Genomic DNA, 124,230 nt, shown 5'->3' with positions numbered 1-124,230 from the left:
GTTTCTTTCAATCAGTTTTTAATGGCAAAGTTCTTCTTTGCGAGAAATTGCTTTGTAATCTGTAGTGTGCGTTGTTCTGTAAGGAATCATCAGTGGATCACAATCCAGTTGTATATATTACAATAATAGTATTGAGGATTTGATGTATAAATTGTTTAGACCATGAACATTAAGATGAAAAAATTAATTTGTGTCCCATGATGAATCCAAAATTTTGTATTTAGTTATTTTGATCACTTATATTTACATTAACCAACATATAGTCCCATAAGCTTTAGATGGTATTTTTATTACCACGATTAATATGGGTTGTGCATAATAAAAATATTTCATCTTGCAATATGGCAAGTTTGGTTTATATTAGTTAAAGAAAATATGTCCGATTTAATTGATATTGGCTTCTACGTGCATTGCACGTGCATGATCACTAGTAAATTGAATAAGATATAAGTTTAGTTTACAATTTAATTATATCATGCAAGGGTAATTACAAGAAAATCATAACCAGCATTCAAAGCACATTAAATAAGTTCAATTTAGCTTAGGATATAGCACAAGAATAAATCAAAAATCATCAGTACATGGACATTCATAATAAAATTTCACGCACATTAAGAGGATGTTTGGTTGAGTGCCAACCTTTGCTAATGTTGTGGCAATCAAGTTTGACCAATTAAGCTTAGTGTTTGGTTCATGCCACAAGTGAGTTATGCCACAATTTTTCAGTAAGCTGGCCCACTTGTCATTGAGTGGTTTTTTTTGCCATAACTTACCACAATTGTGGCTAATAAATTCTTTTTTTTAAACAACCCGCACAAGATAGTGTGACGTTTCTATTAATAAAAAAGGAATAAAGTACAAGCCTATAGTCCTGGGAGACTATAGTTAGGAAAAAGAAAATATACAACCACACCACGCGTCTACGACTGATCCTACTGCTTAAACAAAACATGCACACAACACCCCAAAGCAATAGGACTTCTAAACGACGCCTCCAAGAAGGAAAACGACGCCAAAAGCGCCGCCGCCGTCCGTGCTAGATAACCAAGACAAGGTTTTGACATGAAGAACCCACTGGGAAACAATAGAAAACACGGCAACGCCCCAAGGGGAAAACGACGCCTACAGGCGTCGCCGTTGCCAGCCCAAAGGCTAGGCCTTTGCCTGTTGTTCTACTCTCCACGTTAAACAGTGCTTGCCATTTTAGCAGAACCACCATCTAATCCCCTTCGACGTGCAGCCACTGCGCCGACGCCTCGCCGAGGGCCAGGCATCAAACAAGAGTCTCCACCTTCACCGTGCTTCACGTCCATCCACGTGGTTGGGTTGGAGAGGGAGAGGGTGAGAGAGAAGAATGGATCCCCTCTCCCCCGCACTCGCCCGTCTAGCGTGGCCATCTTACGGCGGCAAGCCGCCACCGCAAGAGGGCAGACGCCTGGAAGGAAGCTCGCCGCAGGCTTCAACACCCCTGTCGACGTTTGATGTCGCGATTCCGGTATTTGCATAGTATGGGGATCGTTGGTACCAGGGTATATGCGAGATTGTAATAAAAGAGATGGGGACGAGGATTTTTATACAGGTTCAGGCCCCTGAATTGTCAGGTAATGACCCTACTCCTGTTGGCCGAAGCCGGTCGTTGCTCTTATTCATCATAATCACACCAGTACAATATTTAGGGTAGCCTATCTATTTGTTGTCGACTTGGCGTTCTGAAGTGTTGACTCGTAGTCGACAACAGGGTAGCCTTCCTCTTCGAATCCGCATCCGGCGAGATCAAAGGCAGTGCTTTTGTCTCTCCTGACAGTATCTGTAGACACCATAGGGGACTAGCCATGCTTATCTCTGAAGTCGATATCCGGCGTCTTGTCTTGGCGTATGTTGGCTTGTATGTTGATCTTGTGTCTTGATCTATTGTTCCGTGTCCCCTCTCCTCCTAGGGGGCCTTGTATTTATACCCATAGATGTCCCCTTGTCCAAGTAGAACTTGGAAAACCAATATGGATACAATCCTTGTCGTTTCCATGTAGAACACTATTCATCCTTCCTTATGCGGAACTCCTCCTATATCTAAAGGTTGTTTCTATATAAGACATGCTATGTGGTGGGTCCTGCCAAGATTTAGTCAACTACTATTAGGTATATGGTATCCATAACCCTGACAACCCCCCGCACAGCATGACCGTCGTCGCTGCCTCGACTAGACCACCCGTGTTCCAACGGGTGCTTGGTCGCATCATCGTCGCCTCCGTCCTCCTCACCGCAGCCATCGCCTCACCGTTACCACCGCCGACGGGCTTCACCACCGCCCCCGGCCGCTCCGTCGCGCCGTGCAGCCGTCTCCTGTCGCCAGCTGTGCCACGTCACCCTGCGCCATCATCGGCCAAGCCTCCGCTATGGCCGCCACTGCGGCCTCCCGCGCGCGCCGGCCTCCGCAGCTCCCGGCCGCATCACCAACCACGGCCTCCACGAGCGCCGGCCTCCAACCGTGCCTCCCCGCGCGCCATCCTCCTCAGCCTCCGCCACCGTGGCCTCGCCATCACCACTGCGTCCTCCACATGTGCCGGCCTCCTTCACCGGCGGCCGCCAGCCGCCAGCCGCCACCGCCACCTTCGGCTCCCATCGTCGTCGCCCGAGGGCTTGCTCCGGCCAGATCCGTCATGGAGGCACCGGATCCAACCGCGGGGAGGCCAGATCCAGCCGCGGCGGCGCCGGATCTGCCGTCTCCACCGTCTCCACGCCGCGTCGTCAACCTTTCCTCCACGCGTCGGCCCGCCATCCACGCGCGGAGACGGGGCGCCGTCGGGGGTTGGCCTCGCCGCCGCCATCCCGGCTGGCCGCACGGTTCTCCGGCGGCGCGCTCCGACGGCGGCGAGGGGAGGGAGAGAAGGAGAGAGTGGTGGCGGCGACGCTAGGGTTTCCCCTGTGTCGCCCGCGTGTGGGCGACGCGGGGGCGAGAGAATCCTGGTTGCCGCTAACAAATTCTTAGCCATACAATGTGTGCCATGCCACACTTTGACAAATATTTTGGCCTACCTTCCTACTTTCTCCGTCCCAAAATGTAGACATTTTTTAGGTTGAGACGGATTTAAAAAAAGTAGGTGAGAATGATTGGATGAAGTATATTATTGGTTGAAAAGAGAAGGTAGGTGAAGAAGAATGGTTGTGATTGATTAAAAGAAGAAGGTAGGTGAAGAAATAGCTTTATTTTAAGACTAGGTACTATGCTTGAAATAGTATATTTTAGGATGGAGACAGTAGTTAATTGTGACAGCTAAAAAAACACAGTAGCGAGGTTTAGATTCTCGCCCTTTTCTTTATTCGACGGTACGCACGTTAATTTTGGTTTGCTTGACGTGGTGTTCAACAGCACGTTGCCGTGACTTGGATAGCAAAACAGAACGCTACGGTGCCCCGGCTAGGGGAGTAAAGAAAGGGTGGAAGAAAGATACTCGAGCAATCAGCGATACCATTCCAAATGCTAGATGACAAATCTCCCTTTGCAGGCTCGCGCAGCGTCATTCTCGGAGTCATCGCTTCCGTCCTTCTGACCCATCGCCTGCTTTGGGAAACCAACCTTTTACTACTCTCACTTCACCTGCTATCTGAAGTATCGAACCCCTTTTCTTTCATTCCTGTCCTACGCAGCTCTCCCTTGGACCTTTGCCGCCACAACCAACTACTGAGAGCAAGTTTAATGGCTATAAACTGAAATATAACCTTATACGAAGGAAAGAAAATTTAAGAAAATAAAAAGGTTGGCTCTCATGTCTAATAGCTAACTATTCACATACTTTAAAATCAAAACATTAAATGTATAGGTGAGAGATAAAGATAATAAGAAAAATAGAGATAATCTTATAACTTATCTACTATACATGTTAACTCTAATATACATGTTAACTCTAATATTAGTTATAAGCTTATAATTGACTCTATTACTAAACTGGCTCTAATATAAGTTATAAGTTCATAGTTGACTCTATTATTATTACTCTCAGAGTGAAGTAATGTGGTCGTTTTTACAGTGTGGTACTTGTTGAGATCTAGACGCAGCGGCGGAGACAGCGTGGGGGCTTGGGGGAGGGGTCTTTAGACCCCCTACCGTACCATTAGAGCCCCCCATAATACCCCCTAAAATTATAATCCATATATTTATACTTTGTATTAAAAATATAGCTAATTTATATGAGACATGTATTAGTTTTTATTGACCACTTTGTTTAACCCTGCTATAATTTTATTCTAGACGTACCTACACGGAGGCAAACAACGTTCCATTTACCAAAAAAAAATAAGTGAATATAAAATCTTGGAACACAAATTGCTTTTCACAAGTTAATGCACGTACGCTAATTGGGGCAGCTGTCTATCGATGCAACAATCGCATTTTACAGTGCCAACATCATTTCTCTTCATCTTCAGCGAGCAGCTGGGATTGCAATCTGCAATTGCTAGCGTCTGGTTTGAAGTTTGAACTTCTTAAAACTCAGCGAACAGCTAGGAATACAACTTGCAAAGTTTCAAGTTTGAACATTTCGCTCCGACGATGAAAGAATGCAGTGCAGCCTCTTTGAGGTGGTTGGGCAAACGCGAGCACCCAAACAATTCGAGGAGCCAGCGTCATTAAAGTCAGTGAGGACATGAGCGAGGCAGCCAAACCCTCCCCATCTTCCGCGGTTGGCCTTTGGCCGGGGCTGACGCCAAGCCACGCTGCCGGGCCAAAACGGCTGCCACCGATCGATGGCGACGAACGGAAGCGGCCAAGAACCGCTCGCGCGAACCGCGCCTCAGCCGCGTACTACTAGGAGTATTATAACGGGTGGCCTTTTTGCCATCCCCACGCGCGGCGGCCGGATCCGGATGGATCTCCCCTTGCTTTTTGATCCAACAACAAGCAGGAGTATTGTTCTGGGTGGGGTGGCGACCGCGGGAACGCCAAGGCTGGCGTATTGGGCGTTGTCAACCGTGGTGCGTGATCGTGGTATCGGTGGTGTGAGGAGAGAAAGTCAGGAGACCGCCTTGTCGTGGCGCTCTCCCGTCTCGACGTACTTCGGGAGAGCACGAGCTTGGGGTTGGACGCGGACGACGACTTTTCAGCGGGGAATTAACAAGAAGGAATTCGAACTGAAATATTCGCTATATGAATATGGGTTAGGTGAGATGAAAGTTGGGTTTCTCTTACCGAAAGTTGGGTTTCCCTTACCGTCGGTGGTGGGGTTACCGCGCCTTGACAATAAGCACAGGTACAACAGTAACTGTGACAAACCGTAAGATTCCGTATAAAATTTATCAAAATTTTTAAAATTTATTTAATTTTATAGTTACCATGATTTTACCTTTTATCTTACCTAGTGGTAAACTCAATTACCACGAAACATGCGTAGTTACCGGATTTTATAAAGCCTGAATGGAAGGTGCAAAACGGACCGATGATATTTTAGAAGGTTTGTTGGACCAATGAAGTCTTCTTAGGCCCTGTTTAAATTCTAACTTTTTTCTTCAACTTTCAACTTTTCCGTCACATCGAACTTTCCTACACACAAATTTTCAATTTTTTCAATTTTTTCACTACATCGTTCTAGTTTTTTCAAACTTCTAATTTTAACGTGGAACTATATGATACGTTGAATTTTACAAGGCAGTTGTTTTTCATCCGGAATATAATTAAGAGAAATCCATGCGTAGGCCATGTAGTATCATATACTCCTACGTCCCGTGTGGTGGTCCAGATGAGTGTGTGCTCAGATAGTCGCACTGACCAGAGTCTGCCGTCCAGGGCGATGGTTCCATTGGACCACCGGCGAGTCCCGCTTGACCGCCACGGCGCCACCCATGAAGTTCGCCTCACAGTCACACGCGCTCAGACAAGCATCCTACCACTACTAGTCGCTATACTCCAGACTAGTGCCACCGCCACGGCGCCCGCGGCTTGCTCCGTCCTCGTGGATGTTAAAAAAATACCCCTTGCAGCCGTCCGGGGCTCCCGTCGCATGCACCCCCAGCCACAGCTACAGGCCACAGCCAGGCAGGCAGCGAAGCCAGCGACACGCCTCCGCCTTCGCCGCGGCCCGTACCCCCCGCCCCACGCTGCTTCTCCCACCACCTGCCTCCTCTCCTCCTTCCTGCTCCTGCCTCCTCAACCCCACTTCACCTCACCCTCCTCCCGCGCGCGGTCACGGACTAGCCGCACGCCACGCCGCCACCACTAGCTCGCTTCATTTCCACCGCACGCACGCACGCACGTACGCGCGCCGCGCCGGCTCCCTCCCGCCACAGGTACGCGCGGGGTACCGGCGGTGTGTGTGCGTGTACGTGCGCGTCCGGCGGCTCGCACGCGTCGTCCGTCCGTTGATGAGGCCCGCGCGCCGGGGCTGGGGAGTGGGTGCCTTGGCGCGGGCGTTCCTGGTTCTGCTGCTGCTGCTGCTGGCCGCGGCAACGACGACGACGATCGGCTTCGGCTGCCGAGGCGCGGAGGCCATCCGCGTCATCCCGCCGCACGGGCCGGCGCCAGGCAGTGCGAGGAGTAGCCGGGGCCACGGCCATCGCCGAAGCCATGGCAACGCTGCCCGGGTGGTGGATGCTGCAATGCCGGTGGTGGGGACGAGGCCGGTGCCCGCGCTGTCGCCGGCGGCGGACGAGGAGAGCAAGCGCCGGATCCCGAGCTGCCCGGATCCGCTCCACAACCGGTGACCCCCTGACGCATTGACCACCATGCTCTGGCACATGTGCTCGCCACGCTGCTCCTGCATGGATCGATCAACCCTTTTGTCTTTCTTGCCTGCTTAATCCTCTCAACTTCTCTTCTTTTGTTTTCTCAACTTCTCTGTAATTAGTAGGCAGCCAGCTAGATAGGGCTTTGTATTGGAAGAATCTCCCAATCCATTCCTCCTCCTAGCGGTAAGAGGGGATCGAGATTCTTGGCATACAAAGCCCTATCATGCCTCACCACTTTATTTATGATCGATGATGATGAGAAATCAATGAAAAAAGAATGCAAAGATCTATCAGATTCAGAAAAAGGCTACTTCCAACGGAAGAAGAATCAGTTGTCGTATTGACCGTCTCAGTTCATCCACGAACCACTCCAGTGCAAAGCACAACCTTTTCACAGATGCGACAGCCTTCCATGATCCCTTTTTCTTCAGATACAACTCCCATTTTTTCTGTTTGTTCTTCTGCCTTGTACCACCTGCCGGCTTTGCTTCTTGATCGATGTTGCTGTAGTAGGTGTGTTCGATCGCTGCTGTGCACTGCAGGGCTGACTGCTGCTTTGCTGGTGGGAGTTGCGGCTCCCTCGACACGGCATTAAATGCGCACGTCTTCCGTGTGGCCGGAAAGAGTCGAGAGCGCCGTGCTGCGACGCGACGGCGAGTGATGGATGGGACGGGTGGCGATGGACAGGCGGATGGACCGATGGGGGCGCGTCACGCCGTCCCGCCGGGGCCGGCCTCTCCGTTTACCTGCCCAATTTTCGCTGGACAGCCGGGGGTTTTCATGTGCACGGCCCACGGTGTGACCCGGTCTGACTCTCCGTCGTCAGCGACCACCGACCATATGCGCGGCGCAGTGCCAGTGAGTGTGTTCACGTTTGAGTTGTGTGCTGTGTTTGATCGGTTTGCTTCCGTCACGCTGTTGAGGTTGAGGAGGGGTCGCGTTGCAGCTTGCACGCTAGCTAGTCAGGTGCTTTGGCGGGGGCAATGATGTCTCATGGCCATGTGGGTATCCAGGCAGGGTTGGTGGTAGCAGCGGCAGATTAGCAGCTGTAGTAGCACAGAAGAGGGAGGAGGGGGAAGGAAGATATGGGGCATGTTTGGAAAACCAGTTTACAAGAATTTGAAAATGTTGGATTTCTCGGGGCTTATTCGTTTCAAAGGAATTGCAAAAGAAAAAACATAGGAATAGGGATAGGTTTTAAACTACCATTCGTTTCATAGAAATGCACCATAGAAAAACTATAGGAAAGTTTTCCATTCATTTATTTTTGAAGGAAAAGCATAGGAAAAAATAATCCTAAAGATGAAGATGAAGATAAAAGATTAAGTGTTTCACGCAAAACGAGGTGGTAATAACGTGTGATTAATTGAGTTTTAATTTTTACAAACTTGAAAAATGGATTAATCTTATATTTTAGAACAACTTTCATATAGAAAGTTTTCACACGAAATGTACCGTTTAGTAGTTTGAAAAGTGTGTCACGAGTGTCCAAAAGTTTATCCAACTTTAGTTAGAGAAAAGAACAGGGCTGTCACTAATGTTTGCATTCCGTTGGTTGGCTTGCTCAATAACATAGGAAAAATTCCTGTGTTTTTCAATCCATAGGTTTGCACATGTATTCCTGTACTATTCCTACGTTTTTTTTATTCCTACGTTTCGAAAATCCTGTGAACTGAACGAGCCCTCAGCTTTTGGCTTTTAGTTTATTTTTTGGATTCTAAATTATAAGAAGCAACTGGTTGGTAACTAGTTTAGGCCCCGTTTAGTTCCCCTAAAATTTTCTTAAAAACATCACATCGAATCTTTGAGCACATGCATGAAGCATTAAATATAGATAAATAAAAAAACTAATTGCACAGTTATAAGGGAAATCGCGAGACGAATCTTTTGAGTCTAATTAGTCCATGATTAGCCATAAGTGCTACCGTAACCCACATGTGCTAATGACGGATTAATTAGGCTCAAAAGATTCGTCTCGCAGTTTCCAGGCAAGTTATGAAATTAGTTTTTTCATTCGTGTCAAAAAAAACCCTCCCGACATCCGGTCAAACATCCGATGTGACATCTAAAATTTTTCTTTTCGCGAACTAAACATGCCCTTATAAGAATCTGAAAAAGTTGGATTTCTCAGCTTTTGGTTTTTACTCCGTGGTTTATTAAGCTAGAGTGTTTGGGGAACCTCTGATTCCTAAGGAAACTGTAGCAGTCAGAAGCCCTCCTAAACAAGCCCTTGATCAGTCTCTACGTCCTATTTTAACGATGAGATTTTACTGCAAAGGAGGACGTGAGAATTTCACACAAACTTTCTCCATGCATACTGTACAATGATTATTAATAAAGAACTCTTAAACTGTTTAATTATAAATATTTGCTGACATAAAAGAGAGAGAAAAAATAAAATATCACAGCTATGGTTAAAAAATCAATATCGACTCTTAGGGTGTGTTCGACAGTGCAGCATGGGAACTCATCCCTCCTGCATGTAAAACGGAGCGGCCTTTTATCACGTGATTAATTAAGTATTTGTTTTTTTAAAAAAATGGATCAGTATGATTTTTAATAGCAACTTTCGTATAGAAGTTTTTTTTTGAAAAACGCACCGTTTAGTAGTTGAAAAAACGTGCGCGTGGAAAACAAGAGACGTAGGTTGGGAAGATGGAGTGCTGAACTTAGCCTTAGCGTCTATACAACATAAATATAGTTGTATGAGGGTGAAAATTAAGAAATAAGAATAGTAGTGAAAAATATTACTCTTTGAGTTAATAAGTTAGATTCTTTGTTATCTTAACTATTATAAGGAAACGGTCTTTAAATAATTTGCTATTTTCTAAAAGACCATACTAAGAATGTACTGATCATGCCATAACTAGTGCAAACAATAAATATTGTCTTATCTTCTCATTTTCTATTCGCACAAATGGTCATTATTTTGGACAGTGATGAAGATATTTCCATTTCATCCAACGCAATGCTAGCCTTTTGGTTTTAGTGTGGAAACTAGTATCTCCCTTATACACCCATCCACCAATCAAACGTACTAGATTTACATTTTTGGAGAAAAAGTTTGAATTGCCCTCTGTTTTATTGGGGTGAGTATGAATTATCTTTCTAGACGCGAAAATAAGATATATTTCACTCTCAACTTATAATACCAGATGAAAAAAAACTAATTCAATTCGAAATGGTTTTGATACTATGTTAGTAGTCCAGTCAACATTTTTGTAATAAAAAAAATGATAGGACCCACCTATCAGATTCTCTCCTTCTCACCTCTCTCTTCTCCCTCCCCTAGCGCGCCGATTCGGTGGCTGCAGTGGGCAGCGAGGTAGCGACAAGATGGCGTTAAGCAATGGAGGCTATTGGGGCCAGTGAACGGCGGAGGCGGCACTACACAGCGGTGGGGTAGAGGAGCTCGAGTGGTAGAGGCGGATGGGGGCGGTGAGAGATAGAGGTGGGAGAGGGGGCGGTTCCTCCTTGGCCTCCGCTGGCGTGCGCCTCCTTCTTTTGCCTCCGCCGGTGCACGGCTGCCCTCCGTACAAGCTCGTGCAGGCACAGGGGCAATCAAGGATATATTGAGACAGGGGGGAGGGGGGAGGTGAGAGAGAGAGGAGAAAGTGAGTAGAGAGAATTTGATAGGTGTGTCCCATTGATTCTTTTCTATAAAAATGTGCTGGCTATACTATCACGTAGGATCAAAACCGTATGCAAAGTTGCTCGTGGTTTTTCATCCAGTATTAATAACTGATAGTGAAAGATGTTTGGTTTTCGTATTTATGGGGTAATTATATTGTCCCAATAATTTAGGGGCGTAATTTAGACTTATTTTCTTGCATTCTTTATATTTGAACAAAAAAATGTTGCACAATGAGCTATATGTGTTACAACCGCTTTGACCTAAGTTTGCACGGACTATACAAGTTGTGATGTTAGAGCAAACAAATTCGCAACTAGCACACAATTAAGTTCAGGCGCCACGAACATAATTTACTCAAATTTAAATCTTTAGGCTGTAAATCCAGGAAGCGTGCAATCACTATGGTACTGACGATGTTACTTTCGCCAGATTTTCCAGTATGGTTAATCACTGTACCGGTGGACAAGTAGCGCTGATGAATGATTCTCACTATAGATTCCTAGTAACAGTAGTTTCCACTCGCTATACTATTGGGCTCATGCGCAAGCAACTACTAGGGGTTATTCAATGAGTTGAAAATCCAGTTATTCTGACTGCAAAGTAACAACTCCATTCTTTTTTCGTGAACGCTTCAAATTAGATACGCTACAGTATTTTTGCTACAGTGCTGAGAGGAATCATATCCTTCTACTTGATATCATACAGTACTACAGTGCTAGTAGGATCGCTTCGGCTCCTTTAGGCCCCCCTTTGATTCAAAGGAAATTCATAGGAATTTTAAAGGATTTCATTCCTAAAGGATTATTTTCCTATAAAGACCTTTGAATCAAAGGATTGAATCATGTACAATCCTATAAAATTTCTATGGAATGCCTTTTCTCATACAAGTTTTGGAGGAAATTTAACATGAGGTTCTACCTCATGTTAAGAATTCTTTGAGTCTTTATCTCTCCTCAAATTCCTATTTTTTTCATGTGGCTCAATCAAACAGTCATTTAATGACTATATTTTTCCTGTGTTTTGTAATCCTATGTTTCACACTTGTACTCCTGTTAGAATCCTATATTTTTCCTATTCCTCTATTTTTTCATTGCTGTGATTTAAAGGGGCCCTTAGAGGATACCAATTCATAGGAATCATTCCAACACATGTTCTTTGGAACAAAGGATTGTAGCATACAAATTCCAAAGGAATCCATTCCTATATATACATTCCAGGGAAAAATATATGTTTTTCTTTTTCTAAGGGCTCCTTTGAATCGTAGGATTGAGAAAATGTAGGAATAGAAAAAACGCAGGATTTTGAGATGAATGTAAGTGTAAAACAGAGGATTGCAAAACACAGGAAAAACACATGAATGACCGTTTGATTAGACCGCAGGAAAAACACAGGAATTAGAGGAGAGATAAATACTCAAATGAAAATTTCCATGAGGTAGAATAGAACCTCATGTTAGGTTTCCTACAAAACTAGTATGGCATTAGGCATTCTTTCGATTCAAATGGCTATATAGGAAAAATTCTTATAGGAATGAAATACACTAAAATTTCTATGAATTTCCTTTGAATCAAATGGGCCTAAATTTGCATGAAGGTATTAGATTCAATTTTTTGTGCACAAATATATCGCCGTCACAGCACAGAGACAGAAGGGCCAGTTCGTAAATGACATCGCATCTGGACGAGCGGCAAACTCGTGAGGTACTTCACCGTGGCGGCTTGTGAAAGTGAGACGCGGACGAGTTCTCGTTTTTTTTAAACAAGTTTCGTATTGATATAGCAGGAAAAATACAAAATTACAACCCTGGGGATTCTAACCAGGAAAAGAAAAAACACCACCACAACCACAAGTTTGTAGCTCCTTGCTTAACCCAGGAGAAGGTGCTAGCACCGAACTGACCACAGCTAAGTGTGACCAAATGTCACTATACCTACAAAGGGGTTGTAAACACCCTGCCAAAGACCAACTCCACACAGAAGATAATCGACGAGCTTCCGGTTGTCCTCACGTAGAATGGTTGAGTTGAAGGACAGGGTGAGAGAAAAGGAGATCCACTCGTCCCTCGCTCCAACCTGATGATGACCACCAAGCAACTCCGACGATCAAACTGAGAGAATATGGTAATGGTGAGGACCAAAAGACCTCCTAGACAATGGCTCTAAGAAGTTCTCGTATTGGAAAAGCGAACTCGCAATTGCATGACAGTGTGATGCCGCGTAATTAACCTGTGTAATTAATATAATTTAAAGGCAACATATTTAATTAACTGGTGTAATTAATGTAATTAAATTTATCTTTCTTTGTTTACAATTTCGATATTCACGACATCGTGTAGCATCATCCGGACTAGTTCTAGCAGAAGGAACACCAAGTTGACACGGTTCGGACGAGTTCGCTTCAGGCATGGTGCAAGTTTGTGGCCACATGGTCTAATTTGGATAGGAAGAATGCGATCCCGTGGCCTCATAAAATTACTTTGCTTCTTGTCCATGAACTCATTGCAAATTCGCGGTGTCCGCACATGATCTGTTGATAATGTCTAGTTTGCACCGTTCTTTTGCAAACTGGTTCTTTTGAAAAACTTATTTCGAAACTAAACCGCGCCAAAAATTTCATCCAAAAATAAGTCGCGGGCTCAACGCCAGGGCCGCTGGCACTGAGGTTAGTCAACCGCCATGGCACTAAGACGGTTAACCTCAGCCTGCGTCCGGCTTGGACGCTAGTTGACATAGCGGATGACCAGGAGCAAGTGGAGAGGCAGAATGAGTAACCACGGTCTAGACGGGACCTGTTCAAGACAGAGTGGTGAGTATCCTTTGTATTTACTTATTTCCACTTTCCGTACTTCGTGGTTATAACTTCTTCTACATGCACGGGAGTTGGTCGGATAGTGAACGATGCGAGCGTGGCGCTGGGCACGGTCCCTGGCTCGCAAGAAGAGAGCAGCGTTCTTCGCAATGCTCTACATGTAGATTTCTAAAATTCACGCACCCTGCACATATTTGGAACTAACGCCTACATCCTTCTCTTGGTCGTAGACTCTACGTCAGCGATGCAGGAAGTTGGTGGCACGGCTGGGATGTAGGGCCGACAATGCCATCGAACCAGCTCGACGGGCCGAGGAACAAGAGGGTCAAGAGAAGGAACAAGAGGGAGAGGAGGAGGGAGATGATGAGGAAGAGGAGGAAGAGGAGGGGGAGGGAAGACGAGGAGCAAGTGGAGCTCGGGCCCTCCTAGCTATAGGACACACCACAGTTGTCGCAGGGGGAGGGGCATCTCGACCACAGCGCAAGAGAGCATCTACTTATGTGTGGAGGTACACTCCTACCAGCCTCATGCTCCTAGGTGACTTGTATGGTTGTGACTTGTGTACCCAAAACTTGAACTTGTATGGTTGTGACTTGTGAACCTATATTTTGCTTATGTCTATGAATGGGTTGTGATGGATCTGATTGTGGATGGATGTGGATGTGTATGCATGTGGATGTGATGGATGTGTATGGATTTTGGATGGATGTTTACTCCCTCCGTCCTAAAAAAAGGCAAACCCTAGGTTTACGTGTCCAACTTTGACTGTCCGTCTTATATGAAATTTTTTTATAATTCGTATTTTCATTGTTGTTAGATGATAAAACATGATTAATATTTTATGTGTGATTTGTCTTTTTATTTTTTTTCATAATTTTTTCAAATAAGACGGACGGTCAAACGTTGGACACGGAAACCAGGGTTTGTCTTTTTTTGGGACGGAGGGAGTATGTTTATGTGTGTGGTTGAATTGATGGATGGATGGATGTATATATGTACTTGAATGAAGGATGTATATATATGGATTGATGATTACTCTGAATTGATGAATTGCGGATGAAAACTGGGCAGAGAGCTGGTTGTGAGCTCTCTACCTGGGGCCATACCTCAGTGCCAGGGAAAATGGAGCTGAGATGTATGACCTCAGTGCCAATGCTACTGGCATTGAGACCTGGCCAGGTCCAACACAGGAGCAGTGTTGGACGATGTTGAGCAACTGACGGCTAAGTCTCAAACATCAGCGCCAAACATAATGGCATTGAGATCATGGGGTTCAACGACATTTCAATTGGTGCCGAGATTAGCCAGGTTAGCGCCGGCGGGCCACCCAACATAGGAGTGGTGTTGGACAGCCCGGGCGCCAGCGGCTAAGTCCTAAAGCTCAGTGCCATTACGGCTGGCGCTGAGCTTTGGGGTTCAACGCCAAACAAAATGGCGTTGAGTACCTGCCATGTCAGTGAGGGGAGCGTCCTCGACTCCACGTGGATAGGGGCTCAGTCCCAATGTAGCTGGCGCAGGTATGTTCAACCTCCACACCAGCTACCATGGCGCTGAGCCGACGACCTATTTTTGGTTGAAGTTTTTTTGTACGGTCTAGTTTTGAAATTTATAAATTTTTGAAAAGGGCCAATTTATCAAATAAACGGTAGTTTGCATGCCGTTCTTGTGACGTCTGCATATTATTGTGAAAAAAAAAATCAATATTGATATTTTTTGAGAAAAAGAAATGAACAATATAATTTTAATTTTTTTTCATACTGTCGGTGTTATGGGCCCGGGGTACCTGGGCTAAGGGAAAGGAAGCCTTTCCCTGTGCTACGTGCCCGGGTGGCCCAGACCCCCCCTCGGGGGATTGGACACTTGGCCGATAAGTGGCCAAAAAGCGGCCGTGTGTCCCCGGGGGGTTCGGGGTGCCTCGTCATACCCCTCGGGCCCGAGGGGCTGAGTCATCCCCGAGGCCCTAGCTCGGCCGCCACGTGGCAGCCACGTGGGGGCTAGAACGGGCGGGGGCGCTGTCCGCCAGAGGCATTTATGGGCAGCGCCCCAACCGCCCCCATCGCATTTAATGCGACGTGGCAGGTCGCGCGCCGTCCGCCGATAGACGTGCGCCAGGTGACCTGCTCTTGACCGGTCTGCGACCCGGTGATGGATGGATGGGACAGGCGGCAGCGCACCCACGCCTCATTTTGTGTCAGACGGCGTGGGGGCTGGTATGCCCCGTCCCATCATCTGCAGAGAATAGACATGCGGGTCAATACTCCCCACGCACGTGAGCCCACGAAGTCACCAAGAAGTTATTAGGGAATGACAAGGGATGTTCGCCGTGTCAGGTGGAGGACTTCGGTGGGGACCACCCAAGGGCGGCCACACGAATCGCTTCCGGCCCAAGCCGTGGACCACTTTTCAATCTAGGCATGTGTGGGCCCCTCTCCCAGAGGAGGGCGTAGGGGCGGTGCATGTGGTATCCCCTTCAACTATGAAAGGAGGACCTTGCCCTACGAGCAAGGGGACGACTCTTGATATATCAGATTTGAGGCATAGGCTAGCAAAACCCTAGTTTGTTCACCTGGGATCCTAGTTCTCTGTAACTGTTCAAAGATCAACGCACACACAGGAGTAGGGTGTTACGCTCTATAGTGGCCCGAACCTGGATAACCCCTTTACCTTGATTTCTTCACCATCCACCTCGCAAACCAAATCACTGCGGATCCGACTCGCTTGGGTGAGATTTCGTTCCTAAGCATCGCTTCCAGTCCCTTGGCCGAACTCATGAAGGGGGGCCTCACAGCCTCCTGCTAGAGAGGATCACTCCTCAACACATACATTCCACAAGGAAAGGATCACATCAGCTCAAACCTATTGTTATTTGTTCTTTGAGAAGTCCAATGCAACTTCTCTCTTTGTTTGTCTTCTCACTAGAACGGATACCCTCATCTCAATCGAGCGGTAAGCCCCATCTCAATCGGGCACGGCGCTCGTCACAGGCTAGAAGTCACTGATGTGAAAAGTAATCTCAATCGGGCAAATGGTCGTCACTGATGAACCTATCTCAATCGGGCTCTAATTGAAGCCCGTCATCGATAGCTTTGACCTAGTCTACCAGTTAAACTATAGCCCGTCATAGATGACCTATCTCAATCGGGCCACAAATAAAGCCCGTCACAGATGACTACTAACCTCAGTCGGGCCTAAACTATAGCATGTCACAGATCACACTCATCTTAATCGGGCCTAAACTACAGCCTGTCACAGATGACTGCTGGCCTCAATCGGGCCTAAACTAGAGCCCGTCACAGATGACCATCATCTCAATCGGGTATTTAGTTATGGCCCATCACAGATAACTATAATCCACAAAAAAAAATAATTTTTGTTTTTTGGCTAGCCTCAAGCCTTTGCTAGCCATGCCCGCTGCAAAAATGACAGAAACAAACACAGATATCAAATATCCCCAGATCCCCAGCATCACCCATTCATATACATATGCATTCACATACATAGACATCAATATATTTCACACAACCACACATTCACAGTCATCTCATATTTCACATCCATTCACATATTTCATAATCATTCAAATATTTATCATATTTCACCTGCAAAACTGAGTTAATTGGATCAAATATTTATTTAGCAAGTCTTAACATAAACATATGAAATATATACATAGATATAAGCATCACAGTTACATCATCACAGTTACATAATAAGTGTTCATCATTGCCTAAACATAAAAGTTCAACATTGTTCATCATTTTATTTTAAGCCTAAACATTCCTTTGGGTTAATTATTTCGCGGAAGATGAAGCTGGCTATCTCCTCGCGAATCTCCTCAAAGCTAGTAGGCAGAGACATGGTAATTGTGCCCTACATTGTCATAATTCGAGATTAGTTCATCGATCATATATAAGTACTAAAATGTAGTTACTCTATCACAATTGAGACCACCGACCTCAAAATCAGCCAAAGTCTTCACCTTTTCTGTGTACAGAAGGCGCATGTTGTGGCACACATGGAATCGGCACTGGTCACCTATTTGTTGCTTCACCAGGAAGTCTTTTTTGTGGATGAGGGTGTCATGTCCTGTCTTCCTGAGGCCTCCTCTTTGCACATATTGGGCCCGCGCTTCATCTATCGCTAGTTGAATTGGGGTCCAATCATATGCGTTCTTATCAATTCTGGAGTTCAGGTAGTGACATGTACTCCACTTAGGTGTTATGACCAGAAGGATCCAATGGGCACTGTGGCATTAATATAGTGAAAGTTAATTAAGTACTGAAGGAATGTGTCATGCTATTGTGTATATTTAGATAACACACTTACTATTGATTATAGGCGCACATAATGTACTCCTTGTCTCGGCGGGGCCACAAGGTGTCGTAGATGTAGTTGACAATTCCTTGACGGTTATTCTGGAGATTTGTGACAGTGACCACTTGTGGATCAAGGAAGGCAACTTCCGGTGAATTCTTCTGACACCATTGCCAACTTAACCTACACACAAGATAAACGATCTTGTAAGCGAGTTAAACCGATTGTTATTACCAGATTGAGTTGGGCGACAATACTTACAAGGAGTAGCACTTAAGGAGGCTTGTGTCCACCGCTTGGAGCCTGTAGAGGTCGAATAGATCCTTGAAGTCGACCACGATATAATTTGTTGGACCAAGGAATGGCTTTCCATCGTGCTCTCCAAGGATGTCGATAGCTTTATTCGGCCTCCTGGCGTTAGATTTCTCCATGTAGTATACGTGAAGGTCCTTGCAAGTGGTGCCCATTGCGGCAAGCACGTCATCTCCAACCAATGGTATGCCTAGTTGGAACTCCTGTGGAGCGACGTATTTCTTCTTGACCTCTTTGCCCTTAGTCTCTTCCTGGCCCTTGCCCAGATCTAGCTTCCTTGGAGCTAGAAGCGAGGCCTGCACCTTTCCTCCCCTTCCTCTCCCCTTTGCTTCGGGTTTATCGATAGTAATTCTCTGAGGGGAAGAGTGTGCCTTCCTGCTCTTCTTCATCGGTGGGGGTTCATGAATCGCCTTGCTGCCGGCCTCCGTTCGGTCCTCCCCAAAATCCATGTCATACTGCAACTGCACATCGTAAGATTATGCATGACGATCTTGAGCAGGAGGGGTTGAAGGAGCAGATGCGGGTCTCTTTGGTGGACGACCGCCTGGTGCAGTGGTTGGCCTCGCTGTAACCCTTATCTCAATGAGGTCCTTGGGCCATTGGATGAAGGTACCACGGGCATTTCCAAGTGAGAGGACCTCGTCGTTCGGTGGATACTTCAGTGGGAACAGCTCGTATTCAGGCTTCACCGAGTCGACTTGAACTTTTGCATAGTCGCCCCTAAGTTGCGCTCCATGCACTCTTGTCTCTGGGGTTGGCTTGTACGCAAGTCCCTCGGCTGCTGGAACCGTGAAGGTCGGCATCACCCTAACTGTGAGGGTGCAGCTCGTTGGTTCCTGCGATAGATTCATCAATTTTTTTAGAATATTATATATCATATGGATTCGTTAAGTTTTTCATGCATTGTGGACAAAACTTTTACCGTTATGTGGTCGACGGCGCTGTCGACCGATGTTGGATTTTCCGCCAACTCAGTTGATGCACAACTGCTACGTTTTTGGGTGGGACTTCCTAACTCTTCGTGTACAGCAGCAGCGGCGCCCTAGGGGTTCTGTTGCTCTTCTCGGATCTCTTGCCTATCTTGGTCCTCATCGACTCGAGCTTTTCGTCGAATTCAGATGTCAGCTCCGCTCTTATCGATGCCTGGATCTTGGTTTCAAGGCGTGCATCTTTCTCCGCCTTGTTGGAAGTCCGCTTCTTGTACTGCCACGTATAGTCTGGAAATCCATACTTCCAGGGAACGGAAGACCCAACGCCCCGTGTTCGTCCACGGTGTTCCTTGTTGCCCAACGTTTTCGTGAGGAGGTCGTCCTCGCGTCTTTGAGAGCAGGCCTCTTGCGAGGCTTGTTGCTCGGCAACCAACTCCTTCTGCATTACAATTTAGTGTGGTTAAATAAATTGCACGATGGGAAACAATGCGAACATCTATTTTGACTAGACACTTACTATAGCATCGTACACTCGTTGATCTTCTGGATTTGGCATGAAGATTGTGCCATGAGCATTCTTCTGGTACCTGGCCCTGGCCAAGTTCCTTGCTCGAGGGTGTGGGATATCGCCAAACATGAGCGGCGTGTTCGATTCCTCCGCTTGTTCATCCTCCTGCTGCCATTCCTCTTCCTTACCGACATATCCGGCGGTGCCAAGCCGGTGCGGATGCTGGTTCTTGGTCTGGAGCAAGCGATATGCCTCCCTTCTAGCTCTGGACTCGGGGGTCGACTTCTTCGCATGGAATTCCTCCCAGACCTATTCCGTGATCCAAGGAAATTTCTCTTTTGGATCTGGATTCGCCGGGTTGTAGACGAACTCACCGACTAGCTTAGTCTTGAAGTTCTTCCAAGCATTGCCCATAACTTTAAAAACAGTCTACCTGATACGGTCCTCATGCTCCGTAGGATAATCGAAGCTCTCCTTGAACGTTAGCCAAGCAATGTCCTTCTCTGCGGCCGGCACATGCTTGATGTCATCTTGCAGAATACTAAATTTCTGCCTCCCTATGACCCTGCAGATAGACCTAAATCGGCTCAATATTTTCCTTGGAGATGTCGGCAACCCTACTTGGTCCACCGCTGTTATGCGGAACCGTTCCTTAGGGATTTTGTTCCTTGTCCTAGGAGTACGTGCCCTTGAGGACTCACTAGTTGTCATCGACATTGGTTCGCCTTGCTGAGACATCGTCTACTTTTTTTCAAAATAACGAAAATACACAATTCAGTGCTTCAATGGCTTAGAATCCAAAGTTCTAAAATCACTTATTCACGTAAATAAACTAAATTGCACATCTCACAAATCTAATAAACTGAATTGAATATCACATATAAATAAATTAAACATTTCATCTATTCATCCACATTCATCTATGCATAAACATTCATCTATTCAAACACATTCATCTAATCATCTATTCATCACATTCATCAATCGAACCACATTCATCTATTCATCATTCATGCGCGATGGAGGACTCACCTGGGGGTCGGCGTCGGGCTCGGTGGAGGCGGCAGGCTCGGTGGTGGTGGCGTCGGGCTCAGTAGAGGGCGTCGCCGGGGTCGGTGGTGGCTGCGCCGAGCTCGGTGGAGGCGGCAGGCTCGGTGGCGGCGTCGCCGGGGTAGATGGTGGCTGCGCTGGGCTCGGTGGAGGCGGCGTCGGGCGTCGGAGGCTCGGTGGAGGCGGCAGGCTCGGTGGCGGCGGCCTCGAGCTCGGCGAGGGAGGAGTCGGCGAAGGAGGAGTTGGCGGCGGCGGATAGTCTCGATGGCGGCGGCGCCGGGCTCGGTGGAGGGCGTCGCTGGGGTTGGTGGAGGCGGCGGCGTGCTCGGTGGAGGCGGCGTCGGGCGTCGGAGAGGAGGAGGCGACGACGATGACGAAGGATGTCGCCAGGCTTGGTGGGGGTCGTCGGTGAGGAGGCGGCGGCGGTCCGAATGGAGGGCGGAGGAGGCTCGGTGGCGGCGGGCTCGGTGGCGACGGCGGCGGGCTCGACGATGGAGGACGACAGCAGCGCTAGGGTTCTAAGGAGGCAGGAAACTGTAGCGGGACTTAGAAAAAAATTCGATCCGATATGAGAAACCCTAGTTATAGTAGAGTGATGAGTCATCTCAATTGGGCATTGCCAGAGGGCCCATCAGAGATGACTCATCGGTGACGGGCTCCATACTAATGCCCGATTGAGATGACACTCAGGCCCATCACGGATGACTCATCTGTGACGGGCCCTAAGATAATGCCCGATAGAGATAGATTAATCTCTATCGGACTTAAAGTAAGGCCCGTCACCGATGACTATTTTTCTATTTTTCCCATCAAGTCTATATTTGTGAGTGCAAAATATATAGCTGCTATATAATAATTCAATTTGTTAGTCATAATACATTTTCGGATAGTAAATGATTTCAAATCGAAATATGGTCAACAACAAAATTGTAGAGCTTATCAAGGACAACTTTTATTTTGGTCATTTGACTATATAATTTTGTTCCCAACAGCTTGAAATTGATTTTGAAAATATGACAAATTAAAACAGCATTTGTAAATATTAAATGATTTCAAATGAAAAAGTCAACAACAACAAAGTTGATCCTCTCATCATGATCTACAACTTTTATTTGGGTCATTTGTCTCTATAACTTTGTTCCCAACAGCCTGAAATTGAATTTGAATATATGACAAATTTATACAACATTTGTAAATATTAAATGATTTCAAATGGAAAAGCCATAAACAGCAAAGTTGTAAAACATATCTAAGATCTACAACTTTTATGTTGGTCACTTCTTCATCCGACAAAGTGATAGTACCAATGTTTACAAAATTGACATATCTGTATTGATGTTTATAAACCAGATGAGAGAAATGTGATTTTTGTGAATAATATAACTGTCATTTTGTCGGATGAAGAAGTGACCAAAATAAAAGTTGTAGATCTTAATAAGTTGTACAACTTTGCTGTTTATGGATTTTCCAATTGAAATCATTTAATATTTACAAATGTTGTTTAGATTTGTCATATATTAAAATTCAATTTCAAACTATTTGGAAAAAAGTTATATAGAAGAATGACTAAAATAAAAGTTGTAGATCTTGATGAGAGGATCAACTTTGTTGTTGACCATATTTCCATTTGAAATCATTTAGTATTTACAAATGTTGTTTAAATTTGTCATATATTCAAATTCAATTTCAAACTGTCAGGAAAAAAGTTATATAGAAAAATGTCCAAAATAAAAGTTGTAGATCTTGAAAGGCTCTACAAGTTTGTTGTTGACCATATTTACATTTGAAATCATTTACTATTGGAAATGTATTATGACTAATAAAATGAATTATTACACAACAGCTATATTTTTTGCACTCACAAATACAAATACTTGAAATGGAAAAATAGTCATCAGTGATGGGCGTCAGTTATAGCCCGATAGAGATTAATCTATCTCAATCGGGCATTACCCTATGGCCGGTCACAGATGAGTCATCCGTGACAGGTCTGATTGTCATCTCAATCGGGCATTAGTATGGAGCCCGTCACCGATGAGTCATCTGTGACGGGCCCTACGGCAATACCCGATAGAGATAGATTAATCTCTATCGGGCTTAAACTAAGGCCCGTCACCGATGACTATTTTTCCATTTTTCCATTTCAAGTATTTGTATTTGTGAGTGCAAAATATATAGCTGCTGTGTAATAATTCATTTTATTAGTCGTAATATATTTTCGGATAGTAAATGATTTCAAATGTAAATATGGTCAACAAAAAACTTGTAGAGCCTTTCAAGATCTACAACTTTTATTTTGGTTATTTTTCTATATAACTTTTTCCCAACAGTTTGAAATTGAATTTGAATATATGAAAAATTTAAACAACATTTGTAAATACTAAATGATTTCAAATGGAAAAGCCATAAATAGCAAAGTTGTAGAGCCTTTCAAGATCTACAACTTTTATTTTGGTCACTTTTATGTATAACTATATTCCCAATAGTTTGAAATTCAATTTGAATGTTTGACATATTTAAACAACATTTGTAATAAAACAAAATTAGCCATATAAATGACTACACATATTAAGTCTTTGTAATAAAACAAAATACTTCATTCATTACAATAGATACGTACAAATGCATCGGTCACAAGGTTATGCCTTCCGTATGATCTGAATGAGCATATGCCACACGCTCTTCGGGATCATCGTCAAGGTCAATATGAGGTCTTACATGAAGATTCTGGTTGTATTCTTTTTCATCGACGAGGTTGTCAACTCATACAATTCGGCGCTTGCCATACCTCACGATGTGTATCTTCTTGTTTGAAGGGTCTTTTATGTAGAATATCTGCTCGAACTGTTTCGCATGTACAAATGGTTCATCGGCGTATCCCACCCTTGATAGATCTACTAAAGTGAAACCTTCCTTGTCGGCTTTGACACCAGTGCGTAGATTCACCCAATGACAGCGGAACAAAGGAACCTTGAACTTGATGTAGTTTAGCTCCCAGATCTCCTCAATGCGGCTGTAGTATGTGTTTGACCCAACTTGATCCTGGAATGCATCTATACGGACGCCGTTGTTTTGCACTGTGCTTTTGTCATCTTGTTTGACGGTGTAAAATGTGTATCCATTTATATCGTATCCTTGCCATGTGTCTACAGTCCAAGACGGTCCCATCCCCAACAACTGTACTGTTTCATTTGGGACATCCGTGGACATTGTCACACGATTCTTGAACCATTCGTTGAACCGAGAATTATGTTCTCTGTTAATCCATGTATCAGATCGCCCCAAGTTCTCATCTTAGATTTTCACTAAGTGCTCCTCAAAGTATGGGCCAACTTCTACCATATGTTGGAGCACAGTGTAATGAGCCTGCGCGTAGGACGCTTGATCGGGCCTAATTCTTTTCCTTCCGATTGTGCCAACACCTGACAACCTTCCTTCGTGACGAGATGCTGGAACTCCGATAGGATCGGCATCGGACATGAAATTGACGCAGAACTCAATAGCCTTCTCGGTCGTGTAACCTTCAATGATGCTCCCCTCGGGTTTAGCTCTGCTACGAACGTAGGACTTCAGAACTCCCATGTACCTTTCAAGTGGCCACATTTCCCTTAGAAAAGCTGGGCCACATAGTTTTGTTTGCTTCACCAGATGAACAGGGAGATGAACCATGATATCAAAGAAAGACAGTGGGAAAAACATCTCCAGGTGACAGAGGGTATTCACAATATCGGTCTGCAACCCATCAAGATCTTCTGGATCTATAACCTTCTGTCCGATTGCATTGAAGATGGCGCACATGCGTTGGATCGTGTGACGCACTTTCGGTGGTAGAATGCCTCTGATAGCAACTGGCAAGATTTGTGTGATTAGCACGTGGCAATCGTGAGACTTCATTCCAACCAGTTTTAGCTCGTCCAATTTAACATACTTGGTTATCCTCGCTGAATAGCCCGATGGAACTTTAATATCTTTCAAGCATGATAACATTGCGATTTTCTCATCCTTCGACAATGTGTGGCAGGCTAGAGGGAGGTACACTCTTTTTGTCTCTACATCTCGTATGGGCTGGAGTTCACTGCGAATATTCATGTCCTGTAGATCAAGGCGCGCGTTTAACCCGTCCATTGTCTTCCCGTGAATATTCAACATCAGGCCAACCAAACTCTCACACACATTCTTTTCTACATGCATGAGATCAATGCAATGACGGACATCAAAATCTTTCCAGTAAGGTAGCCGCCAAAATATGGATTTTTTCTTCCACATACCCTTCTCCTTTGTCTTGCTACGTTTTCTTTTCTTCCCAAACTCATTACTTATGTCCTTGACCATATTGTGGACCTCATCTCCGGACAAATCCTTTGGAGCAGGTTGAAGTTATCTCTTACCGTTAAGAAAATTCTTCTTTCTTCTAAATGCGCGACGTAGCGGGAGCCACCTCCGATGACCCATGTATACCATCTTTCGTGATTTCTTCAGCCACCGGCTTCGTGTATGTTCCTTGCAATCGGAGCATGCCTTCTTTCCTTTTATAGTTTGTCCGGAAAGATTACCGAGTGCAGGGTAGTCATTAATGGTGCAGAACAATAGAACTCTTAGCTTGAAGTTCTCCTGACCATATGCATCCCAAGTTTCCACACCTTTTTTCCAAAGAATCTCAAGATCATCGATAACAGGTTCCAGGAATACATCGATATCATTGCCGGGTTGCCTCGGACCTTGGATTAACAAGCACAACATAATATATTTCCGTTTAAAGCATAACCATGGCGGGAGGTTATAGTTCGCAGTAAGAACCGGCCAAGTGTTGTGAGTACTACTCATGTCACTGAAAGGATTCATGCCATCCGTACACAGACATATCCTTATGTTTCTAGGGTCGGCAGCAAATTCTTTGTATTTTTGATCGATATTCCTCCATTCAATCGAATCCGCTGGGTGTTTAAGCATACCGTCATTCCTTCTCTCCGTGGCGTGCCAACGTACTAACTTCGCTTCGTTTGGGTTGGCGAAGATTCTCTTGAAACGATCAATTATAGGTAGATACCACACAATCTTTGCCGGACCACCCCTCTTTGACTTCTTTCCTTCGTCAACACTTTTCTTTCGCTTGTATCGAGAAGCCTTGCAGACAGGACAAGCATCCAAGTCCGCATATTGCTTGTGGTACAATATGCAGTTGTTTGGACAAGCGTGAATTCTACAGACCTCTATATAACCCCAGTGGACACAGAACCTGCTTTGCTTCGTATGTCGTCTCGGGCAATGTGTTCTCAGTAGGAAGCATAGCCTTCCAAATTCCTAAAAGATCTATGAAACTCTTGTCTGTCCATCTACTACTTGCCTTCAACTTCATTAGGTCCAAGGTAACTGACAACTTAGTGTGCTTTGCTTTGCATCCAGCGTACAGAGGCGTCTCAGAATCACTGACCAACCTGCTGAACTTCATGGAATCTCTCTCATTCTGGGCTGGGTCCTCAACGTCACGTAACATGTCTTGCAGCAGATCGTGATCCACATCAACCATTTCACCGCCCAATGGAGAAGGTATAAACATGTCATGCTCATCTTCATCTTCCTGATTATGTGCACCACTTCTGTCTGCTGCTGCTCCACTTCCTGATTCTTACTCTCCATGCTTCACCCAACATGTATAGCCCTTCATGAATCCTCGTTTTATCAGATGATCGTGAACATCCTCTGCGCTATCAAACATATTCTCATTCTTGCAATCTGCACATGGAGAACACATGTAATTGCTGTTTCTTCTTTTCCTATCCTCCTCCGCGGCGTTCATAAAATTTATTACGCCATTTCTGTATTCCAGAAAATGACGTTTCATATTTTTCGCATACATCCAACTTCGATTAATTGCTACAAAATAAAAAAAACAAATTAGAGGTACATCTTATAAGATCAGTATTGCTAAAGTAAGACGTGATGAAATTGCTCAATTAATGATTAATATTACTCACTTGATTGCTCCATTTTAATCACTTTTGGGAATTTTCTGTTTTCCTTGCAAAAAAGACAAAGAACCACCCCCTATACCCTCCCACCAAAATAGTGAACAATGGGATATAGTTACACTAGGTTGTGGGGGGTATTTATACTATGCAACAAATATCTGTAACGGCCCTAAAACAATCAACCATGACGGGCATACAAGTAATCTCTACCGGGCCTTAATTAAAGCCCATAAAAAAAGAGTGTCATCTGTGACGGGCATTAAACTTATCTCAATCAGGCCTCTAGTTGGAGCCCGTCACAGATGACCCTCATCTGTGACGGGCTTCTTTTAGGGCCCGATTGAGATATGGCACCCTTATCTCAATCGGGCCTCAACTATGGCCCGTCACAGATAAGTGTCATCTGTGACGGGCTCTAGTTTTATGCCGATCTACCATGGCTATGCGACCATATCTCAATTGGGCGAAACTTTGACCCGATTGAGATTACTTCCTTGTGACGGCCCACAAATTCTAGTCTTGCTAGGGGCCGTCACAGATGGAAGGATCGGTACTAGTGTCTCTCTCTAAAATCCATCCAAATTCATTTGTTGTTTTCCTTAGAGCCATCCAAACACATTATTTTTTGAATTCGCGTGTTTAGATTTGCATGGGATTCGTACCTACCTTTCGTCCAATAAAAAATGAATGTAGGACTAGATGTGACATATCCTAGTACAATGAATCCGGACAGAGGTATGTCCAAATTTGTTGCACTAGGATGTGTCCCATTAAGTACTAGGTTGGTTTTTTATGGGACGAAGGGAGTATATGATATCCTAATCCAACGTTTTTCCTGTTTCCATATTTCTAAAATCCTGTGTTCCAAAGGTGTCCTTAACTTAGCAACTGCACAAAAGTCGAATTCCAAATTTAGTCTTGTTTGGGAAAACAGATGAAGAAAAACATTGGAAAAAAATCTATTTAATAGGAAAGTATGGCAACTCATGGGCTGAGCCTCTTCTTATTTTTCATTTGAGAATTCCAATGCAACTACTCTATTTGTCTTTCTTCTCTCGTTCAAAAATCTATCCGAATTTGTTTGTTATTTTTCCATGAGCAATCCAAACACATCATCTTTCGAATTCCCATGTTGGATTCGTACTTACGTGACAGTCTAATGATGTTTTTTTTTCACTATTCCTATATTTCTAAAATCTGTGTTCTAAAGAAGCCATACAACTCAATATTAGCCATCAGTTTCATTGGAGAACTTCTATTAGGCCTCCTTTGAAACAAAGGAAAAATGTAGGAATTCCAAAGAATTTATACTCTACAGGATATAATCCTATGAAATCTTTTGAAACAAAGGATTGATTCTTACCAATTCCTTTGAAATTCATATGGAATGGACTATTGTAAAGTAATTTTTGAGGAAAATAAGCATGAGGTCTTACCTCATGTTTTGTTCTTCTTGTGTGTTGAAATCTTACGTTTTTTTTTCCTGTCACTATCAAATAGTAGTTTTAAAACTTTCATCTGTTTTCGAATCCCTTAGGTATCCAATAAATATGATATTCTATTTCTACTTTTTTCCTATTCCTGTGTCAGTGAATATGATATTCTATTTTTATGATTTTTTTTTCTATTATCATGTTTTGACAATTCTGCATTTCAAAGGGCACTTAGCCTTCACCTCGTTTCTATTTTGCTTTGAACCACAAGAAAGTGGAAATTTTGGTTGAGCAACTTGCTTTCCTCCATTCCGAAGTCCAAACACCTCCATATGAGGAGTGAAAAATAAAATCTTTTATAGATCGTTGCAGTAACTATGTCCCAATTAATGTCTCGTGTAGCCAGCCGTGAAAACTTTTGTCACCAAAGTAAAGTGGCAATATTTATCTTTGCAAATGATTATACATCTGTAGGTAACATATATGTTTACCAAGTAAAAAAAACATAAATATTAGGGAAGTGCCTAATATCAAATAAATAAAAGGGGTGAGGCTTTGAATCTAGGCCGACTAGGCCATCATATTGTGGAGCTCCTAAGCGTTTCTCATATGGTCGCTAAGGAAAATTTTGATAATTTGACACTTTTTTCGTTGCCCAATTGTTTTAATTGATATTTGTGAGGATGACATGTGAAACCATCTAAGTAAATGAAAGTGGGTCATGATGTCGAATAATCGAAACACATTTAAAAGAGTGTTAAACTATCAAATCTCTTGCCAACCATGCTTAACCAATTATAGACACACCCAAATCCCTAATTACCTATGCAATTGATTACCACTCGTATAAACATATATCTACCGTGCTTGTCTCGGTTGAGTAGAAAAAGAAATATATATCTACAGTGCAGTGCTATGTACAGTTCCTCAATTCAATGTACTATCGAATCCAAGTCTTCAAGCGCTCGCGGCGATCCGGCGCCTCCGCCGACCATGGTCGAGACAGCAGAAAGTTTCAACCCAAACAAGAGACGGCGCGGCGCAGGGCTCGCCAGGGTGGTGGCCGTTCGCCCGTGGTCTTGCCCATGCGTCGGCGAGCGTGAAGCAGTCGGTCGGAGTCGGGAGAGCCTTGCCGAAGAGGGGATCGCGGATCACGGGGTTCTCCGGGCGCTCAGGAGGAGGGCCAGTGAACAGAGGAGCATTCTTCTTGGACATTGGTTCGACCATCTGCAGAAAGTCCAAATGCTTCATGGGTCAGCTCCGTTTATCAGCATTGAGATTCGTTAATCAGACAAAATCATATCAATATTGTAGAGATCCTGCCACAATATTCATCTATAGATAAAAAGGGAAATTTAAAAAGTCATTTGAATTTTGAAAATTACACCCCATAAATCATTTTGTTGTAAATATAAATGCGCACCCTCTAGCCAGTTCGATTGCAAAAATCATCTCAATACGCGCGTGCTTAACTGAATCAATATATTTATCAATGTAATATTTAACAAAACTAAATACCTTAGGAGTATAGTCTTAACACTTTTCTTTGAGATTTCACAAATAAAAATGCTGATGAGAATTTAAACATTATCGCACTGAGATTCGCGTTAATTAGAATTCAATGAAACATGAAGAATAAATCTAATGTAAGCACTTGGATAAGATTGACTTAGCTATCTTAGTGGTCATGCACATGTATATTGGGATGATTTTTTGCATAAAATGAGGGGATGTGTATTTGCAACAATATACTCCCTGCATCTATTTTTGATAGTTATATTTCTAAATCTGAAAAATTTATTTTTGTTAGGCATATTTCAATTCAACAACATATACTCTTAATGACTTTCTCGGATTTAATGCATGGCTCTCTATTCTTTCACACAAGATTGACTACATGGGCATCGAGAAAGGTAAATATTAATGAATCGGTTGTTTACGAGGAATGACTAGCAGTATGTTTAAATGAATGATAAGTAGAATTACTTATCTTTGATCTGTGTACCAAGATGAAATATGAGTATCAAAAGGACTCATAGGGTGAAGCAATTTCAGTACTTCCGAGACAAAAGATCATGAATGTGCAGGCAACAACAAATAGGTCCCCAACTAAACATTATACCCATGACTCAAATATATTGGTTGTAGCTCTGTTGAGTCAAGGCCGGGATATAGATTCCATTATCTAAAAAAAATAACTCAAATATATACTAACGTGTTTTGGAAAAGCCTATACAGCACCAAAGAGGAGCTAGCGTTAATTAGTTTTAGATTTGACAAAACCTATCGTACGTTCCAAAATTTTATTCTGAAGATAAATCGTACGTTTCATCATAGTGCTGCAGTTCCTCCTGTCCCAAGAGTTAATGGCCAAATGTACCGATTTCTGAAGCCATATTATGTACTGTGCACGCGACGAATGCATGAAAACAGAGAACAGAAGAATGAATAGTAGCAAATGCGTAGCAGAACTGCAGTATGGCGAGGCGAATCCAGAAGGATCAGAAACTGGAACAGCGGCAGCACGTACCTCGTGTACCAGGTCGCCCTGTTCAGCGTCAGATACCACGCCCCCATCCCCGCGAGAGACGGCCAAGGACGGCGGCTGGTGGGGTGTGGGCCGGAGTAGCAGCACCGGCGGCGGCTGGGACGACGATCCTTCTGCTTCCATCGAAAAGCTTCTCGCAATGCAACGCGAACTGCAGCGTGCGTCGTCGCCGGCCGGGTCGGTTTGCGGTGGCCGGCGGTGATGGCGTGTAGGGAGGAGGAGTACTCGCATATGGCGCGGGGTGGGGGAATTCTGGAAACCCGCGGTGAATTTATGGTTATGACGAGAGAGATAGAGGCAAGTAACGGTTGGTTTGGAAAGTCGAAACCGAGGGGTAGGGAATCCGCCATTGAAGGAGTCTCCACGTCGGTGTGTACATGGCCAGTTGTCCGTCCACGCCCGAGATTCCCTCTGCCTCTTCGACTGCGAGGATGTGTACGGCGTCGTCCGTGTGTTGCGCTGCGGAGGGAATCAGATCGGGGGCTTCATTAGATTGCGCTCTAATTATAGCAGTGGAGCATGCGGGAAGATGCCCCCTGCCGCAGAAAATCTGCATGCGGGTAGGTCAACACGTTGGATGCTTGGAGTCCAAATAATTACTCGGTATGTCTCAAAATATAAGTATTTTTTGGCTGTGAATCTGAACAACTGTGTATTCAAATTTATAACTAAAAGTTATTATATTTTAGAATAGAAGTAGTAATTAGCAACTATTTGCACGCTCCTCCCCACGCAGCGCGCGGCGGATCGAGCCATGTGACTCGCGCGGAGAGGGCCGTCTTCGGAACGGTGCGTGTGCCTCCGTTTTTTTCCTGTTTATTTTTCTGGTTTCTTTTCTTTTTTTATGTACGTTTGTACACGTACTTATACATAAAAATATATACACATCTCTTCTCTATCTCTACTATTACTAGCCATCTAATTTGGTAAAAAAAATATTTGTTTTTAGAGAAATAATCTGCTATATATTTGTGGAATATACATGATGTTTAGTTTGGATGATTTGTAGCATGGGAGGAAATGAATGGACGAACAATGCATGTGCATAAAAAATAGATTATTTATTTATATCTAATATATGGATTGACAAGATCATCTTGTGATATATTTGCCAAAACCTTTTAGTACCTGATGTGACAACAATTTTTTGGGTGAGCCTGTATATAAATAATAGAAATTTAATACAAATTATTCCTATTTTTTAATTTTTTGTTGAATACAAAAAAATTAAACAATAAAAATAAAAAATGAAAGATTATATTTAGAGTTCATATAGAAATGAAATTTAGAAATAATATAAATTATAAATTATATTGGATGAAGTCTAGAATATTCTCCAAAAGAGGCTAGAGTGCATATAGGAATACAATTTAGAAAAAGAATTGAAATTTGAAATAAAAAATAATATTTTTTTGAAAGAAAAATAAAAATGGATATTGAAAGGAGAGTTTACAGTCCATATAAAAATACAATTAAATAATAAAAATAAATCCATATCAAGAGATACATTTAACAAAATTTCTCACTACTTCAATTTAGATAGAAATAAATTAATAAACAGTCATAAACAATTTAAATGATATTAATGCTATTTGTGAAAATTAAAAAAAACTTAAAATCAATAAGAGAGAAAAAACTGATTTAAGCCCGACCCAATAGAGCGGCCTTATGTGCTTCACACATGCGGTCGGCCCATGGGATGGCCCAATAGCGCAGCAGCCTAAAACGTCGCTCGGCCCGACGTGGGAGAAGCATGGACTGTCCGATCTGATGGACAGTCTCGATTGGTCCTGACCTAGATAAATACCCGCAACCCTAACCCTAACCTTAAAATATCTCTCTCGATACCCTAACGCGCTCTCTCTCCCTTTCTCTCTTGTAAAGTGACGGTGGCGGCAGCGACTATTCCAACGGGTGGTGACGGCAGCGGCCTTCCCCACCGAGCAGCGGCGACGACGCTCTTTTGCCCCGCAAGCAGGAAGTGGTGCCCTACCCTCTTGCAAGTGGCGGCGGTGGTGACACCGCTCCCTCTCCCCACCACTGGCTCCTTCTCTCCTCATCGGGCAATGGCCGCCGCCCCGCTCCTCGCCAGATCCGGCGGGTCGACGGCTCTCCAACAGCACGGCGGCTCGGGATCTAGCTCCTTCCTCTCCTTCTCAGCATCCAGCGGAACGACGGGTTGGTAGCTCCTCGGCGGCGCGATTGCACAGCGGATCCCCCGAGTTCGCGACCTCCACTACAGCGAGGTGGCGAGGAGCAGCACACGACGGCCTCATCTCATGTTAATATTTTGAATGTTCTTTGATTTGTATTGTGATGATTTGAGCATCATTATAGGTGCCCCTTTTTTTATAAAAAATAGCACCTATAAAACCGACACCTATAAAATCGAGCCGAGCTAGCCAGGGAGATATTTTTTTCTCCCGTGGGGCCCACACCCACACCGGCAGGAGGGGATAAGGCCGTGCTCCATTCCTCTCTCGGCTCCTCCCCTCATTTCTCCCCCACTCTCTCTCTCCCCCACTTCTCCCTCTCTCTCTCTCCTCTGTGCGGCGGTGGCGGGAGGAGCGGCGGTGGCGACGGACGACATGGAGGTGGTTGCGGCCCGGCTGGGGCGGGAGGGGCGGCGGCCCGGATGGCGTGGGGGCAACCGGCCGGACCTCGCCTTCGCTAGATCTGGTGGTGTGGAGGTGGCTGTGGCCCGGCGGGGGTAGGAGGGGCGGCGGCCCGGACGGCGTGGGGGCGGCCTGGTGGACCTCTGCTCCGCCAGATCTGGCGGTGTGGAGGCGGTTGCGGCCCGGCGGGGGCGGGAGGGGCGGCAGCTAGGACGGCGTGGAGGCGGCCGGCCGGACCTCGCCTCCACCAGATCCAGCTGTCGACGGGGGATACCCGTAGACCGGATATAGAGGGTATTGTGGTACGTTGGAACGAGGATCTACGTAATACGACATCAAGCAAACAAAAGATAAGGATTATACTGGTTCAGACCCCTTGGTAAGTAATAGCCTTAATCTAGTTGGTATGGGATTATATGATGGAAACCACAGATTACAAAGGGAATAATGGAACTTGGCGATAACGACGAGATCGTAGTCGAGTTGGTTCGACTAGATCACCCGGCGACTTGGCTCCTGTAGGCTCCGGCTTCGTAGGCTGTGGTGGATGTGTTGGCGGTGAGATTCGATGCCCTAGGTCCTGCCCGGGGGATCCCTTTTATACCACGGGTCAGTTGATCTCCAAGTAGGACTCGGAGATATTAGACCCCTCACGATATGGTAACGACCCAGTCTTGTCCAAGTAGGACTCCTTCCATCTGTGGACTCCGCTTCTGTCAGATGATAGATTTCCTTAACGTATACAGGAAGTATCTGTATATGCGTGGGTATACCGTATCAGCATACAACGTATATATATCCAAGGATAGAGGGTATACCTGTTGATGAAAAACATGAGGCATGGGAGATCTGCTTAACTCCAGTGCAGGTCCAAAACTCGCCTTCGGGTATGCTAGCGTGCCAGTTGATTTGATCCTACAATCAACAAGAAACAAAGACAAGGAACCACTTCATCTGATTTGATCCTACAATCAACAAGAAACAAAGACAAGGAACCACTTCATCTGATTTGCCTTCGGGTATGCTAGCGTGCCGACTTAATAGATCAAACTCAACTGATACAGCATTAAGTATGAAAAGAAGAACAATATCTAGACAATCAAGCCGCTGGAAGTTTCAGAGTGGTAAATATCTTGCATAATCTAAATCAACGTCAGAATCTAACCTAATCGGCTGCCCTCTACTAACAGATGTTAACCGATTGTAGATTAGATAGCGATATTGCCAAAGATTATGTGAGATATATGATAACTCGACGAATTACATAAACAAGATTAGAGTGTCATAAAGATGGAAGCACTAATCCCGAGAACGCAAGCCGTCATAACAAGCTTTACCTCTTGTTGAAGATCGAAACCGATGCAGCTCAACCCGAACGCAAGAACTCGTCCAAATAAAACTAAAGCAAAAGAGTGGCGATGCACTGAAATTGTATTGTACGTGTGTTAAAAATTACATAGGGCTCGGGGTCTTATTTATAGCCGAGAATTACAAGATATGTCTATACCGGACACGACTATTATCTCTAACAAACTCTAATATACCATAAGTCTTTGCGGCAGACTTTTGCCCAAGCATATCTCTAAGGAAATTACATAAAATATCCTAATTAATAGATACAATTGCCTTCTCAGGACTTTATCCATGCGCGGCAATCATCTTGAAGCACCACAATTCAACCCGATATCGCACACCAAGTTGTATTGTCGGAATCGGCTGCATCAGGCTACCTAGTCCGACTCAGACTCATCCGATCCTAATCGTAGCCGATCTAGACTCTAGCCGATTCCTGCTCTGTTCCTGAATCGATCTCCGCCTCCGACTCCACTTCGATCTAATTTTCTTTTCCGATGCCGATGTTACCAAATTTGGTTGTTAACAATACCTTATTTGTAACCCTGACAGTAGCCTCTGACTTCTGCTTAAATGAACTCATGCAACCGATGGCGACTTCTGATGTCGGAATCGTTGTCATTCTCATCTGGTCGATCTCGATATGAGAACCGTAGAGACAAAGAGTTATTGACAACATCGTATGAAGTTCAACGGTCATGAGTGAATTTAAATTGAAGTCTGAAAACTGCCGCGCGTAACGTACCCAGAATTTTTTGGCGGCAATCTCTCTCCTTTCCTTGGAATACGCACCGTCGGTAGTGCGCTTATTTAAAGGGATTTTGGGGATCCATTCCGAAGTCCGTTTGCCAGAAAGCTCTCCTGCCTTCTAGCGCTTTTCGTCTTCTCCGTCCCCGCAAAAAACCCTAGCTCACTTCCTCCATCCTGTTCTCCGTCAATCCTCCAGCGGCGATGGATCTTGAGAAGTCTTCCTCGAACACCGCGTTCATGAAGAAGCTGCAGTATGATGGTGCCCTCCCTGGTCGCGGGACCATGCAGAGGGAGGCTGGAGGTATAGAACCTGAACCCATCTTGGGCTGCATGGTTGTAGTTGACGATTACGTTTCTTGCGGTTTTTAGCCTCCGCCTTCCGAATTTCTTCTCCTCGTCTTGAACTTCTATGGTCTTTCTTTGCTTCACCTGAATCCCAACTCCATCGCCTTCCTTAGCATTTTCTCCTATCTTTGCGAGGCCTATATTGGGGTAGAGCATTTCCTTGATCTTTTCCCTTTTTTACTATGAGTTGCGTTGGATGGAACCCAAAAAGGTATCCGACTGTGTCAGATTCCGACTTCGGGATGGCCTGAAATCAAGATACATCCCCTTCCAATGCCCTCTTCTCGCAGCAAATGGCGGGCGGGATGGTTCTATCTTCAGATAGAGAACTCGGATCCTGTTCTTGTAGTCCCTGAAGAACAACCAGACAAAATCCCAGAGTGGACCGCTAAGCCCGCCCTGACTCCCTCCCTTCAATCATTCATCGGCATCATCGATGACCTTCGAACTCGAGGGTTGTCGGGGTATGAAGTCGCTGCCGACTTCATATGTAGATGGATCCAACCGCTCCAGGCCCGCGCCCATTTGGCCTTTGATTACTCGGGGCCAGAGGACACGACCCGGGTCTCTCGTCGGGGTATTTTTTTCTTATATTTCAGATTTTATTCCGGATGTGCATGTTTCTCCTGACTTATCGAGTTCCTGTTCTCGATCTACAGGTTTGGACAGCAACACCGTGGAGCGCCGCGTCGGCCAAGTGATGATCAGCTCCCCCCTCAGCGACGGATAATGTCCCGGTCCCCCTTTGCGAGAAGGGGCCAGCCGAATGCACCGCCGCAATTAATGTAAGTGTACTCGATGACTCCTTTACATCCTTCTCCTCGAGACCGTATTGTGACTTCATGTTACACAGGCTCTCCCTCTGACGGATATCATCGGGCCACTCGCGGACCATCAGGCGGCGGCGTCGTTGAAGGAGGGCGTCACCAAGGAGGCGTCCGACGTCGCGGTTACTGCCACTACAAGCGGCCGCAACGTTCTGAAGAAGGGGAGAAAGTTCTCCTCCATACTCGGGACCCGTCGGAAAGCATCAACCCCGGCGGTAAGCCTCTCCTATCTTTTAATGCGTTGTCGGAATGTTTTGACCTCACACCATCTTATCTTGCTTAGGCCTCGGACGCATCTCCTCCACCTCAGCGAAGGCAGAGGTTGGTGACGATCGGCATGAAGTAAGTATATGTTTTTGAAGTCTTTTCATTCACGAGACCTTGGTGGCCTAATTTTACGAAAGGGCTGAAATTCTTCGCAGGGCGGCGCGCGCGAAGGCGACGCAGGACGGGGCCGGCGCGACTTCCAGCGCGTCCCCTGCAGCGACCTCAACAGATGTTGTGGTCATCACAAGGGACCGGGAGGCGACACCAAGCAGCCCCGCCGTCGGCCTGGTGCCTATTCGGAGCCCGGCTGCTGATGCCCTTACCTGGGGGGAGCTCCAAACCGAGATGGAGCGTATCATCCAGGTAGATGCCCGCGGCGTAGGCCGCGAGATCAAGGAGGCCAGGGCAGCGGCATCTTCGGCGACTCAGCGTGCCGACAAGCTGGCGTGCGACCTGGCGGAGGCCCGCGAGGACCTCCTCAAGATGAGGGAGCTGGTGGCTGGCAACGAGAGACAGCGACAAGGGCTCGAGCACCGGATGTCGTAGCTCGAGAACAACTTGTCAGAGTTCCGCGGCTCGCTGCGGGTGTCTTACACCGGCCTACACTAGCTCGCTGGGGAATACGGTGTCATGACCACCATCCCCGTTAACCCGGACAAGTTCTCGCTGACGTCGTCACTCGCGGAGCTGGCGACGGCGATGGGGGCGATCCCCTCCAAACATGCAGCCAGGATCGGCGAGGAGACGTCCAACGGGATCTACACCGGGGCGTGCCACGTCCTCGCGTGCATGAGGTTGGCGCACCCTGATCTTGACCTTAAGAAGGTTTTCGATCAGGGGGCCGCCGATGACGCGCGTCGGGGCGTGATGGAGGAGGTCGGTGACCTGGGGGAATCCGTGCTCCCCCTTTTTTGAAGAGTAGGGCTTTATTTCCCTTGTACCCCTTAACCAATCATGCTGTAAAAACTTTCGTGGGTTCAAACTGCCCTTATGTATGTAGTTGTTCCTTTGTTTTCTTAGCATGTGATTCCGAGTACTTTGTTGTCGTTGTAGAGATGTCGTTATCGAGGATGTCCAGCAGCGCGGGCAGCCTAAGACGCCAGTGATCGTCCCGGCACTTGCGCTTGAGTCGTACGTGCCGCAGGAGGATGTCAGTCAATGCCTGTCCGCGGAGACGAACATGGCGACGACGTCCCTAGGTTTGCACCTTGGTTTCTACTTCCTTCACTCTTCTGTCCGGATTGACTTAATTTGCTATGTTCTCGGGGGAGAAGAACAACTTGACTTAGTCCTTTTCGTGTTGGGCAGACCTCGAGAGTGCATTGGCCGACTGAGATCGTCGAATCCAAAACTGGAAGACGAAGCTCGAGGTGGCCGAACTCGAGAAGACCATGGTGGAGGTGAAGAAAGACCAGGCCGTGGAAGCCCTCAGAGGTCGCGAGGTGTGGTTCAACTCGTACCTCAAGAGCTGCTGCACGGCAATGGCTGGAGTCTGCAGGGAGCTTCGAGTTCCTCGCGGGAATCCTGAGGAGTTGACGGCCGGATACATCTCGTGGTTGAATGGGGCCTGCACACAGCTCGAAGGGGTCGGCAAGCGCAAAGACGAGGCCCTGAAGCAGGAGTTCCGTCGATCGAGCCGCTATGCCGGAGGGCATGTGCTGGCATTTATCCGAGATCATCGCCGCAACTGCACCTCGAGTTCCTCCACGAAGGGTTCTTATGTTCTCGTAGGACTCCCGCAGAGATTGATGATCTGGCGAAATCGATGGCGCCGCTCGCCGAGAAGGTTTTTCAGTCCATGGATTGGCGTTGGCCGTCCTAGTAGTTGTTGTATCCTATAGAAAATATCTCAAGGAAACATGTAATATATTTTGGAATGTTTATGAATTTCAAGAGGTACTTGTGAAATAGAATAGAAATCTATCTAAGTAAGTTTTCTTACTCTGGATGTGCTGTGTATGAGTGTTTTCTCATTTCGCGACTTCGATCAGTCGCTTGAGTACACTCTCCCTAGCCCCCAGCCTTGTCGTCGGAGAGTTGTTCTCGGAGGATAAGGCTCTTGGACCCTTGACTTGCCTTAGTTGAAAAGGCACTGACCCTAGCCCCCAGCCGTGAAGTTGGAAAACTCAATTTCCGATTACACGACTTGGTTAATACGTACGGCGAGAACTCTTACATGACCAGATCTTACATGGTCGTTTGTCTCTTCATGATCTGACAAGGTCTTATTTGCTCTGGGCGTCCCCAGCCGAAGTTCCCTTAGGTTTCACAGAGGCCTTGTCGAGACGGCGTAAAGGGACATGAGGATAGGTTTCAGCGCTAGGTGTCGTCGTGGTAAGGGATCGTTGGGAAGGAACACTTTGACCGTAATCTTTACCTGAAATCAACTTTATTGAAATTGTAAGACGTCTTACAAAAAATGGATACTATTGATTTATACATAAAATTTACGTAATTGATCAATGTTCCAGGAATTTGCTAACTCTCGACCCTCGCCGTCTGCAATCTTGAATGCACCTGGCCGTAAGACTTGCGTGATCGTGTATGGTCCTTCCCACTTGGGTGAGAGCTTGTTGCACCCTGCTTGGCTTTGAACCCGTCGGAGGACGTAATCGCCGATCGAAAGTGTGCGTGCTCTGATGGGCTTCTCCTGGTATCGGTGAAGGGCCTAGTGGTAGCTGACTGGTCTAACGGCAACTCTTTCTCGATGTTCCTCGAGTAGGTTCACATCGTCGCTTCATTGTTCCTCCTATGCCTCGTCGGAGTACTTCTGTACTCGTGTGCTCTAATGTTGTAGCTCCGTGGGGAGCATAGCCTCTGAACCATACACGAGGAAGAAGGGTGTCTCCTTGTTGGACGTTGTCGGTGTGGTACGCACGACCCATAGGACAGAGGGGAGTTCTTCGACCCACTTCTTGTCGTGTGACATGAGTCTGTCATAGACACGGGTCTTGATCCCTTGTAGTACTATGTCGTTTGCCCTCTCGACCTATCCATTGCTCTGAGGGTGAGAAACCGAGGCAAAGCAGATCTTGACTCCCAATCCGATGCAGTAATCCTGGAAATCGGCACTGATGAACTAGGAGCCGTTGTCTGTTATGATGCGGTGAGGCAATCCATATCTGCAAAATATCCCTTTGATAAATTTGATGGCGTTGTCGGCCTTGATTTCCCCCATGGGCGTCGCTTCAATCCACTTGGTGAACTTGTCGATCGCCACGAATAGGAACCTGTAGCCGCCCTGTCCTCGTGGGAATGGTCCGAGTATGTCGAGCCCCCAGCATGAGAACGGCCAAGTAAGAGGGATAGTCTGGAGCGCTTGCGCTGGTAGCCTTGTGTGTTTGCTGTGTAATTGACAGACTTCACACCGCTGAACCATGTCGCAAGCGTCTTTGAGCGCGGTCCGCCAGAAAAACCCTTGTCGGAAAGCTTTTCTGACTAATGTCTGGCCGGCGGCGTGTGACCCGTAGATCCCTTCGTGTATGCCGTCGTTGGACGAAATGCGTTTGAGAAGTACCCCGATTGGCGCCTTTTTGTATAGATCATTGCCGATCATACAATAGATCTTGGCTTGTCGGGTTATTTTCTTGGCTTCTGCATCATCCTCGGGCAACTCGTCGCTACTCAGGAACTTGACGAGTGGTGTCCACTAGTCGTTTGTGGTCTCGATGTCGGCAACGGTGCGTTCTGCCTCTGTAGCCCCCGAGCTGATGTCGGGGATGACTGTGCTATCTTCGTCGTTCACCTCTTTCACCGAAGGCTTTGTTAGGACATCCAGAAAGGTGTTAGGTTCGAGTGGCTCTCGTCTGGACGCACGCCGTGCTAGGTCGTCTGGTTCGATGTTGTCCTTGCGGTATACGTGTCGGACCTCGATCCCATCAAATCTTTTCTCCAGCTTCCTGACTTTTGCGAGATACTTGGATAACTCAGGGCTAGAGCACTTGTAGTCTTTGTGCACCTGGTTCGCGACTTATTCGGAGTCCCCTTTCATGATTAGTAGCTTGACTCCTAGTGCGGCTGCTGCTCTTATCTCAACGAGTAGTCCTTCGTACTCGGCTGTGTTGTTGGTTGCCCTGAAGTTGAGGTGAATTGCATGCTTGAACTGATCTCCCGAAGGTGATGTCAAGATGAACCCTGTCCCTGCTCCTTGGCTATTGAGTGTGCTGTCAAACACCATTGTCCATGTGTCGTTGTCGGCCTGACTGTCTGCCCTATTGTCAGGCATAGTCCAGTCAGCTACGAAATCAGCGAGGACTTGGGACTTAATGGCTGTTCGTGACACAAAGTGAACATCAAACTGGCTTAGCTCGACTACCCATTTCGCGATGCGGCCGACAACGTCTTTATTTCTCACGACTTCTCCGAGGGGGAAGGAGGAAACAACTGTGACTCTGTGGGCTTGGAAGTAGTGGCATAGCTTTCTTGATGTCATGATTACTGCATAGAGCAGCTTTTGGATCTGTGGATATCTTGTCTTTGCGTCATGGAGAGCTTCGCTGACGTAGTAAACTGCTCTTTGCACCTTGTCTCTCTCGACAACAATGACGGTACTCACTGAGTATGGTGTGGCGGCAATATAGAGGAATAATTCTTCGTTTGGTTGGGGGCCAACAAGTACAGGGGGATTTGACAGGTAGTTTGAGTGCGATAAACACATCTTTGGCTTCCTGTATCCACACAAATTTGTCTTTTTTTTCAGGAGAGCGAAGAAGGGTTGTCCTTGTTCACCCATCCTAGCGAAGAATTTGCTCAATGCCGCCATGCATCCAGTTAGCTTCTGGACTTCCTTGAGTCTTGTGGGCGACTTCATGTTCTCGATTGCCTTGATCTTCTTGGGATTCGCTTCGATCCCTCTTCCTGAGACGAGAAAACCGAGTAGCTTGCCCGATGGTACTCTGAACGTGCACTTATCTGGATTGAGCATGATGCAATATCGTCGGAGGTTGTCGAACGTTTCCCGGAGATCATCGATTAATGAGTTGTTTGTCTTGGTCTTGATAACAATGTCATCGATGTAGGCCTCGACATTGTTCCCAAGCTGATCGTTAAGTGCCCCTTGGACCGTGCGTTGGAAAGTATTTCCTGCGGTTATAAGTCCATGTTGACGAAAAAATCGAACACACCGGCCTGGGAGATCTGCTTAGCTCCAGTGTAGGTCCAAATATTGATGAGATGCGGGCATGCCAGTCAGTTTGATCCTGCAACAGACAAGATATGTAAACAGCAGACAAAACAGCTGATCGGCTAGGCAGCCGATGGAGCAGTTCCAGCCGGTAGCCAATAATAGCCGATACCGATACCAGCCGATAGCGATAGGGTTTAGGCAATCAGCTATATGTCCAATGTAGATAATGATATAAAGGCAATCGGCTGATGATAATATAATATAGCAATATAATCCAGTATAAACCAATCGGCTAGCAATGATATGATAAATAAGCATCGATCCGAAGGTTAAAGCACACATCGGCTGGAGGTCTGATGTTTTGAAATCCACAAGATTAGATTAAACAGTGAAAACTTTGTTGTCATCGGCTAGATGCAACTCATATGTATATGCAATCCTTATGAGCCGATGCAACGTCCAAATAACTTATCGGCTGAAACCCCGATGAAACCCTTATTGGCAGTCAAAAAGCAGGCTAGAGATTATGGTTCTAAGCACGACTTAATAGATCAAGCTCAACTGATTCAGCACTAAGTGTGAAAAGAAGCACAATATCTAGACAATCAAGCCGTTGACTGATTTTCAGGGTGGTAGATGTCTAGGCTAATCTAATCTAGCAACACGATTTAGCCGATACCGGCAGAAACCCTAAAACGAGAAGCAGCTGATAGAGCTAAATTGATATGCTAAGACTAGATTAACAGAGACATATGATAAGTAGGTAGGCAAATATATCATCCAAACCAGAGCAATCCAAGAGGTCGAATGTACTGATGCAGCCTTGAATGACACCGACGTAGACGATACAATTGCCTGGACTGACGGAACATTGGACTTATCCCTTCGCCGGAGATCGAACACCGATGCAGCCCCACGTCAGGTGCCAAGTCCCGCCGGACGATAAAATAAAGCAGAAAAGGTAAAAGGTGGCGATGCGCCAAATTGTATTGATCATGAAGATAGATTACATAGACCCCGGGTGTACATATTTATACCCATGTGTTGATACAAGTTCTTGTCGAATAAGAAAGAAACTTTCCTAAAGATAAAAGGAAAAGATAAAGCCTTTATAGGACACTAAACACACTTTCCTAAAGATAAAAGGAAACTAACAAACTATTCCTAATTAATAGATAACTTGCCATGCCGCATTCTCTTTGAACTCGGTCTCTTCTGGATAAGCTTCCTTTAGTAGATCAATTTCCTTAACCGAATATAGCAAGAATCCGACACTGACGACTTGACAACTCTCATTGGCTAATCTCAGGCCTTCGAAGCCGATGCTGACTCTAAGCCGATGACTACTCCGGGCTTGCCAAATTTCACTGTTAATAGACCAAACAGCATCTTAACGTAGCAGAATACACCGAACGGCGTGATGAATGATGTCTTCTCCTCGTCATCTTTTGCCATGCTGATCTGGTGGTAGCCGGGGTAAGCGTCAAGAAAACTTAACAACTCACAACCAGCTGTTGAGTCCACCAATTGGTCTATTCGAGGAAGAGGGAAGTGATCCTTGGGACACGCCATGTTGAGGTCGGTGATGTCAACACACATCGTCCTCCACTTCCCATTGGCCTTGCGCACCATGACTGAATTGGCTAGCCACTCTGGATGGAGTATCTCTCTGATGAAGCCAGCTTTGAGAAGCTTGTCGAGCTCTTCTCGTATGGCTTGCTTCTGATCTAGTGCTAATCTCCGCAGTTTTTGCTTTACTGGCTTGGCATCGGGTCGCACCATGAGTTTGTGCTCAATCACCTCCCTAGGGACCCCTGGCATGTCAGACGGCTGCCAAGCGAACACGTCTGCATTGTCGCGGAGGAAGGTGATGAGCGTGAGTTCCTATTTCTCATCCAGTGACGCCCTGATCTTGATGGTCTTGTCGGGGTTGGCGCTGGAGAGTGGAACGATGTTGATTGCGCCGTCTGGCTTCGGAGTCTTGTTGGTTTTGCTCACTATCTTGGGCGGTTCAACTGTGGTGGGCGGGTTGGGAGTATGCTCGACCATGTCGAGGCTCCGCTTGCCGCACTGCACCGCTAGCTTCGGCCCAGGCATCTTGAGCACTTGATATGCGTAGTGGGATGCGGCCATGAACTTCGCGAGTGCAGTTCTCCCGATGATGACATTATATGCTGTATCAAACTCGGCCACATCAAAGGTGATCTGCTTTGTTCGGAAGTTGTTTGCCTGGCCGAAGGTCACGGGTAGCGTAATCTTGCCCAATGGTTTGGACGATGACTGAGGACTAATTCCATGGAAGGGTTGATCAGTGGGCGTCAAATCGCTTCGTGAGATCCCCATTGCGTCCAATGCGCTGGCGAAGAGTAGGTTAATGGAGCTGCCGCTGTCGACGAGAACCCGTGCGACCTTAATGTTCCAAATTGTGGGCTCGACCACGATCGGATATCGCCCTGGAGTAACGGCAGCCTTGGGGTGGTCTGCTTCTGAAAACTCGATCTTCTGCTCTAACCACTTCATCTTGGGTGCAGCCCCCTGCCATGTCGAACAAACTTTGTGCTACACTTTCTTGTACTCTCGCTTTGAGGAGTACGCCGTGGAACCTCCAAAGATGTGTGAGACATGGAGGTCGGAGTCTGGGTAGGCTGAGTCTGAGTCCTGAGTGGCTGCTTCTGTGGCCTTCTCGACTACACATACTCGCTTGCCCTTTTCTAACGCTAGTTTGTTTCGCAAGTGCCTTTTTGAAAACGAAACAAGTCTCTAGGGAGTGCTTGTCTGACTTGTGTAAAGGGCACCATATTTTCTTCGTATCGTTGCCTTGTGGGTCTGGGTGTTTGGGCGGGTCCGCATACTCTGCTGTGAGGACTTCTGTTTGAGCTTTCCTTTTCCTACTCCTGTGACTCTTCTTCTTGCTTGACTCAGGTGCATCCTTGGCTGGCTTCTTCTCTCCCCCTATCTTCGGCTTGTCGTTCTTGCGTCTCAGGGCGTCGTCCGCATAGGCGCATCGATCAACAATCTCGAATAACTTACGAGCAGTTGTGATCCTTCTAGTTGCCAATTCTCGGGTAGTGTAGCGATCTCTTACACCAGTCTTGAAAGCACGGATTACGGAAGCATCGGTGATCTCGGGGATCGTATTTTTGCACTTATTAAAGCGCTGAACGTAGTCCCTCAATGATTCACCCGGATTCTGTGTCAACGTGTGTAGGTCGTCCTCGATCGCGTGGCGCTTGTATGTTCCTTGGAAGTTGGCGATGAACTGCTGCCACAGATCTGCCCATGAAGAAATCGAGTAGGGCGGGAGGTGAACCAGCCATGAACGTGCAAATCCCTTCAACGCCACTGGCAAATAATTTGCTAGTGTGTTGTTGTCTGCTCCGGCAGCGTAGAGTACTGTGGAATAGACCTGAAGAAATTCCTCTGGGTCGGTGCTTCCGTCGTATTTCTCTATTGCTCCCGATCGAAACCTCTCAGGCCATCGGACATCACGCAGGGCACGACTGAAAGCCCTACACTCGCCGCCGGGGGCAGTGGGTTGTCGGCGATCATATGTTCTCCGCGGATGTCTATCCGTTGACGAAGACGATGATGATGATGACGACGATGACGATGAATCACTCAGTTCCGGTGTGCGTTCGGGTTCTTGAGAACCTTGTCGCCACCCACCGTTGTTGTTCCGGCGCTGATCTCTGTCGTTGTCTTCATTGCGTCGGTGTCCTCGACCAGTATCGCCCGGCACCCGTTGTTCGCGATTATCGTATTTGCGGCGGTTGTGGCGATTATCACGGTCTTGGTTCCCGCTCGGATGTCCTCCTTGCTCTTCATTCTCACGATGTCGTGAAGAGACGCGACGTCGGGAACGATTCTCGTTGTCTTGGCCACGTCGCGTTTCTCGGCAGCCATTTAGATGGTCACGGAGATCACTGGCGCCGCGAAGCGGAGGGCTTGACGAGGTGGCGTTCACTGCGCAGGCTGTTCCCCATTGGCGCCGCCGGTCGGCGATTGCTCTGGTTGTAACCTGGCAGCGGCCTCCTCGAACGCGTTACAGAGATTAGCCACTGATTCCCGTTGTCGTTCTGTCCAGTGATCGAGATCAGCGTTCAGGACAGGATCATAAGGTGTTTCCCTCAGTATTGCGTTGATGGTCCTGATGTGTTGGGCCGGCGTTTCCACTTGATTCTCCGCTTCTGTGTTACCGCCCCTAGACGTGCTGGTCCCATCGATAGCGTACACATCGCGTGGTGTACTTGTCGACGATGAGGCCTGGTCTTCGAGCAAATGTAGAACAGACGGCTCGTGGGGATTGATATCGATTACCCCAACGAATCGATCTGAGATAGCTGTCGCTCCTCGTTCCTTGTCCGTATCTCTAGAAGAGATTTGTGACTGCTGGACCTTAGGAGGTGGCGTCCTCATGGCGCTGAGAAGAACCTTGCAGCTTGAGAAGTCGTGATTCTTTGTCTTATGAATAGGACAATAGACATCATGGGTTGGAGAAGTATGTTGAATTCCACGCTCTTTGCAGGCACGGATCTCGGCTTGTACGTCAAGAAAAACCCAGCAGGCTTGCAAGGTGTGTTTTCTGGTTTAGTGAATAGGACACCAGGACCTTGTTGCCTCGGAAGCTGTCATTGTCGGCTCGTGATTCTCGTCGGAAGGACCAAATTTGGCCGCATTAGGATCCTTCTCGGGCTCAGATGTCGTCGATGTTCCGTTCTCCACTTTTGCGGGAGGATCCTTCGACATGGAGCCGTCCGGGGTCGTAACCACATCGTTCTTGCTTCCGGTCGTTGATGGACCAGTCGAGATCGACACCGTCGTGTAGACCGGGAAGACGATTTCACCGACTTGAGTCCACACCAGCATTGTTGAAGCTAAAACTCCTTGGTTGATGCCGGGGTTGACGCTGTCGTCGACGAGGCTTGATGGCATAGTAGTAGAACCTTGAGCACCAAGTCCCCCTACCAGGCGCGCCACTGTCGACGGGGGATACCGGTAGACCGGATATAGAGGGTATTGGGGTACGTTGGAACGAGGATCTATGTAATACGACATCAAGCAAACAAAAGACAAGGATTATACTGGTTCAGGCGCATTGGTAGGTAATAGCCCTAATACAGTTGGTATGGGATTATATGATGGAAACCACAGATTACAAAGGGAATAATGGAACTCGGCGATACCGACGAGATCGTAGTCGAGTTGGTTCGACTAGATCACTCGGCGACTTGGCTCCTGTAGGCTCCGGCTTCGTAGGCTATGGTGGATGTGTTGGCGGTGAGATTCGATGCCCTTGGTCCTGCCCGAGGGTCCCTTTTATACCGCGGGACAGTTGATCTCCAAGTAGGACTCGGAGATATCGGACCCCTCACGATATAGTAACGACCCAGCCTTGTCCGAGTAGGACTCCTTCCATCTATGGACTCCGCTTCTGTCACATGATAGATTTCCTTAACGTATACATGAAGTATCTGTATACGCGCGGGTATACCGTATCAGCATACAACGTATATATCCAAGGATAGAGGGTATATCTTAACCGTAACCCTGACACCAGCGGCATGGAGACGGCGGAAGGATTCATGTTGGAGGCGACTGCGGTCCGGCGGGGGCAGGAGAGGTGGCGACGTTGTCTATTTCTCTCTCTCTCTCTCTCTATGTGCGGCGGATGGCATGGTGGCGGCGGAGCTTTTGAAAGTTTTGTGTGTTCTTGTTGGAATATTCCATGTGTTCTTGATGAAAACAGTGTGTTCCATGTGTGTCCTTTTTTTTGGATTTTTTTTTGTTGGAGGGGATTCTGACTGGGATTTTTCTGGGGTGGGGGACGGACCAAAAATCCCCTGACGAACGAGGTGACGAAAGGAAAAATATGAATCTTTTAATTAGTTAAGTAAGATAAAAATTAAAGATGTTTTTACCAGTACTTTGGTATGTCATCTGTGTTTGAATCAGTTTTGATTTTATGTTTCGGTTTTAATCTCTATCTCTAATAATATAAAAAAGAACGAGAAATCACCGCCGTCTGTAGGAAAAAAATGTCCGACTCAAAAAGCGATAAAAAAGGCTGGGAACAAGAAAACATCTCTGTCACAGCCTGAATTTCCGTTTTAGGATTTATAAATTATTTAATAAATTATTAATAGAATTTATATTAAATGCTCATTAATTTACAAGTGAAGTTAAATGTGGGAAATAAAATTTTATAAATATAAAGCATGGATGGATTTAAGTTGTATTAAATTCTCCATGATTAATTATACTCTCTGAAATTTTCTCGGAATTTTTCGGAGCTCAATTCCTAATGTTAATAATACAAAGAACAGTTTAGCAATTATTTAATTAATAAATTAATCATTAAATGGTATGGTTTTAATATTTTTAAATACTTTGAGTGTCCAAGTATGTTCAATATTTTTCTTGGAATTATTTGAGCATTGAAAGTATTTTTAACAATTGAAAGATCATCTCATTGGTTAATTTATTTGGAAAAGTAATAAAAATCCTCCTCCTCAGCCTGGGCCGAATTCAGCCCATTCTCTCCCTTCCTCACAGCCCAGCCAAAGTCTGATCTACCTCCCTGGCGCTACAGTACTCCATCTTCCTCCTCCAGACAGAGGCGAGCCAGCCGTGCTCGTGCACAGTGCCGCCGCCTCCTCCCACCAATCCAACCTCCCGTTGCTCCTCTTTCCAAATTAGTTGCGGGAATGGAATCCCCTCAATCTCCTCTTCCTTTTCCCCAAAAAATCACCAAAATTTTCTATGGAAATTCTTTCCAATTTCGCGGATCAAATCCTTCCTTTTTCCGGCGAGAACCCTAGACTTTCCCGAGTTTTTCCCGTCGTTGTCGGCTTGATCCGGAGCTCCCGTGCCTATATAAAGGACCCTCTAGTCGTCCTCTCCCTATCCCCTCAAGTCCCGTCCGCCGCCGTCGCCGGAAACGCTCTCCCCGCGCTCTCCCTCTCTCTCCACCTCCGGCCGCCGCTCCGCCGCCATTCGCCGTCGCCCCGGCCGTCGCCCTCCTGTGCCGCCACCTCCCTCGGCTTCGCAGTGAAGAGCTCTACCCCGGCCACCCGTTCTTTTGCGCCGAACCCTGCCGGAAGTCGCCGTCACCGTGAAGGCCGAACCGTTGCCATGTTTTGATCTCCGGCAAGGCCTTGCTGCTCCTTCCGTCATCGCCAAGCTTCGCCGTCGCCTCCATTGGATTCGCAGCTGCGAAGTGAACCCCGTCCACCCCTCTGTTGCCTCCGTTCGTCACCGGAAAATCGTCGCCGCCGTGGAGAGTACCTCGCCGCCCTTCGAAGCTCGTCGCCGGCCATCTTCCGTCGCCGTCTGTCGTCGCGTAAGTGTTGGTAAGGACCGTCGCCTTGCGCTCTTCCTCCTGGTACACTCCATTTGCATTATTGTACCGTGGTTCGCTGGTAACTGCCGTTCTCGTGCTTGCGGTCGTCGATCCTGCGTGGCAGCCATGTCATCGCTGACATCAGCGCCATCTTGGCCATCCAAAATTAATTTAAATTTGTCATCTCTTTTCAATGACATATTATTCCTTTTTAATATATGTCATCTACCAAATATGATCTAATCTTTTTCCGGTGGATGTTTTAATCTTCTGTCTCAGCTATAAATCATTTGTAAATTGTTTAATCAATTTAGAATAGTCTTTTCTTTAATAGGTTTAATTGGAATTAAATCTTGTAAAATTCGTAACTAATTCATACGAAATCGGAATGAGACCGTTCAAGTCTCTAAATTTATCTAAAATCATGATCTACATGTTTGTTTACTTTTATGTACTGTTTATTTGGTTTTTATTAGTCTTTTTCCTCGTTTTGCGTGTTAGCTTGTCGTTTCCGTCGTTTCGAAGGTTCGTGAGTGCGCCGGAAGTATTCAAGAAGACTGATTGAAGACCGAATATTGCAAGGCAAGTCACACAGATCACAAACAACCCTTTGAGCATGTTGATGAATTAACATATTGTTTGTTATAGCCCTTTTGTTCTTGATTACTTTATTACTTGATACCTTGGGTTATTATAACTTGACTAGTTGAGCTTTATATATTGGTTCAACTAGATATTAGATATGATTGCTTAGCCATGCTTAGAAACATTAGCACACTATTGGGATAACTAATGTTTCACTATTACTTAATGATGGATATTTAATTGTAGCTCACGATGGTCAATCGTGATTGGTTAATTAATTAATGTGCCTACTAAAACTTGATAATGGTGGGTTGTGAGCACATGGTTTTGATGGTCGTGCTCATGACAATTAAGGACTGGTTCACGATTTTTGGTTGTAAAACATTAACCGTGCCAACCACAAGCCAGCGTGGGCAACGGCTTTACCTTTTGTATATCATGGTTCATTGCAGGGCACCAGACGGAGATAAGCCCACGGGGGTCGCTGGGGAGTCCATGCCTTGTTTATAAGGGGGTGATTATGATCCAGGAACGGTGCGCTGTGGTGGATTGTGTTGTGCGAGGGGTACTGTCACAGCTCCTTTCCGAGGTACCGTGGTGGTATCGAGGCGCATGGTGACATGTCGTGGGGCTGTGTCTTGTGGGTACAGTGGTACACCTCTGGCCAGAGTAAAACTATTCGAATAGCCGTGTCCGCGGTTATGGGCGGGTGTAACAATGTCTTTCGTGATTAGTCTCACACTTCTCACCATAATAAATGATGCTATAAATGGTAATAATTTGATTAGCTCCTGGTTTGGAATGGTACATTCCTGGTTTGGAGATAGATCTGTGCAGCCGGGTATGGTTGTTCAGGATGGTTGGGCCTGTGCAGCATGGGTGTGCTGTTCAGTGTTGATTAATATTGATGATTAATTACTCTACTGTTTTAAAATTCTCAAATATTTGCTAAATGCTGCTTTTGCAAATGAGCCATCCTTTGGTATATTGATAAATCTGTATATTAAATTCCGCTGCAGTTTTCTTTTCTTTTGCAAATTCCGCTGCAGTTTTCTTTTCTTTTGTAAGTATGTAACGTTATTATATTGATAAATCTGTATATTAAATTGTCAGTTTGTGTACCTCGGCTGATTCCTGGACGAGGATTTAATGCACAAATTAGTTCGGAAATTACTAGTGAATTTCCGGGCGTTACAAGTTGGTATCAGAGCCATCTCGACTGTAGGATAAGCCAAATGGTCAAACCTTAAGGACGAATTTTCCGAAAACATGATTTGTGAAAATTTCTCCTTTCTTCCTTATCTAGAATTCTTTGCAAATTGTTTCATTGTAAATTAATGAACTATCGCGGTCGTCCGAATAACCCTCCTGAATCACAAAACCGGACATTCTTCACCCCCAACTATGCAAACCAGACGAATTACCCCCCTCGACCTAATCAGCGGTGGTTTTGGTCTACGTGGCAGTCCAGTCAGTAATTTATTTATTAAAAAATAGGTGGGCCCCACCTGTCAGTTTCTATCTCTCTCCTATCTCTTCTATCTCTCACTGTCTCACTCTCTGCCCTTCTTCTCCTTCGGACGGCGACGGCCGAGGCAGCAAGCGCGGCGGAGGAGGCAGCGGCAAGGCGGTGGCGTTGGAGAGTGGCGGGGGCGAAGGAGAGACAAGCGCGGCGGGGCCGGAGGAGAGGCGAGCGTGGTGGGGGCGGCGGAGAAGCGAGCGCGGCGGCGAGGCGAGCGGCAGGGGCGGACGAGGCGAGGCGGCGGAGAGGCGAGCGTGGTGGTGAGGCAAGGCGGCGCGGGGGTGGTTGAGGAGGCAAGCGGTGGTGGGGTGCGGCGGAGGAGGCGAGCGCGACGTCCTTCCATTTGCAGACGCGGGCAAACAGGCCGGTCGCCGGCGGTGGCAGCGGTAGGAGGAGGTAGGCGTTCATGGCGAATCCCCACGACGTCGTTCCCACGCCACCCGCCTCGCCACCGCGTTAGCCTCCTCCGCCACCCCTGCGCCGCCCTGCCTCGCCGCCGCCGCCTCGCCTCCTCCGCCCCCGCAGCTTGCCTCGCCGCCGCGCTCGCCTCACTGCCGCCCCCACCGCGCTCGCCTCTCCTCCGCCCCCGCCGCCTCGCCGCTGCCTCCTCCGCCGCGCTTGCTGCCTCGGCCGTTGCCGTCCGAAGGAGAAGAGGGAGAGAGAGAATGAGACAGTGAGAGATAGAAGAGATAGGAGAGAGATAGAAACTGACAGGTGGGGCCCACCTATTTTTTTATTAAATAAATTGCTGACTGAACTGCCACATAGACCAAAACCACCGCGGATTAGATCCAAGGGGGATAATTCGTCCGGTTTGTATAGGGGGTGAAGAATATCTGGTTTTCGCACGACCGCGATAGTTCGGGGGGGGGGGGGGTAATTCGTACTTTTTCCTTTTTTTAATCCGATCGCGCCTCCCGGGCGCTTTGTCGCCGGTTTTTTTCCGTGCGCTTTTGTTTTTCTCATCTGGTTTTTTATTCCTATCTGTTCGCCACACGCCTCCTGTGTTGACCGCCATATCGATTGTGTGTTTTCTGGTCCAATTTGGTTGCAAAAATCGATTTCTCATTCCTCCCTCATCATTTTCTCCATTATTTTCACTTTAGATTCGGCTTATAATTTGTCAGATTTAATGTCCGTTCGGCGATCATCTTGGCCATTTTTATCCCGAGTTTTACATTCTGATTTTGGAAAAAAGGAAAGAGGAGATTGAGTGGATAAAAAAAACCCCAACCAATTTTGGGTGATCGAGAAAGATTCGGCCGGATTTGATGGGGGAACAAATAGTTTTACACTCTAATTTGAGATGTTTTTATGGGTACTTTGTACGTGATCCGTGTTTTATGCTATCTGTGCTACTTAAATCTCCATTGTCTGTTAAAAAGAAAATAAAAGTCTGACTCAAAGAGGTAAAAGAAAAAGTCCGACTCAAAAGCGATAAAAAAGCTTGTGTCGTCAGTAAAAATAAAAAACAAACATCTCGTCGTAAAAAAATCATCCGACTTCCTTAAAGGGAAAAATGGTCTCGCCAATAAAAAACAAAAAAAAAGTCCGTTTGGTTTTTTTGGCACGGTTTTTTTTTCTATTCTTTTGCACGTGAAAGAGTTTTTTTTACGCACGCGCTTAGGCTCTTGGTTTTTTCATCCGTTTTTTAATCCAATCACGTCTCTCGGACGCTTTGTTGCCGGTTTTTTCTCCCATACGCTTTTGGTTTTTCTAATCTCGTATTTTAATCTGATCTGTTCGCGCACGCCTCCTGAGTTGAACCCTGCCACCGCGCCGCCGCCATATCGATTGTGTGTTATCTCCTTCAACTTAATTAAAAAAATCGATTCCCCACTCCTTTCTCATCATTTTCTCCATTATTTCCACTTTCGATTCGGCTTTAATTTGTCAGATTTAATGTCTGTACGGCGATCTTCCTGGCACCATTTGTGGCTGGGTCGAAGGGAAGCGGGCCAAACGGTGGGAGATAGCGGACTCGCCTAGGGCTAAAACGGAAGGAAGGCTATCGCCCCTAAACACGGGAAATATTTTCATTAACTTTTTTAATTATAATCTATAGAGATCCCAATATTAGGATTCTCGTTAACTTTTTCAATTATAATGTATATAGCGAACACAATATTTTAATTTATTGCTCAGCTCTTAATATATCAGTGAAAAAACGTCTGTACCTGTTTCAAGGCACAGGTATTATTTCTAGTATATATAAAATATATATAAAGTTTATTTGTATTAATTTAAAGTATATAGATATGTATTGATGGGACTAGGGGTGAGTTGATCGCGCCGGTGTAGCCTCGTGTGGCTGGCCGCCGATCAGCAGCCCCCCCTTGGAGTCGGTTTGAGACGGCACCGACGGATCGGGATTCGAGTGGTGCCGACCAGGCCACTGCTAGGACCCGTGTTAGCCCACCGAGTATTTAGAGCCAGCTTGACATGGAATTCTTATATATAAGTACGAATTACCCTTCCCTAAACTATCACGGTCGATCGAATTATCCCCCTCGACCCAATCGAGAGCGGTTTTATCCTACGGCATACACATGTCAATCCAATGAGCATTTCTTTTTTTAATGGTGTGGCCCACCTATCAGATATACTCTTTCACATCCTCTTCCCCTCTCTCGCTCTCTCTCTCAGGCGTCGTTGGGCGCGGGTCACGCGGCGGCAGGCGTTCGGCGTGCACGGCGGGTAGTGGGCGGCGCCGCGGGATGCGGAGGCAGCGGCGGCTGTTGATATTTATTAACGACATTACTATAAATATAATTCCTAGCAATGACACCGAAATTTTCTTGGTATATTTATGGTTACAGATATGATTTGCAAGCGCACGGATATACCATTGTAGCATTTCACCTAGAAGTAATCTAAGATATCGTATTTATTTAATCACAGGAAAAGATATGATAAGAAAGTACTATACTAATAATTCACATTACTTGTATAAACCAAAGTCTAAGCAGGGGTTAATCAATTCATGGGTAGGATAAGGTTGACACACAGAAGAAAAACCAAGGTACTCTTCACTAAAATATAATCTAGGCTAAGTGGAGAAAGAATAAGAAAAGAATCATTCCTCTACTTCTTTTATATAGTTAATTTAGTTTACACTTGCTAGTATACAATCATGCAACCAATACCCCCTAACTATGCCCTCCTAGTGTTTCGAGAGACCATATCTGATTGCTAAGTTCCTTATGGCAACCCGTCATGGCCATTTGACCGGTAAGGAATACGGAGGAGTACCCATACCAGGAAAGTGTCTTAGGATTATGTACTATTGTGGAGGAATATCCGTACCAAGCTGTCACCATCAGCGGCCCACCTCTACTGACCCGTAGCATATAACCCTAATTAATGGTATCAAATAATCTAAGCACCACGCTCACACTACTAAATACTACTCCATATCGTTACAGCAAACATTGAGCAATCATAGAAATGAACATTAAACCCACACCAAAGCATATCTCTGGTAAGCTACCTACACAATTATATTGAAACAAGTACGAACTAAAGTCAATACTCGAGTAATATGAATTAAGTAAAAGACTGAAACTATATAAAGAAGGAAGAGCTAGTAGAGCCATACCAACCAAACCCGAAATCTCCTGAAGACTCGAGGACTAAGAGAACTACTCTATTCCTATTCCACTAGCAATAGGACACTAAACTAAACTTGAGAGAGCTTCTTGATCTTCTTCTTGAGTGTGTGTTGAAGTGGGGTGAGGTCCTTATATAGGCTCCCAATGACGGTTACAGCGGTTGGAAATGTCGCAAAAAACACCGCAGCCATCATTGGGAAGCAATCCTGGATGTCCACGTGGAAGGAGACACGGTGGAGCTGGGGGTTCGGCCGAACCCCCAATCGGCCCAAATCTTTGCAGGTTTGTCTCCTAATGACTCCCCAGTCCAGCGGTGGGGTGGTTGGGCCCATTTGATATTATTTCATTGGATTTGTAAGCCTATCCACCCATAAGTCTACCTCTCGATGGATTTCGATTGATGGTTCGGTTAATTTCCGTTGATTCTCCTCCAATTATGTAAAGATCTTTGCAAACAAATAAACTTCCAAGTACAAGTGTTGATAGATTAGTCTTAAACAAAAATATGCATGCAAGCATAGCTAGTTCTCCTTTATTTTGGATATATTGACGGTCGAAATGGGTCTATAACGATCGACAACAGCAGCGTGGGACGCGGAAGCGGCGGCGGCACGGGACACAAAGGCGATAGCGGCGAACTTAGGGAGGGAGCCAAAGTTGTGGGTGGCACCCCCATGTGCACGACTTGCGCTGGTGGCCACCGATGCCCAAGAGAGAGAGAGAGAGAGAGCGGGAGGAGAAAGAGGAGGCGGGACCCAACGATGCAAGTCTCCACCGCCTGTCGTCCCTCTTCCGGCTTTGTCGACACGGCTCCGATGAGGCGGGCCGCTCGCTGCTGACCAAACCCTCCTCCACGTTGCTCCTATCACCGCCTTGAGTTCCCTCTCCTAGCCGCGCCCTATCCCTGTCGTTCCCGCAGTCGACCGGTTCCCCCTCCCATCCGTGCGCGCAGCCGAGTGGAGCCACCCAGCCATGGTTGCTTCGGCTCGGTGACGACTGGTTCCTATCTTGTCACACCTGCCGCTGCTCGCCTAGCCGTGCCCACAGCCGCTCGGGGGAGGAGGATGGGAGGAGATGGAGGCGGGGGGCCACCACTCCGGCTCCCTCCCGGAGTTCTCCGCTCCTGCCTCCGCGTCCTGCGTAGCCGCCCATTCCTACGCACTGACTGCCTATTGACGGTCATTACAGACAAATTTCGACCATCAATATAACTAAAATAATAGAAAATTAGCTATGCTTACAATGCATATTTGTTTTCAAATAATATAGTTCCACTTGTACTTGGAGAATAACATGTTGCAGGAATTTATCAAATAAAATAAAGAGAAAGTAAAGAAAACCTCACTCCTAAGCAAGTTAGACGATAAGGTGGGCCCACATGTCAGGTGTAACCGTCAAAAACCGACCTTAGCTGCCACAACCGCCTAAAGGACCCACCTGTCAGTGACCCTGCTGAGGCTGGAGGCCTGCTAGGCTGGCCCAGGTTCGGCTGAACCCTGGTTGCTACGGCTCAGCTCGGCCCTCCACGTGGATGTCCAGGATACACTCTCAATGACGGTTGTGAGGGTAAAATGGAAAATTCGCATGGCTACAACTGTCATAACGGCCCTATAAAAGGAGGAGCTCATTCACTCTCTCAACACACTCAAGCAAGCTTAATTCCTCTTCATACATTAGTATTAGTTGTATAGTGCTAAGTGGAGTAGTAAAGAATAGTGTTCAGAGTCCTCGGAGTCTTCGGAAGAGTTTTTGGTATGGCTCTAGCAACTCTTGTAATCCCTTCTGTAATACCTTCTGAATTAATGCAATACTCTTCTTTATATATCTTCGGTGCTTTGCTTAGTCTGAGTACTGGTCTTACTTTATATCTATATTATATTAGTTGTGTGGGTAGCCTACCAGAGACTGGAGGTGTAATGGTGCGGGTTTAATGTCTGATTTATCAGTTGCTCTATGTCGGGTGCACGGGTATAGAGTAGAATTTAGTAATGTAAGCATGGTGCTTAGACTATGAAATATCATTAATTGTGTATATATGCTGCTGGACAGTAGAGGTGGGTCGCTGATGGTGATAGCTCAGTACGGTTATTCCTCTATGTTAGTATATGTTCCTAAGACAAATTCCTGGGGAGAGTACTCTTCCGTATTTTGCCCCGGTTGGACGGCCATAACAGGTTGTCATAAGAAACTTGGCAACCCGGGGTGATCTCTCGAAGTACCAGGAGGACACTCTTAGGGGGTATTAGCCACATGATTGCATATTAGCATATGTAAACTAGGATTTGAGTGTATACTAGAAGTATAGGAATTGAATGCCTTTTCTTTATTCTTCCACTTAGTTAGAATTATTTTCATTATGAGGATTTATCAGCTTTGCTTCGTGTCACTTTACCCTTATATTATACTTAACCCCTACTTAGGCTTTGACAATTACAAGTAATATATGTATAAAGTGCATTAGCAAAATTCACTCTTATTATCTTCCCTTGAGATTAAAAATATGAAACCTTGGAATACTTCCGGGTGAAATGCTACAACGGTAGATCCGTGCGCTTGCGGATTACTTCTGTAACCATAAATATATCAAGACTATTTCTAGCGCCATTGCTGGGAATGAATATTTGTAGTAATGTCGTTAAGAAATACCAACAAGCTTTTCTAGCACCGTTGCCGAGGAAGATTAATAATGAGATGACTAAGCTAATAACTTTATATATATATATATATATATATATATATATATATATATATATATATATATATATATAGTACCTCTGTATGAGTCGTTGTCCTTTGCAGGCAAACCTTGATTGTTTTCACTTGTGTCGTGAAAACAAGGTAGTGTATGACTGGTTTCAACTTACCGGAGTGTCAAGCCTCGTGTCGTCCCTCCACAGAAGAGACTCTCCGAAAAGAAACCAGCCATCCAAGCATCACCAAGTTTTAGGGACATGGCCGAGAAGACCCTTCGCGAATTCGTTGCCCCGTCTGCTGACAACGTGCCTGTTGGCCCGGCTATCAACATCGGAGACACTGATTTCGATCTTAAGAGCAGCCTGATAACTACAGTGCAGCAAAGCCCGTTCTGTGGCAAGCCGAACGAAGATGCAAGCACTCATCTGCAGCAATTCTTGGAGATCTGCACCACTTACACGGTAAAAGGTGTCAGTCCGGACGCCGTAAGGCTACGTCTATTTTCTTTCTCACTTTTGGGAAAGGCAAAGCAGTGGTTCTACGTGAACCGGGCGACTGTTAACACTTGGGACAGATGCTCCACCGCGTTCCTCTTAAAATTCTTCCCGATGGGCAAGACCAATGACCTTCGCGGGAGAATATCAAGCTTCTAGCAGACTAGGGATGAGACGATTCCCGAAGCATGGGAACATCTGCAGGAGTATGTGGCTGCTTGTCCTCATCATGGGATGGACGACTGGCTCATTCTGCAGTGTTTCTACAATGGACTCACTCCCTCGTCCAGAGATCATCTGGATGTTATTGCTGGGGGTGCCTTCTCAAAGACGGTTCATGTGGCCATTGATCTTATTTAGAAGATGGTATCCAACATGGGATGGAGTGAAGAACGACTCCAGACCTGACAGCGCGGCATGCACACCGTCAAGGAGACGGAGAAACTTGCCGCTAAACTAGATCTACTGATGAAGAGACAGGACGACCAGGAGAAGGCCAAACCGCAGGCCACTATCAGGGCAATAGACTCGCACTTCACATACGAGGTCTGCGGGAACACTGGTCACTAACTTGCACGTGCGAACTAGTGGTGGTGCGCATCATGATTAATCATTGACATGGTGGTGGTGCGCATCATGATTTCACCGCACAAACTCGCACGTGCAAACTCGTGACATCACTTGTGCGAGTTTGTGAGTTCACTATGGGAACTCTATGACATGATGCCGCAAAATTGTGCGAGTTCGCGCGTGGATGGTGCGAACTCACCCGCTGAGGCCAGCTGAGGCCTACATCTCCGGGGCACTGATTACGGGCGCTCCTCCCCGATCTCGCATATTAAAGCATATCAGAGTTACAACGACTCATGGCCGGACGCCCTCGGCAGCCGCTTCCTCTCGCAATGCTATGTCGCCATACGGTTACAACAGGCACACGCCCTCTATTTATGAGAGATCCTTGGACAGAGTCCAACATTTACTCTAGTCCTATACCTAGTACAACTCCAAGTCCTAAACTGTAACCGACTATGTACACATATTCGACACAAACTCTAACAAAGTCCATCTTGGCGAATATGCCATGCCAACCTGAATTTGCTCCTTGCGTGAACCTCCGTGTACCAGGACTTTAGTTGATCCTTTTTCGCTGCTCACACTGAGCCGCCCCTACAAGCCTTCACCAGGCTCACCGTAAACAAGAGACACCGCTATTCTTACAACTTCTTCCTCTTGACTCCACCTGCAATAGTGCTCCACCTTTTCTCTTATCACCATAGTTGTCTTGCCAAGCGAAATTGGATTCCTTCCTAGTTATCACGTCATAGACTTCCCGAAGACCATATTCACCTCCATCTACTATCTTAAGTTTGACTTGATCTAATCCATGGCCAGATAACCGATGTCATCACCAAACAGATAAATCAAACTCACCAGACACGAAGAGAACCCTTTCTTCCTTGTCGTCTTATGAACCGAGCTAATAAATCCAACATGCACGCTTCTCCAGCATTCGTAGACTGAATACCTGATAATTGAGAAAACCATCGTTGCTTGAATCACTGAAAGAAATTACCACCATAGCGCTCGCCCTTTCTCTTCAGTGACGCAGGTCTCATATATCTCCATCTTGCAAACCTCGCAGATTCTGGATATACCCTGTACTGCTAAACATACCGTTGACGTCCTCAATGATTTTCACCCACTGTTGCCCGGGACCTCTCACTTGTCCTCCCACGACTGCCTTTACCGAATCATACCAAAACATAACACATCATTGCCTTGCTAGTTGCTACATGCATCAATCTCACATATGTCAAGGTTCTACAAGAATCAAGCATGTTCATAGACAAACAAGCTAGCGCGTCCTTCCCTGTATACATGAGGCCACCTCAGAACAGAAGCTTGTACGTGCATGCATAGACATGCATACCCGTCCACCCTCACATGATCACATATTTGGTACTGACCAAACTCCAATGCACCACGAATTAATGTTCCATGCAGCCCATAGCTTTTTGACGTGCAAACACTTTGACTCAACAAGCCAGCCAGAAGAAAAAAAACCAGTCTGACTAGTACTCCGTCTTGCATCTGATCAATCAAAAAACAATCCTTCTCGATCCACCGGCCTGACTTTTCCTAGTCGGACTGCAGCGGCTCCACTAGACCGTTCCACGCACAACCATACATCCCCATGTGTGTGCGACATCATCTCGGACAGCCACGATCTGCTCCAACTACTTCGGCCTCGGGCCCACACCGAACCATCTCTACATTGCTTGTGCTCCGCTTGGTTCACGAATTGCTGCACTACACAAAACAAACACTGCCTCATCCTCCGAAATCAATGCCGCTTCCACCTGGAACTGCCGTCTTCTTCACCAAAGTCGGCCTGCCTCAGACCCCGCCGACACCTGCACGCGACCGCACAAAGGCCGTGCTCCTGCCGCCCGGAGTTTGATGCCACCGTTGCTGCTCCACCTTGAGCCCGCAAACCCACTCCGACTTTCGATCAACCACCAATCAATCTAGCCGTGAGCCGAAGCCGACAAATCACCATGCCATCTTCCCAGCCGCCGAACGACCCGAGCGCTACGTCTAGCTGTCTCCTTGTCGAACGCAGCTCATCGAAAGGCCCGGTCCACCCCACCTAGAGTGTTCGATTTCACCGATCGAGAACGGCGACCGCCTCCAGCTTCAACCAACCCGAGCATGCGGCCGCACGTCTCCCTGTTGAGACTAGCTCACCGGAAAGTCCGGGCCACCCGCCCAAAGTGTCCGACCCACCGATTGGATCACCAATCGCTTCCACCACCATCAACCCGAGCACCACGTCTGGTCGTCTCCCTATTGATTGCAGCGATCAAACGGTTTAGACCGACGCCTGAAGTGTTCAATCCACCGATCAAATTCCGTTGATCGCCGCCATGCTACACCATCCATGTCCATCCCTGGACATCCTGTGCGGTCGTCGCAGTGTGGAGCACCTCCCTCGCACCTCTACCTTGGATCTCCCGCAGGCTCTGATACCACTTGTAATAAAACCAGTCCCGATAGCACACCGAGAACCAAACGCGGAAAAAACGCTATAGGATATCCAAACACGATGACGACACGAGGTGTTAGAATAGGTGTCGAATATACTAGTCCTATTTGGTTACAGTTGGACTTGGTGTTGTAATAGGTGTTAAGGGTGGAGTTAGAGTCGAACTCTGTAACTCGCAACTCTCTTAAATAGAGAGGGGGGCACCACTATATAACCATGGCGACTACAATGTAGCGTACACACGCAGGGAGATGATGGCGGCGTGGCCATGGACTCGTAGCGGCTAGGTGCTATATTGGTTGGGGAGGAGCACCCATAATCAGAGCCCTGGGGATGTAGGCTTCGGCTGAACCTCGTTAGCAAATATCGTGTGTTCCTGTGTCGTCATCTGGTATGTCTTGGGTGATCAATGACTGAAGCGATCGGGAAGATTAGTCGTCGTTCTGCTATATCAACTAACTTTTCTAACAAGTGGTATCAGAGCCCAAGGTTTAGAACCCAGTATGATTTCCATGGGTCACAGGGTGGGAAGGCCAAGTAACAAGTCTTTGGGGTCACATGAGTTGATGTGATGGGGGAGATTGTTGGGCCCGAGGCCAGGTAACAAGTCTTCGGGGTCACATGGGTTATGACAGGGAAGATTGTTGGGCCCGATGTGTGACGGGGGTGATTGTTGGGTTTAGTCTCACATCGGAAATTGATGATGGGGGAGCACGACTTAAAAGGTGTGGGTGGTCCTCACCCATTAGACTAGTCTTTTGGGTTGTGTAGGCCCAGGACCTAAAGTTGTGGCTCTGGTTGGGCCTGTGGTGGAGCAGGCCCAATGTGACCTGGGTTGGCCTACAGTTGGTGGGCCGGGCTATACACTCTAACAAGTATCCCTTACATGCATCGTGCACACCTGCGCCCACCCTGGAACATGTTACACGCACAAGCTATGCTTGCACACGTATATGGAACATGCATACAAGGCAACATGCATGTATGTACACGTGTATGCTAAATTGGAAAGTGGCCAACATGGATGTACATCAAGGTTCGGTTATTCTATCAATGTTGAGGCAGCCATGATTGGACAGCTTGCAGTACACGATTAAACCTATGCAAAGGACAGCTACTAGGCAAAGCAGATGAGGGCGCTGAAAGATCGAGGAGTCCAGGATATTCCCGTGAGCGTGTTCGACACAGTCTTGGTGTCGTGCTAGGAGAGGCCGAAGGCAACTCAATCTCTGGTTGTTGTGGGAGTCATCGCACTCGGCTGTCCTATCCGCGATTAATGAGACCGACTCTAATTCAGTTGCATGTGCTCTTTAAAAGCATCGCCAGGGTGGAGTTCAGGATTAATAGACGACGGACGAAGGATCAACTCAGCAAGTCAATGGCTCATCGGTGCGGAGGCTTGAGGTGGTGTCTGAGTAGGCTCGGCAAGAAAAGGAGGCTCGAGGTGGTGTCTGAGTAGGCTCGGCAAGAAAGGCCTGTGAACATATCCGAAGGTTCCTAGTGGATAGTTCATTGGTCTATGTCTTAGATCGGATCACAAGACGAGACTGTGAGGACGAATACAGACGGTACAGAATAGAAGGGTGAGTATTCTGGTGGCAACAGGCCAGTCAGGCCGCGGGTGAGTATTCTGGTGGCAACAGGCCAGTCAGGTCGCGGGTTGGCAAGATGACGCCGACAGGTATGAAATTTGATTTGGTGAAATTTGATGGCTCTGGAAATTTTCGCTTGTGGCAGACTAGGGTCAAAGATTCGTTAGCTCAATAAGGAGTTTCAAAGGCTTTGAAGGGTGTCAAACCGGCCAAGATGGAGGATGACGATTGGGAGGAGATGTAGTTGCAGGCGGTCTCTCATATTAGGTCATGTACCATGTGATGGAGGAGACCTGATGTAGGAAGGGGCGGATCTGACAGCACATGTGAACGTTTTCAATCAACTAGTCACAGATCTTGTGAAGATGGATGTGGAAGTTGACGATGAAGACAAGGCCATAGTTCTTTTGTGTTCGTTACCTGAATCGAATGAGCATGTGGTGACTACTTTAACGTATGGCAAGGATACCATCAAAACTAAATATATCACTTCTGTGTTGCTGGCTCGTGATCAGTTGAGAAAGAACAAAGAGGGTGAAACATCTCAAGCGGAGGGTTTGCTAGTCAAAGAAGATCATGTTGGGCGTAAGGTAAAGAAGAACAAAAAGAAGAAGATGGTGCAGTGCTTCAGATGTGATGAGTGGGGGCATATAAGCAGGGAGTGTCCAACACTAAAGGAAAAAGCAAAGGCTAATGCAGTGACTTCTTCAAATGACTCAGATAGTGATGGTTGTGATCTTCTCACAATGTCAAGTGCACAGTCTAAGGATGTAGAAGCGTTGATATTGGATTCAGCTAGCTAGTTTCATGTGACACCAAGGAAGGAGTGGTTCTCTTAATACAAGTCTGGTGATTTTGGTTTTGTCTACTTAGGGGATGACATAAGTTATCCGGCCGTGAGAGTAGGTGAAGTCAAAATCAAGCTAGAAGATGGAGGCGAACATATTCTTCAGGGAGTCAGGCATGTAGCAGGGCTAAAAAGGAATCTGATTTCGCTTGGAACCTTGCATAAAGATGGGTTAATATTCCACGGAAATCGGAATAGGAAGACCATGGAGATCATGATGGGCAAGACAACTGTGATGACTGGAGAGAAGGTGGAGTCCCAACTTTACAAGCTGCGAGGGTGTATTGTTGCAGGTGGAGTCTATGAGGAAGCGGTTGCTGGGATAGCAATTGCTTTTGGTGGTGGCGGGTCTGGCGCAGATTCATCGGGCGGCTTGCGGTGAAGCTGCAAAGAAGACAACCCAATTCTAGAGGACATGTGGATCGGCATGGTGATTTTACTACTTCTAGGTGGCGTATATTCGCCAAGGTGGAGTTTGTTAGAATAGGTGTCGAATATACTAGTCCTATTTGAATACAGTTGGACTTGGAGTTGTAATAGTTGTTAGGGGGTGGAGTTAGAGTCGAATTCTGTAACCCGCAACTCTCTTAAATAGAGAGGGGACACCACAATGTAACCATGGCGACTACAATGTAGCGTAGACACGCAGGGAAATGATGGTGGCGTGGCCATGGACTCATAGCGGCTAGGTACTATATTGGTTGGGGAGGGGCGCCCATAATCAGAGCCCCGGGGATGAAGTCTTCGGCTGAACCTCGTTAACAAATATCGTGTGTTCCTGTGTTGTTATCTGGCGTGTCTTGGGTGATCAATGACTGAAGCGATCAGGAAGGTTAGTCGTCATTCCGCTATATCAACTAACTTTTATAACACGAGGCACAATATTTGATAACGGAATTCAGCCGAGGCCTATATCTCTATGGCACTGATTACGGGCGCTCCTCCCCGATCCAGCTTATTACAGCATATCAGTGTTACAACGACTCACGGCCAGACGCCGCTGGCAGGCGCTCCCTCTCGCTACGCTATGTCGCCATGCGGTTATAACAGGCACGTCCCTCTAGTTATGAAAGATCCTATGACAGAGTCCAACTCTTACTCTAGTCCTATACCTAGTACAACTCCAAGTCCTAAACTGTAACCGACTATATACACATATTCGACACAAACTCTAACAGAGTCGAATAACAGTGGTGTCGGTCCTCTCCTTCTCTCATGTCGCCTTCCCCAACTCTTCCCTTCCAATGGCCTCTCTCCCTCTCCCTCGTGGATCTGTCGCCGGTTGTCCTCATCCCTCCCCTCCACCAGGCACTCCCCCTCTCTGTCGTGGATCTATCATCGACAGTCATTGGGAGGCGGGGCACGGAGGAGGAGGCGACAGCCATGGAAGGGCTAGATCCATTGATGGCGGCCATGGACCCTGAGCTAGCGTGGCGAGAGAAGGCTTCGATCTAAATCATGTTGTGGTAAAGCTTCAATTTGAATCACAGCTCTATTTTTTTTATCTCGATCCCTTCTCTCAAGCAACCACAAGGAGGAATCCGTTGCCATTGCCAGTGGCCATGGGAGGGTCAAATCCATCCCCGGCTGTCCTCGGGAGGGGCGGGGAGCAGTGGAGAGGGCGTCTGCTTCATCTCCACGACCTCGACAGTGATAATGTTGATGACCAAGACGTGCTTGCTGCAACAACGGCAGGTGGGGACGTGGGCAGCGGTGGCAGCGGCAGTGCGTGGACACCACCGTCGAAGCTAGGTTTTGATTTTTTTTTTGTATTTTTCATTTTTTGCACGCGGGCAACATAACTGACTGCATGAGAAACTTGCAATTTTATAAATTGAATAGAAAAAATGCCCATACGTTACAACGGGTAAAAATATTTTTGGATCACTATACATTATACTCCTTGGTTTTGGCCAAAATCTCATTCCTTCCTTCCATTTCAGTTCCAGCTCAGTCCGCTATATCCGTTCGTTTGGCCTGCCTCTCTTTGGTCTAGTTCACAAGTGGAGCTATAGGCCCAGCTGGAGTCCACAAGTGGAGCTATAGGTCCAGCTGGCATAGTCGACTGTCATCTTCAACCTCCAGAAGACAGTCCTCTGTCTGTATGATGCCAGAACTAATCCTCTCCATCAAATCTAGTTGATCTTTTTCCATGTCCCAAAATTGGTTGAGGGCTTTTGATTCACTCGATCTTCTCTTTTCGTTTTTATCAAAATCAAAGCGAATGCACAAAACTCAGGACAAAAACTGTGAATCTTAAATGGAGATTAAATCTAGTGAATTAAAGCAGAATCGAAAGGGAAAATCATGGGGAAAATAATGAGGGAGTAGTAGGGAATCGATTTGTGAAAGGGCTTGTAGTCTAGTGGTTACAGCCTTGGTAGTACCTTAGGTCCTGAGTTCGACTCCCCATAGGAGCGATTTTTTCAGGATTTAACGGCATTGTGCTTTCAGAGGTGTCTGTGGTGACTTCGTCAATCTCAAGGATTTGCCGGCCTAATAGAGGTAGGGTTTGCGTGCGTGCGTTGTGAGTGTCTGTATTGTAGTGTGTAATTAAAAAAAAGTAGGAAATTGATTTTTGCAATTAATTGGAAGAGAAAACACTTGGGAGGTAGATGACGTGGCGGCAGCGCTAGGTTCGGCCCGTCAACGAAAAAACAGTCAGATTAAAAAAACTGCTTGCACACACCCTTCCGCGTGATAAAAATCGCTACTTAATAAAATAGTGATAAAAATAACCGGAAAAAAGGCGAGAAAAAAAGCGAAGTAGAAAAAAAACCAGAAAATAGGGATGGAAAAGAATACCCGGAAGTTTTATGTATTTTTTATTAGTTATATTGATCGATAAATTACAATTTTATGGGTGTGTTTAGTTATTTGGGTGTAAAGTTTTTGAAGTATACGGACGTAGATTTGAAGTATTAAACGTATACTAATAACAAAACAAATTACAGATTCCACCTGTAAACTGCGAGACGAATTTATTAAGCCTAATTAATCCGTCATTAGTAAATGTTTAATGTAGCATCATATTGTCAAATCGTGGTGTAATAGGCTGATGTGACCATGGCTACTATGGATATCCATTGCTCACATCATGAATCAACAAGAAGACATCAAGATCAAGTCCTCCATGTGCTGCAATCTGATTCGGCCACGTGTTACATTGCTGATTTCAAACGGCCGCCAAATCTACATACGTGCTCCGTTTTGGGCCCGTGAGTACTTGATGGAAAGCTCTCGAAGTCCTCCTTCCAACGGATCCAGCCTCATCTCGGAATTCTATCTCGTTTGGCCGCAATCACAGAAGCAAGGTGTTGCGTCACCTGTATTGGGCCAATGGACTTGTAACTTTGTTTGGGACCCTGGCCTATGTGGGGCCCATGTGGGGTGCGCCCCAATCTGGTGGAGCACGACCCTTGGACCCTCTTGGTCGTCCTCCCACCTCTATAAATAGTTAGGTACCCCTTCAGGGTTTCTTGGGTTTTGATAGATTGAAGTTTAGCCATTGCTACTTGCTTGCAGCGCGCGTGTCGGCTAGACCGTCCGTCTGCTTGTTCTTCGGAACTCCAACTTATCATTTGTATTAAATTCCTATTTGCAATATCAGATTGCTTTTATCTTGTTCTTGCTTGTTTCTTCGATTTCCTTGCAGGAATAGGGTTGATCTGCACCGGCAAGATCAACAACCAATGGAGAGGTGTATCGATCGCTAAGGCGCAACACAACGTCTCGTACGGTTGTAGTCGGATCGTCAACGTTTCTCCCAAATCGTAGTTATCACAACTCACCAAAAGATCGGGCCAACAACAGTCTTGAGTGTCGAGAGGAACTCAGGGTCCATCATAGGCTCAAATGATTCTTCTCGCAATTTACATGTAAACTGTGTAATTAGTTTTTTCCTCACATTTAATGCTCCATGCATATGTCTAAACATTTAATGTGACGTTTTTGACCAAAAATTTTTTTTATCTAAACAAGTCCTATATCAACAATCCCTGTTCGAGTAAAAAAAAAAACAATCCCTGTTCGTGGCAGTGTTGGCCAAGTAGCAACATTCGACGAATTAATGATCTTGTGCCGTGCACCCGTGCCGCAGTATATCCATCAGTCTACAAACATTGAAACTAGCTAATACCGAATTAGACACAGCTTAAAACTACAAATCTATCTAGTTTCAATTCGTTATGTTTATCTAATTCTTAAGCAACTACACATACTTGTACCACTTGGCACTCCTTAAACACTAATCTATTTATTTTGTATTATAAGTTGTTTGGACTGTTTTTTAGCAAATTTATAGTCAAATATAGCAATATTTTTATATTTTCTGCAAACCTAATCAAACTTAAAAAAGTAAAAACGATTAATAATACGATGAAACGTAGGGAGTACATATAATCGGAAGTACTCCAGTATTTACATCCGGTATTTAAATCTTCCGCCTAGACTCTAGAGAATCAGAATTCAGTGGCGTGAGATAGTTACGGCGTCACGCCGTTTGCTTTGTGTGAATTCAAACTGATGTCCTGATTAATTCATCTGGTCACAAATATATAATTCATCTGTGTACAAATATATAATTCATCTGGTCACAAATATATAATTCATCACACAATTAATTCATCTGGTCACAAATATATATCACCGGAGCAGAGCATGAAAGATATTGCACACGTACGTACACAAGAACATCATCGGTGTCAGGGTCAGGGTCAGGGCCGGCCGGCCGTCAATTCGAGTCGGGCATCGTCGTCGACTTACCAGGCCCGTCAGCGACGATGGCGATGGCGACTGGTTTCCCCTCGATAACTTCGCCTTTGTCCTCCTCTGCAGCTGCGTTCGCCTCGCTCCTCTTCCCCTTCTTGCAGTTGCCGTCCTGGCCCTTGGTCGTCGCCGCCTCGATGTCGTCGGTGGTAGTGCCGCCGCCGCCGCCGCACTCGAAGACCGCCATCTCGAACGCCGGCCGCCACGGCGCCGCCCTCGGCCTCTTCTGGCGCTGCTCCCCGCCACCGCCACCGCTAACGTCGTCTTCGCGGCAGCTGGGCAGCGCTGCCTCCTTGAACATGGCTCTCAGGGCCCGAACGTTGGCCACGAGCGCGTAGAACCTCTCCATCTGCTGCTGCTCTTCCTCCTCGCTCGTCGTCGTCTCCGCCGCCGTCTCCTCCTCCGGCGGCAGCGGCGACGACGGCCGAGAAGTCGTCGCCATCTTCTTCGTCTTCTCCCCCGTGCTCAATCGGGCTTCCATTTCCTCCACTGGTAGTTGGTCTATATATGTGTAGCAGTACCTGTAGCCTATATATGGATGGAGTTGAATGTAGTAGTAAGAAGCAAACTAGCGGCGTCCCGCCCCGTTGTTTCCCTTGTTCGGGAAATAAACCAAACGACATATTACAAATGAAGAATAATTTATACATATACTTTTATATACATAATCTTAATGATTTGAAAGTAAATACTTGAAAATAAATCTCGATAAAAACCTTAAAATCAATTTTAAATTTAAGGTTGGAAATTTAAATTTTATTTTATAAGCATAAGTATAGATATGAGTGAAAAGATAGCAGGGTTAGACGGGAACGTGCATCCGCTTGCAGTCACGCGCGACGCGTGTGGTGGTGTGGGCGCACCGCCGTGCCGGGAATTATTTATCGATTATACCTTTTAATTCCGTGAGATCGAGGGATTACTAGTGTCATTAACATTATTAATTACCAAGGGGCAGTGGGCCTGCAGATTCATTGCTGTCTCTGTATGACCGTCACTTCCGTTCCCACCAAACCACAGGTCTCGATCCGAAAGGTCGGTGAGGAACTACAATTTTTTTTTTCAAAGGCAGTTTGTATGTTCTTTTAATAGAAAATGCTTGTTTCCAGAGATTTACCACATGCACAATTATTTTGTCAGCCAGTAGTTAGTGCAGTAATTACCTGGTGCTAGTTGGACTGTCACCTAACCTGACCTGAAACCAGGTGGGCACAAAGAAAGCTTTACTCCCTTCGTTTCGTTCATAATTGATCATCACATTACCAAAACAAAAATATTCATATTTGATTAGCATATAACTTTGGGAGGCCACTTCTTCCGTGTGTGGGATTTAATACACCGCCAATTTTAGTACCCATGTCCGCATATCTGCCTTCACAACCTTGGAAATCAGGGGGGATTAAGTCCTGTCCAATAATCACAATTACGTTCCTAGCCATGCGGATTCGATGCACATGTATGCATGCACAGTCTTGATGTCTAGGGTTATCAAGTCCCCATTAATAAATCAGCATGCATGCATAATTTACAGGAATGATTAAATTCTCCTTCGTCTTGGCACCCAGACGTAACATGTCTCAAAATTGTGAACGGAGGGAGTATCTAGTCATGGTAATTATAAGCAACAATTGCAATCCAACTGAACTGAAGTGCTCACCAAAAATGAATTTCATTCAAGTTTATTACCCTTTACACCAAAGTAGACATAAATAACATTAAGCAAAAACCAGAGGATAGTTTGGTCGCCTCTGTTGATCAACCAACAGTAAGAACACTAGAGACCCACAAGCCATCTTATATGGTCTTATTCACAATATACAATCTTCTTATTCTTTAGTTAAGATTCATTTTGACGAACAATCTGCATCTGCACAACGTTTTAAAAACCCCTCGGATGCTTAAGACACTGCAATATAATAGTATTGTGAAAGACCCGGTCGTTGGGAGGTCAACATTTATTAATAGGCAAGTGGCCCAGGACGAAATTGCCCGTGGTGCATAATTAAGCTGCTAATCGTGACGGTGCATGCTGATGATGCATCCCCACATCGTCACGAGGCCACGCAGAAAAGGCAAATCGCTCGCGCTATACTGGTGACGGCACACGGATGACGCAATCGAGCCTTACGCCACAGCGCATCATGGAGACATGGACTACTATTTATTTGGACTGTGATAGCGGCCAACTTGACCATGTCTTCTCTCATACTCCAGCGAGAATAAATTAAGGTAGAATATCATAAGCTCAATTAGGTGAGTACCAGGCATGGCTCATGCTTTAAGTTGATACAATGCAAGACTACCAACGGACTATCTAAATTTGATCCTCCAAATATTTATATAGTCAGCTATCCAATTAATTTGGCAAGCCAAATTTATTTCTCACTAATCTAACAGCATCTCCATCTAACCTCTCTATTATGAGTTCATGAAACTAGAGTACATATGTCGGCCTCTACTACCCCTAATTCTTCCTCCTCTTTCTCCCCCACTTCCTCTTGTCCCTAGGGTGACACACTCAAACATCCCCGAGTTCCTCCCCGTCCCTCTCTCTCTCTATGCGAGGCAGGGATGGTCGACGCTGGTGAAAAGAAGGCCGTCGACATGCGTGGTGGTGCTCGAGCTCGCCACCCTCCCCCATTCACCCCCAACCCCATCGCCACCATGGGCTTCCTCCATACCGGCGGAGGCCGCAACGACAGAAATCAGAGCCGGGAGAAGACGGCGATTGCCCCGCTGAGTTTGCACCGCTGGCCAAATCCATGCAGGGCAGAGGTGTTCGAGGCCGGCGCAAGGACGGAGGATATGGATGCCACGTCAACGAGAAGGCGCATGGAGGCCGCGACGGCAAAGTCAAGGGAGAGGCGCATGATGTGGCCCTGATGACGGCAGCGGTAGACGACAACGATGGCAGCGGCGGCATCGTTGGGGCGATGACGAGCGGAAGGCCACGGCGATGGAGTAGGGTGGAACATCGGGATGCGGCATTGATGACAACGACAGAGGCGGTGGCTTCGTTGGCGTGCCAGCGAGCGGAAGGCCAATGCGACAATGGAGGCGTGCGGCGGTGAAGTCCCTCTCGATCTGCATCACAAGTAGGAAGAAACATAATAGATGCAATGGGCCCCAACCAACCCCAGCAGTGGATCCACCATGAGGCAGTAGGTGGTTCGCCGGTTGACCAGGCGATGATTGTGCTTGCCCCTTCCCCATGCCTCGGTACCTAATAGTTGGGCACCGGGTACATAATACCCTAGGTACTAGACCCTAGGTAACGGGTCTGGTACCTAATAGTTGGGTACCGGGTACATAATGCCACCATCGTTGTCGCTGTCGCCTCCCTCCTAGTTGATTAACTCTTACGCCATCTCCAACCCAGAAACTATCAAGTAATTTCTATACTTGTCATGTTATATAGACACTATGTATAGAAACTATATATCCAATGGATAGTGTCTTCACATTAAATTCTCATCCAATCATCTATCTTCTCTCTCCTTTTATCCACCTATCCTCATGTTTTTATTCTTGGTTCTTGTGTAGAGATGGTTTCTTGCATGAGAAATGGTTTCCATCTTGTTACCTCTCTCTTCATTAATTCACTTGCCACATCAGATTTTTGCTTATGTGGCAATCAATTTAATGCTATAGACACTAGATGACATGTAGGGTTTGGGATGGCCTTATTCCAATGGTCCCAAATGAGCTCCCTAGCCTCCAGATCTAGTGTAGGAGGGGGGAAGAGGGTGGGGATGCTGTTGGTGCAGGGGACAATGATTGAGGAGTCGGAGAAAGAAATGAGCGGATTGGGCTATAGAGTATAGAGTTTTAGGTTTGGAGGAGGCATTGCCGCTTTGAGGGAGGCAACGAAGTCGAGCCTTGAGAAGACGAGGAAATAGATCGAAGGGAAAAAAAACTATTCGCTTGTTAAGTTATCGCGTCACTAGAATGGAAACTCTTGCTGTTGTTTTTCTGATAACTAATGGGCTTTGTTGAGACTATACCCATGTTGTCTAAAGTTTAATTAATTGTGTGTCTCCTTTAAAAAAAATCTTATGCTATACCATCTCAAACCCACTCGGTAAGGGAAAAGAAGTTGAAAATGTTATGTAGAGGACCGATGTTCATCATCTCCTTGTTGTCTTATCAACCATAGCCAAAATTTAAATTATACTCCATTTTAGAGTTGATATTGAGGTTTTTCCATTATAGCGTATTTTTTTAGCAATAGCATTTAAATCGCTAAAAAATATGGATATAAAACTTTTGCCCATAAATTATTTTTCTTCTTCCATGGCTTATAATCAGTGCCATAAATATACCACCCAATCAAAAAAGGACTAGGATAGTGTAGGATCAAAGACATCCGGGGGGGAGGGTGTGAATAGAATTCCTGCTCTGATACCACTTGATAAACTCTGAGTTCGACTTGACACGCTCAAAGCTCTGATTGGCCCGACCTTTCGGTGAGTTGAGATAACCACGATCTGGGAGAGAAAACATTGACGACCAGACTAAAACCGTACAAGGCGTTGTTGTGTTGTGCCTTAGGAATCGACACACCTCTTTGTGGGCTGTTGATCGTGCCGATGCAGACCAACCTTATTCCTGCAAGCAAATCGAGGAAACAAGCAAAAACAAGATAAAAGCATTATGAATTACAATTATGAATTAAAGCTCAAGATAAGGTGGGTTTCCAAAGGCGAATAATTAAGCGGTCAAGCCGACACACGTAAGTACAAGGAAAAGTAGTGATTGCTAAACTTTTTACTAAACAAAACCCAATAAACCTTGAAGGGGTACCTAGCTATTTTATGAAGGTGGGAGGATGATCTAGGGGTCCCTAGGCCCTGAAGGGGTACATAGCTATTTATGGATATGGGAGGACGACCTAGGGTTCTGTCATGCTCCATTAGGTTGGGGTGCACCCCACTTGGGCTGGGGTCCCAGATGGAGTTACAAACCCATAGGCCCATTATAAGTGATGCAACACCTTGTTTCTATTATTGCGGCCGATTGAGGTGGAATTTAGAGATGAGGCTAGAACCATTAGAGAGAGGACTCTAGGAGCTTTTTATCAAATACTCATGGACCCAAAACAGAGCTCGTATGCGCATTTGGTGGCCAGTTGAAGTCAGCAATGTAGCAGGTGGCCGAATTGGATTTCAGCACTTAAGACGACTTGATCTTCTTGTTGATCAATGATATGAACAACTGTTGTATCCATAGTAGGCTTGGTCATATCACCCAGCGCTGGACGCCTGAACCCTCTTAGTACTAGTACTCAATACACACTTTTCTACACAGCAAATAAGCAGCGAGTCAATTGTGGTTGCCATGGAGGAAGATGGTTATGGTAATATACTAGCTAGTAGGCTGCCTTTTTTGGGGCATTAGTCAGTCAGTAGGCTATCAAAAAATGAGTACTCTAGTGAGAAAGCTAATAATAAATGGTGAGACATATTAGTCATTAGAATTTATTTTACGTACAATGAATGTTTGATGGTTCGTGAGGCATCTCTTGTGTGTTCTTTTCCTTAACAGAGAAGAAGAAAGAAGGATCGAAGGAACAAAAACAAAACCTAACATCTGGTTCAATGGCTTCATCTCAGGTCAGTTAGATCAATTTCCGCATTAAGCAGAGGTGATCATGTTTAGGCTAAGAACTTAAGTAGTTAAGTGGATTAAACTCCAACATTGTGTATCAGAGCCTAATCTTAGCCTTGATGTTCCATCATCCCTAATGAAGCCATTATGCCAATTAAATCCTAATCAATTCGGCATGATGAAAATAAGTGAGAATTGTTTTTCAATCTAAGTTAATTAGCTCGGTTTAGCCCTTCATATATACTGTTTCTTTGCATGTTTTAAATTCAAGATTTAATCTTTTGTTAATTGCTTAGCAGTAGAATTAAGAAATTAAGGGAAGGGAAGAATGAGATCAATCGGTTTCAATTTTCCCAAAATCCCCAAATTGAGAAGAACCCTGATTCGGATGAAGAACCCTAAGTAACAAAATCCCCAAAAAATCAAGAAACCCAAAAAATAAAAATTAAGCTTGAGTTCAGATTCTTACCGGACTTGGAGCCCTAATTCTACCGGGAAACCTCACTGCGGTGTTGGTCTCGTCGAGAAGCGGTATCGCCGCCGTCGGCGCCATACGGGCTTGCCCATGCGTCTCCTCGGTGTGCCCTTGCCTTCTCCTCCTCGCGGTTGCTGTGCGCACGCAACCTTGGAGATCCCCCACCGTCGCCGACTAACCGGGATGGGAAGCATCAGCTTGGCGCCGCCTTTGGCCTTCGCTCCCCCGCCGACAAGGTCCGGGCCACGTGACGCTCGGCGCCGCTTGCGCGTCCACCTCGCTGGACCGCAGACGCCACGCCATGGTTTGGCACTGCCCACGGGCGCACCCTCCAGCTAGCACAGATGTGCCACTCTACTCGGCGCTCATCGTCACACGCGTGCTACACCTCACCGAACCGCCATCTCTGTCATCGCCGCCATACAGTCTCACGCTCGCTGGGAGAAGGGGATCGGGGAATAGAAGGGGAGAGAATGAGGGCTAGGGTTGCACATGGGCGGTAATTTCATCGGTGTGGGACGAATCCGAGCTGTCCATCAGATCGTCCCTGCATCGGGTCGTCACAGATTTCATGGGCCGCGCCGCCACAGCTCTTAGCCCGCTCACGCTCGCGCGTGTAAACCGGGACATCTTTCACGAAGATAGGCAAAATTAAGTTTTTTTTTATTTTAAGCCCATCATTTATGATTAAATATTTCCATAATTTTCTATGCCTTTCCTTAGCTAATTTAAAATCGATAGAAAATTATGATCAATTATTTGATCACTCACAAAATTATTTCTAGTTAAATGGAACCAACGGGAAGTTTATCTAGCAAAAAATTTAACTAGAAAGAATTAAGATATGGAGTTATTTTGACCCACGTTATTATAATTTTACTAAGATTAAGATTACTATTTCCTTGGTTATTTTCTGCCCAACGATGATATAATTGAGGAAAATTTAAATGTAATTATTATTTCCTATGTCATTTTGGCATTAACGGTAATATGACTTAGGATTTTAATTCATGCCATTAGTGCATTATTATTTCCTTTATCACCTCTATCTTATGGTGATGTGATTAAGGATTTTAATTTGTTAGTAAGCTTATTAATTGCTTTACCATTTTTGCCAAACGGTGATGTGTCTAAGGATTTTAATTTCATGTCATTACTAATGGCATTATTTTAAACACATTTCCTATATCATTTCTACATTACGGTGATTTGATTTAGGATTTTAAACTGATTTCCTACGTCAATTTACCTTATGGTGATTGATTTAGGATTTTAAAACACTACCTACTATATTATTTCCTATATCATGTCTACCTTATGGCAAATTAGATTTAGGATTTTAAATTTAGTATTTACAATATTATTTTCTTTGTCACCTCTGCCCAACTGTGATGTGATTTAAGACAATACTATTTATTCCCTAATCATTTACGCCCAACAGTGACTTGATTTTAGATTATAAGTAATTTCATTTAATGATTCCTGTGTTTTGTCTCTACCCAACTATGATTCAAAGAGAAATAAAGATTAAGTTGTCATTATTGTGTAAGTAATTGTACTAATGTACGTTATTTTCACAGGCAACCACAATAATAATGCCACTTAATATTCCAGCAATAAATAATGTTATTTATCAGTCAAAGTCTATTGAATTATTTTTCTCACTGATCTAACTGAGCATAAGTCTTTCTTGAGTTTGACTTAGCATTGACAAATGTCACACCCCAAAGTTTACCCTTTCCTAGCTTTAAAATTCAATAAATAAATTGCTCAAAGAAATTGTTTAATTAAACCTAGAGCTAAACCCTAAATAATAAATACATTTAATAATGGGAAATTATATGGTGGAATTTTTCTTGAGTTCCCTATGTTTTAATACATTAACTGAATTTTTAGCGGAATTTTCAGAGCAACGGTAGCAATTTTAATAACAAAACCAATTATCAGAATTTAATTAATCCCTAATCTCTTTTTTTCTTCTCCTTTCGGAAATGCGCCATTTTTTTTGGCCCATTTTCCCCTCCCGCGTGGGCGTTTCCATTGGGCCGGCCCATGGCCAAGGCCCAACAGCCGCCACGTCTCCCTATGGCTTAGGTCGCCGACAGGTGGGGCCCACCTGTCGGGCCCTTCCTCAACATCCGGCCGGCGGAGACACTGCCCCGCAACTGCAGCTCCTGCGCATCCCGTGCCACCTCACCCACCCCTCCACATCCGTCGCCCACTACCGCGCCCCATGCCCCACTCTCCCACACACCCGCACCCACGAGGAGGCCGAGACCCAAGATTCGGTTTTCGAAATCCCGCCGTCTCTCTCTCTCCCCTCTCCCCCATGTCGCCACTGGAGAAACCGCATCTACCGGCCACGTCCGACCACCCCGCCCCTATAAAAATGATTCCCGTGTCTTTTTCCCTCTTTTTCTATCCATTCCCATGCCCTCAATCGCACTCGCGTCGTCGCTCTTGCAACCGCAGCCGCCGCCACCACTCCGGCCACCACTAGTCACCACTAGCAGCCGCGCCGCCGCTGCCGTCAGGTTCACGAGCTCAGGGGCTACACTATCCGCCATTCGCACGTCACCTTTCGCCACCGGAATTCGTTCTCCCTCACATGTAGTAAGCCCTCCATTCCAGCCGTCTTCGGCCGGCAATGCTGCTAGTCACGCACCTTCATTCTCTCTAATCCCTCTCATTTTCTTCCTAGGTTTACTCCGGAACTCGTCCGCCCCTTGCCGCCGTCGTTGCCCTCGTCGTCGCCATCGGTGAGGCCTCCCCTTTCCTCTTTTTCCTCCTCTCTCTCCTTGCCGCACCGTGGCTTGCCGTGGTGCGCCGTTGCCACGCCTTGGTGCCGCGCCACCGCCGTGGGTGAGTGTCGCCGCTTGCCGCCGCTCCCCGCACTGCCGGCAGTTGCCGTCGGTGGCCACGTGATCCATCGTCGCCGGGCCGGCTTGTCCCGAGCTGTGCCCTGTCCCCGTGGACCGGCGGTGAACCGCTGCGGTGGTCCCGGTCCATGGTGGACTAGTGCCTGGTGTCACCGACGAGTGAGGCCTACTTGTCGACGCTGCCCCTCCCCTTACTGACGCAGCGCCTTTTGTTTAATGCACAATAATTTGTTCAGGTGTTTTCTGTTTATAGTAAAAACACAAAGAATCTTTTAAAATTCATAGAAAATTCATCCGAGCTCCATTTAAGTCCATTCAAGTCTCAGTATATCCATAAAAATGCAAAGAATCCATTAAAAATATCTTTGTTTCCTGTTTTGATAGTCTTATAGCATGTTTTGCTTGTGTGCCTTGTATGCCGTGTAGAAACCAGGCAGTTCCGACACTCTCGTACAGTTTGAGGTTGTTGCAGAGGTTCCAGCAGCACCGGAGCAAGGCAAGTCATGCTTTTCACTTGAACATATTGTGCCCATTTCGCAAATGCCTTACTTTTCCTTAAATATTGCATTGTTTTATAATGCCACTTTATAGGTTTATTTACCTATTGTTCTCAGCCATAAAATTTGTGTATCATGTTCCTTTGATAGCTTGGGCAATAATATGATTAGTTGCTGGTTTAGGTGAGCCATGCTTAGATAAAATAGCACACTAAAGGGGTATCTCACTTGATTATTTAGTTTAGTCCCTATGATGTTAACTTTAAGGATAGGCCACCCTGGTATTAATGTATACTTAAAATATGCTAAATGGTGGGCTATGGGCGCATGGTTTTGATAGACGCGCCCATGGCATGTAAGGATCGGTTCGCAGGAAACCCTGGAAGAATTATCATACTTAGCACAAGCCTGCGTGGGCAACGGATAGGCTTGTAGTGTAGTTACTAGTTCCCCTCTAGCTGACGTATCCAGCCAAGGGTGGGCGTGACGGAGTTTGGATGGGCCCTGTGACGGCCTATGCGGCTTCCGGATTCACCTAGGCACGAGAGGGGGCTGCCCTCTGCATGTTGAGGAGTGGGGGCGAAACCTGAGGTGTGGTGCACTTGGTTAGAGGTGGTTATGCGAAGGGTCCTGTCACAATCTCTTTCCAGGGTACCATGGTGGTATGTCGGCGCACAGAAACGTGTTGTGGGGCTGTGTCTTGTGGGTACAGTCGTACACCTCTGATCAGAGTAAAACTATTTGAATAGCCCTACCTGCGGTTATTGGCGATCAACCAAATTCACCGTGATTAGTCACATGCTTAATAATTTGACTTAATGGAACTGGTATAGTTCAGGTGCTTGATTTGGGACTGTCGCAACATGGTGTAGCATTGGATAGTGATTATTTAATATTGATTAATTACTTCAACAGTTTTACTGATTTCAACTACTGTCTTAAAGTGCCTGCTTTATGCAAATAAACCCCTAGCTCCCTTGTATATCTCATGCATCATACCCTCTCGTCCGGTATGTCTTGCTAAGTACAATGGGTAGTATTTAGTCTTGCTCTGTCTCCCACCCCCAAGAGTTGGAGTACGCGTCAGATGGAGGTTACTTGGAGGAGTAGGTTTCATCCGTGCCGTCAAGGATGCCTATGGATTGGAGCCGTCATGCTGCAAGCGCCAAGTTATCTAGTTTAGCTTGTTTTTAATTTCCGCTGCATATGTAAGACTTTTTATATATTTGTAAGACGTGGATCTGTATGTTAACATTGTCGTTTGTGCACCCTGGCCGGTCCTGGACAGGGGTTTAATGCATATTCTGCTTGGAATCCTATTTGGAAATTTCTTAGCGTGACAACAAAGGATCCCTTGTGGCTCCTGGAGCTAGTATCAATAATGTTTTCCTTAACTCAAGAGGCATTTTGATGAAATATTAGCCTGGGGGAAGACCAATATAATGTTATATTTTGCATGTCACTAATGTATACGAAGGTTATCATCCGTATGTATTAGGGATTATTTTGAGCTTGACAATGTAAAGCCATATCTAGCAAATGTTGAGACGAGCTCTTATAGTTTGTCAAGACCAATGCTAAGTAAAATTTTAGTGCATATGCATATTTGTCACCATAATCAGAAAGTTTGCAATAAGAAATAACTTATATGGCGTTCAAACTTAGTGGGATGGACATCGTATATTTCTATGCGCTACTTGTCCATTTCATAGTATTTTTCTCCCATTAAACTACTATGGACATTTTTCATATTAATTAGTAATATTCAATAAGACAAAGTGGACCATGGTTGACTTGATTTATCAGTTGGTAAATCAATAAGAAATATAGAAGACTAAGAGGCAAACTAAGTAAGATCTTGTTAATCTTGCCATTTATTGGCAAAGATGAAGCTTTACTAAGGGGAGTGTTGCAACTCCAAATTTAGTAATAACAAAGCTCATATTCCTCATCAAGGGAAATAAAATTGTCTCTATATCTTACGTATACTACTCCTAAAATTTTCTTGTGTAAGTTTTTGCGAGAAATAGGGATATGCTTAATGTCCTGGTTTGAGAGAGTAGATGAGTAAAGATTAATGGCATTAATTTTGGGTTGAATCATTATGAGACATCGTCAAAATTATGGCCTTATTATTTGGCCACATTTCTAGGGGAGAATAAATGTCTCGTTAAGGTAGAGACACTTCACCCGTAGAAAATACTAACATCGATCATTACTTAGATGATAATTCTCTAAGAAAGTCCTCCTCATTTATGACTCATAGCTCATTGAAAAATTAAATTAAATTTGTGTGATCAAAGTTCATTGAAAATCAGAAATTATGCTTCCATTACATAAATAATAAAATCAGTGGAAACTCATCAAGAGCTCCAACAAGAAATATTATTCTACCTAATTTATGTCTCCTAGCTCCATTATGTGGATGCTAAAATAATTTTGCATCTCTTACTATGTGACTTGCAGAAATAAATATACATACGATAGCCGGATGGTTTTGTTGTGGAAAGACAAGTCACATATTGGGTGCAGACTTAAGAAATCCATTTGTGGACTTAATCAAGCATCAACAATGCTTTAAATTCCACTACGTCACTAGTGAACTAAGCTTAAATAAGAATGAGGTGGAAAATTATACCTGTAATGATGGAAGCAAGATGTCGTTAAAACTGTGTCATTCTAGTTGATGCCGCATTTACAGGGGAGATTGGAACATCTCATGATATCGAGATATTCTTTCCTTTAGATTTTAATGACGTTGTTTAGCCTTAAGGGAAAATTCACTAAGATCAGAAATTAGCCAACAAGTGATTTTTTTTGCTATGTTTACCCATAAGCGATCTTTGATTTACTTTAAAAGATTTAAGATACTAATTGTTGGCGGCTGTTAAGTGCCAATTTTATACCGCTAACATTTGCATAAAGTCTAGATAATAAAACATCATAGTGATAGGTCTAAATCTCACATATTTCACAAGTCGTATATTTGTATGCAGGTGATAAACACATAAGTTGGGAGGAGATCCAGACTAAAAGTGAAGGAGAAATCTATCCATGCAAGAATGGGCTTTTAAATTACCAAAGAAACGGCCCAAAATTGCAAGAATTGGATAAGGCAGGATGAGGAGGAGGCCTAGACCAGGTTTGGAGGCCATCTGGCCCAGCCCTGGTTCGGCCGAACCCTGGTGAACGGCGTTGGATCTAGGTTTTGGTGTGGACGCTCTAGATGCTCTCCTAATGACGGTTGAGGGGCAGTTCAGACAATTCGCATCATTCCAACCGTCATACCTATCCTATAAATAGACTTCACTTTCTTCACTTTCACACACACTTCCAAGCTTGAGCTGAATTATAAGAGGCTCTATTGTACTATTTGTATACTAGAATTAGGAAGAGAGTAGAGTAGAAGAAGTCGAAAGAATTCCGGAGCTGTCAGTAATCCTCTCTTATTTGTTTTATTCTGTTTATTACTCTGATATCAATAGAATTATCTTCCTGAGTAATTTAGATTTATCTTGTGAGAATTATCTCTTAGTTCCTAAATAGCATACGGGATTATTGTTCACTATAATCAACTAAAATATAGTGATTGCTTTGGTGAGTTATAAACACTAAAGTAGATATTAATTGCTTAGACGTAGTGTTTAGGTAATTGTTATCCAGTAATTGCCGCGTATCCCACAGTACGTTTGAGGTAGGTGTAGAGGTGGTGACAGCCTCAAGAGCACTTAAGTCCCCCCTGTCCGGATACGTAGTAGAGCAACATCTGGGAACACCGGTGTCGAGGGAAGATCCTCAATAGCGGGGAGTCATGAGACCCCCCATTTGTGAGTTCGGCCGGGGCGGAGGCTCGTCTCTCGGAAATCACTCGCTCCTCCATAAGATTACCGGTAAGCTTGCACGCAGTCGGATTATACAGGTTCGGGCCGCTATGGAGCATAACACCCTACTCCTGTGTTTGGGATTATGGATGAGTTTTACAAAGGTTTCTTCACTCCAGAGAGCGCACTTGCTTCCTCACTTCTGGAGTTCAGGTTTTCTGGGCGTCGTCCCTTTATCTCAGTGGGTAGGGTCCTCCTTTTATAGCTCAAGGGGATACCACATGTGCCGCCTCTACCTACCCTCCATAGGAGGGGGATCCCACTCCACTTTGGGCTTCCAACCGTACCTTCTCCCGGAAGCTAAGCAACAACCGGTTCTCGAGTGGAACCCGGCGCCGCCCCCCGCCTGACACGGGGGACAGCCCTGTCATTCCCTCATAAATGAACGATGACTTGCGACAGCCCTTCCTTGAGTGACACTCGGATGTGACGGGTCATACCCACCCCCACTCCGCCGGGTACAAGGGCGACGTGAGGACATGGTTGCCCTATCCATCGGATGTGACGGTGACAGGCCGGTCATAGACCGGTCACATCCGTTGGACAGAGGTTAGCTAGGCGCGCCGCACGTCTGCCCTTACCGCATTAAATGTGGTGAGGGACAGTTGGGGCGTCGCACATTTATGGCTGTTCAGCCTGTGCTCCCCTCTCGCTCTCTCCCTCCGCCACGTGGCAGCCGGGTGAGGGCCTCGGGGCGAAGCCGCGGGAGAGCCCGAGGGGGTGACGTCATGCCCCGCGCCCCCCCCCCCCCCCCCGCGCCGCGCCGCATCCACGACTCGCGTGACGCTTGAGTAGGGCAGCCTGTAGAGTCACGTGGCCGGAGGGAAAGTAATTCCCCTCTACTTCACATACCCCCGGGCCCATATCTTCGACAGTAGCCCCCGGCGCTATATCAGATATCGATTTCCTGGGATCATTCTGACATGGCGCCTCACGACTCCTCGAGCTGGGGTTGTGGGCCCGGCAGCGAACCCAAAAGGATATCACCGCGTGGCTAGGTTGGCGTGCTAACCACAACAGCGGTTTGACCGCCTCTGACAGCGCTCATGATGAAGATGCTTGAGGCGCGATAACCGGGGGGGTCAGTCAAACCACGCCTTGATTCTCTTGCTCGCTACTCCAGCGGCGGTAGCGGTGACGGTTTGTTCAACTTGCGCTCATGGCCGTTGCGCACTCCACCTCGAGTGTGCCACTGACAGGCGCACTAAAGGCGGGAGCGGATACAACGAGCGACGTGATGAGCGGGCGCGGGATGCGAAGAGACAAATACGGGCGCGAGGATCGTGGGGGCAGTTATGGGGGCGTGAAACGAGGAGGCGAGCGCGAATGAGGCGAGGATAAAAGGGGGCGGAGGCGGAGACTCTGCCTTCTTACTTTCGCCAACCGCCCACTCGTCCTTTCGCTTCTCGAACCCTAACATTCTCGCCACTTCACACTGTCTCGTGCTCCACGCTCTCCGCCACTTCTCCGCCGGTTGCCATGGCCCAAGACACCGGCGACGCAGTGCTCCCTTCCTCCCGCATCACGGCAGACAGGCACCTTAGCCTACCTCGCAAGATCATGCCGAACGGTGCCGTCGTGCGGGCGGGAGAGTCATGGCCGCGGCCGTGATATCCGGAGCGATCCATGCACCTCTTGTCCTTCACCATGGCGGGCTTGATTCCGCCGTTCTCCAGATTCTTCCATGAGGTTCTGGATTTCTACGAAATTCACGCCTTGCATCTCGCACCTAATGCCGTGATGACGCTGGCCATCTTCGCGCATTTGTGCGAGATGTTCATTGGGGTGCGACCGACGATGCGGTTGTTCCAGGCCTTCTTCATCCCGCAGCTGCTGCAAGGCGCGGTGGTGGGGGGATGCTACTTCCAGCCCCGACCAGGCACAGCGGGTCAGTACATCGAGAGCCATCTCCGCAAGAAATGGGAGGACTGGAAGAAGGACTGGTTCTACACCGCGTTGCCGGACCATCCGCGACTTCGAGTTCCCGCTGGCCCTCCCGAAAGGTCTACCGCATGGCTAGCGACGTCGGAGCTAGGCGAGGAATACGACGCGGTGTGGGATCGCCTCAGGGGCCTGCGGAGCCTGGGCCTCACGGGGGCGATGATCTTTGGTGATTACTTCCGCCGCCGCATCGCACCTCTCCAGGAACGATCCCGTGGAGCGTGGGAATACACTGGTCCCAACGACCCCATGCGGACGCATGTGGGCGATCGCTGGGACTGGGGTGAGGAGGACACGAAGAGGGTGATTCGGCGGGTGCTGGGCCTAGACTCCGCCGAGCCAACACTAATCCCAGATGGGATTCTTCCCCTCTGCTGCAACCGCGACCGGGAGAGCATCCTAGCCGTGATGTCAACCGTCGGCGCTGGCAGGAGCCGGTCCAGCTGAGGCGGCGCCAGCGGTAGCGCCGTCGGCACGGGTGGCGGTGGTGCGACCGCGGGCGGGAGCCGGGCCGGCGGTCTAGGCGGCGGTGGCTCAAGGGCGCCCGGATCGAGCCGCGGACCCGGAGACGATTCCGCTGGCGACCCTATTCCCGGCCGCCCTCTCCCCCGCGTGGAGGGGATGCCGAGCGCGCAACGGACCGTTCGCCAGCGGGCCACAAGCGACCTGCCGAGCCCGAGGCTGGACGGAAAAAGAAGCGACTCCGGAAGATGCGCGCGAGCATTTCAGCTTCTACGCGATCCTCAGGATGAGTATTGCCTTCGAGATACGCCCGGATGTCGGTCATCCACACGAACTGACGAGGGGGGTTGGGGTTGACCCTCTCGGGCCCCGAGGGGCGCGGGTTGCCTAGAGTCGGGTCGGAGGGCGTGTCATTGGCGTCCCTCAAAGGGCTCAGTCACGCCGATGGTTGTGCGAGCCTTTCCTCGAAGGTCCCTGGGGGAGTGGGGCTCGTGCCGACGCAACACGCGACAACTCGTCAGCAATTGTGTTGTCGCGTCGGGGCACGTGCCGGAGTTAAAGTCCGTCGAAGTGGCGTTCCATGCGCCGTACCTCGCGGACGTACGCTTCCATTTGCGGGTCGGTGCACTGATACTCTTTGGATACTTGATTTACGACCAGCTGGGAGTCACCCAAGACCAGGAGACGGCATGTCACGACCGGAAATAACCCAACGGGCGTTCCTTACGTGCGTGCATTATTCCTTGTCCCAGGAGGCAAGGTACACCAAAAGTTGATACAATTCAGAGTTTAACAAGCGGAAGCGTAATTAATTAATTTATTACATGGGCGGCGAAGTCCTAGCACACAAGAAGACAAACGAAAAAAAGCGGAAGACTAGGGCGACGACCACAGGAACTTGACGGCAGGCACGAGCTAGACACCAAAGCCTTCATCATCCAGGGGCTCCTCTTCTGGGTTTGGGAAAAATTGAGCAAGACTGAGTACAACCACCGTACTCAACAAGACACACCCACAAGTGCAGAATAAATGCAAGGGAGTACAAGGGAGCCATAATATAGGGGGTTAGGGTTTGCAGTAAACAGCATTAAAAGTCACTCAGTTGCTCAAAGCTACTTTGTAAACACGGTCCTAGAGCTATACAATATTATTAACCAAGGCCGTGAACCCACACGAACATGTCTTAACCCAAGGCCTACGATGATTCAGACCGAACTGGCAACCCGACCCTGGGTCCCAGCTAGTCCCAAGCCAACCCAGGCCAACCATTCCACATTTTAGCTGTTAGGCAGGTTTTAAGAATTAAAACACTAACTTGGGTACATTGCTCGGCTTGCCCATAACCGAGGGCGCGGCTATTCGAATAGGTTATACTCTGATCAGAGGTGTACATCTTTACACACAAGACACATCTTCCTCACGTGTAACCACGTGCCACATACCACCACGGTATACGGACGGAAGACATGACATAGTTTCCAACCCATCCTAGCCATAAACAAGAGTACCGACCCAACCCCACCTACGGCCGGAACCCCCGGGACAGGTAGGCAGGACTGAGCCCCTAGCAGCAGGACACCGGCCCTATGCCATGACATCTCGACTACCGGGCCGCAGCTCGAGTAGCCTTCATTTGCCCTAGAGATGTCCATCGACCCCCGACTTCGTCCATCTCCATCCGTGTACTTTTGTTTATAACCAGACTGAGCCACAAACTAAGCCTTACCCACTAGACATGTGGAAGTACGGTAGTGCTTTGCAACAGAGGCCCGAAGACCGGTCCTTATATGGCCGAGGTGCTACTATCAAAACCATGCACCCCGAGCCCAGCCTAAAACCATTTTGAGGGTTTTGAATAGAGGGGGAGGTGTGAATCCAATTACACAATAATCCAACCATTCCATAGTGTTCAGGTGATATGAATATTTCCAAAGTCTAGAGTTGTAAAACCACCTAATGTTGCCTAATTAACCAGTGAAGCATCTACCTAAATTCATACTAGTGGTACCATGAGTAGAGTGTCCACTAGTTGGGGTTTTGTTTAATCTAGGGTGAACAAGGTAATAATATCAATAACAATAATAAGGTCATAACAAAGGTAAATAGGCATGGCTAGATAAAACAGTGATAACGCGGGATATTTAAATAAAGCGATAATGCAATAATTTAAATCAAAATAATTTTATAAACTGGGATTCAATATGTTCAAGGATGATGTGACTTGCCTTGCTCACTTTCCCAAACGTCGGCTTCAACCTCCACGAAGAGCGGATCTTCCGAAGCTGCAGCGTCTACACGACCAACGGAAAAGAAAAGGCTTTTACTCTAATAAACTCCATATAACAAGCAGGAACAAAGCACAAAAATGGGTTCTTGACTTCTTAAGGAAAAAAAAGACTTGAACGGTCCAATTCCGAGTTCAAATGGCCAAGTTATGGCCATTTGAAGTTTATATGCTTTTTAAATGAATATTTGCGAATTTCTTCATTTAAACTTTAATTTAAAAAGGGTTTATTGCGTCAGCCGAGGGGACGGGCGCGCGGACCGGGTCCACGGGAGTGGGGCCCACGCGGCAGCCTCACAGTCCATGGTGGACCGGGTGCACCCGGGCTCACACCGGCCGGCGCCGTGGGCCCCACACGTCAGCCGCACCCGAGGGCGCGGGCGGCTGACAGCCGGGCCCCACGCGGCAGCCACTCGGCGCGCCCGAGGGCGGCCACGCCGGGGCGGTCGGCGAGAGGCGGCGCGGCGGAGCGGCGGCCAAGAGAGGGGAGGGAAGGGGGAAAGGAGGCGACGGTCCACGGCTCACCCCGGGGCGACGGCGGCGACGGAGGAGGCGGCTGGAGCGGAGGGAGGCGATGGCGCGGCTCGGGTCGACGGGGACGGCGGCACTCCGGCGGTCGGCGACCGAAACGGAGAGGTGGACGAGGTCGGCGAGGATGCGGTGAAGCCGAAGGAGGCGGCGCCGAGGTGGGAGGCGGTCCGGGGCGACGACGGCGGCAGACCGGAGCTCGGCGGCGACGGCGGAGAGAGAGAGCGACGGCGCGAGCTCGATTCCGGCGGGGAGACGGTGCGGCAAGGGGCGGAAACGGGCGAGGGAGGCGCGGGGAGGGTTTAAATAAGGTTGGAAGGGGGAGAGAGCGGCCGGAGGGGAAGGAAACCGGCGCAGGAGGTCCGGCCGCCATCAATGGCGCCGGCGAGATTTGCGGGGGCAAATCCGCCCGTTTGAACGCGAGAGAGAGAGAGGGAAAAATGGGGGGAAAGGGAAAGGGAATCACGGGGAGTATTTCCCCCCACTTTATTGCACGCGGGGATGGCGGGAGACGGCGGGATTCACGGCGGCGGCGGCGCTAGGGCGCGGGGGAGGCGGCGGGAGCGGCTGGAGGAAGGGGATGACGGGTGGGCCCCACCCGTCAGCGAGGATGGCGGGCGGGCCTGCCCGACAGCGGCGCGCGCGCGGGGAGAGGCCGAGTGGGCCGCGGGGAGAGGAGAGAGAGAGAGGGGGGAGGAGAGATGGGCCGGGCCGGCCCAAGGGAGGGAAGGGGGACTTTTAGGGTTTTTTTTATAAAATCATTTTAACTTTGTTTATTTCTTAATAATTATTATTTGTGCTCTGAAAATTCCACTAAAATTTATTTATGCATTTTAGGCTTTTAGGAAATTTACAAAAATCCTCTAAGCCTTATTTGGCTTTTAACTTTGCACATTTTAATTGTTGGAGGCTTTCACACGGATTTTAATTATTCTAGGCATCATTTAAGGGATATATTTTAGAGTCGTTTTGGGACGTGACACGGCAAATGCCCATTCCGGCTGCCGCCCTCAATCCCGCGAGGAGCCCTTCATATTATGCCATGTTGTTCATGGCTCGGAAGTCGAGACGAACGATGTATTTGAGAACATCCCCGTTTGGCGAGGTCAGCGTGACTCCGGCACCTGCACCTTGAAGGTTGAGGGAGCCATCAAAATGCATAACCCAGTGCCCGCCGCGAATGTCGGCGTTTGGATCCTCTTCTTCTCCGGGGGGGAAGGGGACATTGGACGAAACAGGTTCGTCCACCGGGGTCCATTCCGCGATGAAGTCAGCCAGGATTTGTTTCTTGATCGCATGCCGCGGTTCAAAGTGCAGATCGAACTCAGCCAGCTCGATGGCCCATTTTACCACCCGTCCAGTACCCTCCCGGTTGTGCAAAATTTGGCCAAGAGGGTATGACGTCACTACGGAAACCCGATGCGCTTGGAAGTAATGACGCAACTTCCTTGAAGCCATCAAGACGGCATAAAGCATTTTCTGGGCCTGCAGATACCGGGTTTTCGCATCTCAAAGTGCCTCGCTGACAAAGTAGACGGGCCGCTGCACCTTTCAGCGGGGCCGGTTCATGTTGTCAGGGGCTGATGACTCGGAGCGCGCCTGTTCGGAGGTCCCGGGGGGATCCCGGACTGCCTCGGGATCATAAGGCTCGGGGCCACCTGCCAAAGCCTCCGCTCCTCCCTTGGGGGCCTCGGGGTTCTCCCGGGGGCTGGAAGCTTTGGGCGCTAGGCCTTCGGGGGACGAGGGGCCATCGCAAGCCGAAGGGGCCTCCCGTTCGCCTTCCTCACGCTCAACTACAAGGGCGGCACTCACCACATGGGGGGTCGCGGCCAAGTAGAGTAGCAATGGTTCCTCCGGTCCCGGAGCCACCAAGATGGGGGGGAAGTGAGGTAAGCTTTCAGTTGATTGAGAGCTTGCTCAGCTTCCTCCGTCCATACAAATGGCCCGGAGTGCTTGAGGAGCTTGAATAGGGGCAGCGCCCTCTCACCCAGCCTCGATATAAATCGACTCAGGGCGGCCATGCATCCAGTGATGCACTGTACATCCCTAAGCTTGCTGGGGGGGCGCATCCTCTCTATCGCGCGTATTTTCTCAGGATTTGCTTCTATGCCTCGGGAAGAGATTAGAAAACCGAGAAGTTTGCCCGTCGGCACGCCGAACACACACTTATCGGGGTTCAGCTTTACGCGCATGGACCTAAGACTATCGAAAGTTTCGGCCAGGTCCTGTAGCAACGTGTCCTGGTGGTGCGTCTTTACCACCAGATCATCGACATATGCCTCTACATTGCACCCTATCTGATTACTTAAGGTAATACGAGTCATGCACTGAAAAGTAGGGCCTGCATTCTTCAATCCAAAAGGCATAGTTGTATAACAAAAGGTGCCCACAGGAGTAATAAAGGTGGTTTTTTCCTCATCTTCCCTAGCCATACGAATCTGATGGTACCCCGAGTATGCATCTAGAAAACACAAAAGGTCGCACCCCGCAGTGGAGTCGACTATTTGATCTATGCATGGTAGAGGGAAGGGATCTTTAGGGCATGCCTAGTTGAGGTCGGTGTAGTCGATGCACATCCGTAGCTTGCCATTGGCCTTCGGGACGACCACCGGGTTTGCCAGCCACTCCGGATGGATCCCCTCGCGAATGAAATCAGCCTCCAGGAGCCGTGCCACTTCCTCCCTGATGAAGGCCTGCCGCTCCGAGGTTTGACGCCGCACTTTCTGCCGGACAGGTCGCGCATCCGGCCGCACGACAAGGTGGTGCTCAATCACCTCCCTGGGGACCCCGGGCATATCTGACGGCTTCCATGCGAAAATGTCAGAATTCGCCCGCAGGAAGGAGACGAGCGCGCCTTCCTATTTGGCGTCTAAGGTTCCGCCAATCTTGGCGGTCTTGGACGGATCGTCGCCAAGGGGGATTTCCTTGACGGGCACCTTGTCAGCTGAGGTGAGGCGCTTCTTGGAAGCGCGGGACGCAAAGGCTTCTGGGGCCTGCGGCTCCGTGGCCACCACCAGGTTGTCTGCGCGCTGCTCCGCGCATGCGAGGGCGACCTTGACATCACCAAAGATGGTGATGGGACTAGCAGGACCCGGCATCTTCATCTGGAGGTAGGCGTAGTGGGTGGCGACCATGAACTTCACCAACGCGGGTCTGCCTAGAACCGCGTTGTAGGGCAGATTGAGGTCCGCCACATCGAAGTCGATCCGCTTGGTGCGGAAGTTGGTGGAGTCACCGAAGGTCACCGGAAGCTCTACGTGGCCAAGCGGCCACGTGTGCCCTGGAGTAACGCCAATGATTGGGAGCGACGGCTGGAGCTTCATCCCCGGGGCCTTGAGCGCGTCAAAGGCAGCCGGGGAGATGATGCTCAGACTGGCCCCCCCATCCACCTGCACACTCTTCATCTTGACGTTGTGGATGGTCGGGGAGACCACCAGGGCCAACTTCCCCCCCCCCCCCCCCCGAGCGAGCACCGTCGGATGGTCGCTCTGGTCGAACGTGAGCTTCACCTCCGACCAGCGCGCCTTCCGGACCGCCTCATGCGTGGGAACAACGGCCAGAAGCTCTCGCCTCATGGCCTTGAAGCTTCGGCGAGAGGTGTGAGCGCACCCCCCCCCCCCCCCCCCGGTCGAGCGTGGCGACGGTCCCCTGAGGTATCTGGAAATCCAGATCCTCACCATCTCCGCCATCATCGGCGGGGGCCTTGTCCTTGGCCTCCTCTCGCCGGTCACCTGTTGAGGTCGCGGGGGCTTTGCCCTCCCGTCGACCCTGCCGCTTCTCCTCATCAGCCTTTCGGAACCGCTCGGCCAAATTCTTGACCGAGCAGCAGTCGACGAGACTGTGGCGGTAAGTGTTGTGTACCGAGCACCACTTGTCCGCCGACCGGCCCTCGCCGGAGGGAACGGTGGGGCTCGGCTTATCGCCGGTGGCCTTTCCTTTCCGCGGGGCCCGCGTGGGCTCGTCTGCTGCAAGGACATGGCCCTCGTCATCGGAGCGGGCTGGTTTCCTTTTGCCTCTCCTATCTCGCCGCTTAGAGTGGGGGGCAGATTCGGGAGTAGCCGCAGCTGCCGCACCGGTGCCGGGAGAGTTCCAGGCCCACGCCTCCTCCTTCCGGGCCACCTTGTCCGCCAGCTCGAAGAGCTCGATAGTAGTCTTGGGCTCCTTGGAGGCGATCTTCTCCAGCATGCGATTATGCCGCACGCCGTTCCGGAATGCATATACAACCGCGTGGGCTTGGATGCACGGAATGGTGTTGCGGACCTGACAGAAGCGCTGTATGTATGAGCGGAGGGACTCATCATCCTCCCGCCGTACAGCGTGTAGGTCCGCCTCTTCCCCCGGGCAGGGATATGTGCCCTGGAAGTTCGTAATGAACTGCTGGCACAGATCCTCCCAGGAGTGAATGGAGCCGGGGGGCTGGGTCATCAACCAGCGACGCGCCTGACCCTTGAGTGCCATGGGAATGTAATTCGCCATGACCCGGTCGTCACCCCCTGCCGCCACGATAACCGTGGTGTAGATCTGGAGGAACTCGGAGGGATTGATGCTACCATCATACTTCTCCGTAAGGTTGGGGCGAAACTTCGGGGGCCACCGGACATTCCGGAGACTCGCCACAAAGGCCCTACAACCCGTCCTCCCAGGGGTGAGTGTGGGAGGAGGGCCGCCTCGTGAAGAAGAGCATGGCGCTCCAGATGAGGAGGCGCCTTCCCCCATACGGGCAGCTCGGCGCTCGTCTCGGCGTCGCTCGATGTTGATTCGAGCGTCCTGCGTCCCGTAGAGGCCGTCATGACGCCTCCGGCTTCCCGAGGCCCCCGACGATGTTGGAACCGTGGACCGTCTCGAGATCATGGCCGATCGACGAGCTCTTCTCCTCGCCGACGAGGAGAGGGTGACCGAGGTACGCGATGTACCAGCGGCAGTGGATCGACCACCCGTGGCCAACTGTCGCTGGGCAGTAGTGACCAAGTTGGCCACGTCGTCCAACCAGCGCTGAATAGGAGTCTCCGGCCCCGGGTTTACCGGGGGATGCCGCAGAAGGGTGCCTACTACCTGAAGCGCGCCTTGGGGCGAACCGCCGTCTCCATAGTCAAGACGGCGGCGTGCCCCGACGCGTCGCGGCCTCCCTCCGCCAGGGGGCGGAGAGAGAGCCGAATCACCCGAACGAGTGGGATCCTCCCTCCGCGAAGGTTCGCGACAGGGAGGAGTTGCAGAACCATGGCGACGGTGACGAGGACCTCGGCTCTCGCCAGAAAATTAGGATGGAAGAAAGCGACTTCCTCTCGGAATGCGCAACCGCCCCTACCTGGCGCGCCAGCTGTCGAGGGAAGATCCTCAATAGCGGGGAGTCGTGAGACCCCCCATTTGTGAGTTCGGCCGGGGGCGGAGGCTCGTCTCTCGGAAATCACTCGCTCGTCCCTAAGATTACCGGCAAGCTTGCACGCAGTCGGATTATACAGGTTCGGGCCGCTATGGAGCGTAACACCCTACTCCTGTGTTTGGGATTATGGATGAGTTTTACAAAGGTTTCTTCACTCCAGAGAGCGCACTTGCTTCCTCACTTCTGGAATTCAGGTTTTCTGGGCGTCGTCCCTTTATCTCAGTGGGCAGGGTCCTCCTTTTATAGCTCAAGGGGATACCACATGTACTGCCTCTACCTACCCTCCATAGGAGGGGGATCCCACTCCACTTTGGGCTTCCAACCGTGCTTTCTCCCGGAAGCTAAGCAACAACCGGTTCTCGAGTGCAACCCGGCGCCGCCCCCCGCCTGACACGGGGGACAGCCCTGTCATTCCCTCATAAATGAACGATGACTTGCGACAGCCCTTCCTCGAGTGACGCTCGGATGTGACGGGTCATACCCACCCCCACTCCGCCGGGTACAAGGGCGACATGAGGACATGGTTGCCCTATCCATCGGATGTGACGGTGACAGGCCGGTCACAGACCGATCACATCCGTTGGACAGAGGTTAGCTAGGCGCGCCGCACGTCTGCCCTTACCGCATTAAATGCGGTGAGGGACAGTTGGGGCATCGCACATTTATGGCTGTTCAGCCTGTGCTCCCCTCTCGCTCTCTCCCTCCGCCGCGTGGCAGCCGGGTGAGGGCCTCGGGGCGAAGCCGCGGGAGAGCCCGAGGGGGTGACGTCATGCCCCGAGGCCCCCCCCCCCCCCCCCCCCCCCCGCCGCTTCCACAACTCGCGTGACGCGTGAGTGAGGCCAGCCTGCAGAGTGACGTGGCCGGAGGGAAAGTAATTCCCCTCTACTTCACATACCCCCGGGCCCATATCTCCGACAACCGGATTGCAAGAGCTTGAAGTATCGCGTTAGGAATAATGTTAATCTTTCCCTAGACACGGTTTCTCACCAATAAATCCTCACTATCCTAGCCTATCCTTTGCTTGGTGTCCTTGGATGAACCGGAGGAAGAATTAATCACACGTGTTCCCTTGGATTCGATACCCTTGGAATACTCCGTAGGGGAAGTGCTACATCGGTATATCCGTGCGCTTGCGGTTTCTATCTGTAATTGTAAGAAATACCAACACTAATGCTAAAAAAATCAAATGAAATTATGAGATTGGACCGTGATGGTAAACAGTATATGAAGCTTGCTCACCTCATAAGCTATTAAAATTAAGCATTCATCTAAATGATTTTCAAACCATGTAAGATCAATTAAGAATGTGAGTCAAAACAAAATAAAGAATTTAATAGAAGTTTCTAGATGAGTCAAAATAGTTGGCCATTTGATGGGTAGATAAAATTGAAGCTAGACTCTAATGGAAATTTCAAACAATTCAAGTGAGGTTGAGGTGGAAAACTACATGAAAACTAAAGGTGGGAAAATTCATTCACCAGTACTCTATGTTGATATTCGCAAGCAGTGCATATTGTTGTTAGATACTAAAGAAAATTTTTTCATTAAATTTTGTTCTAAGGGAGTACTAGGCTTAATAAGTCATATATTGATATAAATTAAAGATAATCAATTATGATTTAGCTAACGAAAGCTTAATATTAGGTCAAACTAGAAAAGTGGGCGCGCCGTTGGCACGCCATGTTAAAAATTAATACTCCTATTTTGAATATGTTTATTTAGAGTATTTTTATGTGTAGGTAGACAAACTTTAGTAACTTGAAAATTGAAATTTAGACTATGAGCAGTCTCTCTCTTTTTTTTCTGGGTGTTTGTTCTTAGACACAAACAAATGCTATGGTCACAACCCTGAGTTAAAAAATAAGGCCTAGGTAAGTTGCTGGATAGTAAGAGCTAGCAATATTGCACTGTCATAAATATATAGTATATTTTAAACCTTGAATTATATTATGGTATCTTGTACTACTACATAACACAATATAAGTGTATAGGTATAAGCATTACTACTAACACTATATTAGATGTACGCAAGAGATCTTGTACTACTACATAACACAATATAAGTGTATAGGTATAAGCATTACTACTAACACTATATTAGATGTATGCAATAGACATCATACTGATACTGATGTGCTACCCTGATTTCTAGTCATATTTTGGAATGGAGGGTGTAGATTCTTTCTAGAAGTAAAAATCATTGAAGAGACTTGCTAATAGGGGTTGTTTGGAACTCTTTTTATTGTCAGCTTGTCACAGTAGATGGTATTTTCACAAACTCCGATTCAGACGAATGTTATTTCGCAAGTACTATTTGAAGACTGAACTTTTAGCGAGCTTATGCAGACAAGTGAACGAACTAAAAACACTGCAACCATTATACCATTACATATGGTACTACATTAGGAGTATTTTCTAGCAGCAATTGATATGCTTTCTTGGGACAGTTTGTACAAATGCCAACTACAAAACTTCCTGCATTTTCATTATGATAACAATAAATACTCAACTTTCTTGGGACAGTTTCTGCAAATGCCAACTACAAAACTTCATGCATTTTCATTATGACAACAATAAATACTCAGCCACACCATTTGCATATCATTCTCTAGCATAGGATTAGGGGCTAGCAACAAAATTGACCAACGCACACCCAAGTATATACAATGGATTTGGGAGTGGCTTCAACTACACCACTCCCATTCATATGGGCACTTTTCTCAAGCTCAAATGTCAGCCACAGCCACTCTCCAAGAGTCTGAATGGCAACACTAACTCCTTTATAAATGATAGACTGGGGACTATAATCAATTTATACATCACGAAAGCAGTCCTAGGCCCTAGCTAGAGTCTTGTAAAGCATGAGCTCAGCTCATCTCAGAAAATGGAAGCCCGCAAGACTTATTCGGCCTGTGCTTGTTTGCAGGATAAGCAGACAAGCAGTACCCACTGTTGAATCTGCGGCCTCACAGAAAGTAATCTGGAGCTGGCCTCTTTGCAGGAACCCCTCTTGATTCCTGAATGCACATATAGGAAAATTAGATGCTAATCAATAATGTGTCACAGACGTAATGATCAAAGTGGCTAACACATATATGTGGGGCAGCTTCAAATACACAGAAACTCCCGGTTGCTCATTCATTTACTCACTATAATTCTTAAGGCTCTAAATATCAAACACTCGTAGCAAGAGATATAAGAACAAAAAATGGAGGGTATATGAAATTTCTTCTTGATGAAAACACCAGAACCAATTAATTCTTATGATCTACTCCCTCCGTTCCATAATATAAGGGATTTTAAGTTTTTACTTGCAACGTTTGACCACTCGTCTTATTCAAATTATTTTTGCAAATATAAAAAACGAAAAGTTATGCTTAAAGTACTGTAGATAATATAGTAAGTCACAAATAAAATAAATAATAATTTCAAAAAATTTTGAATAAGACGAGTGGTCAAACGTTGCAAGCAAAAACTTAAAATCCCTTATATTATGGGACGGAGGGAGTACTATACAAGTTAGAGATTTATCTTAAGTAAAAAAATTGAAGATTCATGACCAATTGCCAAGACAATCTGAAGACAGCTCTAGCTAATTGTATATATTTCTGCGAGTCCACATTATTAATGTCCAATAAGCTAGATGATATAATTTCAGTAAACTCCAAGAAACATTTACCAGCTATATAGATCACCAGGACAAAGCCTCATGTTTGGCAAGGAAGGTTAAAGAACAAGCCAAATACAGTTCGATACATAATTACTAAGTTTTTTCAAGAAGAAACTGTATGCACTCAACAAGTAACATCCTATACCCATCCGATGCAACTTTAATCACTTTAAGTAGGCCCATGTTGTGATAACCACTGGATAATGCAATCAATAGCTCATACAAGACAAAATACCTAGAACACATCAATTTCACAGGAATTGCATAAAAATTATTATACACCACAGCCTGAAGCAAATCACGTCAATGATTCTATCATAATATAGGTGTTGCAGTAAAGAGGTTGGGGAGTTCAGAAATAATCATTAAATCGTGGTCCCGGTAGTCACAGTGGCGGTGGCCAGTCGCTGCGTTCATGCTCTCGCTTGAGAGCCCTCACCATCGTTCCTCTCTCAGACTGAGGGAGACTGCGATCTTCAGTCTGCAACTGTTTCTTTGTTCCTCTCTCCCTGCAACTGTATCACCTGGGCAGTGGCGAAGGTGAGGAGGACGGCGGGCAGGCTGAGGGAGACCATGGTGAGGAGGCGGTGGACTGCGGCAGGCCAGCAGCAGTATGAAGAGGCGGAGGTGGCGAGCTTGCTACGGAGGCGGAGGCGCGGAGCGGCGGGGAACTGGAGTAGATTGGCGGCGGTGACACAGTTGAGGAGAAGAAACGGCGGCGGCGACTGCCGAGGCGAGAGAGGAGGGGGTTTTAGCGATTTTTCAAACAAACCCCAAAAGCTTCACATACTACAACGACATCCACCACAACGATCCCTGACCATTAATCCTCCATCCAACGGCTGCAAGAGGGGGACGAATGCTGCAATCTCGCCGTGCCACGTGGAGGGGCTATTTGCACGGGAATCCGCCTAGATTTCAATATTTAGAGATTTGGATGCATACAGATTTGACATACATTATTTACTTGGAATCTTGGTAGTATTTAATTAAATCCAGACTGGTGAGGTAACATGCTCATTTTTTTCAAAGTTTTAATGGTCTCTGAAGTTTAGTCATTTAGACACTTATTTGTAAAATGTGTAGATATTTATAAAGATTATTAAGTTTAAGTTATGTCCACATATAGGGGAGCAATAACCATGGAAAAACTCCAAAATAATCTTACTGCATAGTTAACGATGCAATTTGATTTCGTAGCATATTATGATTAATCATATATTTAAGAATATTTCCTAAAGCTAAGAGTGGTAAATAGCACTCATAAACCACTCATAATTATACTGCGCTATGAACTGAGCACCAATAAAACGCAGTTTTCTATTCTTGTAACAACGTGTTGTATGTTTTCTGCCGAACACATTGATAAGGTTGTGAAAGATATCCCAGGATCGAATTATTAAGCTGAGCTTTTACTCATGGATCCATGTTTTAAATGATCATAAACTAAGTTTATTTTAGATATGTTATGACCAATACATATGTAAATTAGAGCCTTAACTAATATCCTGGATAAGGAGAACTTAAATTTATCAATCAACACCCGCTAAGTTAAGCTTGAGTTTATTTGAGTAATATAGAGAAATATAGGTTTTTGTTGTCTCAGTGACGTTTGTTGCAACACATTGCCTTGGAAGCTATTTTTTTAGTTGACTTGTCCGTTAATCTTAAAATCAAGAGAAGAATGTTGGTTGAATTTATCGACTAGTGTCACTGTATATGAGAAAGAGGAGAAGTGGCAGCGAGGCAATAAGTAGCATATAGTGAGTTGGTAGCAGATTGATGTTTGGGTAGCGGATTGCGGATAGCGGGCGCGATTGCAGATGCTAAGTTCCAATAGCAAAATTAAGAAAAATAACTATAAATTTAGATTGTATATCAATATTAACATCAAGTCCAAGTTAAAATTTAAATTTAGACTACATGTTTAATTACTCCAACATTTGATAACATAAAAATTATGAAATAACATATAAATATATAAGACAAATAAGACACCGACACTTATTCTATCCATATATGAAGCACACCATTTAAACATTATAGCGATCTAACAAAGTTAATAAACATTATAGCGATCTAACAAAGTTAATAAACATTATAGCGATCTAACAAAGTTAATATATAGCGGGCTACTATAGCGGTCGCGAAGCGATATAATGGCCACTAAGTTCCAATACGCATATCCGCTACTTGTAGTGGTAGAGATCCGGTACCGCTATAGCGGCCGCTATAAACACTATTATTACCTTAAGTGGCAGGGGTGACGTCGAACCTCTCTCTAATCCTAAAACCTTAATACAATCACCCCATCGATCTCTAATCCTAAAATCTTAATACAAATATACAATCACCCCATCGATCTAGGTACTGGACGAGGTTTGTGAGCCATATCTCTTGTGTGTTTTTTCCTTAACAAATAAGAAGAAAGAAAAAAAATCGAAGGAACAAAAGCAAAACCAAACATCGACTTCAATGGCTTCATCTTTCATCTCTGATAAGTTAGAACCAATTTCCGCATTAAGCATTGGTGAATGGTGATCATGTTTAGGTTATAGGTTAAGAACAATTAAGTGGATTAAACTCACCTAGGGTTATTGTCGCCCGTGTTGTCAATGTGTTTTTTTCCTAACAATTATTATAAGCAAATCTTAGTATTAATAGCATCGCCGTGCCCACTAATTCTTTTAAGTATATATAGACTCATCTGTATGAACTTGATTTCTTTCTCCTGATAGAAAATCGATACAGTACTCTAGTCCCAACAAAAGAAAAGAAAAGAAAAGAAAAAAATCACATTGACAAGCTAAGATCGAGATTAGGCGCGCTGTCCACCTTCTTCTCCGGTTGGACTACTTGGCTTCCCTTCAACTCGAACGCGAAGTCCTCCATTACAAACGTCGGCCGCCACAGCTGCTGGCGATCCTGCTTCTTCTGGCCACCATCCACGCTCGTCCGCTTGGTCGCGACACAATCACCGTTCCGCCGCCACAGCTCCCTCATCTCCCTGACCTCGTCGAGCAGCGCGTAGAACCTGTCCACGTCTTCGTCCCGCGCCTCCTCTTCGTGGCCATGGCCACCCCCCTCCGGTAGCGGCGCCGGCGCCGCCTTGATGTTACCCGACGGCGGCGTTGGCGGCGGCCGGTCCCTCTTCCTAGACCTCCGGTGCCGCGGCTGCAGGTGCTCCTGCTCCGTCACGATCATCTCCGCCGCGGTGCTGCTGTTGCGTGGAAAAGGGGAAGTACCCGAAATAGTATGTGGAGTGGGCATCGTGGGATCCATGAGACCTTGAGTTGAGAGCGAGGCGCGCGTTAAATAGGACAAAGCTTCGCTAGCTATCCCTCCCTTCCTGCGTGCGGAACGAGTTTGCGTCACCGCTTTGCCGCTTTGGGCGGGCGAGCAAGCAAGTGCGGCACCGACCGATGGTGGTGGGCGCGCGTGCACCGTGCGCGATGCGGTGCGGTTGGCCTATTTTTATCATTATCTTTTTGCGTCGGATGCTCGGAAGGGGGGGGCGGTGGGGGGGACCTCCTTACGTACGCTGTTACGTTGGCTTTCCTGTAAGCGGCTTACGGAAGCAACGTCGGCCGGTCTGACTCCCCCCCCCCCCTCGCCCGTCGGTGTTAACTGTACGGTGTCGATCGACATCGATGTCGGGGATGCTTACCTGCCCGCTGACTACCATGCGCCGTTGGATAGGTCTCGGTGCTCACATGGTTTTTTTTATCCCTTGTACTGCTCACATGATCTTTTTTCGCTTTTTAACTATACAAGATGGCGTGATCCACAGCTAGCTTGGTTTGGGACCTTTAATTTGTATATAATAGAAAATGTTAGTCACTCCGTTTTATATTATAAATTATTTTTATTTTTTTCCTAGTTAAACTTTTGTTAAGTTTGTCTAAGTTTAAAAAAAATTGGTAATATTTTAAAAAACAAATTAGTTTCATTAAATCTAGCATTCAATATATTTTGATAATGTATTTTAATAATATGTTTGTTTTGTGCTAAAAATACTACTATATTTTTCTATAAATTTAAGTTAAACATAAAGAAATTTTTCCCGCAAAAAAATAAAGAAATTTAACAAGAAAAAAAAGTGAAAAACGAATATGAAAAAAAGAGGAACAGAGAATAAACGTTGAATCGAGATTACGCAGTGGGCCAGGGGCAGAATTTGTGAGCCCGTAAAATGTATAGTCGTCAATCGCGTACGCGGTGGCCGGGTTCGATCGCGCGCCGGCTTAAACTCGCAACTGACGGGCAAGATCCTACTGCGGTGAGCCGGGGGGCGGCAGCGCGCCACGCGCGCGGGTCTCGTGGGCCTCGTGGCGTGGGGGCGTGACACATGCGGCCTGACGTACGTCCGGCACCAGCGTGCAAGACGTGTGCATCGTACTGAAGGTTGTCGACTTGTAGTTGCCCACGTCTATGCTTTCGGCGTGCTGCAGAATTGAGAATGTCAAATACTCGTCTTTTCAAGCTGTAGTAGTAATTATTCGCTGTTAACGTCACATCTAAAAACAGAACTGTCAATGAGAGATAAAAAAAAACTATTCCCTTCGTCCGACGAGGGCCCCTTTGATTTGGAGAAAAAATGTAGAAATTTTGGAGGATTTTAACCCAATAGAAAAAAAATCCTATGAAGGCCTTAGAAAAATCATATCTAATCCTTTAAAATTCCTATGAAACGGGTAATCCTATACACATTTTGAAGAAAAGTTAGCAAGAGGTCTAACCTCTTGGAACATTTCCTCTGAGTCTATCTGTCTCATCTGATTCCTGTGTTTTTCCTATGGTCCAATCAAACGGCCATTCCTGTGTTTTTCCTGTGTTTTGCAATCCTCTGTCTTACAATTGTATTCCTGTCAGAATCCTGTGTTTTTCCTATTCCTTCGTTTTTTCATTCCTACGATTTAAAGGGGCCCTAAAAAGTAAATCTAGGACTACGATATATACTAGTACTATGAATCTGTATGTCCAGATTCATATTAATAGGATGTGTCACATCCAGTACTAGATTGGTTTTTATAGGATGGAGGTAGTACGAATTTACCTATGCACTTATCTATATATTAGGCTGTGTTCTTCTTGCTAGCTTTCCCAACTTAACTCCCTCATTTTCTACGCGCACGTTTTCCAAACTGCTAACTACTCTCTTCATCCTATAAAAAATAAATCTAGGACTATGACATATATATATACTAGTTCTATGAATCTGTATGTCTATATTCATATTAATAGGATGTGTCACATTCAATACTAGGTTGGTTTTTATAGGATCGAGGTATCACGAATTACCTATGCACTTATCTGTGTTCTTTTTGCTAGCTTTCCCAACTTAACTCCCTCATTTTCTGCGCGTATGTTTTCTAAACTGCTAAACATGGTGATTTTTGTAAAAATTTTCTATACGAAAGTTGCTTTAAAAAATCACATTAATCTATTTTTTTACAAAAATTGCTAATACTTAATTAATCATGCGTTAATGAGTCATTCCGTTTTGCTTGTGAGAAGGATTAGTTTCCAACTCACTCCAAAGAAAACAGCTTAGTGTAATATAAATTAAAATTTTTATTCGATGAAAATAATATGATTGAATTTGCTTTTAACTTATTTTCATATGATTGCCCTTTTATTGCTAATTTTGGAAGACTATGCTAATTTGACTATGCGTGTGAGAAAGTAAAGTTGAAAGACTATTGAGAAAGTAAAGTTGAAAGACTAATTCTGGAGACTATGCTAATTTAACTGTACCTTATATGGTTGGTTAGAGGGAAGACAAATTTGGTCTCACATTGTAGAACAGGTAGTACAAACATCTTTAAAAGCTCGATCCGGATAGAGTTTCTTATATGTCAATTTTAATATAACATATTTATTAGCCCTAGGAGAAAACCAAAAGTTGTATAGGCTTTATTAGGGCAGTCCCAACCCTCCACCTAGGATGGTGTCTATGGCATTAACTACATTGCTATGTAGGACTTTTAACTTACGTGGCACTATATTAATTAAGAGAGAGAGTGAATAGAGGAAGAAACTGGGTCTCATGCAAGACAAAGCTTCAACACGAGAACCTAGACACTATCAAGTTTTGCATTGGGAGAGAATAGTGTCTTCATAATAGATGAAGAATAAATATGATTAGTAGAGAAGAGAGATGATGTATTTATTAATAGCCTACTTTAAAAAACTATGGGTTGTGGAGTGTAGTTTCTATTGTGATGTTTTATTGACATGACACCTTAGACACTACTTATGCACACTATGGGTTGAGACTACCCTTATTACTCCACTCCATCAATCTTTAATTGGTATCTCCCCATGAACCATTCAAACTATTTTCATGACATCATTCAAGATTGTTAAGAACCCTACTTGTATTTATTAGCTACTCATTTGGCCCACCTTCTTATTTGTGCATTTTTGCAAACGAAAAGGTGGTTATATCAAGGTTGAAAGCCCAGCTCAGTTTTTGCTGCTGACAAGGTCCCTGAACCAGTAGGCCGACATCTTGGGGTACCTCCTGAGGGTCCTGAAATCCACGTACACCAGGCCGAACCTCGACGTGTACCCGAGTTTCCACTCGAAGTTATCCAGCAGGGACCAGGCGAAGTAGCCTATGCAGTTGGCGCCGTCGTCGATCGCCTCCTTCAGCTTGGTGATGTAGCTCCTGTAGTAGGCGACCCTCGTGGTGTCATGCACCCCCTGAGCAATGGTCACATTGCCAGGATCATCCATGCCTGAAAACCGAATTATGTTTTGTTGTGCTGTTCTTAGTGATCACAAAACAATGTGAATGAAAAAGGAAGTTACAAGGAAAAAAGATGTACCATTTTCAGATAGAAACATTGTGGGGTTACCATACTTCTCCTTGACATAGGTGACAGCTTTGTACAAACCCCACGGTACAATGTAAAGCCAGTCAGAATTCGCCTACAAGACCAAATGGTTTTCAGCGATGCACACAACTGAAGTACTAATCGATATATGATTCGTATCAGCGGTAGAAATAACCAACAGATGGCGTACCCTTGGTCCAATTGGCACGCCATCGCGTTCATCTGCAGCACCAAGAGAGGCAAAGGATATCAGGAAATTAATTGTCATCACAATGGAACTTTCATTATTTAGAGACCAAACCCTTAATTTTCAGTCTTGGGGACCACTGAAGCATAACAGTTTATTAGGTAGTTAAGTTTTTTTTTTTGAGAGAATTAGGTAGTTAAGTTAAGTTGAAGAGATGACTCACAAATAGGTGCAGCATGCCAGTCAGACGAGTAACTAGGGAGAGTCGTGGCGTTCGGCTGCTGATCACGGACATAATAAGCAGTATACTGATTAATGCCAACATAGTCGATTGATCCCTTCACCATGTGGACCTCATCGGCCGTGAACTTCGGAAGCCGTTCTTTGACAATCACTTGCAGCGATTTAGGGTATTCACCATAGATGATTGGGTGAAGAAACCTACAAAGGTCAATCAACTTGTTTCAGATATGTGCGTAGGGATTTTGTATTTTTGTTGTGTAACGTGGTGTGATCTGTATATATCTCATCAGTTATAAAGTCTAAACAGCCTTAATATCTTGCCATCTAGGAGCAACATACTCCGGCAGTTTGCGGATTCTTGGCTTGAATAAAGAAAATAAGAAAAAGGTTAAGAAGAAGCAGAAATGAATTTGAAGCAAAAATACCATCCAACGTGGAAGTCTCTTGATCTTTGAGCCGCAGCTTGGTCTGCCGTTGAATTGGTAAGACCTTCATACCAGACAAAATCCAGAAGAATTCCAATCTTCCCCTTTTGTATATGCTGAAAAGTTTGTTAAGCATTTTTAGGACTATTTCTGAATTTCATGCTACTATTTGTTTTATGGGCTAACTGGATCCATGTCACTATAAATGCGCTATATTAGAAAAATGTCATTATTATTTGTGATATCAGCTGGGTGCTACCGAAGCTTTATAAAATTAAAACCATGCCATCATCATCACGTATTATGTCATCACATAGACCAAAATACCCTTACACGTGAAACCCACATGTCAGTTCTATCTTCTTCCACCACCCAGGCCTGACTCTTGGGCGGGGCAAAGAGGGCGATGGCCTAGGCCCCGTCCTGGCTAGGGGCCTATGCCTAAATATACATGAGTACTATATGAGCCAAAGTGGTATTTAAGATTAGTGAATAATTCCGTACTATCTACTACTCCTTGTTATCTACATAATACTAATTAGTGAATTAATAAAGATTCTAGATTCAACAATCAAAATTGTATGTATAGATAGATTCTTGTTGATAATATATATTTTCATAATTTTAGGTGCTGAAAAGTTGTAATTTTACTTAAGAAGCATTTTTATGGTGCTAAGTAAATGGGAAAAATAAACAAGATCAGTTTAAGTGTTGATATTTTTCTATTTCTAAGAATATATATATGAAATGTTATGAATGATTATTTCTCTCTAAGATTAGATTTGAAAACACACTTTGAAAATGAAGAAGTTGTTCAGATTGTAGCCAAAATAAATCTTACCAAATTTTGGCAATTTAGCAATATTGCCAAGTTTTGACGGGATTTCTTATGTATTTACTATAGTTTGGTAAAAACTAAATGAATACATCTTTAATAACTTTACCAAAAAATTGATATGGCTTGAAATGACATCAATCTGAACAACCCTAAAAAATGTGAATATACATATAACACATCTCTCTATAGGGGAGAGATTGATGGTTAAGGGTCATGTTGTCAAGTTTGCCCTAGGGCCCTCAAAATTGTAGAGCCAGCCCTGCCTCCACCCTCTCCTCTTCTGTCCTCCCACCACCCACATTCCCCAGTCGTCCTCATGGAGCACGCGGCTGGGGAGCACACATGGTCCATCCTCGCCGAGCGTGAGAGTGGGCGGCCTCCCTATCCCTAAAGCTCGCTGAGGAGGACAAGAAAAGAAGAGAAGGAAGAAGATGGAGGAAAGAAAAGAACATGACAACAAACATAACGGTAGTAGTATGATTTTAATTTTATAAAATTTTAGTTGCACCTAACTAAAATTGCAAATAGTAATAATATTTTTCTAATATGGCATATTTGTAATGGTATGGATCCAATTTACCCTAGTTTTATATCTCTAGTGGTACACTTTTACATATGTAAAGAGCTAACAAAATGGTCACTTGTTTTCTCATAATTTTTTTAAAATCACCCATAAAAAGACCACAAACCGGTGACTGTTTTTACCTGATACTTGTGCCGGTATCTCTGAACAGCAGAAGCATGGGAAAGAATGAGGTGATGGGCAACAATGTAAGGCTCGGTGGCAGAGTTTCCAGCCGTGCATTTTGTGCACCTTCCTGGAGCAAAATTTCCATCATCGTATCCTAGAGCGGCAACAACTCTCGGTTCGTTAAATGTCATCCAGTTCTTCACTCTGTCGCCAAATGTCTTGAAGCAAAACTCAGCGTAGTCTGCGAATGCTTCCCTGCGTGATTCAAAAACAAACCAGTAGATACATATATTGGATCATCTTGATCTACAGTTTCAGGAATGCACAATCTGCTGCTGCATGGTGATTGTTAAAAAAACAATGTATGAGAAAAAAATTATTGAGAGTTGCCATTGGAACTCCTGTACTTTGCAGGATTTTGAGCGGCAGTTGTATCTGATCTTTTGCTAGTATGAATATATACCACAAGGATCTGCAATTCCGATGATAGTAACTTCATTTTTCTATAAAATTCAAATATTGATAAAAAAAATTATGGTGAACTATCCCGTTGGTTCCAATGAGTGTCTAAAAATTGTTCAGAAAAACGAACGTACTGCTGCATAGCTTGAGAAGAGAACAGTCACATGTCAATGTATAAGTATTTGGATCAACCTTAGTCTTGAATCTAACAAAGCAATACTTACACTATTTTTCTGTTCAACAGTCCTCCATATTGCACCTCTAGTGCCTCTGGTAAGTCATAGTGATACAAATTGGCATAAGGTGTAATGCCTGTTAAGCAGCAGAGCAACGTTCAGCTTTAGAATTGAAACATGTGCCACGTATCAGATGATTTTCATTTTCATTTTTATTTTTTTGCGGGTGAATATCAAATGAAACATTAACAGTACGTGGCATACCTATCTTCAGCATATAGTTTATCAATCTGTTATAGTATGCCACACCTTTCCAATTTACTTTCCCAGTTCCAGCTAGGACAGTGAACACCCATCCAAGAGAAATATAAGTTAGTTTGCATCACTTTCAGAAATCAAGTCCAAAATAATAAAATTGTACTCGTAGATTAAGACGAGCAACTTAAGGGAGCTTACTTGGGAATATTCTTGACCATGAGATTGAGAAGCGGTACGCATCGAAACCCATACTTTTCATGATGTTTACGTCCTCCTGCAAGAGCAAAGCCAAGTTTAATTCTCTGCTCTCAGGTCATCTGTTTTATTCTATAGTTCCCGGAATCAGGAGTACAAGCGAATGAATAAATTCCATGCTTGTCTGATAGACCAATTATTAGGTACCACTTCTAAAAAACGATTTTTCCGGACACATTGGTTTCATTTTTTCAGTTGGATCTAAAGAATTTCACTTCTAAAAATAATGAGAGGCCTGAAGATTTAACCCCGCTAGTAAAAGTTGACTTTTAAAAGGCGGGGTTTAAAAACGACTGCCATGAAAAATACCCTTATTTTCGCTGACAATACTCTTTATAACACGCATGTGAAAATTAAAAAATCCATCTGCAAAAGAGCAGGAATGCTATTAAATAACAGCAACGACAGTAGAGGGGACAACAGTAATGTCTCTCCCACTCACCTCCCTCTACTCGATCTGGTCGGCGGGTGGTGGCGACGGAAGCAGTTGAGGGGTGGCTCCGACAGCGGCTCCAGGTGCCTATTTTCTAAAATTTTTATGATTTTTCGCCTAAAATAATCACAGCAGGCGGTCTTCTTAACATGGTCACATGTGAAAATCGATTTTTCATAGGTGTTCTACTTAAGAGACCAGCATGTAAAATTCAATTCACGTGCGGTTTGTGCAGCCAGTAGTGAAAATTTATCGTTACTAGTGGTTGCTCTAATCTCTTGCGAAAAATGAAATTGACCGCCAGCGATTGCTTGTTTTGTCGTAGTGTACTAAGTGCAAGGGGTAGTGTAGTGATAAGCAAACCTTATATAAGGAAAAGCATAAGATTATGTTCCTAAATGTACAATCAGCATGACAACAGACCAAAATTTCCAAATCTACAATTGATGTTTGATTTATACAAGATAAGTTTCGGTTCAGTTTGACTTTGCGTTGTTCTTCTAGCAAATCATGCAAAAGTTGAATATGTTCATAATTAAAGCAAGCCTTTCAAACCTTAATATAAGAGAAATTTCAAGCATGAAACAAAAGTCGCATACCAAATTTATGAAATGTCAAATAAGCCAGATAATACTATAATTTCTCACCATGATGAAAAAGGTACGGTGTATATATGATGTATGCTTAATACTATGGAATATAGGTGAGATTGAACTTTCTTTTGGAAAACAATGTGGTTGAATGTTTATTGTGAAAAATAATCATAAAACATTTAGATCGGTTAGAATCATAAAGAGAATCATAGAAACAGAAAATAAGTTGCACGTCATCTCAAAGGAAAACGTGTATACTGTGGTGTTTTCAGCTATCTGTTTTTACTTTTCCCTGAATGGTACGAATCTGTTATCGTTGAAATCATGACGTGTGTGTAGCCCTTCTACCTTGCCATCCAGGATACCGTACTCTTCACAAGAGATTCTTTTGATCACTATGAAGTAGTCCATTACAAAAAAAGATAGAACACCCACAAAAATATCAAGAGCGAGAAATGCATTTTGTCGGTGATATGGGCCCGGGGGTATCAGGTTTAGAGGGAGGAGGCTGCCCCCTGATGCCACGTGGCCCTCCCCCGAGGGGAGTCAGGCCTGAGGTAGGGTGGCGGCCACTCCTTCCCCAAAGACTAGTCGGAGGAGGCTGCCCCCCGATGCCACGTGGCCCTCCCCCGAGGGGAGTCAGGCCCGAGGTAGGACGGCGGCCACTCCTTCCCAGAGACTGGATGGAGGAGGCTACCCTCCAATGCCACGTGGCCCTTCCCCGAGGGGGGTCGGGCTCGAGGTAGGGCGGCGGCCACTCCCTGGCTGAGACTAGAGGGAGAAGGCCGCCCCAGGCGCCAAGTGGCTCCCCCCTGAGGGGGGATCGGGCCCGAGGTCGGGCGGCGGCCGCCCCCTCCCGTGACTAGGGGTCGGGCTCCCCCGACCCCCTCTCTAGGTCACCACGTATGGTGGGTTAGGTGTCCGCCTCCAGGTGCCCACCTACCCGCATTTATGGCGTCCCGAGTGGTGCGGCGTGCAGTGCACTCAACCGGTCTGTGACCAGTCGAATGACCGATGGGACTGGCTAGTGCGCCTGTGCGCTGCTCGTGTGTCAGGCGGCGTGCAGCCTGACATGTCCCATCAAATAGTGATGGTGAGAGGTTCTCATCCTCTTATCCCAGCCGGAGTCGGTCCTCCCGCTCTGGTCAAAGCAAGGCTCCCGTTTCCCGGTGTAATAGGAGCCCAGAAGTCTTCACCCATTAAATGGTGACTGACAGGGGCAACCCCCCGTGTCAGGTGGCAAGATTTGACAGGCCCCATCATCAAGACGACGTGTGCTTGGCTTCCCAAGTCAAGAGACAAGACATACATTTAATGCAAAGATTATAATACTTCTCCACCGGAGCTAGGTTAGGTTGTTGGGCCCATGTGGTAACCCCTTGAGGTATAAAAGGAGGTCCAGGCCTAGTGGTGGGGGGGGGGGACTTCCGAGCGAACTGGCGCTTGGGTCTCGCAACCCCAAGCACTTGTGTTCTACATTCAATCAATCATGCACAGGAGTAGAGTATTACGCTTCTTAGCGGCCCGAACCTGTATAAACCTCTTTTGTCTCATCGTCTTAGAGGGGCCTAACTCCCTCAGGATCACACAGCTCCGCTCATCAAGCCCTCGAATCTCACCCGCTGCCCCCGGCCGAACTCACAATGGGGGGCCTTACAGTTCCCTGGTGGAGGAGTTCATTCTCCGACACATTTGTAGTTTGAAATCCTCCATTGCCAGCCCCCCTAGCTTCTTCAGCTTGTTCCAAAAGCCAGAAGCTTAAAAAGAAGCCCAAATTATTGTACAATCTCAAGAAGCTAGTCTTGGAAATGAACCCTATTGTTCACTCCGTCTCATTTTAAGTGCAGCCATGAGTTTCCGAATCCAACTTTAACCGTTTGTTTTATTTGAAATTTTTTTTGAAAAGAAATAAAAAACATAAATCACGCAAAGCACTATTCATGTTTCATCATCTGATAATAATAAAAATATTAATCATAATTTTTTTTAAATAAGACGGACGATAAAAGTTAGACACGAAAACTCATGCTGCATTTAAAATGGGGCGAAAGGAGTATAAAATAGGAATGATGTTTTGGACTTTTCAAAGTCAACAAGCTAGGTACAACTTTGACTATTTAACTCTTTTGCATAAATAAGAAAAAAAAAGTTATAAAGGTGTGATAACTAATTTGAAAGTTTTTGTTACGACGCACTTGGCTTTAAACAATACTTCGTTGTTAAAATTAACTTTTCTTGACCGCCCGGATACCATAACATTATTCTTTTGTGACTGGAGGTAAGCATTTTACCTTGTAGCGATGGTACTCATCAACAGTAACATCTGCCGTAGCATTATTTGCTATTTCACCTGGTCAGAAAAATAAGCAAACTCTAGTCAGTCTTTACACCACGACTCACAAGGTCGCATGTACACGTATATAGGATTAGAGGCGCTCTTTGCTCTGTTGTTCTTCGATCGTTCTCCCTTTTTCTGAACAAAAAGAAATGTTATACGTGTTCTAACACTAAGCATGATTCATGTACTTAAGGGTAATTCAATACGGTTCAGTCTGTCCTATTTATAGGGCAGAAATGTCATAATACCAGTGTTATATGCCTTCTACACCTTTTATTTTAAAAGAACCACACGTTCCGTTCCCTTTGTTTCATATTACAGCTTTATAAGTCCCTTGTAAGTCAAATCTCTTTTCAAATATGATTAATTTTATAAAAAGATAGCAACGTCTATAACACCAAATTAGTTTTATTATATTCATTGTGGAATATGTTTATAGTATATTTACCATGTGTTGAAAATATCGATATATTTTTTTATATAAATTTGGTTAAACTAGAATAGATTTGACTTCAACAAATTTAAAATAACTTATAATACAAAAATAATATAAAACAGAGGGAGTTTTTAACTTGTTTGTTCTAAGCTCTGTAATCAGTTTTGATAACAGAACTGTTGCCACTGTACATATATCCTTGTGAGTGAAGTGAAGATGATCCTAAATTTAACGTAGGGGGCTCCTGCATATATGCAGCTTAGAGCTTGTTTAGAGCTTGTTTAGAGCTTGTTTATTTTGAATGCCAAAATTTTGGCAAGATATTAACGTTGTCAAAATTTTAGCAGAATTTCTCATATATTAACCAAATTTACCAACAAAGTAAATATAGATTTTTTTTTGATAAAAATAGCATCAAAATGAACGGTTCCTTAATTTGCTCACCGGGAGTCTTGACGAAGGCGTCCCAAATGCTAGGGCCGCGGCCATCCTTGAGCGCCATGCCCTCCACCTGGTACGCCGACGCCGCCGTCCCGAACACGAACCCCGCCGGGAAGCTCCGCCGGCTCAGCCCGCCCGTGATCCCGGCCGCCTCCTGATGATCGGCGCCGGCGCCGCCGCGAATGCCGTCTTCGCCCGCAGCTTGCTCCGCCGCGCGCGCGGCTCCAGCTACTAATAAGGCCAGCAGAAGCACAACGACGAGGCGGTGGCCCATGGTTAACTGCTCTGCCGCACTGTGACCGCCGGAGACCGGAGTGCCGGTGCTGCACGGTGTGCGCGCGGCGCCCGCCGGCTAACTAGCTAGAGAAGAAGAAGAAGAGGAGGAGCGAGCGCGAGTGCTCGCTGTGTGGGCCTGTGGCGTAGACGTAGTATAATGGATAGCTCAGCTGTTTTCGGCCATTATAGGGGGCCATACGCGCGTTAGACGGAGATGGTTGTCAGCACCCGGCGCCCTCAGTTTGTACCATATGTAGCGTGGGCCGGACGGGGACGAAGCTACCGTAGCCAGCGGTGCACGCGTCAGGGCAAAACGGGTAACGACGCGCGCAAGTACTGCTTAGCTGCTGCCTGCCTTCCTCTCGTCGTCACGCGCGCGCCACTCATACATGCCGCTTATAGTCTCTTTCTTTTCTTTTTTTACTTCGCTGTCTTTTTGTTTCTTTTCTTAAAAAAATTACACAGTACAATGGAGACACTCATTACACACACGCAGTCACCCCTATAAACGCACGCACGCAAACCCTACACCTATGAGCATCTTCTAAGATTGGACCGGCAAATCCTTCGGGATTAACGAAGTCACCACAGGCGCATTGCTGTCGACGGGTACGTCGCCTACCACTGAAAGCACAACACCGTTAAATCCTGAAAAATTTGCTCCCATGAGGAGTCAAACCCAGGAACTCAAGTGCTACTGAGGCTCTTGTAACCACTAGGCTACATGTGTTTAGAGAACGGCAAGAGTTATGCATGCATTTTTCTTTATAAAAAATATAGTATCTTCGAAAGACTTAGCCGGTATATTTTGAGATTGACGAAATCATCATAAACGTCTCGTCGTATATAAAGAATAGTGAGTTGTAAATTAACACGAGTACCCGTAAGTTTAGAACTTGAATATGAATGGATTGGTTTAAAAAAAAAGCCAATTGAGGCTTTGTTAAGAAAAAAAATGTATTTTTCATTTTAAAAATAAAGCTTCGCAACAAAAATATAATTTTATTTGTTTTAATACTTAATAGAATTTTTTTTGTCAACCTTTTAATCTAACTTTTATAAATATTAATTTTTTAAAAACTCTTATCCCATGCGGTGGAAATTGAGGTGGCAAAGAAAAGGTTGCACCCACGGTTAAATTCCGTGGTAATTCAGGGATTCGCGATGTCAATAATCATGGTGGTGCGTGGCATATTAAATCGCTATTGTCGCACAATAGGAAATCTGCTATTGTCCTTGTCAAAGCAACATTGAACTGCGGTCTCGTAGGATTATTTCCATGTGCCTTTGCCTTCTCAACCTATATAGTTTATCTTTTAAAGAGTAAATTGTATTGATATTACACAAACTTGTCAAGTGAGTTCACTTTAGTACACGAACTTATAAAATATTCGTTTTGGTGTATGAAGTTATCTGATACATGCAAAACAAGGCTAAAAGGATGTCACAACCATTTTTTAACAAGTTAGATGTTGATTAGGATGTGATGTGCACACACGAGATGAACATGATTTCAGCGTCCTTCGCATCATTTTTCGGTTTTTAATGTTCTTCTCCGTGTAATCTTTTGACCTTATTAAATATTTATATATATATATATATATATATATATATATATATATATATATATATATATATAGGACACTCATATGGGGCACCATGGTGCCCGGGCACCATGGTATCTAATGCACAAAATCACTCAAATTTTTTAAAATTTTCAAATTGTGAGTATATACCTAGTTATAATAATTTGATTCATACCTATACTTATCAACAAAACAACTCAAATTTAACTTTATTTCACAATCCATGATTACATACCTAACTAATTATATGTATGGATGCTATATACCTAGAATCAAAATCTAACAAAAACAAGTTCAAATTCAGTTCAAACTTGCTTTAAACTAGTTAGTAAAGTAGTTAACGTTAATACCTAGGTAATTGAAAAAGTTTCATACTTATTTGAATTGGGTATATACTCAATTTCAACAATGGTGCCCGGGCACCATGGAGCACCAAACAAATTTACTATATATATATATATATATGTATATATATATATATATATATATATATATATATATATATATATATATATATATATATATATATATATATATGTGTGTGTGTGTGTGTGTGTGTGTGTGTGTGTGTGTGTACGTAGCATTCTTCTTATATACGTGTTTATGTAGAATCTTAATTAACACATAATTAGTAAGTGTAGTCTTGTTTTGTTCTTTTGATCTTAGTTGGTACGCACCTAATAAATTTGTATATCAAAATGAGTATTTTACAAAATTTGTATATCAAAATGAGTATTTTATAAATTTATGTACCAAGTACCTTGATGTACTACTTGATAAATATTAGATGGTTTGTATGTAATTGAAAAGGCCAAGTATCTTGCTCTTTTTTTTCTACACTGACGGATTAGCAATCAGTGCCATGCAGAGTTTTCCGGAGACGTCGGGAGCACTGCGCAAAACTAATGAAGATCCGGTAAATATTTTAAAAAATATTTTTTCTTTTAACTTTGTCAATGTATTCGGTGGTTTTTGTTACGACACCCAACGGTAAGCCAGGTACCAAAAACGGTAACAAACCCGGCTGCCATGCGACAGCTTCTTGGTTCTTGTCTCGGGTTGGTTTGATTTTGCTGAGCTTCACGTGTGGTGTGGTGTCGGGTGTTAGGTTTACGATCCCAATACCGTTCAAAAACTATACAATGATAAACTGGTAAAACCGATAAAATCCAAATAAATCTTGTTAAAAATCTAAAATGCAGTTTTTTTTTTTTTGAAAATGACCGGAAAAACCGAGCATTTGTGTTTATGACCCGGACAGGTTTCCACCGTACCAGAACTGTAAACACTGGTCAGCGTACCGGATCTGTAAACACCGGTCTGATGTCTGCGGGATAGCGCTGAAGAAAGTTGGACCCACTCGTCTCCTGCGCTAGTCCGACCAAAGGCCAATGTCCTTTACATTTTTTAATGTGTGTCCAATCTTGACCAAATCATGCTTATTAACGTATTCATGATTTGGATCCATGTGAACTTGATGGTCTTGGAAATCATGCAGGATGTGCAAAATCCCAAATATTTAACGAAGAAAAAAATTCATTTGTCAGGAAACACTAGTGGTATTATGCCATTCCCAGCCCAATGATTAGGATGGTGTCCATAGCATTAAATAAGCTGCTACCTAGTATGAAAAATGATGTGGCAAATGAATAAATGAGGAAAGAGAAGAAAACATGTCTTGCATGAGACATGGTTTCTACATAACATCCAAAACATAATGTGAGATACTCCCTCCATCCCATAATATAAGGGATTTTGACTTTTTGCTTATACTGTTTGACCACTCGTCTTATTCAAAAAAAATTTATGCAAATATAAAAAAAATAAAAAGTTGTGTTTAAAGTACTTTGGATAATAAAGTAAGTCACAAGTAAAATAAATAATAATTCCAAATTTTTTTTGAATAAGACGAATGGTCAAACAGTGTAAGCAAAAAGTCAAAATCTCTTATATTATAGGACGGAGGGAGTATCTCACACTATATTTTGGATGTTGTGTACAAACCATGTCTCATGCAAGACATGTTTTCTTCTCTTTCCTTATTTATTCACTTGACACATCATTTTTCATACTAGGTAGCAGCTTATTTAATGCTATGGACACCATCCTAATCATTGGGTTGGAAATGACCTAATACCACTGGTGTTTCCTGACAAATGAATTTTTTTCTTCGTTAAATATTTGGGATTTTGCACATCCTGCATGATTTCCAAGACCATCAAGTTCACATGGATCCAAATCATGAATATGTTAATAATAAGTAGCATTAAATTTAAGTATGGAATAGCGGGGCTTGATTTGAAAGATTAGTGTTTAGTACTAGTTTCTTGATGATGTAGAGTTTATGGAAATTTCTAGTGTCTTGGGTTGGGAATGGCCTTACGTGAAGTCATGGATGCACACAAAGGAATAAATCCTAGTGCCCACCAAGAACTACACTCAGGTTTTTAATATTGATGCCCACGAATATTACTCGTTCTAAAAAGAGACGGAGACTAACGTCAATTTCCTGCCAAACAATTTATTATACGAAAAGAAGCAATCTGCAGTTGCTACGTTTGAAATTGCTTCCAACACAAAGTAACCACGGTGAAAGCTGAAACAACCACCATATCGATTTGTTTATAGAGTGCATATACATAACATAAGAGAACAATCTAGGCAGTGTTGTAATATAACTTGCTGGGTTTTCTCTCTTTCTTTTTAAGTATGGCAATTGGCAAGAACAATAATAATTCAGCCAACATAATGGCAGAATGAAAGCAATGTACACTGGAAATCGCCATGAGTTATTGCATTGGAAGAACGTGTTCTTGCAGTCCATAAAATTAAGGAGCGCTACAGCTACTTGACATTCTTTTTCTACTACTGCCAGACTACATTAAGCTTCACAATGTGTAATAACCTGATGAAGGGAACCCAAAGTTGTGCATTGTAAGCTAACATATCATGCCAAGCTATGTTCGACCGTAGAACAATGGTAACTGTGTGACCTGGCAGACGTACCTCAAGCTGTTGAGATCTCCTTGAACTTCCCATCGTCTCCACTTGCACTGCCATTACCATTTTGAATAAGCTTCTCCTCTGAAGGTAGATTTTTCATGATTTTTCTAGTTGGTCCTGAAGCATTCCATAAGTACCACACACGCGATTTTGGAGGTGGCACAGCTCCTGCCAAAGGAGCAACCAACCCCGGCTTCCCTTCATCTATAACGCTGTCAACTATGCCATAATCCTTGGCTTCCCAAGGACTCATGAAATAGTCAAACTTTGTATCCTCATCAATCTAAAATAAACAGCATGCAGTAGATCAGAGAACAGCAAACTTTTGTGCTAAAGCAATACATCAGTAACAAGTTGTCAAGGAGTACCTGCTCTTCAGGCTTCCCGGTGATTCTTGACAGTATTTTGTTGATCTTTATCTTCTCATACATCATCTCTCGTATCTGTAATCCCATCTCTGTGACCTGCCAGATGGCACAAATTAACATATTCTATTGAAAAAAAAAGGATGACCCATTTCTGAAAGTAGCATTGCATTTCATGGTAGCACATATATTGCCATAGGGCACAATGGTCAGAAATTAAGCCAACCGAGAATTATTCTTTTCAAAAAGCAATATTGATAGTTATGATTTTAGTCTTAATATGATATTATCATATAAAATGGAGGTTATGATTTTATTTCAGGAGTGTTTGGTTGAAGCCAAAGCTTCCAATTGTTTCCCACGATTCCTTAGGCAATTTCCGAGCAAGTTCGTCTAGTAAAAGAGTTAAACAACATAAAAAAGCTTACCTTCCCACCAGCACCCCCTGATGGTTGATGGATCATAATTCTCGCATTAGGCATGCAAAATCTCTTCCCCTTTGTCCCAGCAGCTAGCAAAAATGCACCCATGGAAGCCGCCAGTCCAAAGCAGACAGTTGATATATCAGCCTTGCAAAATTTCATGGCATCATAAACTCCCATTCCTGTATATTGATGTGGGCATGTTTATTGCATCATACGATACCAGTATGGCAGCATTAACACAAAACTAAATATTTCTCTGGTGATCGGCATAAAAGTTATCAAGAATAATTGTACATTCAGGAACATGAGTCCAGTTCAGTTTAGGCAGTTGGACTTTAAAAACTCAAGTACAAAGAGCCTAAAACGGTAAGGGGCTTAAAAGGGTCAAATATAAAAGAAACAGAGCTGATTGAACTGACTAGGTTTTGGTGAACTTGAGTGAAGCAGATTGGGAAGACAGTAAAAGATTTAAGCCACTATATTGGAATTATGTTACAAGATGGATTCACTTTCATATTTCAGTAAATATTCTAGATGTTTTGAGATATTCTGCAATTTATTCCCAAGTTTGCATGGATTGGTGATAACGAACTGATAAGATTGGGTTCATATCAGAATTAAACATGTACAGCAATGTGGCACAAACAGTGAACAGCCCCCAGTGTCTCCTAAAGGCATAAGGTTTATCAAACACAGGTTATATAATATATAAAATCATGATTTTCATGGAGATATTGCACAACATGCATAAGATCCAATCTAAGGTGCTGAACCTGAAACCATTTATCACTGTTACTGTTGAGCTCGGCACTGTACACTGTTCACTCATGAACAATCTCAGGAAAGTTAAAGTTGTTCTATTGCTGACATTAAAGCGCTTTAGAATGATTATGAATGCAGATCCTAGGTATAAAAAAGAGACTCCACAAAAAGCATGTGTAAATCTTGAAACGAAAAAAGAGAACAGATTATTAAACTTCAGGTTTAATTTTCTTGTATTTGATGAACTTGTACAGCACCTTTTCAGTATGTATGAATTTGGTAAATGCATCAGCAAAAAGTATGCAGCATAAGACTTCACTAGAGAGAAAATAGGAGCTTTTTTCAAATTCCTAATGTTGGAGCACGCATTTCCTTATATGCAAAACATCGTATTGCATATAATTGGCTTGGATAGTTATCAAGTTGATGCCATTATCATGTAGCATAAAACTTATCATTTTGTTATTGCCAGATTATCATCAGCATATTTGACACACCAAAGATTAAAAGGACAGGTAAAGAATAAGAAATCAAAATTATGCAGAAAATATAAATTAACTAAACAAAAATCAAAATACAGTCCATCAGTTCTACATTTCATGTGCATGTTTAGTGTTTCTATTACACAAGACCTGTCCAACGAAAAAAGTGAGTATAGTTATTTTTCGATTTCTGAACCATGGCTGTGGTTTAAAAGTTCTATCAGAGAAGTTGAACTTGAATTGATTTCGTTAACTAATTCTTGATTCATTCCCATAATCTATGTGCACTGAGTGGTATGTCACATGCACCATTTAGAGCTCACAAGATTTCACTCATGTGTTTTCACAAGGTTTCGCTGGAATTTCAGAACACCCCGTGATGCAAAGTGAAATTTATTTCAACATATCCTGGTGCAAAACATGGCATAAAACGAAACAAAGCGATCTTCAACATGAGTAAAGTGCAATTTTCTCCAAGTAATATAAAGAACTCATAGGCAGATATGTAGACCAGAGACATTTGTAACTGAATGCATCACCAATGCCGCATAACCCAATCAGATAAGAGGCCAGTTTATTATATACAAGGACCCTTAAATTGACACAGCAAAATGCCAAAACCAACACTACTTTATATGCCACTGCCTTTTGAAAAATCAAAATCTTACCCTTCTATCTACTTGCTACTATTGTAAATTCCATTTGATTACCAATGTAAGGGGAATGGTATCTGCGTATTCTTCCTCAAAATTAGCAAGAAAATCTTCTTTTTAAAGTCAACTCGGCCAAACAGCCAACCTTGGTCCTGTTAATCAGCGAGCTTGGTATCATAAATCAGTTCATTCACATGTAAACTTGTTATTCTTTCTGTTTTGCAGCCACCTTAGAATCCACTAGATTAAGGGCACAAAGACACATTATACCTGAGCCAATCAATGATAAAACTGAACTCTTCCCACCCCAAAAGGAAAAGAAAAGAAAAGAAAAAGAAACTCGGAACTCATCATCTACCACAATAACAGGATGAACTGATGCCCTCCATTGGAGAGGAAGAAGAAAGATGTAGGACAGAATGTCATGTGCGGCTGGCCAAATAAAAAAGAGGGTATATAGTATAGTCAGGACAAAATGATCTTTGCACAGCTCCATCACTGCTTGACTAACAGAAATTGGGAAATAATAGCGAATAAGGTAAAGGCTCTTGATAAAAAAGAAGGCAAAATTTGGATAGTCAGGGCAAAATGATCTTTGCACAGTTTCATTACTGTTTGACTAACAGAAATCAGGAAATAGTAGCAAAAAAGGTAAAGGTTCTTAAAAATCATTGGCATTTAAGGTTAGATAAATCTTGTAGTGTTACAGCAAAGGATCCAAAACTTTTCATCAAATATAATCTGCAAGGCATTTACGTTACAAGATACTTAAAATGAAGTTAGTCAATTTCTCTCTATCAACACAAAGAGCACAAGGCACAAGTTATTACAATAAGAGGTTGAGAACACATACCTGCTGTTATGGAGCCTCCAGGTGAGTTAATAAACAATTTGATGTCCTTAGTTTTATCCTCAGCATCCAGCAGCAAGAGTTGGCTGATGATAAGATCAGCACTCATATCATCCACCTAGTCAGCACAAGGCATTGAAAACAATAGATACATTATTTTGCACAGTCAGTTATGGCATAATAAAAGTGCTATTTATTACACAGAACAAATATTTTCATTTGTGTACACAATACAGTGACATGAAATTTGTTCAGAGAACAGTACCATGAAGGTGAAGCATAGTGCTTGATCAGTGGGCAAATCATTAATAAACCGTCAGATTGTAATGTCAAGAAAACATGATATAACAAGAATGTGTTAGTTCAAACAGAAAAAAGTGTTCCCTGAAGTCACTTCTGCTAATTATTCCTACCAAAATAATATGGCCCATACAACAAGGAAAAGAAAGTAAAACGACATACGACTCAGGAAAGAGTTTGATTCTGACCCTAACCATCTCAAGCATTTAGGCTGTGTTCGGAGCTCCAAGTTCCCAACCACTCTCCCTCGTTTTCCGCGCACACGCTTTTCAAAATGCTAAACGGTGCGTTTTTTGCAAAAAAATTTCTATACGAAAGTTGCTTAAAAAAATTCAAATTAATCCATTTAAAAAAAAATAGCTAATACTTAATTAATCACGCGCTAATGAACCGCTCCGTTTTCCGTGCGGGGAGATGGGTTTCCAACCCCAGTATCCAAACACAGCCTTAGTTTGTTCAAGAAGATGCAACATTACCAAGGTGACATCTAATCATTCAACAAACAGCACTCATGTAAATGTAATTCTCAGCATGAAAGATTCTTGATTCACAAGGTTGGCAAAAAGGAAACAAAATATATCCCATTTACATATCTTATGCACATTCTGAGCTAGAAAAAGTATTAAGAAAAAAAAAATCAAGATGGGAACAACTAGAACAATTTGGACAACAGCAACAACAGAATATCACATAATGTATACTAGAGGGTGATCATAGCATGCCATATAAAATCTTGGATGCCCATTAAGTGTTACTAAAATGCTTCTAGTTCTTTGCAAACTACATAAGTTTGAGACAACATAAGTTTATATAAGTCAATACACTTTTACCACACGCATATAAGAAGCCATAATCCTCAAGGAAACAAATATGTGACAATGGGCATACCAAAGAACATATTGGGCTACATTTTGGTTGACATAATTGAATTGCAAATCTTTCTTATTCCTAAACTAGTGCATTTCGTTTTTTTTAAAAAAAAATGGCGAGGAAATTACACTTAACTTTTTTCACACCATAAAATTCGCAAACATTTCGATATTAATAATTGAACAAGAACTGCTTAATGGGTAATAACAACACACACAGTGCGATTTGGGGGGGGGAAGAAGAAAAGGCTAACCGGGGAGCCGAGGAAGACGATGCGCTGGCGAAGGAGCATGTTGGTGGTGTCCAGCTCCTCGAGGCGCGGCTTCCTTGCCGCAGGCCGAGCCGCCGACGGCCCGGGAAGTTCCCACGCGGAGGAGAGCGTCCGCCGTGCCGCCGACGCCGATGCGCGGACCGTAGCTCTTGGCGCCGCCTTCCAGCAGCACGGGTTGGGAGCGAGGAAAAGGGACGACGGGGACGAGGAGGATGAGCAGGGAGAAGCGGGGAGGGCCGCCATGGCTGCCGCTGCCTCCATTTCTTGGCTCGCGGCTGCTTCTGCTGCTGCTGCCTGCTAGTGTGTGTTATCCTGCGCAGGGGTTTGGAGAAGGAACAGATTGGGGACGAGAAGATGGGGCCCAGATGCCAGCGGCTCGCAAGACTTGTACTACTCCATACTCATAAAAGTGACAATGTTTAAGTCAAACGTTAATAACTATCAAGTTGTTGTTGAGTTTAAAAATATAAAAATTATATGTATAGATTTGTATTGAAAAATACTTTCATAAAAGTATACATATATCACTTTTCAATAAATATTTTTATAGAAATAAGAAGTCAAAGTTGTGTTTTGGAGATCGTGTCGCTGTCCTAAACGACTTCCTTTATGAGTATGGAGGGAGTACAGTGCAGTGAGAAATGAGACAACTCTATCCCCTAAGGTCCCTCAACTTGTCATCGGGATACGAACCGTAAAACTAGATATGCGGGATCCCTCAACTATATAAAACCGGTCACCCGAGGTCCCTTGGTGGTTTTCAACCCGGTTTTGTCCGACGTGATAGCTGAGTCAGCATGGGACCCACATGGGCCCCACATGTCAGCTGGCCACGTCATACCCTCTCCCCTCCTCTCCTTTTCTCCTCTCTCTCTCACTCTTCTCGTCTGGGTAGGCACTAGTCAACTAGGGAGGACGGCGGCGGCTACTGCCTTCGGCGGCGGCTACTGCCTTCGGCGGGGAGAGGTGGGAGAGGACGAGGGCGTCGGTGGCCGGCGACAGGCGACACGACGGTGGTGACTAGCGACTGGCGACGCTCTGCCGCCACTGCTCTCGCCTGCCGTTGCTGAGGCCGCAAGCGCGAAGGCGCATGCTCCTAGACTTAGCCCATATCCGTGAATGACACGATCACGACGTATTATGCATATCCACGGTTTTGATTTATCAGCTAAATAAGCTTGCTTATCGATCAAATTAAAGAGATAAGCTGGGGTTTTGATTTATCTGAACGACTTCTGCTGGTCATGCGTGCGGAGGAAAAGGCAGTTCCAAACCCGGCAACATAGGAACAAGTTAAATTATTGTCACCGGACTATGGCACAGCAACAAAACGAACTAACAAATCAAGTTTATCTCTATCTATTGCTTCTTATCTGCAGGAAAATCGGAGGAGGTCGCTCCAGCGTATCGCAACGGCGGACACGCGGTGTGCGGCGCGGCACCGACCTCGTAGACGTTATTTTCCACCTTAAACAAGGACGTAGTCGGTGAGCGAGAAGACGCGCGTGCGCTTCGGCGCCGCTGCCCAGGTTCGCCATGGCTTGCAGACCGATCGTGTTTTTTCATTCAAAACGAAAGCAGGAGGGAGGAAGAGAGGGATGGCTGGGGGTTACCTTTTGGTGAGACGAGGGAGCGTCGGCACCTCTGGTGTCGTCATCGTCGCCGCCGCGCCGGAGAAGAGGGAGACGGGGGGTTGGATTTGGAGGCAAAGGAAAAGGGGCTATTGGAGGGAGTCGGAACGAATCGAGGCTGCCGCCGTGCTCCCCTTCTCCCTCGTCGCCGTGTTTCCCAGCTGCAGCTACCGCCTCCGGGCGCCGGCCACCGTCGCGTCACCGGCCACCGAGCGCCACCCTCCTCTCTCCCGCCTCGCTTGCTGGCCTCCCGCCGCTTTGCCTCGCCCAGAAAGAGAGAAGAGGAGAAAGAGGAGGGTGATGACGTGGATTACGCTGACATGTGGGGACCACGTGGGTCCCACACTGACTCAGCCGTCACGTAGACTGAAACCGGAGTCAAAACCGTTGACGGATCTTTTGTGATCGGTTTTTATTAGTTAAGAGACGCGGGATATCTGGTTTTGCGGTTTGAGGATGATTTTGTATCTCGATAACAAGTTGAGGGACCTTGGGTGTACTTTTTCCATTGCTAAAACACTGTCGCAGGCTCAAAATCCGGTCCACACCAATGGATTGGGCCATTGGGGTTGAGGCCCATCCAAACGATAATCATACTTGGGATTTTTAAAATTTTTCTTTTTTATTAAAATATTAAAAATATAATTTTTGTTTGACAAATTAAATATCTAGAGGAAAAAATCACCCTTCCATATAGCGTTAAGGGGTCTAAATGTAAATTTTTTAATTTATATACAGACTCGTTTTAATTGCTCAAACATTTTTAGAATAGTGTCAAGTCAAACATTTTTAACTTTGACTATTAATAGAAAAAAATAAAAATGATCTATCATGTAAAATTGATGTTATTATATATTTATCATTAAACAAATTATTATAATTGTGGGTTGTCATTTGAAGCTTGTTACTCATGGAGAGTGATCTCATAGACGGTTGGTGTCACCCACAAGTTTCCGTCAAGGTTGTGAATTGACCCGGGCAAGTTTGTGAAAGTATTCCTCACCTCCACAAGGGAACGAGGTAAGTGAGTAAAAAAAGTTGTGCTGAGGTCTCAGAGGTAGCCCTAGTAGAGCAATCCTCACTTTTAGTTATCTCTAGAAGGTTCTGTTGGATCTTGGTGGTCACTCGACTTATAGAGAAGGACCTAGGAGTGTTAGATTGAAGGTTGTGGTCCTCTTCTTTGATCTTTGCACAAGTGAGGCAAGGTGTTAATCTCAACGGCGAGTAGGATCCGTGTGATTCGAACTTGGGGAAAAAAAATTCTGTCTCTTTTGTGAATGCTCTGTGCTTGCCCTTATGTTCTATATACTCCTCTAGTCTACTGTGAATCATATTGGTTGAATAGGGCCTAAAGTTCTTTTTGATTTGGAGTTGTTTCTATGTTTTCATAGTTACCCTTTGAACTTTAAAAGTTCCGGGCTACCTTGAGCTACCAGAAAGTTTCGGTGTTCATCACCAGAAAGTTTTGGGCCCTGTTTAAATTTAACCGTTGCGATTATTTTTAGTGTTTTTAAGGAAAACCTATTCACTCCCTCATTAGACTACATCTTCAGCTTTCACTTCCTTATCTCTCTCTCTCCTTCCTTTCTCTTTTCTCTCTTCTCCGGCGAGGCGTGCGAGCCGTGAGCGGTGGCGTGACCAGCAGGCAGAGTGCACGGTGATGATAGAGGTGGCGCACTGTGATGACAAGGTCTTAGGACGGCATCGTGTGTCTCTCCACTAGATGGCCCTCCCCAAGTCACCATCACCCCGATCCACTCGGCTCGCCATCGACATCACCGACTCGGATGGTCCCATGCGACGCCGTAATCAGATATGTTCACAACATGCCCGACCCAACGTCGACGAATGTGCACCCGATCTAACGCCAGCGAATCGCAATGGCTGTGCCCAACGCCCAATCCGAAGAAATCTGCTCGCATGGGCCGTCCCCGACTCCAGATCAGTTGCTCTCATCCGTTGCCACCATCGTCACATTTGCTCGCGCCATTGTCGTGGACGGCACATTGCTCATTGCTACCCTTATGCTGTTTTTTTCCTTTTAATGCATTTTTTACTCCAAATTCATCAATTGTATGTAATTTTACCAATTCATCAATTATGTGTAATATTTTTACTCAAGATTGAACAATGGTGTTTGTTTGTTGTCGGGGGAAGAGAGAAAAGAGAGGAGGAGAAAGGAAGAGGATGAGGAGGAAGAGAACATGAGCCACATGCAGCTAGCCTAAGCAAAACATACATGGGTAATTTTGATCATGCCATGTAAAAAAGTGGACCCCTCTTGCCTCGTTAGCATGAAAATATTAATTTAATGGGCATGGTGTCTCATGACAAATAACTACATTTCTAGTGTGCTCCTCTAAAAGTGACATTTGTGTGTTGTACTATAGCTAAAACCACAAAGTCGCGATGTCCTATAGCAAAATTTGTCAAAATAAAAAAATCAATCCTTTCTTGCTGATATGGGCAAATTGGTCTTATCTGTCTACAGCTTACGAGTTAAAGATTTGCTCCGGTCCAACAAAAAATGCAACAA

At 45.6% G+C, this 124,230-nt stretch overlaps 4 protein-coding genes, 3 long non-coding RNA genes, 2 other non-coding genes and 1 pseudogene across 11 annotated transcripts; 3 read left to right on the top strand and 7 right to left on the bottom strand.

The window, feature by feature from the left end:
• Nucleotides 1–28,393: 28,393 nt before the first annotated feature.
• LOC112937655 (uncharacterized) lies at nucleotides 28,394–30,622 on the bottom strand. The gene is made up of 2 exons (XR_010738821.1): nucleotides 30,202–30,622; nucleotides 28,394–28,898 (listed from the first exon to the last, which is right to left on the bottom strand). It is a non-coding gene; the product is annotated as an uncharacterized protein (transcript).
• Nucleotides 30,623–48,080: 17,458 nt separating this feature from the next.
• On the top strand, nucleotides 48,081–50,212 carry LOC136356101 (uncharacterized). Its single transcript, XR_010740795.1, has 3 exons — nucleotides 48,081–48,850; nucleotides 49,342–49,422; nucleotides 49,878–50,212. It is a non-coding gene; the product is annotated as an uncharacterized lncRNA (long non-coding RNA).
• A 7,297-nt stretch (nucleotides 50,213–57,509) lies between these two features.
• Nucleotides 57,510–63,613, top strand: LOC136355340 (uncharacterized; annotated as a pseudogene).
• LOC112937677 (small nucleolar RNA R71) lies at nucleotides 57,876–57,982 on the bottom strand. The gene has a single exon (XR_003240340.1). It is a non-coding gene; the product is annotated as a small nucleolar RNA R71 (small nucleolar RNA).
• A 4,129-nt stretch (nucleotides 63,614–67,742) lies between the features above and the next one.
• Nucleotides 67,743–68,503, bottom strand: LOC4324018 (NRR repressor homolog 2-like). Its single transcript, NM_001428046.1, has one exon. The coding sequence runs from the start codon at nucleotides 68,477–68,479 to the stop codon at nucleotides 67,964–67,966; it is 516 nt and encodes a 171-aa protein (NP_001414975.1). The 5' UTR covers nucleotides 68,480–68,503; the 3' UTR covers nucleotides 67,743–67,963.
• A 3,747-nt stretch (nucleotides 68,504–72,250) lies between these two features.
• On the bottom strand, nucleotides 72,251–74,555 carry LOC4324052 (uncharacterized). Its single transcript, XR_001544183.3, has 2 exons — nucleotides 74,075–74,555; nucleotides 72,251–72,606 (listed from the first exon to the last, which is right to left on the bottom strand). It is a non-coding gene; the product is annotated as an uncharacterized lncRNA (long non-coding RNA).
• LOC136355002 (uncharacterized) lies at nucleotides 73,236–73,614 on the top strand. The gene is made up of 2 exons (XR_010738981.1): nucleotides 73,236–73,451; nucleotides 73,543–73,614. It is a non-coding gene; the product is annotated as an uncharacterized lncRNA (long non-coding RNA).
• Nucleotides 74,556–98,313: 23,758 nt separating the features above from the next.
• LOC4324051 (NRR repressor homolog 3) lies at nucleotides 98,314–98,884 on the bottom strand. Its single transcript, NM_001428060.1, has one exon. It carries the CDS (start codon nucleotides 98,882–98,884, stop codon nucleotides 98,396–98,398), a length of 489 nt encoding a protein of 162 aa, NP_001414989.1. The 3' UTR covers nucleotides 98,314–98,395.
• A 2,862-nt stretch (nucleotides 98,885–101,746) lies between these two features.
• LOC4324050 (beta-glucosidase 1-like) lies at nucleotides 101,747–110,716 on the bottom strand. Of its 2 annotated transcripts, NM_001428054.1 has the most exons (11): nucleotides 110,224–110,716; nucleotides 109,297–109,355; nucleotides 105,923–105,998; nucleotides 105,731–105,802; nucleotides 105,515–105,602; nucleotides 104,843–105,083; nucleotides 103,300–103,415; nucleotides 102,855–103,072; nucleotides 102,635–102,666; nucleotides 102,436–102,538; nucleotides 101,747–102,345 (listed from the first exon to the last, which is right to left on the bottom strand). In NM_001428054.1, the coding sequence occupies exons 1-11, from the start codon at nucleotides 110,492–110,494 to the stop codon at nucleotides 102,071–102,073; spliced, it is 1,551 nt and encodes a 516-aa protein (NP_001414983.1). In that variant the 5' UTR covers nucleotides 110,495–110,716; the 3' UTR covers nucleotides 101,747–102,070. The 2 variants fall into 2 exon arrangements, with proteins under 2 accessions (NP_001414983.1, XP_025881753.1); XM_026025968.2 differs by lacking the exons at nucleotides 109,297–109,355; nucleotides 110,224–110,716 and adding an exon at nucleotides 106,422–106,499 and having other exon boundaries at nucleotides 101,890–102,345.
• A 4,134-nt stretch (nucleotides 110,717–114,850) lies between these two features.
• Nucleotides 114,851–120,419, bottom strand: LOC4324049 (ATP-dependent Clp protease proteolytic subunit 3, chloroplastic). Of its 2 annotated transcripts, XM_015766896.3 has the most exons (6): nucleotides 120,046–120,419; nucleotides 118,626–118,740; nucleotides 115,879–116,054; nucleotides 115,454–115,549; nucleotides 115,089–115,368; nucleotides 114,851–114,987 (listed from the first exon to the last, which is right to left on the bottom strand). In XM_015766896.3, exons 1-5 carry the CDS (start codon nucleotides 120,322–120,324, stop codon nucleotides 115,090–115,092), a joined length of 945 nt encoding a protein of 314 aa, XP_015622382.1. In that variant the 5' UTR covers nucleotides 120,325–120,419; the 3' UTR covers nucleotides 114,851–114,987; nucleotide 115,089. The 2 variants fall into 2 exon arrangements, with proteins under 2 accessions (XP_015622382.1, XP_015622381.1); XM_015766895.3 differs by having other exon boundaries at nucleotides 114,851–115,368.
• Between the last annotated feature and the right edge of the window lie 3,811 nt (nucleotides 120,420–124,230).

Source organism: Oryza sativa, chromosome 1 (assembly GCF_034140825.1).
Source record: "Oryza sativa Japonica Group chromosome 1, ASM3414082v1".
Lineage (NCBI taxonomy): Eukaryota > Viridiplantae > Streptophyta > Magnoliopsida > Poales > Poaceae > Oryza > Oryza sativa.
The sequence above is the reverse complement of the archived record's forward strand: the minus strand, read 5'-3'. Positions and strand labels throughout refer to the sequence as shown.

Coding starts and splice junctions, on each gene's coding strand:
- LOC4324018 (NM_001428046.1), bottom strand. CDS start 68,479: ATGGAAGCCCGATTGAGCACGGGGGAGAAGACGAAGAAGATGGCGACG.
- LOC4324051 (NM_001428060.1), bottom strand. CDS start 98,884: ATGGATCCCACGATGCCCACTCCACATACTATTTCGGGTACTTCCCCT.
- LOC4324050 (NM_001428054.1), bottom strand. CDS start 110,494: ATGGGCCACCGCCTCGTCGTTGTGCTTCTGCTGGCCTTATTAGTAGCT. Junction 105,999..109,296: donor ATGAGTACCATCGCTACAAG/GTAAAATGCTTA, acceptor TTGCTCTTGCAG/GAGGACGTAAACATCATGAA. Junction 103,416..104,842: donor GATACCGGCACAAGTATCAG/GTAAAAACAGTC, acceptor CAAACTTTTCAG/CATATACAAAAGGGGAAGAT.
- LOC4324049 (XM_015766895.3), bottom strand. CDS start 120,324: ATGGAGGCAGCGGCAGCCATGGCGGCCCTCCCCGCTTCTCCCTGCTCA. Junction 116,055..118,625: donor TGGAGGCTCCATAACAGCAG/GTATGTGTTCTC, acceptor ATCAATATACAG/GAATGGGAGTTTATGATGCC. Junction 115,550..115,878: donor CAGGGGGTGCTGGTGGGAAG/GTAAGCTTTTTT, acceptor GCCATCTGGCAG/GTCACAGAGATGGGATTACA.